This window comes from Chiloscyllium punctatum, chromosome 6 (assembly GCF_047496795.1).
Source record: "Chiloscyllium punctatum isolate Juve2018m chromosome 6, sChiPun1.3, whole genome shotgun sequence".
NCBI classification, from domain to species: Eukaryota; Metazoa; Chordata; class Chondrichthyes; order Orectolobiformes; family Hemiscylliidae; genus Chiloscyllium; species Chiloscyllium punctatum.
This window is the reverse complement of record NC_092744.1, coordinates 19,664,362-19,808,540: the sequence shown is the minus strand read 5'-3', so window position 1 is coordinate 19,808,540 and position 144,179 is coordinate 19,664,362. Positions and strand designations below refer to the sequence as shown.

General features: G+C 41.7%; 5 protein-coding genes and 1 pseudogene across 5 annotated transcripts; all 6 read left to right on the top strand.

Moving 5' to 3' along the window:
• Positions 1-20,294: 20,294 nt before the first annotated feature.
• Positions 20,295-28,897, top strand: LOC140478471 (extracellular calcium-sensing receptor-like). Its single transcript, XM_072571729.1, has 6 exons — positions 20,295-20,452; positions 21,030-21,321; positions 25,468-26,301; positions 26,418-26,645; positions 27,760-27,883; positions 27,990-28,897. Exons 2-6 carry the CDS (start codon positions 21,064-21,066, stop codon positions 28,895-28,897), a joined length of 2,352 nt encoding a protein of 783 aa, XP_072427830.1. The 5' UTR covers positions 20,295-20,452; positions 21,030-21,063.
• Positions 28,898-47,364: 18,467 nt separating this feature from the next.
• On the top strand, positions 47,365-53,304 carry LOC140478596 (extracellular calcium-sensing receptor-like). Its single transcript, XM_072571819.1, has 5 exons — positions 47,365-47,643; positions 48,872-49,705; positions 49,822-50,049; positions 52,145-52,268; positions 52,373-53,304. The coding sequence occupies exons 1-5, from the start codon at positions 47,386-47,388 to the stop codon at positions 53,302-53,304; spliced, it is 2,376 nt and encodes a 791-aa protein (XP_072427920.1). The 5' UTR covers positions 47,365-47,385.
• A 10,198-nt stretch (positions 53,305-63,502) lies between these two features.
• On the top strand, positions 63,503-70,780 carry LOC140478595 (extracellular calcium-sensing receptor-like). The gene is given in 6 exon segments (XM_072571818.1): positions 63,503-63,639; positions 64,006-64,288; positions 67,199-68,026; positions 68,146-68,370; positions 69,585-69,708; positions 69,834-70,780. Coding segments are annotated over 5 exon segments (2,373 nt in total). The 5' UTR covers positions 63,503-63,639; positions 64,006-64,039.
• A 21,113-nt stretch (positions 70,781-91,893) lies between these two features.
• On the top strand, positions 91,894-98,321 carry LOC140478594 (extracellular calcium-sensing receptor-like). The gene is made up of 6 exons (XM_072571817.1): positions 91,894-92,178; positions 94,423-95,256; positions 95,376-95,603; positions 97,017-97,140; positions 97,247-98,127; positions 98,274-98,321. The coding sequence occupies exons 1-6, from the start codon at positions 91,921-91,923 to the stop codon at positions 98,319-98,321; spliced, it is 2,373 nt and encodes a 790-aa protein (XP_072427918.1). The 5' UTR covers positions 91,894-91,920.
• Positions 98,322-102,731: 4,410 nt separating this feature from the next.
• LOC140478593 (extracellular calcium-sensing receptor-like) lies at positions 102,732-116,778 on the top strand (annotated as a pseudogene).
• A 9,138-nt stretch (positions 116,779-125,916) lies between these two features.
• Positions 125,917-143,195, top strand: LOC140478470 (extracellular calcium-sensing receptor-like). Its single transcript, XM_072571728.1, has 6 exons — positions 125,917-126,020; positions 126,519-126,810; positions 133,247-134,056; positions 137,166-137,393; positions 141,491-141,614; positions 142,282-143,195. Exons 2-6 carry the CDS (start codon positions 126,547-126,549, stop codon positions 143,193-143,195), a joined length of 2,340 nt encoding a protein of 779 aa, XP_072427829.1. The 5' UTR covers positions 125,917-126,020; positions 126,519-126,546.
• The last annotated feature ends 984 nt before the right edge of the window (positions 143,196-144,179 follow it).

The following is a 144,179-nucleotide window of genomic DNA, read 5'->3' as shown; positions in this document are numbered from 1 at the left end:
CACTGTAATAGAATTGCCTTCAGAAATCTAGTGGACACATCCATTATGATTAGCAAGCACTAGTTCCCAATTTTAGTTTTAGGCAAGGGACCTACACATTAATCATAACCTATGTGAAAGGACTTGGGCAACAAAGGTTTTGGTGTATTACTGCCTGTGTCAAACCTACCATTTGGCATGTATGACATATACAGCAAAATTTAACCACATCCTTGCACAGTCCAGGCCAATAGAAGCACTTTTGTACCTTAGCCAGAGTCTCGCTCACACCTGGTTGACCGCCTACTGGTAATTCATGTGCTACCTGCAACACTTCCTGTCTGTATGCTACCGGAAACACAATCTGGTGCACTTCCCCCCATTTCTGTTCTGCACTAACCTGTTGTAGTCTCCATTTTTGTCTTAGAGTTATATCTTTAAGATAATAACTCTCAGGAATACATTGTGATTTCATTTCTGAGTATGCAACATGTTTGAGGTAAGGGCTGCCATAGACGTCCCTGCTGATTACACTTGCAGGAAGTGCACCATCTCCAGCTCCTCCAAGACCGTGTTAGGGAACTGGAGCTGGAGTTGGATGAACTTAGGATCATTCGGGAGGCAGAGGGGGTCATAGATCAGAGCTTTAGGGAAGTAGTAACTCCAAAGATTGCAGAGAGATGGGTGACAATAAGGGGGACTGGGAGGAAGCAGCCAGTGCAGGGACCCCCTGCGGCCGTTCCCCTCAAGAACAAGTATACCATTTTGGATACTTGTGGGGGGGACGACTTACCAGGGGTAAGCAATGGGGCTCAGGCCTCTGGCACGGAGCCTGTCTCCGTTGCTCAGAAGGAAAGGGTGGAGAAGAGCAGAGCAATAGTAATTGGGGACTCGATAGTTTGGGGCACAGATAGGCGGTTTTGTGGGGGCGAGAGAGACTCACGTTTCGTATGTTGCCTCCCAGGTGCAATGGTACGTGATGTCTCTGATCGTGTTTTCCAGGTCCTTAAGGGGGAGGGGGAGCAGCCCGAAGTCACGGTCCACATTGGCACCAACGACATACGTATGATGAGAGCTGAGGATGTTAGGCAGGCTTTCAGGGAGCTAGGTTGGAAGCTCAGAGTTAGAACAAACAGAGTTGTTATCTCTGGTTTGTTACCCATGCCACGTGATAGAGAGTCGAGGAATAGGGAGAGAGAACAGTTAAATGTGTGGCTACAGGGATGGTGCAGGAGGGAGTGATTCCGGTATCTGGATAACTGGGGTTCTTTCTGGGGAAGGTGGGACCTCTATAAACAGGATGGTCTACACCTGAACCTGAGGGACACCAGAATCCTTGGTGGGAGCTTTGTTAGTGCTCTTGTGGGGGGTGCGGTTTAAACTAACTCTGCAGGGGCATGAGAACCGAGACTGTAGCTTTAGGGTGCAGGACCTGGAATGTAGGGAGGTTAGGAACATGGCATCAATCTCAAAGGAGGGTGCCTGTAAACAGGAAAGTGGCTTGAAGTGTATATACTTCAATGCAAGAAGTATACGAAATAAGGTAGGTGAATTAGCAGCTTGGGTTGGTACCTGGGATTTCGATGTTGTAGCTATTACGGAGACATGGGTAGAACTGGGACAGGATTGGCTGTTGCAGGTTCCAGGGTTTAAATGTTTTAGTAGGGTCAGAGGTGGGGGTAAAAGAGGGGGAGGTGTGGCATTGCTTGTCAAAGATAGTATTACAGTGGTGGAAAGGACGATGGATGAAGACTCACCCTCTGAGGTAGTTTGGGCTGAAGTTAGGAATAGGAAAGGTGAGGTCATCCTGTTAGGAGTTTTTTACAGGCCTCCTAATAGTCCTAGAAACGTAGAAGAAAGGATTGCGAGGATGATTCAGGAGAAGAGTGAAAGTAAAAGGGTGGTTGTTATGGGGGCTTTAACTTTCCTGATATTGATTGGGAAAGCTATAGCTCAAGTTCGTTAGATGGGTCAGTGTTTGTCCAATGTATGCAGGAGGGTTTCCTGACACAATATGTAGACAGGCCAACAAGAGGTGAGGCCATACTGGATTTGGTTCTGGGTAACGAACCAGGCCAGGTGTTAGAATTGGAGGTAGGTGAGCACTTTGGGGACAGTGACCACAATTCGGTGACTTTTACTCTAGTGATGGAGAGGGATAAGTGTGCACTGCAGGGCAAGAGTTATAGCTGGGGGCAGGGAAATTATGATGTGGTGAGACATGACTTAGGATGCGTGGCTTGGAAAAGTAGGCTTCAAGGCAAGGGCGTAATTGATATGTGGAGCTTGTTCAAGGAGCAACTATTGAGTGTCCTAGATAAGTATGTACCTGTCAGGCAGGGAGGAAAGGGTCGTGTGAGGGAGCCATGGTTTAATAAGGAATTAGAATCCCTTGTTAAATGGAAGAGGGTGGCCTATGTAAAGATGAGGCGTGAAGGTTCAATAGGGGCGATTGAGTATTACAAGGTAGCCAGGAAGGTTCTGAAGAGAGAGCGAAGAGCAGCAAGGAGGGGACATGAAAAGGCCTTAGTTGGTAGGATTAGGGAAAACCCTAAGGCTTTCTATAGGTATGTCAGGAATAAAAGAATGACTAGGGTAGGAATAGGTCCAGTCAAGGATAGTAGTGGAAAGTTGTGTGTGGAGGCTGAAGAGATTGGGGAGACACTGAATGAATATGTTTCATCAGTATTCACTCAGGAACAGGACATTGTTGCCAATGTGAATACTGAGTCACAATTCATTAGAATGGACGGCTTTGAGGTATGTAGGGAAGAGGTGTTGGAAATTCTGGAAAGGGTGAAAATAGATAAATCCCCTGGGCCTGATGGCATTTATCCCAGGATTCTCTGGGAAGCAAGGGAGGAGATTGAAGAGCCATTTGCCTTGATTTTTATGTCCTCGTTGTCTACAGGAATAGTGCCAGAAGACTGGAGGATAGCAAATGTGGTTCCCTTGTTCAAGAAGCGGAGAAGGGATAACCCTAATAACTATAGGCCGGTGAGTCTCACTTCTGTTGTGGGCAAAGTCTTAGAGAGAATTGTAAGGGATAGGATTTATGAACATCTGGATAGGAATAATGTGATCAGGGATAGTCAGCATGGTTTTGTGAAGGGCAGGTCGTGCCTCACAAACCTTATTGAATTCTTTGAGAAGGTGACTAAGGAGGTGGCTGAGGGGAAAGCGGTAGATGTGGTGTATATGGATTTTAGTAAGGCGTTTGATAAAGTTCCCCATGGTAGGCTACTGCAAAAAATACGGAGGTATGGCATTGAGGGTGAGTTGGAGGTTTGGATTAGGAATTGGCTGGCTGGAAGAAGACAGAGGGTAGTAGTTGATGGTAAAGGTTCATCTTGGAGTGCAGTTACTAGCGGTGTTCTGCAAGGATCTGTTTTGGGACCATTGCTGTTCGTCATTTTTATAAATGACCTGGAGGAGGGGCTAGAAGTTTGGGTGAGCAAGTTTGCGGATGATACAAAAGTCGGTGGACTTGTTGACAGTAAGGAAGGATGTGTCAGGTTACAGCGGGATATAGATAAGCTGCAGAGCTGGGCAGAAAGGTGGCAAATGGAGTTCAATGGAGCTATGTGTGAGGTAATTCACTTTGGTAAGAATAACAAAATGATGGGGCACTGGGCTAATGGTCGGATACTTGGTAGTCTGGATGAGCAGAGGGATCTTGGTGTCCATGTACACAGATCTCTGAAAGTTGCCACCCAGGTAAATAGTGCGGTGAAGAAGGCATATGGCGTACTGGCTTTTATTGGTAGAGGAATTGAGTTCCGGAGTCCTGAGGTCATGTTGCAGTTGTATAAGACTCTGGTGCGGCCTTATCTGGAATATTGTGTGCAGTTTTGGTCGCCATACTATAGGAAGGATGTGGAGGCACTGGAACGGGTACAGAGGAAGTTTACCAGGATGTTGCCTGGTATGGTAGGAAGATCGTATGAGGAAAGGCTGAGGCACTTGGGGCTGTTTTCATTGGAGAAAAGAACTGAGTGGTCGCTAACTGAACCTCAACTCCCTCATCTTTCTCTTGCTTTTGCTTTGAAGGGGGGTGATAAACCGCCCCGTGTTTACCGTGGAGCAAGGCCCACATCGGGAGAGCTAGCAGTATCCATTTTAAAGCAAATAGTACTCATTTTAAAACAGCAGCTGCCAGCCTGACCACATGATCGGGAGAAGGGGGCCCAAAGACAGATCCGAATACACACCGGACCAGACACTAGTCATGACTCCAGACAATGGTCATGACTCACAGATCGAAACCCACCTTATAATCTCGTCAAGGTTCCAACTGACACACACCCATAACCTGATCATGCAAAACAGTCCTACACAAAAGACAAACACCAAACAAACAGGATGAATCTAACAGACACTTTGGAAGTAACAAAGGGGGGTGCTAGCCTCCAGCCCTCACGGAGAGACAAGCAGTTAGCACCTGGACCCATTTACGTAAAGATAAACAGCACACCTTTTGTGTATGCTGCCGACTCTCCGAGGACGGTAGGAAGCTTGACATTCACACATACTCCAGCCATGATTGCCACCATTCACACTCATTCATACCCAATCTCCTACATCCTGACTCATGAAGTATATAACTTGTAACATCGCGCGTGGAACGGGAGAGCGATCGAGATTGGGACCTTGGTTGGTCTCCGCCAGCATTAAACACTTTAATAAAATTACCGATTGTTGAACCGCACTCTGGGCTCGGACTGAGATCATTTCATCCGCGCTAACAATTGGGGGCTCGTCCGGAATGACGACAGCTGCTGGATCTCTGCGAAGGCTCTGGGTGAGTATCTTTACTCTTTTACCTCTCCCGTAAAGGTTCCCCAGAGCCCCACAAGGGACTCCGCTGCCGGCCGTTATCTGAACCTGTGAACAGAGTGGGTCCGGCAGTCAGGTAACGATACAGTACTCTGTAAGAGTGTGTGTGTGTGTGTGCGTGTGTGAGTGATCCTCCGCGGGTGGGTGATTGGGATTGCGAAGCACTGGTAAAGGTGTGCAGGAGACCGTTTTGATTTTTGTTTACTGTCATTGATTGTTGACGTGTTCTAGTAACTGATGGACTGAATTTCCCTGGACCGACGACTTTAGGCACGAGACCCCGACAGATTGACCCCCTGTGTAAAACACTGACAAACAAAGCCTTCCTGGCTAACCTCTGCGGTGGGAGTTTAGGGGATCCCATTGTACGTTGAGCCCGTTTTTTTTTTATTTTGGCGCCATTCCTTGAGTCTGCGGTAGGGTCTGGAAGGCCTACGCGTGTGACAAGACGGGAAGTCCTCCAAACCAGCCCGGCGAGCGGAGCCTCTGGGCCAAGCTTCCGCCCATTGCCTCCGCAGTCCCGGCTGGTGGCCTCTGTGGGATTAGCGCGGAGAGGTCTGAGTTCACGACCCCCCCCCCCCCCCCCCCCCCGCACCCGGGCCCCTAGTTCACGCCCGGTGCCGGCGGGTACACACGGCCGCTGAACTTCAGACGGTGAGAGAAAGACTCACGGGTTTTTCTTTAGGTTGCGCACCCTGGTACAGGCCCGCGCCTCGCCCTTTTTATTTCGTATTTTTTTGTTTTTTTAGTGGTCTGCGCTCACGCCGTTTCCCCCCCCTTGCACACGGGCCCCTGGTTCACGCCCGGTGTTCGCGGGGCACGCACGGTCGTTGCGCGTTAGACAGTGAGAGTGAGACTCACAGTAACCTGGAGTCGCGCGATCGGGTATAGACACGCGCCCCGTTTGTACCTAACCCACACCTGCTTTCGTTGACCCGGGGGCTAGGGTCCAATTTCAGGGAGTGGACTCCCCGACTGGGAGGTGAATAAGTTAGCGCCAGTTAAACCTCTTGCGCTCCCACGCTGGTAGTGTTGTTATTTCTAAGTCCTCTTTCCATTAAGCCCGCTGTGCCCCCCCCCCCCCCCCCCCACCAACATGTGGGTTGCACGGCAGGCGATTTAGAATGGGGGCCAGAAGGCTCCCTTACCCATTTCATAGCCGACGATAATAAAAAGGTCATCAAGGCTATGCTCCGATCGGGCTGGCGGCCCACCGACCCGCTGGATGCCCATCGGGAGTGGTGGGTCCGTCAGAAAAGGGATAGATACGAGAAAGCCTGCGTCCTTGTGCTTCAGGCACATGTTAGGCTCGCTCGCAAGGTCCAACTATACGTGCAAGATAAGCAGAAACGGGCCTCAGAACACCTTGAAGCCCAGGCGCTTGCCAACCGTACGATCCTACCGACATTATCTGAGCCTTCAAGTGCCCGCCGTCCCCCACCTGGGACTGGGAGGGGCTCGTGGACAACACAGGCCCCCGGGAATCACACGCGAGTCTAGCTCGCGCCGCCCCGGTTAAAGTTGAATATACCCTCGGGGGTGGGGAGAGGGGGAGACCAGCGTCCCAAACCCACAACCCCGCCTTAAAATGCCATACGTCTCCTTAACCCCGGGTGATACCATGAAACTCCTGGACAGGCTCCCCACCCTCAAGCCCCGCCACAATAACGCTGAATTTTGGCAGCGGCTGAGGGAGATGCAGATCTGCCACAACCTCCACAATAGGGACGTGGCCAGTCTGATCCGGACCAAACACCTGGAGAACCTGTGGTCCAGGCTCCGACCTGTGCACCAGAATGGGTCCTGGTGCGCCGACCTCAGTGACAGCCGTCGCGAACAGGCGGCCGCCCTTGCGGACTTTAAGGCTGATGTCAGCGAGGCTCTCGGCCACACGCCGATCGACTGGAACGCCATTGTGGCCGTCACTCAGAAACCCGGCGAGGGTGCTCAGGAACATGGGGCCCGTAAGTTCGAGGCCTTCCAGGCGCATAGCGGGATCCCCGATGCTGACCGGCAGAACCCCGCATTTATCCAGCTATATAAGGACGGGTTAGGCCCCACACACCAGGCTGTCCTCCGGACAGGCCTGGTACCCTATGTCTCTTTCATGGAGCTCGACAATTGGGCCATGTCCCTCGATAACCAAGCCCCGGCCACCGTTGCGGCACTTTCGACACCCGGGCCACTCGTTTGCTACCGCTGCAGACAGACGGGTCACTACACGTTTAACTGCCCGCTCTCCTTCCGACTTCCCGGAGATCCCAACTTGGGAGGGGGCAGCCCCGGCCAGGGCAAGGACAGCCCGGGTCAGCACCGGGGCTGTTCCCCACTGCGGGTTGCCCACCGTCGGCGCCCCTCGAACCCCAGCGAACGAGGAACCCCCAAGCAGGGAACCAATGGCGACCCACGGCCGCAAAAACCCCATGATCCCCCCGACAGGGATCAGCTCAGTTGTGGACAGCTGCTTGAGCTCTTACAGCTACTCGCCCGGCGTAAGGACTGAGTAGCGTCGGCCCCCGCCGAGGGAGCCGACCCCCGTATCTGGGTTTCTGCATCACTTGGGGGCCGCTGATGCAACATTTTGATAGATCCGGGGGCGTCAGTCTCCCTCACCAACCTCGACCTCCCTTCCACCCATCACTCCATTTCCATCACGGGGGTGGGGGGAAGCTCGGTTGTGGCCCGCCGTAGCGAGGCCACCCTCCTGGAGATTGATGACATTCTACTCCCCGTCCACTTCTGGGTTTGCCCGAACTCGGAAGGGACGCTCCTGGGCATTGACATGCTGGGCGAACTGGGAGCGGTGGTGGACGCGTTCCACCGGCGCCTCCTATGGACGTCCCGCAAATCCCATAAGAGCGCCCTTGAGGGTAGATGGGTCCCCACTAGATCGGTCGCTGCACTCGCGCCCTGCGTCCCTATCAGCCGGGACTGGACCGGAGACGGCGCCTTCGGAACAGTCTGCCAGTTGGTCCCGGAGGTCTGGGCCACGAGCAAGCAGAACTGCGGCCTTGTCCGTTCCCCTCCCGAGCGGATACTCGGACCTGTACACCCCCCCGCACCGACAGTACCCGATCAAACCCAAGGCGCTGCGCGCCACAGAGATCATTGTTGCCGAGCTCACCGGCCGCGGTGTCTTGCGACCCGCGGTGTCCACTACCAACTCCCCCATATGGCCAGTCCGCAAGCCGGATGGGAGTTATCGGCTCACCATCGATTATACGGCACTCAACCGGGTCACACCTAAAGAGCACCCCATTGCTGCCAGCCCGTCCACCATCTTTAACAGCCTAGAGCCTTCCCACCAGATCTTTACGGTCCTGGACGTGGCAAACAGCTTCTGGTCCATCCCGCTGCACCGTGACTCTCAGGACAAGTTTGCCTTCACGCTGTGAGACAGGCAATACACATGGACCCGGCTGCCACAAGGCTTTCACAACAGCCCCAACATTTTCCACAGGGTCATGAGTCGGACCCTCGAGGAATGCGACCTATCCCCTTACTCTAGCACCCTCTTACAGTACGTGGACGACCTCCTGATCGCGTCCACGGACGCACGCTCCCACCTGGGAGCTCTGACCACCATCCTGCGTACCCTCGCCCGAGCAGGTTTTAAAATCAGCCCCACAAAGGCCCAGATCGGCCTGGCCACAGTCCAATCCCTGGGCCACGACATTAGCCAGGGCAGCAAGACCCTGCCTCCCAATCATAAGTCGGCCATCGCCGACGTGCCACGGCCGGACACGGTCAGGGGTATTCGCCGCGTTATGGGCCTTTTCAACGACTGCCGCGCCTTCATAGCGCATTTCGCCACCATCGCTGAGCCCATCCAGTGCCTGGTGAAAGGGAGTAGGCCCGGGGCAGAGAGGGTGGAGTGGGGCCCCGAGCAGGACGATGCCTACTCCAAGCTAAAAGCCCACCTCCTCAGTGCCCCGGCCCTGCGCATTCCCGACCTCTCTAAGCCCTTTCACATCTTTTATAGCCTGGAAGGGGGGTTCTATAGCGTCGTGGTCACCCAACTCTCCGGGGACCACATGAAGCCCATAGGGTACTACTCTACTAAGGAGTCCCCGGTCGTGAGGGGGATGCACTGCTGCGTGGCCGCACTTGACTGTGCTGCGTGGACGATCCGTGTGTGCGAGCCGGTCACCATGTCCGGTCAGATCATCCTGCACACCGGGCACACTATCGTGGAGCCCCTGAATACAGGACGCCTCCGAACCATCTCTGACGCCCTTAGGGCAACCTGGGAGGCAGTCCTCCTCCCCCGGGACCAATCCATTTGAATAGTTAGGGACACGGGAATGAACCCCGCGGACGGGATTATAACTGTAAGGGAACCCCACCACTGCCAGGCCGTCATGGATTCGGCTGAGGAGGACTACATTGCCGATAGTCCTATCTCGGACCCCCACCTGGTCCTATATGTTGACGGCTCACGCCGGTTGGTTGAGGGGTCCTACCGGACAGGTTGGGCAGTGGTCGACGACACCAGGGCCACCCAAGAACAGGGGACATTAGACGGCGATACCTCAGCCCAAGTCGCGGAGCTGGTCACCCTCACGGCAGCGCTCCGCATGGGAGCGGGCAAGCGGGTGAATATTTTCACCGACAGCCAGTAATCTTTTGGGGTCGTCCATGACTACATGACAGCATGGAGCCGCCGGGGTTTTGTCACGGCCGGCGGCGGCCAGATAAAACACGAGAACACAGTCCGTGACTTAGTGGCGGCAGCGCGCCTTCCCCTGCTCGTGGCCGTTGTAAAAGTCAAGGCGCACCAGCGGGCCACCACCGCCAAACAGTTAGGGAACCATTGGGCTGGCCAGGCTGCCAAAGCCGCCGCAGGTGCCCCTCTACCCCCCGTACGCGCTGTGCCTGTGAATGAAATCCGGGACGTTAACGTCCTGGACGTTCAGAATGGCGCTCAGCCCGAGGAAAGGGAGGACTGGAGTGCAAGGGGCGCGATCCCCGACCCCGATGGAGTATGGCGCCGTGACGGCAAGGTAGTGGCCCTGCAGCAATCAGAACAACCCTGATACAACTACATCACGAGCCCGACCACGCAGGCCGGGAGGGGACACTCGCGAGGCTGCAGACCGACTGGTGGTGGCCCGGACGTGCTGCCGGTGCATTGACTGCGCCCAACATAACCCAGGGAGGCCCTTGCGCATTCCTATGGCCCACCAACCACGGCCCAAGGGGCCCTGGGAGAACCTCCAGGTCGACTTCACAGGGCCCTTGCCCGCCAGCCGCGGCAAGAAGTACTGCCTGGTCATAGTCGACCACTTTACATGCTGGGTAGAGGCTTTCCCAACACGGGACTGCACATCAGCCACTGTGGCCAGAATCCTGGCATTCCACATCTTTCCGCGATGGGGGGTCCCCCTCCAGATTGGCTCAGACCAGGGAACACATTTCACGGGACGCGTGATGAAACTGGCCTGCTGCCTCCTGGGTATCAGGCAGCGCTTCCATGTCCCCTTCCACCCCCAGAGTTCGGGCATAGTCGAATGCATGAACCGGACCCTCAAAGTGGGGATCGCGAAAGCGATCACCGAGACCAGTCAGGGCTGGGTGGACGTCCCGCCCTGCATTCTGATGCGCCTCAGAGCCACCCCAGGCCGTTCCACTGGCCTCACTCCCTTCGAACTCATGACGGGCAGGGCCATGCGACTACCCGAGACCGTCATCGAAGGGGGTGAGGACATGGCCCCACTTAGGGATAGGATGGCCCATTACATCAGACAGCTAGACTCGCAGTTGCGGGCCCTCAGACAGACCGCCCGCGATCAACAGGACATCAGGGCCAAACGAAACAGCAGAAACAACCGCCTCCCCAACCCCTCCCGGGCGTTGGGGACAAAGTCCTGGTCCAGGCCGCCCCCGACCGGCCCGGCTTCACCCCTCGGTGGCTGGGGCCGCAAGAGATCATCCTCACCAGTGACACCTGCGCCTGCATCGATATGAAGGGGAAGGGCAGGTGGAAACATTGGTCCCAACTTAAACCTTTCCCCCAGGGCCCCCGCTGACACCCGACACGCCTGACGAGATTTTAACATTTTCTCCCCTGACAGCAACAGTGGTGGACTGGTCCGGGGAGGGGGGGGGGGGGGGGGAGAGCAGTGGGGGAGGGGGCCACAGAACACATGTACGTTTACTGATCATACATCCTGACGAGGGTATCTCTCTCTCTCTCCCTTTCTCTTTTCTTTCACAGATCATGTCCCACCAGTGCACCATCCTCCACATCCTCCTCTTTGCCATAGGACTTGTACCCTATTCCTCTGGAGCTTCAGACAACTTCTACCGCCATGGCGTTGCCTTCAACTCATCCAGTGCCATCTGCATCCCTGCGAGGGATAAGCCCGACGAGGTGGTCACATTTTTTAACGCCTGGCTGGAGGTCCTCCCGGACATACAGACAATCTGCCTACTCTGCACGTAGGAGCGCGACCCACAACCAACCTGCCTACGGACGTGCAGAGGCTATGGACCTGGGGGGGTTGCATGTTCGGAACGATGTGCGCTATGCCAGACGACCTCACTTCGACCCCGGCCTTCGACGCGTTCGTGATGCGGGACCTGTCCATTTGCGGTTACTATGAACCGACCAATGCCGCCGTAATTGTTCTGTATTTGTGTTTCTCGCCGCCCCCCCCAACCACACCACCAACAACCACGACTCCCGAGATACTACCATGCCCCTCTCTGAGGCCGGGGCCCGCGGGGGGACTGGTATTATGGGAGGAGGGGGAAGTCCTTTATGGTAACGTCCGACACGAGGTCGTGCCCGTGATGGTCAATATATCGGGCATCTGGGTACCGGAATATTACACAGCACAGGTGCGCAGGCTATACACCATGATGGGGACAGAGGTGATAGAGAGGGCTATAGATGTCATGGGGGCAACCCACTATTGAACTGACATACACAACACACAACGACACAGACGGGACATTATCAGTGACGCCCTCAACACAGGAACATCCGTGGTAAACTCCCGAAATATCCAGGGCCTTAACGAGAAAGTCGAACAGCGAAAAGGGGTGATGAGAGACCTGTTAGCGAGATCCCTCACAAACCAGGCAGAACAGGCATTTCTGGGGGAAGAGGGAGCACACATTCAGCTCGATGGCATTGCAGTCCTGGAGACACATGCCCACACCATCACCCGCCTTATAGATCGGGAAAGGGAGAACACGGCTCACATTCAGGAGGGGCAGCTGTGCCATGCGTATGGCCTGTAGATGGTAGCCCAGATCCGACACAACCTGGATCAGATACAAAGGGGGGAGGTGCCCGACTGGATCGATAGCACCAAACTGGCCTCACTCGCAGGATGCTCCGGGCCGCTTGATAGCCGGACCCTGAAGGGAATGACCCGGATGTACCTGGTGATTCCCGAATGTGAGGTCAGTGAGGCAACGGGAGTCGGGATAGTCCTCCTGATCCCAGTGGTCACCCCGGGGTCTGGGCCATTTCCCCTGTTCCACATCAAAAACATTGGAGTAATACGGGAAAACGCCTTCCTCAAATATATTTTGTCACACGACACAGCCATCTCCCGAGACGGCGCAGTGTACGCGGTGCCGCTTGCAGGCTGCAAACAGCGAGGGGCAATCACAATCTGCCCCCACCCCTTACGGCGGAGTGAAACAGCGGAATGCGGGTTCAACTGTACACAGGGCTGCACCCTTGAGATCAAACCCACGGGCCCCCACTTCACTAGGGTGGGGTATGGTGGCAGGGGACAATATTGTGTCTCTACCCTTGAAACGTCCTTCTGGTTCAACGGCCGATGCCCGATCCCCCAGCACGAGTTTCTGCTTTACCCCTAGGCGCTCAGTGACGATTGGACAAGCCCATATCTCGGAGGTCTGACGTCGGGACCCCGAGTCTATACAGGCTGCCGATGAATTCAGGAACACCCTTAGGGAGTACCAGGAGCCCGAACAAGCCCCCATCCCACATTTGGCCGAGGTCTTGCGGGAACTTAGGACACGGGTGGGACACTCAGTAAAGCTATACCATCAATTACAAGCCCATATCAAAGACCTAGAGGTGGATGCTGAGACAGCTCTGCAGACCCAGAGCTGGGCCCAGAGGGTTTGGAACTGGGGCCTAAATGTCAACATACACCCCGGGGTCAGAATTATCTCCCATGCCATCGTGGGGGTACAGTTACTGCTAGCTCTGGCCTGGCTCCTGGTGGCATGTCACTCATGCCGCCAACATAAGAAACGAAAGGCCAGAAAGGCCATGCTCCATGCCATGGACTCCTGGCGAGTCATCAGACACCACGAGCTCACGGGGCTCGAACTAATGTAACCATCTCCCGGGACTATCCAAAGGCCCCATGTCTGCAGCATGACAGCCGGCAGAATGTACTGGGCAGGGTAACAGCTTTTAAGATGTCGGCTTCGGGGGTGTGGACGTGGCCAACCCCTTGCCGAAAGGGGGGACTGAAGGGGGGTGATAAACTGCCCCGTGTTTACCGTGGAGCAAGGCCCACATCGGGAGAGCTAGCAGTATCCATTTTAAAGCAAATAGTACTCATTTTAAAACAGCAGCTGCCAGCCTGACCACATGATCGGGAGAAGGGGGCCCAAAGACAGATCCGAATACACACCGGACCAGACACTAGTCAGGACTCCAGACAATGGTCATGACTCACAGATCGAAACCCACTTTATAATCTCGTCAAGGTTCCAACTGACACACACCCATAACCTGATCATGTAAACAGTCCTACACAAAAGGCAAACACCAAACAAACAGGATGAACCTAACAGACACTTTGGAAGTAACAAAGGGGGGTGCTAGCCTCCAGCCCTCACGGAGAGACAGGCAGATAGCACCTGGACCCATTTACGTAAAGATAAACAGCACACCTTTTGTGTATGCTGCCGACTCTCCGAGGACGGCAGGAAGCTTGACATTCACACATACTCCAGCCATGATTGCCACCATTCACACTCATTCATACCCAATCTCCTACATCCTGACTCATGAAGTATATAACTTGTAACATCACGCGGGAAACGGGAGAGCGATCGAGATTCGGACCTCGGTTGGTCTCCGCCGGCGTTAAACACTTTAATAAAATTACCGATTGTTGAACCGCACTCTGGGCTCGGACTGAGATAATTTCATCCGCCCTAACAGCTTCTTGTTCTGACTTATGAGTTTGGCATCTTGTTACTATACAGTCTGGAAAAAAATTGAAGGTATTTTTCTTTTAATTCCTCTATTTCCTGGTCTTCCTTTGTCTTCTCTGCAACAAAGGGTGTCACCCCCACCTTGGATCCTGCTAAATCTTTCCCAAGAACAAAGTGTATTCCTGGAACTGACACTTTGTCAATTACTCACGCTGTTATTTGCTCAGTCTTGATTTGGCTCTCCAACCTGACACTAAATTTCTATCTGTCTATTCCATAAATTAACACTCTCTTTGAGTAACATGTCAGAAAGGATGCAAATATGTTCGTCTCTTACTATTAGAGACTGATTACATGCCGTAGCTCTCAAGATTATAACTTCTTTCCCTTCTCCCTCTGTTTTTCCTGAGTAAACTTTACTCACAGAGGCAAAGCTTTTATAGAGTTTAGGCACTAACACAATACCCAGCCCCTGCCCAGGCTGTGCTCTCTCCTGCAGCTCCTTGACTTTTCTTGGGGTTTCCTTTACTACTTTTGCTGATCCCATTGGTTTAGCTTCTTTTGTCACATATTTTCCACAGTGCCTTACTTCAACAACCAGCATTGTGACTTTATGTATCCCACCTTACCACAGTGGAAACACCTGAAGCCTTTCAACTCCTTTGTATGTGCTACTCTTTGTTTTGTAGTGTAGGATCTCCCTTTCTCCCAATTTCTATCCATCAGAGGATGAAATTATTGCCAGAAGCTATATTCTGCCTTATGCACCAATACATATTCATTTGCCATTTCTGCCGCTCTTATCACTTTCTGTTCATCCACATGAATTCTTATTATCTCCAGAATGGAGCTTTTAGATTAGTTCAGCAGCATAATCTCTTAGAGCCTCATAGGTCTTAACTATTTTTAAGGTTTGTACTTATCTATTAAAATTGCTATGTTTAATTCTTACAATCTCATTGTAAGTCTAACCTGGTTCTTTATGTTTCTGAATAGCTGTCTATATGCTTCTGGTACCAATTCATAATAACTCAAAGTAGCCTGTTTGACATCGGCAAAATCTCTTGTGATCTGATCTGATAGCGCGGCAAATACCTCATTAGCTCTGCCCACCTCCTTCATCTGAACTAATATTACCCACAAGTTCAATGACCACTCCATCTGCCTACCCAATTTTTCAAATGAAAGAAAGAAGGCTTTGACATCTTTCTCATCAAAACATGGCAAAGTTTTGACATATTTGTGTATATCACTCTCTTCTCTCTTCACCTTCATCCTGTAAACTTGACTTTACTGACTAATTTGCAACTTCTGACGTTCAAATTCTCTATCCCTTTTCTCACTCTTTCTTCTCTCTCTCTTTCTCACTCTTTCTCTTTCTTCTCTCTCTCTTTGCTCAGCTAAGAACCTTACGTCCTTTTCTTTTTCTTCTCTCTTTCTTCTCTCTCCCTTTCTTCTCTCTCTTTCTTCTCTCCCTTTCTCTTTCTTTGTTTCTAACTCCATTTGCCTCAATTGCGATTTAAGTTTTTCTAACTGTGCTGCACTTGTCTGTTTCTCTGATATGGCTGAGTGTTTGACAAACTCCATTAAACTTTCAACTTTCCTTTTGTCCCCAGTTAAACACAATTCTATCCTATTTGCTAATTCTAATCCTATGCCCTTTCTCTGTCTTTCTAAACTTTCTTGGCAAATTTGGGAAACATCTTCAAACAGCAGAACCTCTTTAGCAATGGGAGGAGCCATTTCTCTCACTTTAATTTAACCAATCACAAGCAAACAAAATTAAACAAATTGTCTCACCTATGTTTTATTTCAAGATCGAGGACAGTAATCAACAAGTGTTTAAATCTGCTGGGACCTTTGTACACCAAACATGTTGAAATCTGTCCAAATCTCAGACTGGATCTGTCTAAACCCATTCAAATCTCAGACCCAAGCCCCAAAACTGTTACAATGTAGTGGTGTTAATTAACCAATTGCCCAGAAAAGCTCACTCATAATCTGTTAAAATATGAGTGACAGAGAACTCCCAAATTCGACTACCTAAAGAAAATAACATGAATTTATTTATCAACTCCCTAAAAGTGAACATTAAGCAACAATAATTCACAATGATAAGCACCTATTTCTGTTGACTGCATATTATTTACCTGCAAATCTATAACAATATACAGTTCCAATAAGATACTTAATACAATTACATCAACTTAATTTCAAAACCACATAGCAACTGTCATCTTTAGTGTCTTCCTTCCTCTGGTTGTCGATCTCCCTGGATTGTCTTCTTTCTTTTTATTGTGGATATGTTTCATGTGAAAAGTTACCTTTGATAGAGAGTGTTTCCTTATTTCTTGGGTCTCCCTTGATGGCAGTTGCTCCATCTGTAATTTTCAAAATTGCCTGCATTGCATTGTTTAATTGTTGCAATGTTGGCAAAACAATAAATTCAAGCTTGATTGGATTTTAGTATCCCGGGGCATAATTTAAATTGGTTAAATTTGAATTGTTGTCAAAACAGAAACCAACTCAGTTATCCATTTCACAGCCAAATGTTACATTTTTTAAATTTTCCAGTATACACTGAGCCTGCCATCTAGTCACATACACAGGTACTTGTAATCTCTCAGTTCAGAACAGGGGGGTCGAGTTTAAGAGCCACAAGGTTTTGCTGCAGCTCCACGAGTCCCTGGTGAGACCACACTTGGAATATTTTGTCCAGTTCTGGTCGCCCTACAAAGGAAATTTTGGAGAGGGTGCAAAGATGTTTTACCAGGTTGCTGCCTGGACTGGAGCGCTTGCCTTATGAAGAAAGGTTGAATAAGCTCGGACTTTTCTCTCTGGAGAGAAGGAGGAAGAGAGGAGACCTGATTGAGGTATACAAAATAATGAGTGGAATAGTTGGAATCAATAGCCAGAGACTTTTCCCCAGGGCAGGATTGACTGGTATGAGAGGTCATAGTTTGAAAATATTATGAGGAATGTATAAGGGAGACATCAGAGGTAGATTCTTTATGCAGAGAGTTGTGAATGCATGGAATGCGTTGCCAGCTGTGGTGGTAGAAGCAGAGTCATTGGGGACATTTAAGAGACTGCTGGACATGCACATGGATAGCAGTGAGTTGGGGGTGCATAGGTTAAGTTACTATACTTTACATTAGGATTAAACCTCAGCATAACATCATGGGCCAAAGGGCCTATTCTGTGCTGTACTTTTCTATGTTCTATGTTCTAGAACAGCATTCACTCTCTTTTAAAGGTACAGTACATACCTTCAACTTCATAACATCTGTAATAACATTTCTGAACAGGATAACAAGAAAATATCTCAGTGACTACATTACCAGTTCCACTAATGATCTTAAATTGGTCAGGATTCTTCAGCAATTGCTGCCTAATGACCAAGTCACAGGTTATGGAAGTCATTGGGCATTGGCAATCAAATATTATACCATGTTCCATCCAGGAGGCATTTTAGGGCTGAAGGCTGAATCTTATAAGTGAAACATACAAATCAGAAAGCAAGTGCATAGTAGAACATTAAACAGATTGCTTAACCTGCAATTCATATGTTTGAGACCTTCTGTACTTTTAACTAAGTTGAAAAAGGTGACCAGTTTTAAACACAGAAGTGGTGGACTTTGGCACATTTGCAAAAGGAACAAACAATGATTTGATCAGAATTAACATTGGCAACAGAATATGAGGACAGCTAAAAGGTGATGATGCTACTATTCTGGACTTCTTGTTTTCATTTCCTGAATCCCACAGGAAAAATCATTTCCAAGTGTTCAACTGGAAGACCACTTCAGAGTTCTGAGCATCCATGGATCTGCATATCTTTGGACTTTGAGAAGAAACAGGAGCACTTTGAGGAAACCCATGCAGTCTTGGGTGAATGCACAAACTCTACACAGTTGTCCGAGTCTTGAATTGAACACATGTTGAATGCACTATCCATGTGCTACACCCAAATGCCTGAACAAAATTGTCATCATTGTGAATGAGGAGGAAAAGTCTCCATGGTTGAAGTCTTATATGGCACAAACAGAAATGTTTGTCATGTTGTTTATGAATCATCTCAATGCTAGGAGATCAGTGTGGGAATAACATAGGACAGTATGTTAAGCCCAGTCATCTTTACCTACTTTATTATTGACCATTTCCCCATCAGAAGTCCAAATGTGGGCATGTTCTCTAATGATTCTACAAGGCATGGCACCATCTGCAACTAGTCAGACACTGAAACACCTCAAGTTGAAATGCAAAAACATGAAGACTTAGGCTGATAAGTAACAAGTGACATTCGCGCCACCAAAGTCCAAGACGGCTGCATCTCCATCATGAAATGATCACATCATTTCTCTTTGACAGTAAATGGCTTTACAACTGCTGAATCTATCTTCCACAATCAATAGCCTGAAGCATAGCATTGTCAATATCAAGAATGTGACCACATGAGCAGGCCAGAGTCTTGTAATTCTGTATTAAGTAACTCACATCCTCTGGGCAACAACTGCCCATGAGCTACAAGTCATAAATTGAAGTGTCATGTCATAGTCTCCAATTGACTGGATGATTGCAGCTCCAGGAAAATTCAAATGTTTTGACACTATCCACGACTAAGTAACTTGTTTGAAGTCAGTTGATAAGAATAAAGCTGGAACCAATTTGGACTAATCTTTTGTCAGCTGAAGTCCCTATTTGCAGGCTGGAACAGAGTTGCAATGATTTTTCCTGGGTTGGAAACAGTGAATACTTCAGCCCTCTTTGTTTTTGAAGCAGCAATACTTTCGTAAACAGCTAAATATTGCTACCTTTTGTAGAGACTAAGTAAAAGCAGAATGGATGAGAAATGCAGTCAGAAGGATTTCATTCTTTGTGAGGATATCCCAACTGATTTCTCATCCATCACCTGAGCTGCTCAGCCCTGACAATACGTCAGTGGCCAACTCGATTGACACCTCATTCAGTATGTACTTCCTTTACCACTCATGGACAAGAACAATAGGGAAAACCCTCTGCAAGATGAAAATCACATAGTCTGTCCAATCTAGAAGTGCAAAGACAACTGATGCATGGAAATACCAACACACACAAGTGCTGATTGTTTGGCTGGTTGGCTGATCAGTTCCAATTGATTGATGCATTATCGCCATATTTGGAACTTTTGATAGTCAATTGAAAAAGGGGCAAGATTGAATAAATTTCTTTTGCATGCAGTGCCCACATATCATCGGTTAAAGAGTTAAACACACCGAAATAAACACTTTTCAGGGGGATCTTGTGCTACTTTGAAGTGAGCCCATCTCTGAGCCAGGAGGCCTGATTTCAAGTCTGACCTACTCTGTAATAACATCTCTGAACAAGATGACGAGAAAATATCTAAGTGAGAACTTTATCAGTTCAAGTAATGATCTTAAGTTGGTAGATACTCTTCAGCATTGCTGCCTAATAATGGAATCACACTTATGCTGGTCATTGGGCATTGGCATTCAAAGATGATATCGTGTTGCAACCAGGAGGCACGTTAGGGCTGAAGGCTGAAGCCTGTCAGCAAAACATAGCACTCACAAAGCCACTGCATAGCAGTAGCATTAAACAGCTTGCTAAGCCTGCCGTGGAGATATTTGCGACCTTTTGTCTTTCTAAATAATTTGAAATGAGTCAGGCAGTTTTCAAAACCCAGAAGTGGTCGCCTTTGGCACTTTTGCAAGAGGACCAAACAAAAAATTGCCGTAAATTAAGATTGCCTCAGGGATTATGAGGACAGCTAAAGGGAGACAGCAATACTGTTCTTGTCAGTAATAAGTGCAGGTCCCGAATCCCACTGGAAAAGTTCACGTCCAAGTTTTCTACTCGAAGACCACTTCAGAGCACTCATGGACCTGCACATGTTTTGACTGTAGGAGGAAATTCACACAGACACGGGGTGAAGGTGCAAACTTGACAATCGCCCGAAGCTGCAGTCGAAGGAGCATCCGCTGAGATTGTGAGGCAACAGTTGCTAATGACTGTGCCAACATGCCGGATCAGTTGAGTTAAGTGATCACAGGTGAACACATTTGCAATTATTTCCTTCGTGATTTGCATGTTGAGGAAAGTGGTGTGTTTTCTTAAGGGACTTGTCAAATAATTTGCTGATGTTCCATAGCGTTTGAAATCGCTTAAGGCACATTAAGGCAATTTTCATGGAAATACCTTGGAGCTTATAAAATATCAGTCATTCTAGTGTAAGCCGAGGACAATTTGTTGCGCCGTCAAAGATGCATAATTGGTTCCTTTTACTGGTGAATTCTGCTGTTGTTCTGGCATGGTCCAATAATGAGCAGGCTTGCAAAAGTTGGGGTAAGTTTGATTTACTGGGCTTGTCGAAGGATGGAGATATCATACTGGGCGGAATTTTTGGCGTGCACTCTTATCACATTGAACATCGGCATCTCTCGTTCAGCAATCACCCGGAACCGGCAAAATGCCTCAGGTTAGTGGGTGCCATTAGACGCTCCATTTTGTTCAAAATGGAAAACATCTGCCCTCCTGCTGCTTCACACTCGGAATTAATTTGTGAATTTAAGATTGAAAAAAAATCGTTGACTTAATTTTTGAGATCCGTCAAAGTGTTATAGCCAACATGTACTTTTGCAATCTAGTAAATGTTGTAAGATTGGTAAAAGTACGCGACAAGCTCCCACAATCAAATTTCTAATCAAAACTCTGAAATCTCTTTTGACATTTTGGAATGAGGGATAATTATCGGTGAAGACATTGTGAAAGCTCTCATTCTCTTCTTCGAAATACTGCTATTGGATCTAAGAGGAAGTACTCCATGCACATCTTATCTAAAATTGGGCACATTGTCAAGTCTTTCTTTAATGTCAGCTAAGAGTTTGAGCTCAAGGTCTGCTTTGGAGCATTTATCCACCAACTTCTAATTTAGAGGCAGTTGTGTTACCATTGAAGTATAGCTAATAATAGCTAAATAGTTGCCCCTTTGGATTTAAGTGTTATTGTGCTTTTTTTGTATTTATTTTAATCTTGTTTCTTTCCCTGCTTTGCAGCTTTCGGTTCAGGTCTTTCCGTTTTGCACTGGCGATGATTTTTGCAATAGAGGAAATAAATAATAATACAGCTCTGCTTCCCGGTGTCACACTGGGATACCGCCTGTACGATTCTTGTAAGCTGACCCAGTTGTCGCTAAAAGCAGCTATGGCGTTTCTGAACAAACCCGAGGCAAACACGCCCTCTGCTAACTGTAAAAGCTCCTCCACTGTTTCTGCGATTGTTGCTGATGCTGGATCCACGCAGACTTTAGCAATAGCACCTTCCGTCGGTACCTTCAGAATCCCTATGGTAAGAGATGAATTTAAGAACTTGGTTATGCAGTGTGAATAAATTTTATCAATAATAAATGATATGTTATGTGCGTCACTTAATCCGTGGTCTATGCAAAGTTTGAAACGTTTTTGGGTGGTACAAACAGACAGAAGACTTCAGTTACATCCCCAATAGAATGTTCATTCGGAATGGCCAGACTGTCCAATATAATTCCGCTGGATTGCTTTATTTTTGCTCAGTCGAGCCAGAGCTTTATAACGAGGCTATGATACTTGGAGAAATTGTGGACCGCTATCCTTCCTCTTGTTCGGAGACATTGCTTCGAATGTCAGAAATTTAGTGATGAAAAGACTGAAACTATGAAAAGAAAACGTTTAAACATGATTAAAAAAAATCGCAATATTAGTTCATTTTTCCTCTTTCCTGAGATGCGGGCAGTGCTAGCACAATCTTTGTTTCCAGTCCTCAGTGGCCTATGAGCTGAATGGTTTCCTAGGCCAACTGCGAGTAAGGTTAAAAGTGATTCACGTTATATAAACCAAAAACAGAAATTCTGGAAAATCTCAGTTGATTTGGCAACACTTGTGGAGAGAAATCACAGTCCACGTTTCGGATCCAATGACCCTTCAGAACAAGCTGGGAACCTCTTTTTTTAATATTATCGTGGCTTCACAATCCTTGAAGTTAATCTGCACTGGCCAAATGCCAAGGCCAGCCGCGCATCGGGACCTTGGCTCAGTGGTTATCACTGCTACCTTACTGCGCTTGGGTCCCAGGTTCGTTTCCAGCGACTGTCTGTGTGGAGTTTGCACATTCTCCCCCTGTATGCTAAATTGCCCATAGTTGTTAGGAGGGTGTGTTGCTCTTCGGAGAGTCGGGGTGGACTTGTTGGGCCGAAGGGCCTGTTTCCCCACTGTAGGGAATCTAATCTTCACGTTTTGCTCAGACAAAGGTATTCTAAATGTGCTAAATATACTAAATAATTAAACTAACTATTTTATGGGAGTTTTGCGTAATTTTAATCAAGCCGTGCACTGACGATATTGCAGTCTCCGTGCAAGGTGATTTGACATGTTTTACACATTTCGGGACTCTACCACTGCGTCACAAAAGCCCTACGCTAAACATGCTTTTGTGCATCCGTTTGTCAATTATTTGAAGTGTGTTTGTCATAACCAATGTTAACGTAATTTACCAGCGATCAATCCAGCCATACCGAAAATTCCTTACGTGTAAAATTGCTGTTTTTTTCCAAACTTCATGTGCTACCACACTTGTTCACGTTTTAACTGAGACCAGTCACAGGGGTTAGATGTTTTCTTACTTAATCACGTAATCTCAACACTGAACCGCGATTTAAAACAAAAATGATATTGACAGTATTGATCAAGTACATCGGTGGAAAGAAACCACATGAAGGTTTGCACTCGACAGCCGTCCATCATTAAGTTCAATATCAGTCTTCGAAAAAGAAACAGATAACACTTGAGACAATCCTTAATCTTGGGGAACTGATTCTGGGAACAGTCACATTCAGCCTTTTACTGGTTTCACTACACCACAACAGCCCGACCCTAAACATGCTTTCGTGCATCCGTTTGTCAATTATTTGCTGTGTGCTTGTCATGAACAATGTTAACGTAATTTATGAGTGGGAGAAAGTGAGGACTGCAGATGCTGGAGACCAGAGTTGAAAACTGTGATGTTGGAAAAACACAGCAGGCCAGGCAGCATCCGAGGAGCAGGAGAATCGACGTTTCGGGCAAAAACCCTTCTTCAAGAATGAGGCTGGTGTGCCAGGCGGGCTGTGATAAAAGGTGGGGGGGGGGGGGGGGGGGGAAGGATTTGGGGGAGGGGTGCTGGAAATACTAGGTGGAAAGAGGTGAGGGTGAGGGTGATAGGCCGGAGAGGGGGAGAGGGGGGAGGTGTGGGCAGAGGTTTTGCACTTCTTGTGGTTACGGGGAAGGTACCTAAAGTGGAGGTTGGGTTGGTGGGGGGTGTGGACCTGACTATGGAGTCGCTGAGGGAGTGGTCTCTCAGGAAGCTGACAGGGATATATTCCCCTCCCCACCCCTATCAGCTTTGGAGAGACCACTCCCTCTGTGACTCCCTGGTCAGGTCCACACCTCCCCCCTCACCTTCCTCCAAGGCCCCAGCGGATCCTTCCATATCCATGCAAATTCACCTGCACCTCCACACACATCATTTACTGTATCTGTTGCACCCATGTGCTCTCCTCTACATTGGGGAGACAGGCCGCCTACTTGCGGAACGTTTCAGAGAACACCTCTGGGACACACACCAACCAACCCAACGGTCCTGTGGCTGAACACTTTAACTCCCCCTCCCACTCCACCAAGGACATGCAGGTCCTTGGCCTCCTCCATCACCAGACCATGACCACATGACGCCTGGAGGAAGAGCGCCTCATCTTCCACCTAGGAACCCTCCAACCACACGGGATGAATTTAGATTTCTCCAGCTTCCTCATTTCCCCTCCCCCCCACCTTATCTCAGTCCCAACCCCCGACTCAGCACCACCCTCTTGACCTGCAATCTTCTTCCTGACCTCTCCGCTCCCACCCCCTCTCCGACCTATCACCCTCACCCTCACCTCCTTCCATCTATCGTATTCTCAATACCCCTCCCACAAAATCCCCTCCCCCACCTTCTATCTCAGCTCGCTTGGCACACCAGCCTCATTCCTGAAGAAGGGCTTATGCCCGATTCTCCTGCTCCTCGGATGCTGCCTGGCCTGCTGTGTAATTTGAGTGATCAATCCAGCCATAACGAGCATTCCTTACGTGTAAAGCTGCCGTTTTATTTTTGCAAACTTCGTGTATTACCACATTTGTTCATCTCACGTTTTAAGTGAGACCAAACACGGGGGTTAGGTCAGCAGCTTCAAAAATGAACTAATGTCATTGTGAATTCTGCGCTGTGCAACTGAGTATAGCAGTTGGGAAATTAAGTTGAGGTTGTACAGCACATTGGGGAGGCCTCTCTGGAGGTCTGCGTCCAGTTCTGATCGCACAGCCATAGGGAGGTGATGATTAAGATGGAGACGGTTCAGATTAAGCTGTAGACGGAGGCAGGTGGGATTAGTTTCGTTTGGGATTTAATTCGGTATGGACTGGTTGGGGCCAAGGGTCTGCTTTTATGCTGTGTGACTCTACGGCAATGATGAAGACAACTTTTGTTGAGTAAGGACCCAAAGACATTATATAAGATGCAAAAACAGAGAAAAAAACCCCTTACATTTCGTTAAACAATCTTGTGCGATGAACTCCACTGTAAAATTCAAAGAACAAGTGTATAACCCGTTATTTCCTGAACCTTTGGAATTAACGAGTTGTAAAATGAAAAGGTGAACAACATTGAATATGAATGGAATATGCACCATGTACCACAGCAAACAACACAATAAATAGAATGTTAAACAATGTAACACAGGCATTATGTTGTCAATTGAAATAATTCTCATTAAAACTACACAATATTTTTGTTTTGCTCACAGGGGCACATATAATTCATGCCTGAGAGTCAGTTAGCTTAATTTTAATGCCAGAAGTAGGATGAAATTCTACAAAGTTGGGAGCCTTGAATTAAAACGATGTTGAACATGCTGATAAAGATGGAAGGTGTTTGATTAAGAGTAATTTTATGTTTGGGCAATTTGCAGAGCAGAATACGTAGAATTAGTCACTTCATCTTGCTTTTCTTTTCCAACTGTTGATTTCAATGGAGGAGGACTAGAGGCGAGATCGAACGAGGACTGACGATATGATATTATGCAAAGTTAGAATGATCCCTAAGGTACATGGAGGCAGAGACAAACAAAGAATAAGAGAATGTTCAATGACGTTCTTCACGTTAAAATACGATAATTGGAAATTGTGTGTTGTGTCACCTGGGGCAAGGTAACCATGAAAGAGCAAAACTTGGAAATAACACGGGGGAGAATATTTGAATACGACGTTTTGATGGTATTAATTAAGTACTTTATTATGCCTTTACGATAGGCCATTTCTTTAAGCACAGCGGGAATGAATATCTTTGCTCGTCTCTACCAATGTCCACGCGCAGACCAACCACAATTCGCTTCATAAACAGCCACAAACTATAATCGATGCACAAATGTTTTTGCTTTATTTGTGGCAGGTTAGTTATTTTTCTACCTGTGCGTGCCTGAGCAATAGAAAGGAATATCCGTCATTTTTTCGAACAATACCGAGTGATTACTATCAGGCAAGAGCATTAGCCCAGCTGGTGAAACATTTTGGATGGACGTGGATCGGGACAGTTAAGAGCGACAATGACTATGGGAACTTTGGAATGCAAGCATTTGAGGAAACAGTCCAACGATTAGGTGTTTGCATTGCGTTTTCCGAATCGTTTCATATAACACACGATCGAGAGAAACTACTGAAAACAATTGACACCATAAAATCCTCTTCTACAAAAACTATCGTTGCATTTGTGAATAAATCAAACATGCGGACTCTGCTAAAAGAAATGATAAGACAAAATGTTAGCGGCATCCAATGGATTGGAAGCGAATCATGGGTTTCTGCGTTGCTTCTCTCTCCGGAGGAAACTAAAAAGATTGCTTCTGGAACAATTGGAGTTGCAATTCGCAAAGTCGGTATACCAGGGTTGAAGGAGTTCTTAATGAAAGTTCATCCGTCTTTGTATCCAGGGAACCTCTTGGTAAAAAAGTTTTGGGAAAGTTGTTTCGGCTGCACTCTAAGCGGTGGAAACAAAACAGATTCGCGGAAAACTGAATTGGAGCTTAAGGAATGCACAGGGAAAGAAACTTTACAAAATGTCCAAAATGAATTTACTGATGTGTTACAATACAGAGTCACTTACAATGTGTACAAAGCAACTTATGCTATAGCTCATGCACTTCACAATATGGCGTCATGTAAAACTGGGGAAGGACCGTTCTCCAATGGGAGTTGTGCAAATATTTCAAATTTTGAACCATGGCAGGTAAGAAACGTGTAATGTTGTTTGCCGATTGTATTTACATTAAAATCCAATGTGATTGTATTCACGGTTGAATATTTGCAATTAGTGTAAACGTGTTCCGAATTTGTTTTTTAAAGTTGCTGTATTACATGAGAACAGTGAATTTCATAACAAAGATCGGAGAAAATGTTTATTTTGATGAAAACGGAGACCCAGTCCCAACATATGACATTGTAAACTGGCGACCAAATGCCCTCGGTGACATTGACATTGTAAATGTTGGACACTATGATGGATCAGCTCGTTCAGGAGATGAATTTTCGACAATAGAAGAGGCAATTGTTTGGAGTGGCGGTCAGAAGTCGGTAAGATTTGTGAAGAACTCCCCCTTTTTTAAACACTACATGATTTTAATTTCAATTTCCTTTCTCTGAAACGGAAAAGTTGTATCAAATAGGCGCCGTATGAGCTGCTGTATATTTCCAGATGCTAAGTAAAATTATCAAGCATTTTAAAATGGAAAAGTTCTGCTCACCAATTGAGAAAACCAGCCTACTTGATTGACACGACATGCACAATCATTTCCTCTACCAGATGCTCCGTAGCAGCAGCTACAAAATACACTGCAGAAATTCAGCAATGGTCATTAGGGTGCACCTTCCAAATCCATGTCCACCTCCATCCAGAACATCGGCAACAAACGCATGAGAACACTACTATCTGCAAGTTCCCCTGGCAGCTACTCATCAAGGAGGAGAAAGTGAGGACTGCAGATGCTAGAGAACAGAGTCGAGAGTGGGGTGCTGGGAAAGCACAGCAGGTTAGGCAGCATCCGAGCAGCAGAGATTCCTGGAGGGCTGATGCCCGAAACGTTGATTCTCCTGCTTCTCGGATGCTGCCTGACCTGCTGTGCTTTTTCAGCGCCCTATTCTCGACAACTATTCGCCATTTTGATTCGGAAATGTTTCTCAGTGCCTCCCTTATGACATTGTATGTCCATCTACGGGAAATGGATTGCAAAAGGTCAGGAAGGCTGCTCAAAGGCACAAGGGGATTGATAATAAATGCTGGCCGCGCTAGAAAAGACCACAGCGCCTGATTTTTATTCTAAATCTGGTTTTCAAATCAGCCACTAAATAGTAGTACTACAAAATACATTCGAATTTATTTAGTTGCTTCCAGACTCCCATTTTCAATAACGAATTCAGTAACTCCTAGGACATGTCATGAATGTAGTGACGAGAATTTTAATTCACTCGTAGTGCCCTGGCTCCGCAACTGCAAATCTATTGCAAGCACTGGACATTGGCTTTAGAATGAGATATGATGAGGTCGCAAAATGTAACATTAAATCAAAAATGACAATCCCAACAAATGTAACAGAAATAACTATTGTTCTGTAAGCACAACTGAATGTTGTAGATTTTCCTCGTGGAATTACTAGCATTTCTTCACCTTTGTATTCATATTCCCAATCAGGTTCCTAAAGCTGTTTGTTCAGAAAGCTGCCATCAAGGAACAAGAAAAGCAAGAAGAAAAGGGCAACCCATTTGCTGTTTTGATTGCATACAATGTGGACAAGGCGAAATTAGTAACACAACCGGTAAGAAATACCATTGCTAAAGGCATTGTTGCCTAAACTTGCTACCGTCATTGCACAGGTGTTAAGGTTCCTTGTATAATGACCAAATCTGGCGTTGTTTCTTTAGATTCCGTTCAGTGCATCAAATGTCCACTGGAATTCAAATCTAACGAAAGACAGGATATGTGCATCCCAAAGGACATCGAGTTTCTTTCCTTTTTTGAGACAATGGGAATCATTCTGGTGACACTGGCGCTGTTTGGAGCCTGCACCACTGTTGGTGTGTTCGCAATATTCTACATCTACAGACACACTCCGATTGTTAAAGCTAACAACTCTGAGTTAAGCTTCCTGCTTCTTTTTGCCCTGACACTTTGTTTTCTGTCTTCAATTACGTTCATTGGGACACCTTCAGTTTGGTCTTGTATGCTCTGCCACGTAGCTTTTGGGATTAGTTTTGTTCTTTGCATTTCTTGTGTATTGAGTAAAACAATTGTTGTGGTGATGGCGTTCAAAGCAACATTTCCCGGCAATAATATGATGAAGTGGTTTGGACCAAGACAACAACGGCTGATGGTTTACCTCCTCACACTGGTACAATGTGCAATATGTACTACCTGGCTAATTGTATTTCCAACTTATCCATTGAAAAACACTAGTCACTCTCATAAGATAATCGTGTTTGAATGTAATGTAGGATCTTCATTAGCCTTTTGTTGTGTACTCGGTTATATTGGATTTCTCTCCTGTGTGTGCTTTGTGGTAGCTTTTCTCGCTCGAAAACTTCCAGATAACTTCAACGAAGCGAAACACATAACGTTTAGCATGCTTATCTTTTGTGCAGTTTGGATAACTTTCATTCCAGCTTACATAAGTTCACCAGGGAAATATGCTGTGGCGGTTGAAGTGTTCGCTATTTTGGCCTCCAGCTTTGGTGTGCTTATTTGCATTTTTGCTCCAAAATGTTATATTATTCTACTGAAGAAAGAAAACAATACAAAGAGGAACATGGTGGGCTCAGTGGCTCCGAAATAATGATTTGAAAACATTCCTAAATAAGGCATGGATATTTTAATGGGTAACTATTTTGTCGTGAAGCGCAATTCCATGCGAACAGAATGTCTTACCAGCACCCACTTTACACAATCGATCGTAGCCGCAATGATCAGCAAGAACTGTAATTTTGAAGTTGGGCTATGTCTATTTAATATGGATCAAAGTCTTTTAGTTCCTTCAGCACTCTTAATTTCTTCATTGCACCGAGTTTCGAGATGAATTAAGTTTCTTCAATAAAAAAAATCCCTTATGAAATTTGGTCTATTCAAGTGAGCGAAATACATTAATCACATAATCTCACAAAACCAATTAAGAAAACAAAATCATTGTGCTCATTTAACACTGAGGGGCTCGATCGCGGGAGGCTGTGGTGATGTGGGAATACGGAGAATTTAGAATCTTGGAGTTTACCATTTTAGTGGCACAATGTAAAAGTAGATATTCCTGCTGTTTTAGAATTCGTTTTATGTTCATCTCCCAAGGGAGGATACAAATAACTTGCTAATTCATTTCCTAATGGTGACACCTCTGCAATATATAATCACTAACCAGCAGGCTCTGTATACTTATTTAATTGATGTACATGATATGTCTTAGCTGAAATATGTTGCGTATATTCTAACCGTGATACTGTAATTCACCGATATGTTATAAGTTTGGCATTTCGAAGTTGAAAAGTCATTCATGTAATGGAATGCAGCCTATAACATACTGCACGCATCGAGCTCTGCATCGATTGAAGCCAATAGAGATTTGGAGTTTGCACATTCTCCCTGTAGCTGCGTGGGTTTCCTCCAGATGTTCCAGTTTCCTCTCACAGACCAAAAATGTGCAGGTTAGATGGTTTGACCGTGCAAAATTGTACCATAGTGTACAGGGATCTGTAGTCATGGTGGATTAGCCATGCAAAAAGGCATGATTACGTGGACTTGGATTTGGGTTTGGATATGGATGGGATGCTCTTTGGTGGGTCGATGTGGAATCGATGGACCGCATGGTCTCCTTCAGCTCTGTAGGGATTCGAAAAGAAATTACAAATTGGTGTCTCAACACATTTATCTTTTATTCGTATGCATTAGCTACAAAGAAAGTCCATGGATTTGAATTCTTTTCTTTCTAAATAATGGTGACAGAATTGTTGGCGTTGATTGTGGCCAAAAATGTAGAAACCAATATTAAACACAGATGACTAAATATCTGTTCAGCAATTGAATCTTTCATGGAGTAATTGTAGACGCATTTTTGGAAATCTTACTTGTCAGTCTTATTCAGTTCCTTTGAACCGAATTCTGTGTGTGGGAGGAATCAACAAGCCTAGATGATATATTTGTCGACTTTTCTTAAAATATCAAGACCTTAGGGGAGGCTTCCAGGAGGACAGTGCAACCATCTTTGGAAGATTGCCAATCCTGGGATGGAGACATCGTATCTCAGGGACTGAGATATGTGATGGTGGTGTTCGTGCGAGGTCATACTCCTGCTTCCTGGATCCATCAGCATCGAAATAAATTTACCTCTTCGCAGTCAATAACCAGACTTTAGCTGTGAGGTTTCTAGCTAACAGAGGTAACTATGAATCCCGTTTCTGTACATAAGTCAAAATGTTCTTCATTGCTATTCGATTGAAGTATAACATGTAGCGGAGTTTTACTACATTTTTGCAGCACATCCGCAAACCAATGTCTCGGAAACTGGGGACGGTTGTGTTCTGTCTGGACTTGGTACCAGCTCTCATTGCTATTGTAGTCCCATACTGGCCAAAAATGGTGAACTGTAGAAATTAGTTAAGATTTCCACCTCTTGGATTAAGCAGTGTTTGGTCATGGGCAGCCTTAAGAATCCCGAAATATAATTGAAGCCATGGATAAACTATCCGTTGGCTAGAGCTACACTTAGCACTAAGTTCTTGGAGGCAAAGCATAGCACCACTAAGTCCGGCAGAGCACTGATCACAGTCCAACAATGGTCAGCCACTTTAGCAATGAAATCCATCCATCAGAAGGCCAGAAATGCAATGTTCACACAGTGTTCGGTCCCGTTTGGAAGCACACAGAAAATCGAGCAGTTTGCGCCCGTATGCAGATTGTTTTCAGGCCTGTGATGACCGGGGCATTGGTTTAAGGTAAAAAGTAGAGGGTTTCGAGGAAACATGAGAAAACAATCCTGTTCATCCAGAAGGTGGGGAGCGTCTTGAATTCACTGTCTGTTGGGGTGGTTGTGGCAAAAACCGTACTAGAATGGAAGAAGTATTTAGATAGGTCGCTATGAAGCCAAGGCATATAAAGTTTTGAGCCAAGTGCTGGAAAAGACGATTACATTATTTCGTACTGGTTTTTCACTGGTCCGACTGTGATATCCTGAATGGACTTTTTCTGTGCTGCTTATGTGTCTGTGTCTAATGCCATGTACTTACTAGAAAGCAAGAGCATGTTAAAAACTAGGAATAACATCAGGGCGTAATTCATTTCTGGACTCCCGATACCCTTTTTGCCATCAACAAGGCGCAAGTCAGAAATGTGACGGAGTTTGCACCACTTCTCTGGATGATTGCTGCTCCAAACATACTCGTGAAGCTTGATACCATCCACGACAAAGCAGCCGACTTGATTTTCATCTTGTCCCCAAACATTTATTCCCTCCTTAACGAATGCGCAGAAGCACAAGATATAATGCAAAAATTCACCAAGGCTGCTCCAATCGCACCTTCCAAACCCACGACAAGTATCACCTATGACCATGCTGTTCCTTGAATAAGTTTAGGTTGTCCTTATTTTTCTTTCCCCAGAAGTGTTGTAAAGACCCTATGTTTATTTACTTGAAGAATAGTTGAAGTTAAAAAAACTTATGCAATAAAAGATGAGTGGCCAATATTCCCAGTTTGGCTTGGTTTGGTTTGTTTTAGCTAGCAGTCAGTGGTGAAGTTATTAGACCCAAAGAAGCAGGTCCACACTGATCCTCCCTCTCTCTAACAACTCTCAAGTCAGAACCTGTGTTTGATTTTATCTTTTTTTTGCCAAGGGGTGTTTGCGGGCACTGTTGCATGAATTTGGAAGAGCAAAATATTAGGATAGTCTGTTGGGTTTTCGGATAGGTTAAATTATTCTGTTCTGTTCTCTTCTGTTTGTGTTTCATTAGGCAATATTGCAAATAAATTCTGTGTTGATAAACCTAAGTGATTGGGCCAGTTGCATCACTCCTGAAATATCCATTTCACACTTGCTTTAAAACAACTAGCAAAGGTAGGGTCCGACTTACTTTCTTGAAAGTTTTGAGGATGTCTGACCTGGTCCAGAACACATATAGAAGGACAAGGACAGCAGGTACACGGAAACATCACCTCCTGCAATTTCCTTACGAATTCACTCAGCATTCAGACGTGGAAATATATTGCCGTTCATTCAGTTGCTTGGTTAAAATCATTAAACTTTCTCCCTGACAGCATTGTAAGGTTTTCTAAACTAAAATAGAACATGCTAGAAGACAGTTCAACACCAACCTCTGAAGGAAAACTAGACATTAGCAAAAATTGCTGACCCTATCAATTTTGTCATATATCATTTTAGACATTTTTAAAATTTAAAATTTAAGAGCATCTGCATTGCTGCAGCATGCACTGGACTGATGTGCTGTTTCTTAAGATTACGGTTCGGTTCGTGAGGTCTTTTAGCCGAAGATTCTTTCTTGATTTCTCATTCACTGCTGAATCTATGTGATAGATAACAGTGATACTAAAGCATTTTATATGATACATGTCTAACATTATATATGTTTCTGTGCCTGTGGGAGTCTGACAATTAATATTACTAGAAGATTGGTGTCTGCATCCGTTGGTTTATTCACTCACGATGGCATTATCAAACAGTTCACCCACATACCACTGCATGGCATCCTGTTTCAATTGCATTCCTCTTTTTAGGGGTCAGAATAGCCATGCGTTACAGAGCAGAATCATCTCCTCTCCAGTTCCCTGTAATTAGAGACGTACACAATATCAAGCATCCCTCAGATAATGTGAACATTACGTCAGCCTGTGTCAGTTTCCATAACAAGCACTGCACTTCCTTGTTAGCTTGTAAGGGCCATTCAGATTTTGTAATGATTTGGAGATGCCGGTGTTGGACTGGGGTGTACAAAGTTAAAAAATCACACAACACTAGGTTATAGTCCAACAGGTTTAATTGGAAGCACAAGCTTTTTGAGTACTGCTCCTTCATCAGGTGGTTGTTGACTACACCATTGTAAAATACAGAATTTATAGCAAACGTTTACAGTGTGATGCAACTGAAATTGTACATTGAAAAATACCTTGATTGTTTGTTAAGTCTCTCATCTGTTAGAATGACCCTGTTAGTTTTACTTCTTTCATATGTAAATCACAAATTTTTAAAAAATATACATTCTCAACTGAAATTTAACAATTGGTGTCAGCCCAGATAATGTATTGAAGGTGTTAGCACCCCTGTGTGCTGCTGTCTGTGCCATAATGTTTAGGCTGATTCTAATCCAAAAAATGAATTAACAGAATCTTACATGGATTCATGCAAGTTTTGAGCAAAATGTAATGTAACTCTGTAAGTACAAATTCACCCCACAAAGTTATATGTGTTTGTGTGCATGTGTGTGTGTGTGTGTTGGGGGTGGTGGTGGTTGTGGTTGTGAGTGCATGTGACAGAGTGTATATGCATGTGTCTGAGTGTAAATGGGTATAAACCGGTGAGAGTGTGGTACTGTGACGGTCTGTAGGAGTGTCTGTGTATGTGTGCATGTGTGTGTGTGTGTTTCGGAGTGTCTCTGTGTGTGTATATAGTGTAATGAGATCGCCTGTCGTGTGACATGAACCCAAGATCTCGGATGAGGCCATCTCCATGGGTACCAAAATTAGCTATCAGCCTCTGCTCAGCCACGTTTCTTTGCTGCATGTCCCGAAGTCCGCCTTGGAGCATGGTCACCCAAAGGTCCGAGGCCAAATGTCCCAGACTGCTGAAGTGTTCTCTAACTGGGAGGGGACACTCCTGTCTGTTGATTGTTATGCAATGCCCATTCATCCATTGCCATGACCTGTGCTCCGTTTCACCAATGTACCATCCCCCAGGGCATCCTTGCCTGCAGCGTATGAGATAGACAACATTGGCTGAGTCGCATGAGTACCTGCCATGTACATGGTGGGAAGTGTCCCCACGTGTAATGGTGGTATCCATGTTCACACTCTAACACGTCTTGCAGTGTCTATAGTGACAGCATTGTATGGAGTTGTCCTGAAGCTTGGCAGTGTTTGAGGTTTGGTGATTGTTTAAAAGCAAGGAGTGGAGGTGTGGGGAAGGTCTTGGCGAGGTGCTCATCCTCATTGATAATATTTGCAGGTTGCGAAGGACATGGCATAGTTTTTTAACTCCTGGGAAGTACTGGCCATGAAGGGTAACCTGTCAGTTGCAGCACGTGTCTGTCTCCTGAGGAGGCCATTACAGTTCCTTGTTGTGGTTCGTTGGAACTGGCAGTCGATGTGTTGAGCATTGTACCCCATTCTTATGAAGGCATCCTTGAATACTTCCAGGTGCCCATCACGTTCCTCCTCATCTGAACAGATCCTGTGCATTCAGAGGGCTTGTCCTTAGGGGATGGCTGTTTTAATATGTTTTGAGTGGAAGCTGGAGAAGTGTAGCATTGTAAGGTTATCGGTGCGTTTGTGGTAGAGTGAGGTGCTGAGGTGCCCATCCCTGATGGAGATGCATGTGTCCAAGAATGAGACAGAGAGTCGAGAGTAGGCCATGGTGAGTTTGATGGTGGGATGAAACTTGTTGATATCACTATGTAGTTTTATCAGTGACTCCTCACCATAGGTCCAGAGGAAGAAAATGTTGTCAATGTACCTGATTGGTTGGAGGTCCTGTGTAGAATGTTGGTTGGAGGTCCTGCGTAGAGAAGAAGTCTTGTTCAAACATGTGCATGAAAATGTTGGCCTATTGGGGTGCAAATTTTGTCTTCATGGCTGTTCCATGTGTCTGGATGAAGAACTGGTTGTCAAAAGTAAGACATGATCGAGGATAAAGCAAATGAGTTGTAGGACGGTGCTCAGAGATTGGCAGTTGTTGGTGTTGAGTACTGAGGCTGTTGGCATGATGGTGTCATCGTGAGGGATGCTGGTCTAGAGTGTTGAAACGTCCATTGTGATGAGAAATGTTCCCAGTTTGACTGGTGCACTGTCTGAGTTTCTGTAAGAAATCTGTTGTGTCGCAACAGAAGCTGGGTATCTCCTGTACATTGGGTTTCAAGATGCCTTTGACATAGTGAGAGTGGTTCTCACACAGAGTCCTATTGCCTGATATGATGGGATGTCCTGGTGTGTTGGCTTTGTGTATCTTCAGAAGGCAGTAGAAGTCACCTACGCAAGAAGTATGTGCGATGAGGGCGCATAGGGAACGCTGAAGGACTGGATCCAAAGTCCTGATCAACGTATTTCGTTCACAGACATGCTCTTTGGTCAGATCAGCCGATAGTTGTTTGTAATGTTCCTGATTGTTCGGTTGTTGGTACACTTCCTTGCAGTAATCTTTTCTATTCTGAATGATGATCGCTCCTCCTTTATCTGCTGGTTTGATGACAATGTTGTGATTGGTTTTGAGAGCATGCATGGTGTTGCATTGTGATTGGGTGATGTTCTGCTCTACCTTGTGGTACAGCTGATGAATTTGGCATTTATATACTTCCTGATGATTTGAGCATACATGTCAAGCCCAGGGCAGTGGCCCTCCAATGGCGTCCAAGTTGATGCTTCCTGTGAGCGCTTCTCTACAAATTCCTGCGATGACTGTTCTGGTTCATTGGTGGGCTAATTGGCATCACTGCTGGCATCTTGAAAGAATTCCCGGAGTCTCATTTGTCTGATGAATTCCACTGTGACTGCTGCAAGAACCATGGGGTCCATTTTGGTGGTGGGGAAGAAATTAAGACCTCTGCTCAGGAACTCAATCCCTTCCGGTCGAAGGGTGTGGTCTGATAAGTTGATAATCGACTAGCCCACAGTGAAAACGTTATCCACTGTGGTGCCAGGGTGGGCTTCACTACTACTGGTGAAAATGTCAAGTTTCTTCAGTTTTTTGTTCTTGGTGTGCATGTACATGATGTAGTTTTGTCACCTTGTCTGTTTGGCAATATCACATAATTGTACTGCTGTATCCTGAGTGCAGGTTGAGAGTGTGGACTCCATCTGAATTTCAAGGTTGTGGAGTCTGCTGTAGAGTTGATCCATGAGATGATTGAGGAGTTTGCGAGAGGTGTGGTGGCAATGTTTCTGCATAGTCTGTGTTGTAGGTCGACTTGAGCAGGTTCATGATCTGTAATCCTACAGACACACACAGTCCCACACTCACACATGTACCCTCTCACAGACTTATACCCCTTTACACTCACACACGCATATATACACTCTGTCACAGGCACTCACAACAACAATCAGTCCTCACCCCAGACCCTGCCCCCCCACACCCCCACATGCACCAATACAAATATAAGTTTTTGAGGTGAATTTGTACTTGCAGAGTTACATTATACTTTGCTAAAAAAACTACATGAATCCATGTAGGTTTCTGTTAATTCATTTTTTAGATTGGCATCAGTCTAAACATTATGGCACAGACAACATCATACAGTGGTGCTAATACCTTCAATACATTATCTGGGCTGACACCAATTGTTAAAGTTCACTTGAGAATGTAACTTTTTTTTGAAAAAAATTGTAATTTACATATGAAAGAAGTGAAACTAACATGGCCATTCTAACAGATGAGAGACGTAACAAACAATCAAGGTATTTTTCAATGTATAGTTTCAGTTGCATCACACTGTAAACTTTTGGTATAAATTCTACGTCTTACAATGGTGAACTCGACAACCACCTGATGACAGAGCAGCGCTCCAAAAGCTAGTGCTTCCAATTAAACCTGTTGGACTATAACCTGGTATTGCGTAATTTTTAACTTCCTATTTTGTAATGCAGCCTCAATTATGTCAGACATTCGAGGGCCTCCTGGCGCAATGGCTATACATCTGTGTTTGAATCTGTCTGATCCATGTGTTTCCCACATGGATATGAACTGTAGGAACGGGAGCTTGTTATAATTAATAATAGCCACCTTTACAGATCAAAGCATGTAATTGAATTGCTTTGATATTCAATCCAGGCTCGACAACTATCCGATGGCTACTAACCACCGTCGTCAACTCCATCAAACCTTTTTAGCCGGCTCCTATAGTCTTTGTTGCGTTGCCATTTGGAAGAGGACCTTCAGAGTGATATTCTTATTACTGGTCTAGACATTGGAAAATACGACACGAAATTTAGGAACTTACAGTCGTTCAGAGTTACAATGATACAATTACGTAATCATATAATCTTACAGCTCAAATGAAGGCCATTCCACCCATCATGCTTGTAGTGACTCCCAGAAGATAGATCCTGCTTGTCTCACTATCCAGTTCTATGTCTGTAACGCTCCAAATTCATCACTTCCAAACAATTTGTCCAGTTTTCCAAGAATCTGCCTCCTCCACTGTCTCAGACAGTGCATTCCAAACCCCAGTAACTCTCTGAGGAAAGATGTTTGTCTTCATCACACTCCTAAACTTCTTGGTAAATATCTTGAATTTGTAACCCTTTCTTTTTTCATTTGTTCTAGAGGAATGGGAATTCCTGGCCAGCAGTTGTTGCCAATCCCTAATTCCTTGTGCATGGAATGTACTTCCTCCATCGTCTCAGAGAGCAAGTATGAACCATTTTGCTGTGGTTTTGAAGTTGCATGTAGGCAAGATGGTAGATTTCCTTCCCTAAAGGACATGACTGAAAAAACCGAGTACTTTTTATGATCAACAATGATTTAAAAGAAACGATTACATTAGCTTTTATTTCCAGATTTCTTTTTCTGTTTAATTTCACCATCTCATGTGATGAAATTTGAACCCAACAGGTCAGACCATCAGCCTGACTTTTAAGCTCTGTTGAAGAAAAAAGTGTCAACTCAGCCCTAACGATCTTAAACTCGTCAAGATTATTCAGCAATTGCTGCCTAATAACCAAATCACATCTTATAGTGGTCATTGCGTACTCACATTAAAATATAATAATTATTTCAGGGCTGAAGGCTGAACCCTGTCAGTGAAACATTGCACTCACAAAGCCATTGCATAGTAGCAGCATTAAACAGCTTGATTAACCTGCCGTGCAGATGGTAGAGATAATTTGTTCATGTAAATAATTTGAAATAGACCAGACAGTCTTCAAATCTCGAATTTGGTACATGTTCGAGCTTGTCTTTGTACAAGGAACAATGATTTGACCCGAATTAACATTGCCTCACAGAAGATGAGGATAGCTGAAGGGAGATGAAGATGCTGTTGTCGTTCCTAGCAATTGCGGGTGTTGCACTTCTTGTTTTGTGGTCCTGAATCCCACTGGTAAATACACTTCAAATTTACAACTGAAAAACCACTTCAGAGATCTTAAGATACATTGACCTGCAAATGTTTGGACTTTGGGAGGAAACCAGAGTACCCAGAGGAAACAGATGCAGACATGGGAAAAATGTGCAAACTTCACAAAGCCTGAGGTTGGAATCGATCCCAGATCTCTGGCAGCAGTGCTAACCACAATGCGCCTCAACTGGATTGAAGGTACACAGATGCCTATGTTTGCAATTATTTCCTTCATGAGTCTCATGTTGACTAAACTGGTAAGGTGTGTTCCTTAGGGACTAGCCAAGTAATTTATTGATATTCAACAGAGATTGAAATTGATTAAGCACTCATTGATTAAGCACACAAAAATAGCGTCTTTTTTTTAATAAAATGTCAGTCAACCATCCTACTGTCAGGCGAGGACAATTTCTTTTCCTATCGATAATGCATTATTGGTTCCTTTTAGTACTGAATTCTGCCGCCGCCCTGACATTGTCCAGTAATGAGCAGGTTTGCAAACGTTGGGGTAAGTTTGATTTATTGGGCTTGTCGAAGAATGGAGATATCACGTTGGGTGGAATTTTTGGGATGCGTTCTTACCAAGTAGAGCATCGACACCTCTCATTCAGCATTCACCCGGAGCCGGCAAAATGCATCAGGTTGGTGAGTTTGTTTAATAAAATGGAAAACATCTGTCCTCATGTTGGTTCCCATGTTTACATGATCACAATCGGAATTACTTTGTGAATTTCAAGTACAAGAAAATTGTCAACTTTATTTTGCGACTTGCCCCAAAATGTGTAATAACCGATCAGGTACTTTTGCAATTCAGTTAATGTAACGGTAGCAAAACAGCCATCACTGTAAGTACCGCCAGCTCCCACAATTAGTCTTGTGATCAAAACTCATGAACCTGTTTTAGCATATTGGAATGAGAAACAATTGTTGGTTAAAGCATTGTCGGAGCTCTCCTGCTGTTTTTCGAAGGCTTTCATTTTGGCAGCACGGTGACTTAGTGGTTAGCACTGCTGCCTCACAGCACTAGGGACGTGGGTTCGAATCCAACCTTGGATGACTGTGTGGGAGTTTGCATATTCTCCCTGTGGTTGTGTGGGTTTCCTTCGGGTGCTCTGATTTACCCCCATAGTCTAGAGATATGTAGGTTAGGTGAATTGGCCATGCTCAGTTCCCTTTAGTGTTCAGGAATGCTTAGATTAGCGAGGAGAAAGTGTAGAGTAATGGGGTAGGGAAATGGATTTGGATGAGATACTCTTCAGAGGGTTGGTGTGGACTTGTTGGGATGAAGAGCCTCTTTCCCCAGTATAGGGAATCCATGATTCTGCTAGAGGGGTGATCTGGAATCCCTTTAACATCTTATTTAAAAGTTAGCACATTGGTAGATCTTTGGTTAATGTCCGTTAAGGTTTTCTGCTCAAGACTCTACGTTGGAACTTAGGTCTACCAATTCTCCATTTATAGACAGGTATGTTACCACTGAAAAATAATTACGCAGTGGTCCGGTCGGATATAATGATTATCGTGTTAATTTAAAATCTTGAAGTTTTATGAAGTCTGGGACATACTGCATGCATAGTTTTCTACTTTGGTTGAAAACAATAGAGATTATATGTTGTTGTTTCAACACGTGTATCCATTATTTGTGCACATGAGCAAAATATGTCTGTGGATATAATGTCTTTTCTTTCCAAATAAAGGCAAGATAAGTGTTGGTGTTCATTGTGGGCAAAATTACAGAAAGCATTACACAGTCCGAAATTAATGCTGTCTGTCGTTGATCTGGAATTTTCTCTGTCAACAGGAGTATAGAGTCATAGAGTCATAGAGATGTATAGCACGGAAACAGACCCGTCGGTCCAACCCATCCATGCCGACCAGTTATCCCAACTCAATCTAGTCCCACCTGCCAGCACCAGGCCCATATTCCTCCAAACCCTTCCTATTCATATACCCATCCAAATGCCTTTTAAATGTTACAGTTGTGCCAGCCTCACCACTTCCTCTGGCAACTCATTCCATTAACGTACCACCGTCTGCGTGAAAACGTTGCCCCTTGGGTCTCTTTTATATCTTTCCCCACTCACCCTAAACCTATGCCCTCTAGTTCTGGACGTCCCCAACCCAGGGAAAATACTTTTTCTATTTATCCTATCCATGCCCCTCATAATTTTATAAACCTCTATAAGGTCACCCCTCAGCCTCTGAAGCTCCAGGGAAAACAGCCCCAGCCTGTTCAGCCTCTCCCTGTAGCTCAAATTATCCAACCCTGGCAACATCCTTGTAAATCTTTTCTGAACCCTTTCAAGTTTCACAACATCTTTCCGATAGGAAGGAGGCCAGAATTGCATGCAATATTCCAACAGTGGCCTAACCAATGTCAAGTGCAGGCGCAACATGACCTCCCAACTCCTATACTCAATACTCTGACCGATAAAGGAAAGCATACCTGATCATTTTTTTGCTCACCAAAAGGATTGTTGTCTTCACCCATTGTTTTACTCACTCGCTATGGCATCAATAAACAGTTGATCCTCGACCCTACTGCCACGATCTGGATTTTTGCTGCCTCCTCCTCGGGTTTACGACAGCTCTGGATTGCACACCAGCAGACATACATGGTTTCATTCATCTCTCATAAGGCCTCAATACGATATTAGCCAATGCCAGTTTCCATGACCAGCTTTACACTTCCATGCCTGCTTCAAGGAGCCATTCATTCTTGGTAATGCAGTGCTCAATTCTGACTGACGTGGCCCTCCCAGTGCAGCTGCTTTCGATCCCATTCAGGACATTTGTGTCAGAATGTGTCTAATTAATAAGTTTCTAACATGAATACTCGTGATGTGATTGCCATTTATTAAGTATTGGATATAAACTTATTATAATCAATGCTACTAAGATTGATAGATCAAATCAGGGAATTAACTTATTTGTGACATTCATTCCAGGTTCAGTAACTATCCAATAGCTGCTGACCTCCTCAATCAACTTGATTCATAACTTTTTTTTCATGGCCTGCTCATCTTTTCCTTAATACAGACAATTCTCTCCCATTGCATTGTAGTCTGAACGAGGATTCCAGAGTGTGAAAATTAAATATTTGTGATACACCTCCTCTGACCTTAACCATTTTTGCTCAGTTTCCCCGGCTAGGTGTCACTGCCAATTACACCTTTTTGCGCAAACCATAAGGTAGTTGTCGAAGTCCCTTTAACATACTTCGTATGCCTTTGCACTCCCGCATCATCCTCTGATCCGCACATATTTCTAGTCAGCTTTAGTTATGTCTGCTGCTAATTAGCTTCAGAAATTTGATTCTGCAGATATGTTTCACCCAATTAAAAAATGGGGCTTTTTTCATTGGAGTGTGGGCCGCTGAGAGGTGACCTTTTAAAAGTTTATAAAATAATGAGGGATAAAGAAAACGTTAATGGTCGTTGGCTTTTCCTTCGGGTGAGGCATTTCAAGATTAGGGGGCACATTTTTAAGGTGAGAGGAGAAAGATTTTAAAAACGACATGCCGGGCATCTTTTGCACACACAGCGTGGTGAGCATGTGTGAAGGATCTCCTTGGGAAATGCGTGATGTGGGCACAATTACGTTTGTAAGACATTTGAATAAGTACATTCGAATAAGAAAGGTTTGGAATAATAAGGAACAGCAGCAGGCAGGTGGGGCTAATGTAGTTTGGGATTATATTCGGCATGGACTGGTTGGACTGAAGGTTTTGTTTTTGTGTTCTATGTCTTCAGTTTATACTGAATTTCATTGTTAGAATTCACTCTCTTTAGGAGAAGTTCAGACATAGAATCCAGGAGGCTATACTCAAGCTTCATTAAAACTAATCAGGTCTCACTTAGAATGCCACCAAGACTGGCAATATTATTGACAAAAAGAAAATGAGGGATTGCCATCATTTCCGTTCCATAACTTCTGGAATTCACCTATGCCTAGTTAATCATGGAAGATCAGAAGTTAATGTTAGGGATTACACGGTTCCCGACATTTGGCATTGATTCCCGACTTCCCCACCCACTCACAATCAAGTAGAATTTGCTTAACTGACAAAAACCTTTTATTTTTCACTATTTGACTCCTTGAGAAAAAAAAATTGCAAATATTTGTGATTTGTTGAATAATGTGCAACAGTACTTCTGATTTACACTACTTTGATAATGACCACTGAATGTTACAATTAACTCTGAAAAACTGAACTCCTATATGCCACATATCAAATTTTACCAAATGACAAAGTTATGTTTTTGTGTAGGAACATTTTTAAAGTAATTTCCCTCTTGATTTTATATTTTATACTTCAATCCCACATACGTTTCTAAATCATTTGTTTTGACCTTGATCAAGTTTCAATTACTAGTTAAAACAAATAAATATGTTTTAGTTTTATGCTTGCTGTCAGCGAACATGCTACAATGTGGTTGACCAATGATCTTGCTTGACTATATCGCTATTGTTTGACAACTAGTGATCCCAATACCTTGGCCACAGCTTCAAGCTGACGTCTGGAAGAGGAAATTCCATGCGACAGAGGTCACCAGAAATTTGTGGAGCTCGATATCTGGCACATCCATAGTTACAATGGGATGAATGGCTTTCATTACAGCAATGCCATTTCATGGCTCTAGTAAATGATCATGCAAGAAAGGCTCAATTGGTTTTCTGTTTTTTATGCTGTTAGCTGTGACTCAGAAGTTTGTGAGTTTACATTCCAATCCAGATTATTGAGCCCTTATTTGAAACTGCTATTTCAGTGCATTATATTTCCCATTTGTCCAATGAAATGCAATTGTTTCACCAATTAAAGTAACGGATCTTATTGTAGCATTTGAAAAAAATATGTAGGTGGGACAATGCAGTAGGAGGCGGTATTGATCACCACAAGAGCAACTCTTAGCAACAGGAACTATCTACTCGCAGAGCATCAGCTCCTGCCACTGGCCTTTGTTTCATTGATCTCACTGAAGACTTCCCGCTTTCCAGTTAAGTGCTTAAATAGCACTAAACATTATAGGCCTTCTCTAAATCATGCATGCGATACGAAAAGCTGTGGGGCCTTCCTCAATGCTAATATAGGATAACGTCCACTCAAGGTCTCACCAAGCCGACCTCAGGGTGTTTTGCAAGTTCCCAGGGGCAAGAGTATACACAAAAGTTATTGATGGACCGCACATCAGGAATGCAAAGTCCACACAGATATGACCTCCTCCACTCATCCACCTCACCTTTCCCCTCTGATTTGCTGCTGACTTTGCTGCTGTTTCCTCACTAGCTCCACATCCCCACCATCAGTCACCTTTATTTGGACCCATGTTAATCCTGGGTCTGTGGTTAGTGTAATACTGGCATCAACCACTCACTGTTGGAAGTGCTTCAATGAAGAATAGACCATCTCCATTTGTTTCACGTAGGTTCCATAGGAAGGAGGACCCTTTTGCTCACTCCTCCCTGATCATGGGAAAGATTAATTTGCTAATTGACTGCAAGTTGACATGCATTCTTTCCCAGAAGACACCAATCCTTAAAATCTGTCGAACAGACCATTACCTCCATTAAATGTCACCTTAAGTGTGAGGAACCATCTTGCCATGCTGATAAAATAGCAATTCAATGAAGTATATTATTCTTGCTTTCAATGTAGTCTGCTGTTCTATTTGATGCATTGGCCAGTGTTGTTTTAATTTACTTATTTGCTTGCTCTTTGCACGTATGGTTTTTGGAAACTTGAGTTATACTTTTGCTTCTGGCCTATTTCTAATTAAGACAATATGTCACAGGAGCAGAAGTAGGCCACGCGGCCATTGATTATGCTCCTCCATTCAATTAGGTCATGCTTGATTTTATAATTTCAATTACATTTTCTTCCCTTTCCTCCAAAATACTTGATTCCTCATTGATTAGACAACTGTTTTTTTCTTTGTCCTGACTGTAATGATTGACAGAGTGTCAACAGCCATCTATGGGAACCCTCTGAGAAGAAATGTTTCCTCTTCTCTGTCTTAACTATCTGGCCCCATATTCAGAAAATTGTTGTTCTAGTCCTTGACACTTCCACAATGGGAAGCAACCTTATTGCTGCTTTTCTGTGAAAACCCCTAAAAGTCTTGGATATTTCAATAATTTTTGTTCTCATACATTTGCATTCCAGTGAATCCAGTGCCAATCCACTCAATCTCTACTCATAAGACAACCCCTCCATACCTGATATTGGCAAATGAATATCCTCTGCACTGCCTCCAAAACTAATTTATGATTCCTTAGATAAGGGTCCAATATTCCATTTCCTTCTGTAGTGCCCATTGAACTTGCACATTAGCTTTTTCAGATTCATGATTGAGGACTCCCATATCCCTCTGTTCTGCAGATTTCTGTCGTCTTTCTCCATTGAAATCATGTTAAACTTCTGAATTTTTCCTGTTAAAATGCACAACCTTACACATTCACACATTATTCCATATGCCATTTTTTTTGCCCACTCACTTAACCTGTCAATATCCTTCTGCAGACTCCTTGTCTTATCCCCACCTCCTGCCTTTCCCACTATGTTTGCGTCATCCACAAATTTAGCTTTAGTATGTCACTCTGCAGGCCCAACTCATGAATATATTGCAAATAATCATCATCATGGTACTGACCACACTGCCACACCATTAGTTGCAGGTTGACATCATGAAAATACCCACTTCAAAGTTTGTGCGAAGAAATGTAGCTCGAGTGCTCGTTGTTGTGGTTCTGTTCGCCGAACTGGGAATTTCTGGTGCAGACGTTTCGTCCCCTATCTAGGTGACACCCTCAGTGCTTCGGAGCCTCCTGTGAAGCGCTTCTGTGATGTTTCCTTTGGCATTTGTAGTGGTTTGAATCTGCCGCTTCCGGTTGTCAGTTCCAGATGGTCGGTATATAGGGTCTAGGTCAATGTGCTTATTGATTGAGTCTGTCGATGAGTGCCAAGCCTCTAGGAATTCCCTGGCTGTTCTTTGTTTGGCTTGGCATATAATAGTAGTGTTGTCCCAGTTGAACCCTATATACCGACCACTGCAGCGGACAGTTGGAACTGACAACCGGAAGCAGCAGATTCAAACCACTACAAATGCCGGAGGAAAGATCACAGAAGTGCTTCACAGGAGGCTCCCAAGCACTGAGGATGTCACCTAGACAGGGGACGAAACGTCTGCACCAGAAATTCCCAGCTCGGCGAACAGAACCACAACAAAATACCCACTTGTCTGAACTCTCTGTCTTTTATTAGTTATCCATTCCGCTATCAATGCTTATATACTATCCCCAACAACATGGGCTCTTGTCCTATTAAGCAGTCTAAAGTAGAATCTCTCATCAAACACCTTCCCAAAATCCAAATGTATTACATTGACTGCTTCCCCTTTATCAATCATTCTTGTTATCTCCACAAAGAATTGTACTAAACTTATCTGGCATGAATGCACTTCAGGAAGCTATACTGACTCTGCTTGATCATATTATGCATTTCTGAATGCACAGATATTGTGATTCTTGGATTAAATATTTGAGAATATAACATAAAATTTGGCTTTTTAAGTTCACAGTCACTTGCAGATACAACCATAGAATTATAGAATCATAGAGCTATAGAATTTCACAGTACAGAAGGAGGCCATTTGATTCATCATGCTTTTGCTGACTCCCAAAAGAGCTAGCCAGCTATTCACTTTCTCCAGTCCTATCTCCATAGCCCACTGAATTCACCACTTTCAAGTGTATATCCAGCTCTCCTGGAATCTGCCTCCTCCATTCTTACAGGCAGCATGTTCCAAATTCTAACAAATCATGGAGTAAAGAAGTTTCTCCTCGTCACAGTTCTAGCTCTCATGCTGACAATATTAATACTGTGTCACTTTCTTTTGTTCATGAGTATAAGCAGCAGTTGGTACAAATCTCGAATTCTGTGTGAGCTAAATATACTTGCCATTCCATCTCAAAGGGCATGCATAAACCACATTGTTGTGGGTGTGGAGGTGCATGTTGGCTATACAGGATAAGAACAGTAGATTTCCTTCCCTAAAGGGTATTGCTGAAACAGCTGATTGTTTATGACGACCAGTGATGGTTTGACAGTCACCATGACATTGGCTTTTAATTCCAGAATTTTTTTTAAAAATTGAGTTTAACATTTAAAGCCATTGCCTCAGAACATTACCTGGCTTTGAAGCTGCAAATAAGTAGAAAACTGTGAGAGTGATTGTGCAATATGTTAATTTTAATTTAAGAATGTGTTTCTCAAGTTGAGGAATTTTTGTCAGGTCATCAAAAATGAGTCTTCATCCATCTCCTTAACCACTCTGCCCTGACGATAGATCAGCAGCCTGCCTGATTGGCACCCACCCAACACTTTCCACATGCACTCGGTTCACTCATAATATGCAGGCACAACAGAGAACACTATTAACGAGATGCACCATAGCACTCTTTTGGCGCCGGCAAAATGCTTCAGGTTGGTGGGTACTATAAGATGTCGAGAGTGTGGTGCTGGGAAAGCACAGCAGGTCAGGCAGCATCCGAGGAGCAAGCGAATCAACGATTCGGGCTAAAGCCCTTCCTCAGTACTGAGGTCATTCCTTCATCCTCACTTATAAGATACTCTATTTTCGAATGAGAGATGTTCACCGCTTAAGGCGTTGTGAGACCTCTCTTCCTTTTCTTCGAAATACTGCCCTCGGATCTAAGGACGATCGTCGGGGATCCGCTTCATGTTTTCTTTGAAATCGTACACACAGTCAGGTCTTTGCTTAATATAAATTAAGATTTTGTGCTCAAGTCTCTGAGTTAGGATACGGATTCATCAAGTTTCAGCTTTGATTCAAAGGTTGTACCACCAAATTATCGCAAATCATAGCTACACTGTGGTCCTCTCTGATATAATTGTATCATTGCTTTCCCTGTGTTTTTTTTTATTCTTGTTTCTCCGCCTTCTCTGCAGCTTTCGGCTCAGGCCTTTCCGTTTTGCACTGGCGATGATTTTTGCAATCGAGGAAATAAACAATGACACAGGTCTGCTTCCCGGGATCACTCTGGGATACCGCATATACGATTCTTGCAATTTGCTACAGTTATCGTTAAAAGCAGCTATGGATTTTCTAAACAGTCCAGAGGCAAACACATCCTCTGACAACTGTAAAAAGTCCTCCACTGTTTCTGCGATTGTTGCTGATGCTGGATCGACAAAATCTTTAGCAATAGCCCCTTCCATTGGTACCTTCAGAATCCCTATGGTAAGAAACGGCATTTAATAACTCGGTTTGCAGAGTAAACAAATGTGAGTTAACTGTATATAAGCTGATGTTATATGCGTCATTTGCTCCATTTCTACAAAATTCGTAACTCTTTTTGATGATCCAAACCAGACCAGAATCTTTATTAATATTGCATTGAGGATGGTCAGACCATCCAGAAAAAATGCTGTTGTTCTGCTTAGCTTAAGTTTTCTAACCAGGTTATTATTTTTCTTCGAAGATATTGCTTCAAAAGTCTCATTTCAGAAAACAGGTGATGAAAGGAAGCAAGTTATGATAATAGAACTTTTCAAAAATGGTTACAAAAAACTGGCAAATTCAGTTCGCTTTTATTCTTTCACGAGATGTAGGCAGTGCTGACAAAATCAATATTTGATTCTCTCCCCAGTAAGCCCCGGAGATGAATCGCTTCCTTGATCACCTGCAACCGACGTTAAGGGTGAAATATGCACAAAGTCTGTCCAGCAGCAAACGGCACCATCAATCGAATACTGAACTGCAGGAAGCAAACATTACGTTATACACAGAAATAAGTCTAATTTAAACAATAAAGTGTCTCAGCATTGGCTTGCTGGGGGATGCGTAATTCATGCCTGAGACACAGTGAGCTCAATGTTGCTTCCAGAAGCCAGGTGAAAATTTTCAAAGCTGTACTTCGTAACCTTGAATTGTATTTTAAGAGAAGTATAATGCTGAACACGTTGCTAAAGATTTAAGGTGCTGGATGAAGAGGTATTTTAAGTTTGGGTCATGGTGTAAGAAAAATCATGTACAATTAGTCACATATCCAACACCTTCTTTTCCTTTCCATCCATTGACTTCAATGGGAAGGGACAAATGGCGAGATCGACTATGGACCCTCGATACCATATTGTACAAAGTTTGATTTATCCCCAAGTAACCTGTAGAAGCAGAGAGAAGCAGAATGTTCGACGATGTTCTTCATGTTGAACTGTGAGAACCGGATATTATGCGTGGTTGCAGCGAGGACAGAGTGAATCAAGAAAGAGCATTGATTGGGTTGAACACTTAGAGCAAATATATGAAGTTATTAAGTAAGTTTTTTTTATGCCTTAAAATGGGCAGCTCCTGAAAGTAAGAAACGAGTTGGAATCTTTGCTCTTCTCAGTCGATATCCACGCGCTGATATCATGAATAACCACATGTTCTGTTCAAAATGCAAATGCTTCCACTTTACTTTTAACAGGTTAGCTACTTTTCCACCTGTGCCTGCCTGAGCAATAGAAAGGAATATCCATCATTTTTTCGAACAATACCGAGTGATTACTATCAGGCTAGAGCATTAGCCCAGTTGGTGAAACATTTTGGATGGACCTGGATTGGGACAGTTAAGGGCGACGATGACTATGGAAACTTTGGAATGCACGCATTTGAAGAGGCAGTTCAACAGTTAGGTGTTTGTATAGCTTTTTCCGAGTCGTTTCATAAAACATACACTCGCGAGAAGTTACTCAAAACAGTTAACACCATCAAATTATCTTCTACAAAAGTTGTCGTTGCTTTTGTGGGAGTATCAAGTATGGGTGTCCTTCTAAAAGAAATGATTGAACAAAATGTCAGCGGTATTCAATGGATCGGAAGTGAATCATGGGTTTCCATGTCTCTTCTTCCTCCGGAGGAAAGTAAAAAGATTGCTTCTGGTGCAATTGGAGTTGCAATTCGCAAAGTCGGTATACCGGGGTTGAGGGAGTTCTTGATGAAAGTTCATCCATCTTTGTATCCAGGGAACCTCTTGGTGAAAAAGTTTTGGGAAAGTTGTTTCGGCTGCACTCTAAGTGCTAGGAATACATCAGATTCTCGAAAACCTGGATCAGAACTTAAGGAATGCACAGGACAAGAAAATTTACAGAATGTCCAAAATGAATTTACTGATGTGTCGCAATACAGAGTGACTTACAAGGTGTACAAAGCAACTTATGCGATAGCTCATGCACTTCACAATATGGCGTCATGTAAAACGGGGGAAGGGCCTTTCTTCAATGGGAGTTGTGCAAATATTTCAAATTTTCAACCATGGCAGGTGAGGAACATTTTAACTTATTTGATGACTGCCTTTACATACCAATGTGGTCGAATTCACGGTTGTTTATTTACAAACAATGTAAACATGCTCTTTTTTCCCCCCTTTATTTGAAGTTATTATATTACATGAGAACTGTCAAGTTCGTAACTAAGATGGGAGAAAAGGTTTATTTTGATGAAAACGGAGACCCTGTCGCAACATATGATATTGTAAACTGGCAACCAAATGCCCTCGGTGACATTGACATTGTAAATGTTGGACGCTATGATGGAGCAGCTCGTTCTGGAGAAGAACTTGCGATAATAGAAGAGGCAATTGTTTGGAGTAGTGGTCAGAAGTCGGTAAGATTGATGTAGAACTGTCGCTTTTAAAGCACGGTTGGATTTCTTAATTTCAATTTCGGTACTCTGAAATGAAAAAAAAATGATGTTTACAACAAATAAGTGGCCCAACCACAACTGCCCATTTCCTGACTCTGAGTAAAATTGCAACACATCAGCCATTTTAAAATGGAAAAATTCTGCTCACCGATTCGAAGATCACTTAGTTTGATCAACTCAGAATATACGATCTGAGACATGTTTCATTTTTCCCCACTTCAACAACAGATTACATTTAGCCATAAATGATACATTTAACATGACAAGAAAGTAAGGGAGTGCTGCTTAAGAACTAGAATTATAAATGTCATTATATTTTAAATATCACTTAATGAACAAATGGATGCGTAAAAAAGTATAAAAACTAAGCATACCGAAAAGTCAGTGCATAGGTTTTTTAAAAAATCATCAGAGAACAATGGATCCATTAATTTGATGTCAAGGTGCATTATAGTTTTTATCCATTTTGGTCGCAAAAGCATTTGTGCTACACAGGTGCCAAGCAATGACTATCGCCAACGAGTGGGGTTCTACTAATTTCCACGTTATATTCAGCAGCATCAGAGTCACTAATACCCCTCTATCAATATATCAGGGGATACCTGAGATACCTGAGAAACTGAATTGGACTAGCCATCTAAGTTCTATAGCTGTAAAAGCAGTTCAGACGCCAGCATACCTGCAGCAGATAACTCGCCTCTGGACTTCCCAAAACCTAACCACCACCGACAGGGGGCAGGACTGTGACGAAATACTCCCACTCACCTGAAAGTGTACTCATACGTTCCTACATGCGTGCAAATTCAGCAACTCTCAAGCAGCTTGACACCATCCAAGAAAAAGCAGCTCACTTGATTGTCACTACAACCCAAACATTCTTTTCCCCTACAAGCAATACTCAGTTGGAGCGTCTGCAAAATACAGTGCCGAAATTAAACAATGTGCTTTAGAATGCACAATCCAATCCCGCGACCACTTCCACCCAAATGAACATTGGAATGCCACCATCTGTATTTTCCCCTGCCAGCCGCTCCCCATCCTGACTTGGAAATATATCATTTCCTTCCGTTCCTCTGGGTCAGTCAAAATGCTGTAACTTACTCGCTTGTGACATTGTGGGCATGACTTCAGCAAACAGAATGTGACAGCTCAAGATGGCAACACAAAGACAACTGGGGTGGGCAATAAACTCTGGCCTGGCCTGCAATGCCCACATCGCAAGAATGAATTAACAAAATGATTTTTACTTACGAATCTCATTTTCATTTTAGACAGTATTCAGTATCACTGCAAAATACATTTCATTTTATTTACTACACCAGCAATTTCCTTTTTAAATGATAGATGAAACTAGTTGAAGAACACATCATGGATGCTATAATGTGAATCTGGATTGACTATAAATAGAACATAGAAAACTACAGCACAGAACAGGCCCTTTGGCCCACGATGTTGTGCCAAGATTTAATCCTAATGTAAAATATAGTAATTTAACCTACGCACCCCTCAACTCACTGCTATGCATTTGCATGTCCAGCAGTCGCTTAAATGTCCCCAATGACTCTGCTTCCACCACCACAGCTGGCAACGCATTCCATGCATTCACAACTATCTGCGTAAAGAACCTACCTCTGACGTCTCCTTTATACCTTCCTCCTAATGTCTTCAAACTATGACTTCTCGTACCAGTCAATCCTGCCCTGGGGAAAAGTCTCTGGCTATTCACTCTATCTATTCCTCTCATTATTTTGTACACCTCTATCAGGTCACCTCTCTTCCTCCTTCTCTCCAGAGAGAAAAGTCCGTGCCTATTCAACCTTTCTTCGTAAGGCAAGGCCTCCAGGCAATGTTCCGCTTCTGCCAATGCAAGTCTATCCCCAGCACTTTTACAGCAGCTTTAAGCTGGACATCATGAGGTCACAAACTGTCAGGTTATTTTAAAAAGGATGGCACGAATGAATATAACACAAATACCTATTCCCCTGTAAATCAGACTGAATGATATGCATTTGCTATTTGAAATTACTAGCACCATTGCATTCGTCTTCCTAATCAGGTTCCTAAAGCTGTTTGTTCTGAAAGTTGCCATCATGGAACAAGGAAAGCAGGAAGAAAAGGACAACCCATTTGTTGTTTTGATTGCATTCAATGTGCACAGGGTGAAATTAGTAACACAACTGGTAAGAAAGCATCATTGTCTCTACCAAAAGTGTGTCTGTACAAATTTCATGCCAGCATTGCAACATTTATCCTATAATGACCAAATCTTCTGTTGCTTTTTCAGATTCCGTTCATTGCATAAAATGTCCATTGGAATTCAAATCCAATGAACGACGGGATCAATGCATTCCAAAGGATATTGAGTTTCTTTCCTTTTTTGAGACATTGGGAATCATTCTGGTTACACTGGCGCTGTTTGGAGCCTGCACCACTGTTGGTGTGTGTGCAATATTCTATGTGTACAGATGCACTCCGATTGTTAAAGCTAACAACTCTGAGTTAAGCTTCCTTCTTCTTTTTGCCCTGACACTTTGTTTTCTGTGTTCAATTACATTCATTGGGGAACCTTCAGTTTGGTCTTGTATGCTCTGCCACGTAGCGTTTGGTATTAGTTTTGTTCTTTGCATTTCTTGTGTATTGAGTAAAACAATTGTTGTGGTGATGGTATTCAAAGCAACGCTGCCTGGCAATAATATGATGAAGTGGTTTGGACCAAGACAACAACGGCTGATCGTTTACATCCTCACACTGGTGCAATGTGCAATATGTACTACCTGGCTAATTGTATTTCCACCTTATCCATTGAAAAACACTAGTCACTCTAATGAGATAATTGTGTTTGAATGCAATGTAGGGTCTTCTTTAGCCTTCTACTGTGTACTCGGTTATATTGGATTTCTCTCCTGCGTGTGTTTTGTGGTAGCTTTTCTCGCTCGAAAACTTCCAGATAACTTCAATGAAGCGAAACACATAACATTTAGCATGCTTATCTTTTGTGCAGGTTGGATAACTTTCATTCCAGCGTACATAAGTTCACCAGGGAAATATGCTGTGGCGGTTGAAGTGTTCGCTATTTTGGCTTCCAGCTTTGGTCTGCTTATTTGCATTTTTGTTCCAAAATGTTATATTATTCTTCTGAAGAAAGAAAACAACACAAAACGTTGCATAATGGGCTCAGTGGTTTCCAAAAAAAACTTTGAAAATGTTCATAAATGAGGCCCGGATATTTTAGTAGCTAATAATTTTGCCGTCAAGGTAGTGAATGGAAATTACATGCAGTGAACTGGAAATCCGAATGTTTAACCAGGTACACATTTTACTCAATGGAATGAAACCACAATATTCAGTAGGTTGGGTCAATCATTTTGACTATTTTTATACTTCTCCCCCATTTTTCATTTAATCAGAATTGAAAATCGTGTGTGATCTATATTTATTTAAATATGGATCATTGTCACTTTTAGTTTTCTCATCGTGCCTTGAATTTCTTCATCGCGTGGAGTTTAGATTTGAAACTTACTTTATCTATCAACAGAAAATCAGTTTCGAAACTTGGCCTATTCAAGTGTGCAACATGGATTGCTCACGTCATTATAGCGAAACGCGTTAATAAAAATGCTGCCACTGTGCAGTGTTGATGTTGAGGGTTGTCGCTGGCGGGACGGTTGGGTGGTGGTGGGAAGAGGAAAGGCTTTGGAATCTTTGAATTTACTATGTTAGCGGTAATGCGGAAAAGTGAATATTCTGCTTGTTTCAGAATTAGTTTTCGATTCGTTTTCCAAAGGAGCTCACAAATAATTTGTTTCACGCGTTCTTAATGTATGGTTAATATGCACTCGCTAACCAGTAGCCTTTTTATGCTTATTAAATCAATATGAACCACAAGTTTTGCCTAAACATGTTTGTGTACTTTCTCACTGAGATGCTGTAATTCACTGCTGTATTGTAAGTTAGTCATATTCAACACTCAATTTACCAAGCCGTTCCTGAAATGGTTGTTCTTAAATCGACTATTATGTCCTGCATGCATTGCTTTCTAATTTGATTCATACTAAGCGATGTTACAAATCGATGCTTTCATAACGTGTATCGATCATTCCTGTACATTATCTGTAATATATCCATGGATATGAATCCCCTTCTTTCAAAATAAAGATGTCAAACGTATCGGCGTTCATCGGGCAAAATTGCAGAAAACATAGTTATAAAGAAAATGACTAAATATTTGTTTTGGAATATCTTTAATGGTGACTGGAAGGTGCTTAATTTGGAAGTTTTACTTATTTAACTTACTCAGTTTTTTAAAAAAAACTGAATTCTGAGTGTGGGAGAAGTAAAGATTCCTGGTTGAGAAATTATCTGTGGACGTGTTTTATATCACGATCTTGAAGGAGGTGAGTGGTTGAGGAGGAGCGTTGAGGTTTGCCAGTCGTGAGATGAAGAGGTGTTACCTTGGCAGCTCGGCTATGGGACGGTAATGTTGCAGCACGGCATACTGCTGCATCTCACGATCCATCAGCATCGAAATAAATTTATCTCTTCTATGTAGCAGTCATTTTCTCACTTTGTCTGTCAGGTTTCTGGGCAGCAGAGGAAAACCTGCCAGCCATACCTGGAATTAGTAGACAGATAAATTGTAGCGACGAAACCTTATTGCAATTCAATTTCAATCCAACTCCTGGACAGTTTGGTTATCAGACCTTTCCAACACCGTGTTGTGTTTCATAATTTTATCAGGTGTCTTTAAGAATGGAACATGCAGGCGTAAAAGAGGCAACTAGTTGATGTGGTGCATTTCAATTTCCAAAACGCATTATTTAGGGTGACATAAAAATAGTTTACAGCACAAGATATGAGCTCATTTTGTTGGAGTGACATATTAACATGAATATATACGATTGGCTAACAAACAGAAGTCATGATGGATAGGTCATCTCCAGGTTAGAAAATTGTAATTAATAGAATGCAACAGTGTTGCTTTTACAAAAGTTGAATAGACAATAATTGTTTGTTTGAAGTGATAGACTGTGTTGCAAACCAATTTGCTCATGACAAAAGGGCAGGAAAAAACTTCTTGAGGCATACAATGTTTGGACAAGCTGTCTACAAAAGGATACATGTAGGCTAAGTGATTGGACAGGAATGTCAGATAGAATCTGTGTTCGAGTATTTTGAACTCAATCTCTTTGCTATGATATACAGGAAAGTAAAGCCTATTTCAAACATAATAGGTTCCCACTTGAGGTGGAGATGAGAAAGAATTCCTTCTCTTGGAGTGTTATGTTTGGAGTTCTCTTTCCTAGAGAGCAGTAGAAGTTGAGTCACCAAATATATTTAAGGGTAGTTTCGTTTGATTTTTAATCCACAAATGAGTAAAGGCTTATGAGGACAAAGGATGGAAGCGCTGTAGAGGTTACAGTTGGATAATCCCTTTACTTACAGAATGGTAGAGTAGGATCAAGGCTGCCCAGTTGAGGGAAAGACATCAATGCTCTCAACAGAGTTGAAGAGTAGATAGTCCGCAACGAGTGGTGTGGGACTTCATGAAATAGAGGCCAGGCTGAAGTGACTGCAGATGGGTTTTGGACCTTCCACATGTAGATCAGGGTCTATATTGCAAATATTTGGAAAACCATGTTTGCACATTGTCCATCCATAGCATCAACATTGAATTTCATGTAAAATTTGACAGCAAGTTTCAATGTAGTAATTTATTATGGTTAGCTTCACTTTTTCATTGCTTTTCTTCCTGTTTTTGGATCCAGCAATTTTTTATTTATCCTTGTGTTCTATCTGGACTTGACACCAGCTCTCATTGCTACTTTTGTCCAAAGACGGTCAATAAATTGAATTCTAGAAATGAGTTAAGTATGGCAACCCTTGAGTGAGGCAGCATTTGAAGGAGGGAAACCTTAAGAAACCTAAATAAAGTTGAAACCATGGAAACCTGTCCTTTGGCTAGCGCTCTTCTTAACATAAATTTCTTGGAGGCAAAACATATCATTAGTTCCTCAGAGAAGTAATCTCGGTTAACAATCATCAGCCACATTAACAATGAAATTTCTTCATCAGAATAATCGTGCAATGTCCAGTCCCATTTTCAATTACTCAGATAATGGAGCAATTCATGCCTATATGTAGAAAAGCCAAATGTAATTTACAGGTTTGGGATGGTTAAGTGGCAGTTAACATGCAAGTCACACAAGTATCAAACAATGACCATCCACAACAAAACAGAACGCAATCATTACTCCTTACTTTCAATTTGTTTTACTATTGATGAATTCTCCATTTTCAACATGCTGCATAATTCAATTGGCCTGAAGAAACCATAGGAATATTTTGCTTGCAGGGGCAGAATACTCTGAGTGGAAGAACTCACTCTCTAGTTTTCCAAAATCTTTTCACCAACTGAGTGACATAATTCACAAGCACAACGGACTATGCTCACCTTGCTGGACAGTGCAACTCCAGCAGAACATTCAAGACATCTAGGGCCAAAGCGGCTGATGATAAAAAAAAACCATGAATTACATTAAACCTTAACTTCCGTTGCAATGGTGCACATTAGCATCTGTGTATACCATCTATAAGATGCTCTGGAGCTACATACACAGGTGCCTCCTTCCAAACCCAGGGCCTCTACCATCTAGAAGGATAATGTCAACTGGTGCTTGTGAATGCCACTGTCTGAAAGGATGCCTCCAAACTTCAAATCATCTTAACAGACAATGTTTACGACAAAGAGGGAAGCCATTCAGGCAGCTGAATCTGCACTAACTCATTACAGGAGCAAACAAACCTTCCCTAATTCTTCACGATTTCCACGTAAGCATACATACATGCATTTTAAGGTGCTTATGTAATCTCCTTAGGACGTCATAATGTATTTAGCACCATAACCGTACTATGGACTCAATGGAAACAGGCCATTCGGCCCAACAAGTCCACATCGACCCCCCAGAAGCGCAACCCACCCAGACCCATTCCCCTACATTTACCCCTTCACCTAACACTACGGGCAATTTAACTTGGCCAATTCACCTAACCTGCACATTTTTTTTGGACTGTGGGAGGAAACCGGAGCAGACATGGGGAGAATGTGCAAACTCCACACAGAAAGTCGCCTGAGGCGGGAATTGAACGCGGGTCTCTGGCGCTGTGAGGCAGCAGTGATAACCATTGTACCACCTTTACCCTTCGCAAAGGAACCCACCCAAACTTATTCCCCTACCCTGTTACTCTACATTTACCCTGGATTAACGCACCTAACCTGCACACCCCTGAAAAACATGGGCAATTTAACACGGCCAATTCACCTAACCTCCACATCTTTGGATAGTGCAAGGAAACCGGAGCACCTGGAAGAAACCCTTGCAGACACATGGAGAACGTGCAAACTCCACACAGATAGTGGCCGGAAGCTGGAATCGAACCCGGGTCCCTGGCGCTGTGAGACAGGAGAGCGAATCATTGATTCTAACCATTCACTGCATATTTTCCTTATCTACCTTTCAGTATTTTGCAAATGTTTTGTTCTTCCTTTACTAAATGGCAGTTCACGAATTAAAGGTTTGTCTCACAGAGCAGGCTGGCTGTGTCTACACCCTAAGGAGTACATTTAAGCCTCTGATTCACCACCGACTTCTTAAGTATGATTTGGGATGGTAAAGTACTGATGGCCTTGTCAATGGTGTCCACATGTCATAAATTAATAAAAAAAATCCAAAGACTGTTGCAATTGTATGATTGTGTTTCCAATTAATCATGGAATATCACATTGCAGGGGAAGACCTTTTTAGATAACTTCCATGCTTTTTCTGATAATAATGACATTTTCTCCATTTCAAGTCGTTATGCAAATCTATTCTGAATTTCATTATTGACACTGCTTCCACTATCACTTCAGACTTCACCTGATGAAGGAGCAACACTCCAGTAGCTTGTGATTTTGAATAAACCTGTTGAACTATACCTCGCATTGTATGACTTTTGAATTTGCACACCCCAGTCCAACATCGGCTTTCCACATTAAGGCTTAAAGATTCACTCAGCTGTAAGATAAATATTCTCTAGTCTCTCCATTTTTGTATTGTGCAAGTCAGCATTCCATTTGAAATATAATGGGTAGAGCATGCTTAGTTCCAGAGTTGCTTTGTGGAGAACTTTAATTCTGCTCAGTAAAAGTAGAATGATTTATAATATCTTTTTGTGATAGTTCATAGATTACTGAATAGGCATCATTCAAAGCAAAAATTCATGAATGGAATGCCAGTAGATATGGGAAAGAGAGAGATGTAAAACTTCATTTTTATGAGAAGCAATTACTATACTGTCAGGTCCATATCTAGACAACACATGTTGGGGACACAGTCAGAAGTCAAAAATAGTTGAAAGACTGTGCTGTTCATATAATCTTTAGAGTGTGGAAGCAGGCCTTTTGGCTCATTGGATCCACACCAACCCTCCAAACAGCATCAAACCCAGACCTACACCCCTGATCCTACCCCTCAAACACTACATTTCCGATGGCTAAGCCTGCACATCCCTGGCCACTGTTTGACAATTCAGTGTGGCCAATTTACCTAGCTTGCACATCGTTGAACTGTGGGACAAAACTGGAGCACCTGGAGAAAACCCATGCAAACACAGGGAGAATGTGAAAACTCCATATAGATAGTCGCCCGAGGCTGGAATCAAACCTGGGTTCATGATGCTGTGAGGCAGCAGTAGCCACTGATGAAGCCTGCCATGTTCTTTTAGGAACTCAAGAAAACCTCATGGGAATTGCTAGATAACTAAGAGTTGGAGTTAAAATTCAGAGGAAGACTTGAAGTTCCAAATTTGTGGTAGTTACTGGCTCTCTGCTGAGGGAGGTTAGGATCATCCCTCTGGGCAATGATACTTGCAGTACAGCTGAGAAAAGTTTATCAAAGATTTTGTTTGTCTAATGAAATGGAGTAAAATGGGAGATTGGGGGATAATCCCAGGATTAAATCTGGTTCTGTGAAGCTAGCTGTCTTTGACGAATTTGAATGATCCTTGTGAATTAGTATTGGAGTACAATCTCTGCATCCAGTGGAACGTGAGCCCAGGGCAGCTGCATGTATCCCCAGAAAAGAGCAACCATTGAGGCAGTCCATGTTGCAGCAACATTTGGCATGGAGTTGGAAGGATGGATCATCAAAAATTAAGAATTGTAATCCCTTGTGAACTTTCATTAGAACCTATGATCCACCATGTCATTGATGTATGTGGACAGTTACTGAGAAATCCATGGGATCTATTAGGATTACAATGCATGTTTGCTGTGTGATATGATGTGTTTCTTTAATCACTTGTGGGACATAAATGTTGTTGTCTGGTCAGCAATTACTGCCCATCCCTAGTTGTTATTTCGAAGTTGGTGTTCAGCTGTTTTCCTGAACCAGCAGACTGTGTGCTGTACGTGGTTGCATAATGTCATTAGAGAAGGAATTCCAGCATTTGATCACAGGAAAGATGGAGCTTCATCAAATTGTAGTTCTGTTTTTTAATGCATTTTACATGCTTTAGAGATTATACTAGCATTCTTGTACAGTACAGTCCCACTGGCTCGTCAAAGCTGCGGCTTTCTGGTCTTTGAGTTCCTCGAACTTCTGTCTCATTGAAAAATATAAACATTGCTGATCTCTGAACAGTTCATGGCATAGTTTCATGGCTTCATAGTAGAAATAATGTGGTGATCACAGCTGATGCCATAACATAAAATAGCTCATCTGATAAGGGATCATAACAAATGCCATTCCAGAATTTGCCAGCACAGTAATTGGCCATAACTAAGGATTCCCATAACCTCAGTGATTCTACAGGTGTCACTCTATTGGACAAAATTCAACATTTTGTAATTTAGTTTACATTATCCTCTTCTCTTCAATTCTATTGCAATGAGGGCATGATTGACATGGCCATTTGAGGCTGATCTCAAGGTTGTGGGAAACTATTTACTTCAATCACCTATCTACTTAGTACTGTGTTGAAGGTGTTGCAAGATTTTGATTCAGTAACAGTGAAGGAGTTTATTGAGATATGTACTGCTGTTATATATCAGGACCCTTCATATGACCTGATTGGTGTACATTCAGATAACTAGCTGGGAATGTTGAACTTATTAGAAATAAGTTTGCACTCCCTGAGTTCTTCTAAAAATATCTCCAAAGCACACCTCAGTGTTGGAGACGTCAGCCTATTCTAATATACTTACCTGAATACCTAACCTGGCTTTGTCCCATCTTCAATCCAAGCCAATGACTAAATGTGGAGCTCAACCCATTATAACCTCATGGCACTCACAAACCCCAAACTACATATTCACTTCCCTGTTGCCCTCATATCCCTGTATCCAATGCCTAAAATCCCATTCTCAGGGTTACGCTTTCCAAATTCAACAGCCCAACTGTCAAACATCCTTCCACCCAACTCCACTTCATGACTTGGCTATCTAACCCTGTGGCCCAAGTGCAATTTATGAATATATACAGCAAAGAACACAACATACCTCCTTTCTCCTGTCAGCAATCTTGCATGTATACTGTCACCGTACTTAACCCAGTTTTGTAATGTAGTATGTTATCAAAAGACGGAAGCACATGATGCGGAATATTTACCTCAGCACCTCCCAAATCATCATTTTTTGGCAGCATTTGTTATTCATGCACAAAATACCCTGTAAAGTGTCCTTTTCATCCCTTAAAAAAACCTTAGAGCAAGTAACAAACACTACATTGGACAAACAGGCAGAAAACTAGCCAACAGGATACATGAACACCAACTAGCCACAAAAAGACATGAGCCTCTCTCACTAGTATGGTCACATATGGATGAGGAATGACATCACTTCGACTGGGACCATATATCCATCCTAGGACAAGCCAAACAAAGACACGCACTAGAATTCCTAGAAGCAAGGCATTCCAACCAGAACTCTTATCAACAAACACATCCAATTAGATTAGATTAGATTAGATTAGATTAGATTACTTACAGTGTGGAAACAGGCCCTTCGGCCCAACAAGTCCACACCGCCCCGCCGAAGCGTAACCCACCCATACCCCTACATCTACATCTGCATTTATCCCTTACCTAACACTATGGGCAATTTAGCTTGGCCAATTCACCTGGCCTGCACATCTTTGGACTGTGGGAGGAAACCGGAGCACCCGGAGGAAACCCACGCAGACACGGGGAGAACGTGCAAACTCCACACAGTCAGTCGCCTGAGGCGGGAAATGAACCCGGGTCTCAGGCGCTGTGAGGCAGCAGTGCTAACCACTGTGCCACCGTGCCGCCCACAATTAGACCCCACCTACTGCCTCCCCCCCCCCCAGAAAAGGAACAGGAAGTGACTTCACCACAGGAAATAACATCACCACAGAAAAGACATCACCAACCCAAACATATAAATAGAAAGCAGGAATTTTCAGCATTGCTCCCCTGAGGCCCACTGAAGATGTTACCTAGTAGAGTAACGAAACATCTGGAAATGGACCTTCGAGCTCAGCCAGCAAACCTACATCCAAAACCTTAGAGCGAATTGAGTTTTACAAAGGTTTTGATGATAACTTCACAATCAAATCACTAACTTTAAACAGTCAACAGAACCTATTTTCAATTAAACCACATTGGCTGTCATTTAGATTAGACTGCCTACAGTGCAGAAACTTAATCTCTGAAGATTAACCTACCCCGACCCATTACCCTCCGGAGGAGGACCTGGAGAAACACGGGGAGAATGTGAAACGCCACACAGGAAGTCGCCCGAGGCTGGAATTGAACTTCGGACCCTAGTGCTGTGAGGCAGCAGTGCTAACCACTGAGCCACCGTGCCGCCCCATTCGCTCAGACTGTTCCAAATGATCAATTGATCATTGTCTGTAAATTCCTGTTAGCAACGATTTTCAAATGACAGGCCTGAAATTATCTGGTTTACCCGCTAACGTGTTTCTAACGGATGTATAACATTTGAAATAGTGTGGTCGCCTGCCAGTGCTCCCGAATCACCCGGGGTTGTAAAATTATGAGCTGGACCTTTGCTTACTTTCACAATGTAGAAGTGCTGACAACTTTTGCTCTGCGTTCTTATCCTCTGCATTTTAAGCTATTCCATTTCTATTGTGTTTCCCTCATTTGCAGAAACGGATCTAGTAACACAATTGTACTCAACTGCTTACAAAGGCTCCTCGTTAAGTTGTCTTCCGTTTTCACCTAAACTCTAAATTGATCGCGTAGTGTTCATGGCAACTTGTGAAGATGAACACCATGCAAACGTTTAGTTGATTCTTTCATGATTATGTTACCTGATCACTGCGTTGTTGCTTGAAACACAGTACAATTGCTCTTGTTAAGACTTGCGATTGAATTTCAAAATGATTTGGAGATGCCGGTGTTGGACTGGGGTGTACAAAATCACACAGCACCAGGTTATAGTCCAACAGGTTTAATTGAAAGCACAAGCTTTCATTCATCAGGTAGTTGTGGAAATTCAAAATAATTGTTCTCAAACAGAAATTGCTAGAGACTCAGCATGTATGGAGAGATAAAGCAGCGTTAAGTTTCTCGACTCCAGTAACTTCTTCAGTTTTGAAGAAATTGCTGAAGTCGAAACATTAATTAACTTTTATCTGCAGAGACAATGACAGACCTGTTGAGGTTGTCCAATACACTCTGTTTCAACTTGTGTTCATATTTCTGCTGCAGAGATATTGAAATTATACGTGAACTACATATACGTGATTCCTCACAACAATCCTTCGAGCCGACCTTTTATTGAGAAAGGGCATGTCGCTTTATAAGGATTTTAACAATCTTAGCAGGTCCCATTGCACGTTATGGCCAATGAAGTGTTTTTTGGCATGCAGTTGCTGTTACAATATACGAAAATATTTAATCCATTAACTGCTATATCCCAGATAATAAAGTTCTCCCTCTTCTTTTCCGCATTAAGTAAAGAATGGTGCAGAGAGTTTCGTCTATGCAGTCTGAGACGGCTATCGGAAAATTCTATTAAAGTAGCTCCACAGCCCAGCATCATCAGTCCACATCCCACGGCCATGTTTGTTTTCCCTTCTCAATACATCACGAATTCCCACTGAATAAGGTCCCAGCGATCTCCTTGTATCTCTCGAGCTTTAGATATGTCAAGACTTGCCCGTGTGACATTTCCTTTGTGGATTTTGAGGCGGTTGCTAGACAGTTCCTTCACGCGGAATCAATTCGAACTGAAAGAAATGGAAAAGCGGTGAGATGAAACTGTATATAAAGGCACTTGCTGGGAATTTCCAATCACGGTGACTCTCCCTGATAAAGGATGGTTTTGCTTTGGGCGCTGTTCACCCTGCTCACACCTGTATGGACAGGCGATCAGCCAGTCTGCAAACAGTGGGAGAAATTCGACTTACTCAGTTTATTCAAGACTGGAGATATTGTTTTGGGCGGAATTTTCAGCCTGCACTCCAACGTAGAATATCGGAAACTATCATTTGCAAGGCAGCCCGAAGCGTTAGAATGTAAAACGTTAGTTGAATTTTGCAATGAACAAAATCTCTGTAAAAAATTCTGCGATTTTATGTTTTGTCTGGTGTGTGCATCATTGAGCCTGTTTGTATATCGAATTATATCTCAAATTGTAGCGAAAGGTAAAAGTCTTTCAGTTGCTACGACCATTATCCAAATATGGGTTCAAAGTGCTGAAAGAGAAGTTGGTCGTGCGCCTGCCTAGACTGCATTGTTGTTGCTTTTTTAACTTTTGCATTGAAAACTTTACAAGAGCTCAAATGTAGAACTCAATTAATCGTACACCGGATCTCTCTAAATCACGTAATTCGTCAAATGCCAATGTGATTTCTTTCCCGTTCTGCCATCATTGTTTTTTTTGTATAGGTTTGATTTCAGAGAATTTCGCTTTGTGCAGGCGATGTTGTTCGCAATTGAAGAAATAAACAGGAACCCTACTCTGCTCCCGAACCTTACACTGGGTTACCAGATTTATGATTCTTGTGGAATGCCGTCCTTGTCTATTAAAGCGGCCTTAGAGATATTGGATGGGCGAAGGGACGCTGTTTCAGAGGATAACTGTAGGAACGTCAATGCTATTGTTGGTGATTCAGGATCCTCACAGTCCGCCGCAGTTTCAAGGCAATTAAGCCCTTTTAGAATTCCCATGGTAAGTGAACTACATCGAGTTTTACGACAGCGCAACTTCAGGAAGTTCCTACAACATAGGATCATGAAGTTTTATTTTACTTAGAGAAAGATATCTTTCGGTTCCTCGTGTCTGCGCCCGTGATCAAACACCCATCTATTCCCATCCCATTTCCCAACTTGTCTCCTTGTATGGAATGACGTTTCAAATGTTCATCTAAATGATTTTAAAATGTCTCAAGGGTTCATCCCTCACCCTTTTAGGCAATGAGTTTTTGATACCAGAAAATAAAATCCTCAATTTCCTGTTCCTTACCTTAAAACAGTGACTCCTAGTTAATGAGCCCTCTACTAAGAGTAAAAGTTTCTCCCTAGCTATACTTCCTGTACCCCTCAGAGCTATGTACAGCTCCATCAGGTCCCCCCTCAGCCTTGTCCGCCCATGGAAAACAACCTATCCGATCATTACTGTATCTGTCCTGTACACCCTTCTGATGAGTGTTGATTGCTCAATCTCTAATGCGATTGCATTCTTGTTATTTTATGGTGAGCAAAGCTATATAAATGCTTCAGCTGTCGTGTGTCATTAAGCACAGCTCGATCATAACTTTCTTTTGTTTTCTATACCTTGACTGCAGTGAAATTGATTGAATTGACGAAGCTTTAATCTCCTTCGAAATTCACACTAAAATCAACCCAGAGAATAGTGAAAACGAGAAACAAAAGGTGACTAGATCACAGAATCGAATGGGAATTTATCATTTCCATTTCATTCACTGATTTGCAATCGTTGTGGTACATCACACAAAATGAACATATATTTTAATCATTATTCATAATCATCAACTATTGGCATTCTTCCAGTTATTTGAAATTGATGCGTTTTTGAATAAGCAATAAGGATTAAATATTTCTGGTCTAGAAATATTTTATTGATCAAATGCCTCATTAAGATTATATCATGAAGGCTTGCAACAGGGCGTTTTGGCTCTCACTATCAAATATGCAAAAACAATTACTTCCAAATATTGTTTGTGCTATTTTGTTCTCGTGCCCAGTTGATATTGCGAAGATTTGGAGATACCGTGTTGGACTGGAGTGTACAAAGTTAAAAATTACACAACACCAGGTTATAGGCCATCAGGTTTAATTGGAAGCACTAGCTTTCGGAGCGCTGCTCCACAACCACCTGATGAAGGAGCGCGCTCGGAAAGCTAGTGCTTCCAATCAAACCTGTTGGACTATAACCTGGTGTTGTGTAATTTTTAACTTTGATATTGTGAAGTGTCTCACTGTGTATTTGCAGTTTACTATTCATTGTTAATGTCTCGGTCACCTTTCATCTTTCTCCTCAGTGTCAACAAATTTTGTCTGAGATTTTGTGGAATTGCTGCGATTATGTCCTGCATTCTTATGATTACTGTCCATGTTGATAGCTCAACACCACACACACGCGCCACCAACATATTTGATTTTCTGAAGGTCAAGTTATGCAGCACATGTACAAGCCAGGTGGTAGTTATCAGGATGAATGACCTATCCCATTGCTTGAGCCTTAATCGTGTTGTAAACGGACTGATTTCTGGGATAGCAAGACTCAAATATGAGGCGAGACTGGATTGGCTAAGAATACGTTTATTGGTCAAAGTATTGAGTATACGAGATGGGAGGTCATGTTGCGGCTGTATAGGATATTGGTTAGGCCACTTTGAGAATACTGCGCACAATTCTGTTCTTCCTCCTTCCGGAAGGATGGTGTGAAACTTGAAAGGGCTCAGAAAAGACTTACAAGGATGTTGCCAGGATTGGAGGATTTGAGCTATAGGGAGAGGCTGAATAGGCTGGGGCTGTTTTCTTTGGAGCATAGGAGGGTGAGTGGTGACCTTATAGAGGTTTATAAAATCATGAGGGGCATGGATAAGATAAATAGACAAAGTCTTTTCCCGGGCTGGGGCATTCCAAAACTAAACAGCATAGGTTTTGGGTGAGAGGGGAAAGATTTAAAAGAGATCTAAGGGGCAACTTTTTCATGCAGAGTGTGGTGCGTGGAGGGAATGAGCTGCCAGAGGAATTGGTGGAAGCTGGTACAATTGCAATATTTAAAAGGCATCTGGATGGGTATATGAAGAGGAAGAATTTAGAGGGATATGGGCCAAGTGCTAGCAAATGGGACTAGATTAGGTAGGGATATCTGGTCATCATACATGAGTTGGACCGAAGGGTCTGTTTCCATGTTGTAAATCTCTATGGCTCCATGACTCTATCTTCATTATAATTTCAGAGTATTGGTGGTTATCGCTGAATCTTGTAAAATTCTAACATGACTAGGCAGTATAAAAGCAGGCAGGATGTTTGCAATGACTGCGGAGTTCAGAATCATGGCTGAGACAGGTTAGGTAATCGTACTTAATGGTGGAATCAGCTCAAATTATGTACTTTTACGCCTATTTTCGATGTTTCTAAATTACATGTTCACTGTTATATTCAAATGTCAAAATGTTCCAACTCTTGACAATTATTTAAGAGCAGAGACACTTTGAGGATAAGCCAACGTAGGAAGGAGTAATAATGACATGGATATTTGTCTTAATGAACACGTGAACACACCCAGCATTTGCTCCTTGATTGTGATTTTAATCAGTCTTTTACTGTAACACCATGTCAGATTCATTGAAACCTGTTGTCATCCCACATTCTTCATCTCTCATTTTCTAGTGTGAGTGTTGAGTAATATTTTTGGCCCAGATTCCTTGTCCTAGCTGTTATAACAGCCGAAATCAATGAAGGAAGCACTCAGGGATAAGTTGGCTACAGCTGCCCCTTATATTTGATACCTGAGATAGAAGAACAGACCAAAAGATTTGATGACTAACTGATCAGAAGGCCTATCTTTTTGTTTTGCAAATTTTTTTACAATTCTGATTTCCAACAGGTCAGTTATTTTTCAACCTGTGGTTGTTTGAGCAACAAAAAAGAACATCCATCATTTTTCAGAACAATACCCAGTGATTACTTTCAGGCGAAAGCATTGGCTCAACTAGTGAAGCGTTTTGGATGGAATTGGATTGGAACAATCAAGAGTGACAATGACTATGGAAACTTTGGGATGCAAGCGTTCACAGAAGCTGTCCAGCAGTTAGGAGTTTGCATTGCCTTTTCTGAGTCCTTCTATAGAACATATCCCAGAGACAAGCTACTCAAAACAGTCAGAGTGATGAAGGAAGCTAACACAAAAGTTATTGTGGCCTTTGTTGCTGAAGGTGATATGGAAATTTTGTTAAAGGAGATTGCAAGACAAAACATCAGAGGCATTCAATGGATCGGAAGCGAAGCTTGGATTTCAACATCAATCCTTCCCTTGGAAGAAAGTCGAACGTTTCTTACTGGAGCATTAGGAATTTCAATTCCTCAATCAAATATTCCCGGTTTTAAGGCATTTCTGTACCAAGCACACCCTTCTGCAAATCCTGGAAATAGTTTACTCAGAGAATTTTGGGAAACAACCTTCAATTGTCGTCTAAACTCGGCAGAGAATCAAAATAATGGAACAGAAGAAACTTCTGAATGTACAGGCAGAGAGAATTTGCAAACGATTAAAAATATCTACACGGACGCATCTCAGTTGAGAGTTACATATAACGTGTACAAGGCAACATATGCTATAGCGCATGCTCTGCACCATATGCTCGGCTGTGACGCTGTGGGAAAAGCGTTCTGGAATAACACATGTGATAATCCGTCCGATTTTCAATCACAACAGGTAGTGAAACTACATTATAGTTGAAAAAGAATCTAATGGTTTTCCAACTGTGTTTATGTTAAGTTAGAAAATAAAAGTGACAGTGCCGTTCATGCTACTTCATTTGCTTTCCCTTAAAGCTTTTGCAGTATTTGAAAACGGTCAATTTCACTACCAAGACTGGAGAAATTGTGCACTTCAACGAAAATGGGGATCCAGTTGCAAAGTACGACATTGTCAATTGGCAAAGTGATGGAAATGGCACTGATGTAGTAACAGTCGGATATTATGACGGATCTGCTTCTCTAGGCGAAGAATTCACCATTAACGAAGAAGCGATTGTTTGGAGTGAAGGGCGAAGAAAGGTAGTCGAAAATTTATTGCGTTAATATCTTCCTTTCAGATATTTCAGACCAGATAAACTAGTTCTCAATAAATTACTATTGATGAATAGAATAGAATAGAATGCCCTTTCTTTACGAGGCAAACATATCCAGGCAAATGCAATTCCTTGTCCAATTAATCCTCACGAATACCGTTTTGCAATGGCAATCCTGTGTTAAAAGGCCAGAATTTAAATAAACCAATAGAAATTCCTTTGAGGAACAGAATTAAAATGTTTCTGCTAGTAATGCAGAACCATGAAACCCCAATCTTGTGAAATGTTTAAATACCACTATGGCTGTTTGCAAACTTAAATTCAGTTAATTAAGCAAATTGAGAATGAAATTTCTATTTTTTTGTATTTAAAAAAGTCAAACCAGTTCCATATCATTCTGTTGGGGTGGAAACATAGTGCCTGTCCTGACTCCAGATCCACAGCAATGTGTTTGAGTCATAATTACTCTGTGAAGTGGCCTAGCTAACCTTTCAGTTGCCAGTAGTAACATCGCAAAGATGCACTCTGCCCTTGTCAGCAATGCCTACACCCTGCGAATGAATAAATACTAAGAAAATATGTAAATTCACACAAGAATCTTGCCAGTATAGGTCAAATAAAAAGCAAAATACAGTGGATGTTGATAATCCAAAATAAACCTAGGAAGTGCTGGAAAAACTCAACAGACCTGGCATCATCTCTGGGGAGAGAGAAAAAAATGAGTTGATATGAGTCTTCTTCAGAAGAAACATTAACTCTTGTTTCCATAGAATCTGCCAGACCTATCCTGCCAGGTTTATCCAAAAATTCCTTTATTTGTTTCTGATTGAGGGCATCTGGTATATTCCTTACGTGGTCCACTAGTGTATCATCAAACTGTATGTTCCCAAACATCTTTTTGGTTAATACTCCACAAATCTAAACCAAACTTTGATCCAACAAACATTTAAGTCTTTAGTGACATTAGCCTGTGCTTGTCATCTCTTGACCAAGTTTTGGATCTTGCAAAGCTCTAAACACTATTCTTAAAGACATCTGACAGGCACATGAATAGGAATGGTTTAGTGGCATATGGGCAAAATGCTGACAAACGGGACTAGATTTATATAGGATATCTGGTGGGCATGGATGAGTTGGGCCAAACAGTCTGTTTGCGTCCTGTGTATCTCTATGACTATGATGTAATCTCATTTTCATAAGGTACCACAGGCACTTTGCTCTGAAAGTTGTACAGCTGGAAGAAGGAAAGCTGCTAGAAAAGGGCAATCTATTTGCTGCTTTGATTGTGTGGAATGTGCTGAAGGTGAGATCAGTAATGTTACAGGTATGTATGGACATATATGCACATGTATACTATTATTCGCAATTCATATATTTTAACCTCTTTATATTATTTTTTATATCATGAAGAACCATTATTTCATGTACTTTAACTTTTTTTAAAATTAGATTCAATAGCATGCCTAAAATGTCCTTGGGATTATTGGCCAAATAAACAGCGAAACCAATGCATACCGAAGATGATTGAATTTCTCTCCTTTGAGGAGATCATGGGGATTATTATAGTAACACTGGCATTACTTGGGACTGGCTTCACAGTGACTGTAACTGTAATTTTCTGTGTTCATATCAACACTCCCATTGTTAAAGCCAACAATGCAGAATTAAGCTTTCTGCTTCTTTTTGCCTTAGTGCTGTGCTTTCTCTGCTCAATAACATTCATTGGAAAACCTTCAAACTGGTCTTGCATGTTACGTCACACCGTGTTTGGTATTACTTTTGTGCTCTGCGTTTCTTGTGTTTTGGGCAAAACCTTGGTTGTAATGATGGCCTTTAATACAACCCTTCCTAATAATAACATGATGAAGTGGTTTGGGCCAGTACAACAACGCCTGGCCATTTTCATCCTCACATTTATACAATGTCTAATATGCATGGTCTGGCTAATTACATCACCACCCTATCCACTGAAAAACGCAAATTATTTTAAAGATATAATTATTTTAGAATGTGATGTTGGGTCTGTGACAACCTTTTATTTGGTTCTTGGTTATATTGGATTTTTGTCTTGTGTTTGCTTTGTGGTTGCCTTCTTAGCCCGTAGACTGCCAAATAATTTCAATGAAGCGAAGTTTATTACTTTTAGCATGCTTATATTCTGTGCAGTTTGGATAACATTCATTCCTGCTTATGTGAGTTCCCCTGGCAAATACATGGTGGCTGTAGAAGTGTTTGCCATTCTGGCATCCAGCTTTGGTCTACTTGTCTGCATTTTTGTTCCTAAATGTTACATTATCCTACTACAACCAGAGAAGAATACAAAGAAACATTTGATCCGCAATGTCACTTGAAATAAAAGATACTTCTCATTTTTCCTCCACCATTCAGTTGTGTAACACTTTCTCCATTTTAGCAGAAAAATTGCAGAGTTAAAATGATTAAATTGTGGTATCTTGTTTCATGTCATTTGTTTATATTTGAAATATTATAGATTATTAGCATAGGATTTAAGAGCAGGATTAGGACACGACTATTTTTTTAGCATTTTCCATCATTGAGCAATGATCTGCCTGTAATTGTAACCACATTTTCATATTTGTACTGCCCTCCCATAAACTTTCCCAGAAGAACTGGCTGAGATGTTTAAAATGATGAAAAGGAGGTGAATGCATGTTCAGAGGTAAACAATTTCCTCCAGTGGAAACATCAAGGATTGGGCATAACTTAAAAATTAGGACAAAGATACTCAGGTATTTAGGCTGGAGACATTTTTCCACACACGAACTTGGAGAAATCTGGAAATTCCTCATCAAAAATGTGTTCATACTGATAGTGAAAGTTGCAACTGATCAATTTTGTGAGGTCACCTCGACAAGGCAAATACTTGACTAAAGATAGAGATGAGCAATAATCTAATTTAATCAGAGACAGTATCTGTGGGGTGAATGACCTAATCCTGCTCTTGTGTTATTCTGTGAATTATTTCAATTTTAAACTTTGGATTGCACAAAATATAATTTCATTTTCTTTGGCTTTCTTTGAAAATTATGTGCATGTAGTATTTGAATAATAAGCATTCGAAAAGTCCCAAATTATTAGTCTCATAAAAATGTGAATATCTATTACCTGACTTGACCAGTCTTTCAGCATTGCATTAATTAGCTTTTCTGCTGTCACAGATCCAATCCAAACTAACATTCATAAGAATATATTTGTGAAAAATCAAATTCTGACATGTTGTATCTGTAGATTATTTGGAGGATGTTACTTTATAAATGTTTCTTGTGCTGGAATCAAATTTCTTTATTACTATGACATTAATTTGTTTGCAATTGAATTACACTTTCAGAATGCCTCTCTTCTCCATCTGTGAAAAAGTGGGACTGGTTTGTTAAAGTACAATGTAGCTCATGATTGATCAATGAAATGCAGCCCATGCTCCACATTTAACACTTCTTTAATTTCCATGGGTTAATTTACCTTTTTTATAATTATAACCTTTAATCTTTTTCAGTATTTACTTCTCTCATAGTTATACACCGATAAGGATAGACATAAGAAAAATTAGAATGTTTGATCATTATTATGGCTGCTTTTATGTGTAATATGAAGTTACAGAGAAGGATTAAAAAATGTAATTAATGGACATGAAACAGAACAAATAGTCAAAAATTAATATGGATCCATAGAAAAATAGGAAATAAATTGAGAAAATGCAATGTGCAGATCTGGTTAACTAGGATGTTTCAACTGTTTCTTTGCTGTGGTGGCTCAGTGGTTGCTACCTCACAGCGCCGGGAACTCATGTTTGATTTCACCCTCAGAAGATCATCTGAGTGGAGTGTGCACATTCCCCCATCTCTGTGTTGGTTTCTGCCCATAGTCCAAGGGTGTGCAGCTTGGGTGGATTGACCATGCTAAATTGCCTATCGTGTCCAAGGATGTGTAAGCTAGGTGGGTTAGGAATGGGAAATATGAGGTTACATGTTATGGGTAAGGGGTTGTGATTCTCTTTGGAGGGTCAGTGTTGATTAGATGGGCCAAATGACATGCTTCCACACTGTGGGGATTCCATAAGGAATGTGACACAACTTGTCAATTGATTCGTTATAGTCTTACCAGTGGATAATTTTGCTCTCTCGAGAGATGACATGTTGTGATTTAACCTGAGAGCCACCATACCTCAAGCGAGCGAAGAAGTTAAGAAGGAGAGTCATCATGGTAACCTCAGTCAATGATCGAAATTGAACCCATAATATTGGCAGCAAACTGCTTTGCAAACCAACTGTTTAGCCAAATGAGCTGAACTAACCATATTTTATCAATAAGAACATTAAATGGACTGAACATGAGGGACAATTAAACTGTCACATGAGATTTGATCACATTGTTGCCTAAAAGATCTAGAAATGGTTTAATTTGTTCCTCTGGCATCAGCCATTAAAAACAGTCAGAGAAATTAAAAGCATATCTGCACCCCTTCACTCTATGAACATGGAACAAAGCCTGTCTGAAACATTGAGCTGAGGAAACCTTTGATTCCCTGCTCCATCTTTCCATGAATTCTCCTTCCACCAATGAGACCTTTTTTCCAACAGCAGGTCAATAGATTCTAGCTGTCAGCACTCCCTTTCATCGCATCTCATTGTATCATAGAGATGTACAGCATGGACACAGACCATTTGGTCCAACTCATCCATGCTGACCAGATATTCTAACCTAATCTAATCCCACTTGCTAACACTTGACCCATATCCCTCTAAACACTTCCTATTCATATACCAATCTAGATGCCATTTGTTATAATTGTCCCATCCTCCACCACTTCCTCTGGCAGCTTATTCCATACACACATCACCCTCTGTGTGAAAAAGTTTCCCTATTAGGTCCTTTTTAAATTATTCCGCTCTTACCCAAAACCTTTGCCCTCTAGTTCTGGACCCGACCCCCAACCCCAAGGAAAAGATCATGACTATTTATCCTGCCCATCATGATTTGATAAACCTTTACAAGGTCATCACTCAGCATCCAACCCTCCAGGGAAAACAGCCCCAGTCTATTCAACCTTTCACTCAAATCCTCCAAACCTCACAACATTCTTGTAAATCTTTTCTAAACCCTTTCAAGTTTCACAATTCCTTCCGAAAGGAGGAAGAGCAGAATTGCGTGCAATATTCCAAAAGTGGCCTAACCAATGTACTGCACAGCTGCAACATGACTTCCCAACTCCTGTACTCAATACTCACCAATAAAGGAAAGCATACAAACGCCTTCTTCACTATCCTATCTACCTGCGACTCCACTTTCAATGAACTTTGAACCTGAACTCCAAGGTCTCTTTGATCAACAACACTCCCCAGGACCTTCCCATTCAGTGTATAAGTCCTGCTCTGATTTGATTTTCCAAAATGCAACATGTCATATTTATCTAAATTGAACTCCACCTGCCACTCCTCAGTCCATTGGCCCATCTGATCAAGATCCCACTGTACTCTGAGGTAACCTTCTTCGCTGTCCAGTACACCTCCAATTTTGGTGTCAACTGCAAATTTAGTAACTATACCTCCTTTGTTCACATCCAAATCATTTATATAAATGATGAAAAGCAGTGGCTCCAGCACCGATCCTTGTGGCACACAGGCCTCCAGTCTGAAAAGCAATCGTCCAACACCACCCTCTGTCTTTTACCTTCAAGCCAGTTCTGTATCTAACTGGCTAGTTCTCCTTGTATTCCATGAAATCTAACCTCGCTAACTAGTCTTCTCATGAAGAATCTTGTTGAATGCCATACTGAATCCATATAGATCACGGCCACCAATCTGCCCTCATCAACCTTCTTTGTTACTTCTTCAAAAAGCTCAATCAATTTTGTGAGACATGATTTCCTAGGCACAAAGCCATGTTCACTATCCCTAATCAGTCCTTGATTTTTCCAAATATATGTAAATCCTACCTCTCAGTATTTCCTCCAACAACTTGCCCACTAACAATGTCAGGCTCACCGGTCTGTAGTTCCCTAGCTTTTCCTTATCACCCTTCTTAAGTATAGCACCACGTTAGCCAACGTCCAGTCTTCTGGCACCTCACCTAAGATTATTGATGATACAAATATATCAGCAAGAGGGTCAGCAATCACTCCCCTAGCTTCCCACAGTGTTCTAGGTACAGCTGATCAGGTTTTGGGGATTTTCCATGTTTATGCTTTTCAAGATATCCAGGACCTCCTCCTCTCTAATATGGACATTTTGCAAGCTGTCACTATCTATTTCCCCACATTATACATCTTCCAAGTTCATCTCCACAGTAAACACTGATGAAAAATACTTATTTCATATCTCCCCCAAATCCTGCGGCTCTACACATAGGCTGCCTTGCTGATCTTTGAGGGGGCTTATTCTATCCCTAGTTACCCTTTTGTCCTTAACATATTCATAAAATCCCTTTGGATTCTCCTTAACCCCATTTGCCAAAGCTATCTCATGTCCCCTTTTTGCCCTCCTGATTTCCCTCTTAAGTATACTCCTACTTCCTTTATACACTTCTAAGGATTCACTTGATCTCTGCTGTCTATACCTTTTACATGCTTCCTTCTGTATCTTAAGCAGAACCTCATCTGTTGGAGGACCTGTGAATTGTTCAGCTTCTTTGCTCAGTTCCCTCTACCATGATCCCCACCCGCTGCTGGAGATGCCAATACACAGTTCCCTGCTTGAAACTTGCCATCCTGCCAAATACACATAGCACATGCTGACTGTGTTCTAAACAGTTGAATAATTAACAAATTAATTTGTGCCATGACAGAATTTTTCAGTTCATATTCATGGCAGCATTCACTTTTTTCATTGCTGGTTGACCTATTTGCCTCTGCACCTTTGACTGAACTTCTGACTTCAAGCAAGTCCCCTTCCTTTGTGAACTATTTTCTGAGGCTAATCCTCCCAGCAATTTGTCCAATAATGGAGGTGTGGCAACTTATGTTCTGCTGCTTGCTGACTGTAGATTTCAGGATCCCAAATATGCTGTATGTTATTCTAACCCTTGGTTTGGAAGAAATAGCATGCAGCAGGGTGAGTCCTATTAGCCTTATGATAATTCAATGTCTTTGTTCTCAGCCCTCTTAGACAATCTTAGTCCTCTTAGACACCATCTTAAATGACTAGCTTAGCCTCATGTGGGCGGCACGGTGGCACAGTGGTTAGCACTGCTGCCTCACAGCGCCAGAGACCCGGGTTCAATTCCCGCCTCAGGCGACTGACTGTGTGGAGTTTGCACGTTCTCCCCGTGTCTGCGTGGGTTTCCTCCGGGTGCTCCGGTTTCCTCCCACACTCCAAAAAGATGTGCAGGTCAGGTGAATTGGCCATGCTAAATTGCCCGTAGTGTTAGGTAAGGGGTAGATGTAGGGGTATGGGTGGGTTACGCTTCGGCAGGGCGGTGTGGACTTGTTGGGCCGAAGGGCCTGTTTCCACACTGTAAGTAATCTAATCTAATCTAATGTGAAACTTGGCTGTTAACTCATTGAACTGGTTATCCCCAGCAGAAGGCAGAGTGAACATAAAGAGATGGTCCACAGAAAGTTTGGATCTTATCCAATAATGAATTGATATGGAGAATAGCCCATGGATTAGTGTGGGGTGCTAATATAAGAATTTGCCATTTCTAAAGGTAGTCAGGCCAGTTTTGTTGACTTGATGAGGTAAGATGTGTAGATGATTATGCATAGTACAGACAAATCATTTGCACTGTCTATCACCATGTGGAGGGTAAAATATGGTGCAGCTCTTGTCAATGCCATCGAACTTGCAATGCTCCTGTAGAATCTTGCTCTCAAAGTTATGTTCCAGATTACTGTGAATCTGACATGGAACATCAAAGTTGGCAAACCAATCACACATTAACATTTTGGCTATAGTTTAGTCATGAGTGCGAATGGCCTTTGTTAACCTGAAGATATCCATGAATATGAGAATATATTTGATGACCAGGGATACAATGCTGGGATTATGCCACCTCCCTACTTTGGCTAAAGTACACTTGTGACAATTGTGCCAGTATTCATCAATATCATTAGCCACTCCAACACTGTGACACTGCTGTCTGCTTAGGGTAGTCATCTTGTCTGTGGCTTGTGTTCAGCATATTCATGAACTGTAAATAACATGAAGCTGTTGGGAAGGATGAGTTATGTTTGTTCATCATCACCACCGTGAGCATTTCTTATTTCACGGTCATAGTGATCAGGACGTTAATTGCTGAAAACTATAGGCAATGCAAAGTGTGACTGATAACCAATAGCTCAGTTTAGCAATGCTGGAGAATGTCTGATCACTGTGAAGCAGACACTTGGATGAAGGAAGAGACATCAATCATCTTGGAAAACATGGAAAAACTCATAGTTGTTTGCATCTCTGCTCATGTGTCAGTTAGGCACAAATAATTCAACCTTGTCTAAGTTTCATGCTCACTCTGGTGCAAGACTCAATCCCAACATATAAAATGGAGCCACTTTTAGATTAGATGAGATTAGACTCCCTACAGTGTGGAAACAGGCCACTTCTTGAAGGAACCTTTATGAGACCGCACCCTCCCCTCCCAAACCCACGGCCACCTCACACCATCATGACCACCAATCTAGCTTTAAATGGGTGGCCTAACTAGTTTATGACTGGTGAGAATGGCAGACTGTTGAACTGGATGTGTTTTCTGACCCTCACTGTTTCTGTTATGTGATCCTTTAGTATTCATTCTCATGTTGATTTCAAGTAAGGATCCAGAAGAATGATTTGATTGAAGAACTTCATCAGCTCTGGGGATATGGGAACAAGATATTCTCCTTTGCCTGCTGGTATTCACAAAACCTCTACTATTATTATGTCAGTCTATTGCAGCCTCCAGTAACCCTTGTTAGTCACCTCAAAGATTCACTGCAGACTTCTTTGAAGGTTTGTACATTATCCCAGTGTAGCCCAACAGATCTTCTTACTTGAATTGAGGCCTCTCCGCTAGGCCAATTATGTGTCCTCAATCAAATCTTCATCAGTGTTTCTGGCCTTCTCATGAATCCATCCACCTTCCTATTCATTGGCAAGTAGAATATCTGACCAGAGGTAATGCTCATTCTTTCATAATGCCAAAGGAATGCACATGATGAACAGCTGCATATGTTTGGTCTGAAAACCAAATTCTGTCCACCAGTATCCGAGTCATCAAGGATCCTGCAGCAGCTTAATCCATCCTCGTGGAAATTGCCTGTTCTAACTGTTTAAACAACTGTCATTTTTAGTCAGATATCTTACAACCTTCCCTGTTAGGATTTGATGCTAATGCTGTGGAACCATGCTGACTCCACCATAAATTTCTCATGAGATTTGATCACATGGAAGAATCAAAGATCATAAGGCAGGATTCTCTATTCCACTGACATCAGATAACTACAAACAGGAAGCAAAATTAAGGATGAACAATAAACTAGTTATAATATTTGCCTGGAGAAAAGTGGTGGGTTTTTTTGGAATTAGGAATTATTTTCCATATGCTTCATCTTCCCACTCATTCTCTTTTTACCGAAGGCACCATTTTGTACAGAATGAATTCATTTGATTGCTCCAGCTGTCCTCCCTCACTACTGGCACTTGGTGGTGGAGAACCTGGTCAGCTGTTCAGCTCCCTGCTCAGTACACGTTATTACTATCATCTGCTGCTGCTGGAGCTTCCATTACAAAAATATCAAGGACTGCTATCAGATTTTTCACTTGCCATTTATACATCAAAATGCAAGCAAGCTCTTACACAGCATTATTCAAATGCCAATCAATGAATACAGGCCTTCCAAATGGAGATAGTAGTGATCTAATCCTGTTTCCTCACCTTTGTACATTTATGGTGTACACAAGATAATCCATTTGAGAAAATCATGTACTCCTTATGGAAGGATAAAGAGAGAATATTACAAGTTTGGTCATCATATCTACTTGACTGTCAGTCAACGGCAATTGTGTTGGGTGGCACTATCAGCGTACTAAATAGGACAGACTTGAGACAGATCTAGCAACTCAAGACTGGGCCATCACCAGCAGCAGAATTGTACTCCATCACAATCTGTAACCTCACACCCTGGCATATCTACTACGCAAACATTACCATCAAGCAGGGGATCAACCCTGGTTCAATGGAGACTGCCAGACGGCATGACAGGAGCAGTACCAGGCGTACCTGAAAATGAGGTGAAGCCACCAAACTGGACTACTTGCATGTCAAATAACATATGCAGCCAATGATAGATAGAGCTAATTGATCCCATGACCAACAGATCAGATTTAAGCTCTGCAGTCCTGCCGCATCCACTGGTGTATGTTGGTGGACGACTAATCAACTCAGTGGAAGACGGGTCTCTACAAATATCCCCATCCTCAATGATGAAAGAGCCCAGAATATCAGTACAAAAGGGAAGGCTGAAGCATTTGCAGCAATTTTCAGCCAGAAGTGCCAAGTGAATGATCCAATTCGGCCTCCTCCAGTGGTCCCCAGCATTACAGATACCAGTCTTCAGCCAATTCGATTCACTCCACATGATATCAAGAAATGGTTGGAGGCACTGGATACTGAAAAGACTATGGGCCCTGACAACAGTCAAGAAGCTTGACACAATCCAGGACAAAGCAGTCTGCTTGATTAGCACTGCATCCACCGGTATGCACTCCCTTCGCCACTGATGCTCTGTAGCAGCAGTGTGTACTATCTACAAGATGCACTGCATAAGTTCACCAAAGAGCCTCAGTCAGCATTCTCCAAACCCACGACCACTTCCATCTAGACAAGGGCAGCAGATATATGGGAACATCATCACTTTCAAGTTCCCTTCCATCCTGACTTGGAAATATATTGATGTTCCTTCACTGTTGCTGGATCAAAATCCTGGAATTCCCTCCCTAATAGCATTATGGATCCACCCAGGGCAAGTGAGCTGCAGCTATTCAAGAAGGCAGATCACCACCATCTTCTCAACGGCAACGAGGATTAGCAATAAATGTTGACCAGCCAGTGACTCCCATATTCCACAAAATGAATAAATAAAAAATAAGTAGTTGGTCAGCTTGTCAGGAATCATATCAATACAAACTGACACCAAGTTTAGAAGACATTTCCACCTCATATGAGCTAGCAGCCATAAATTTGGTGCAGCAGTTAAAGTAATGATATATACGAAAGCACAATGGACAGTAATTACACTGCGCTGCCACAATACTGGCAATCCCTAGTGTCAATCAAAAATTAACAATTTATTATAATGTAGCAACTTCATTATATAGATATGATGTGAGTCGATATGTGGTGATAAAAAAGTTTGTCTATGTCCTGTTTATCCTGAAGAGCAGGAGTCCATTGGACTTAATTCCTTTCTGTCAACTGTTGTAGGATTAGATGAGCATTTCGTGATGATATTTTGCATATGTTGTTCTGCACCCTGGAGAGTTCATTTTGCTCATCAACAGTAGAGATAAATTAACTTCATTGTACATGATAGTATGTAAAGAAGGAATCCTGATCAACTGTCAACCTGTCTCAATTCGCTGGGTTAAATCAACAACATGCTGATGCACATCAGATTGCCACTCCTGTCAATATTCCGGGGAAGGATATTTCTCCAAAGGGAGTTGTGCAACTGGTTCCAATTTTCACCCATGGCAGGTGGTGAACGTTTATCATGGCTTGATGACTACATTTACATATATATCAAATGTGGTGTAATTTACAGTTAAATACTTGCAATTAATGTAAGAGTATTCACATTTTTACTTTAATTTAAAGGTTCTATTTTACATGTGAACATTGAATTGTGTAACCAAGATCAGTGAAAAGGTTTATTTTGATGAAAATGTTGACTCTGTTGCAACACATGACATTGTGAACTGGCAACCAAATGTCCTCAGTGCTATTGATATTGTAAATATTGGCCGGTATTATGGATCAGCTCATTCTAGCGCACAACTTTCAATAACAGAAGAGCAATTGTTTGGAGTGAGGTTTGTGGACAACTGTGTTCTTCTTTTTCTCTACCTGATTTTTAATTTCACTTTCCCTTCTCTAAAATGCAAAAGCAAACTAGTGGTTGTATCAAATAGGTGCGCCTCTTGCACCTGGCCATTTCGTGATGTTGAGTAAAATGTCAACCCATCAGGCATATTTAAATGGGAAAACGTTTGCTCACTAATTCTAAGATAGATTAGAATATAAGATTTACGTAGAATGTAAGATTTTTAAAAAATGTTTTATTTGCATACAATTCAAGAGCAGAATGGCTTTATTCATAATTGACACAGTTTAAAATGACAAGAAAATACAGCATAATTTAAGAACAAGAGTTATAAATGCAGTAAAATCTTAAATGAAAGAACAAATTAATGTATGAACAAAGACATAAAAATGTATGCATACTGAAAAGCACTTGAACACATTTGATTGAAATAAAAATTCAGAGAGCAATGGATCCATTAGTTTGATGTTAAGTGTACATCATGGCTTGTGTTCATCATGCTTACAAACACATTTGTCTCAAAGAAGTGCCAAACAATAACTATCTCCAACAAGAGAGGATGTAACCATCTCCCCTTGACATTCAATGGTATCAGCATCATTGAATTCCCTCTTAAGCATTACTATTGACCACAAATTAAACTGGAATAGGCATATATGTATGCTGGCTACAAGAGCAGGTTACAGGCTGGGAAGCCTGTAGCAAGTAACTCACCTCTGGACCAGGGTCAAGCTACCTCCTACACGCCACAGCCAGGACTGCAATATAATATTCCTGCATGCCTGGATGGGTGCAGATCCAACAACTCTCAAGAGGCTTGATACCATACAAGAAAAACCAATCCAATTAATTGGCATAACATTCACAAACACTTCTTTCCTCTACCACAGATGCTCAGAAGTAGCATCTGCAAGATACACGAAAGAAATTCAATTATGGTCCTTAGACAGCACCTTCCAAAACCATGCCAACTTCTATCTGAAACAGCACTGGTGGCAAATACATGGGAGTACTACCACCTGCCCATTGTCCGGACAGCCACTCATCAACCTGTCTTGGCAATATATTGCAGTTGCTTCAGCATGGCCGGGTCAATAAAAATGATATTATGGATCTACCTGCAGCAAATGCATAGTAACATTTCAATATGTACAATGTGTAATATGTACTGCCTGGTTAATTGTATTTCCACCTTTTCCTTTGAAAAACACTAGTCACTCTAATAATACAATCATGTTTGAATGCAATGTAAGATCTTCGTTTGCCTTCTATTGTGTATTCGGATATATTGGATTTCTGTCCTGCGTGTGTTTTGTGGTAGCTGTTCTCGGTTGACATCTTCCAGACAACTTCAATGAAGTTAAACACTAATGTTTATCAAGGTTATTTTTGGCACACTTTGGATAAATTTTATATGAGCATATATATATCCACCACGGAAATATGCCACGCTGGTTGAAATATTTGCTATTTTGGCCTCCAGCTGTAGTCTGCTTATTTACATTTTTGCTCCAAAATATTGTATCATTCTGATGAAGAAAGCAAACAACTCAAAGAGGAGCAGGATGGGCTCAGTGGTTTCCAAAAAATAACCTTTGAAAACATTCACAAATAAGGCCCAGATATGTTAAGAGATAATTATTTTGTCATAAAAATAATGAATGGCAATTCCACATGGAACACCTAAAGCCAAAACTTTTGCCAGCACCCATTTTACACAATTATACAAAGTCACAAAGATCAGCAGGAAGAGGAATTTTTAAGTTGGGCTTGTTATGAACTCAGCCAGACCACTCAAAACATTCTTAAGCAGGCAGCCCAGACCATAGCCTTGCATTTTTTTTCAGTAAGTGTGCAGTGAAAATTACCTGGAGTAACCTAGCTTGGTTGACTACCAGATTTTTAAACAGACAAAAATGTATTCACAAAACTACAGAATGAAGCACAAAGAACAGAATAAATAACATTTACAGAACTCAGTTTATCCAAACTGGACATAATTATGCTGTTCTGAATGTAGGTAACAGTCCTAATAAACAACCCCTTAAACACAGAGCAAAAAAAATGAAACAAAGGATTACGGGTTGAAGTTAGAAGGGCAGAAGAAGAGAGAGTTTAGCAGCCTGTTTCCACACAGCTCCATGGCTAAACTCCTAACTCTACTTCAGTTTCCAGGACTGGCCACTCCCCTTTCATGATACAGGTCATTTCTAAACATAAAAGCTTTGGCCAAAAATCTCATCTGTTTACATATAAACAAAAGGGTCTCTCAATACCCTTTTATCTCTGTACCAAGCCAGTTGATTTGGAGCCCAGCCTGTTTACGACCGCTCTGAAGAAAACCAAGGTCACACTATCTTTGAGAAAAGGAACAGCTTTTCAGAAAAAAAAGGACCAGCTTTGTAACAGGCTGATATTTTGGACTACTTTATACAACTCTCCCTGATTTCCATTTAATCAGATTGAAAATAGTGTCTGAATAAACATGGATCAAAGTCCATGGTTTTCTCACCGTGTCTTGAATTTCACCATTGTGTTTTGATTTGAAACTTGTCTTTTCGAATAAAAAAAAAATCAGTTCTGAAACTTGGCCTACTCATGTGTGCAAAATAAATTATTCATATCAATTTCACAAAACACGTAAACAAAAATGCTATCACTGTGCTAATTTGACATTGGTGGGGGGGGTGGGGGGGTCAGTGGTGGGAAGTTGAGGTGACACTAAATGGAATAAGGAGCTTTCCTTTGAATCCACTATTTAGTGACATGATGGAAAAGTAGATAATCAACCTACTTCAGAATCAGTTTTATTATCATCTCCTGAGGAAGGATACAAATAATTTGCTTATTCATTCTTAATGGTGACATCTGTGCAACAAGTATTTGCTAATCAGCATGCTTATTTAATTCTTAGGAAATCTGTGTGTTAGATAAAATATGTTGTGTATCTTCTTGCTCAGAGCTGTAATTCACCAAAATGTTGTAGCTTGGATGTTTAGAAGACTTAATTTACCAAGTCATTCCAGAAATGTTGTACTTGATGAGACTATCACATACTGCGTGCATAGTCTTCTCCGTTGATTGAAATCAAGGTAACAACTTGGTGTTTCAACAATTTATCCATTATTCATGCAATTAGCCACAATATGTCCATGGATATGAATCATTTTCTTTCTAAATAAGTGTGACAGAAATGTTGGTGTCCATCGTAGGCAACATTGCAGAAGCAATTATTAAACATAATATGATTAAATAGTTGCTCAGGAATAAAATATTTCGTGAAGTGAATGGGGGTGCTTGATTTGGAAGTATTACTTATCTGTTTTACTCACTTCCTTTGAATTGAATTATGACTGTCGGTGGGCTGTTGATGCATCTGTTTTTGATTTTGTCTGCTTCACGAGTTTCCCACATGAAGATGTGGATATGTTTGCCATTTATGAACTACAAGGATGTGACCTTGTTATAATTAATAGTAGTCAAATTGAAGATCAAATTAGGCAATTGAATTGCTTGTTACTATCAGTCCAGGTTTGGCAACTATCCTATAGCTACTGACTTCTGTGGTCAACCCCATCCAAACCTTCTTTCTGGCCTGCTCCTCTTGTCCATTATAAAGATAAATCTCTCTGTAACATTGTCGTTTGAAGGAGGATACCCAGAGTGATATCGTGATTACTGGGTTAGATATTGGAAAACATAAAATAAAATTTGACAAATTGAATTTGCAGTCAGTCAGAGTTACAATGGTAAAATTACAGAATCATAGAACCATAGAATTTTAAAGCACAGAGGATGGCCATTCCTCCTATTTTGTCTGTACTGACTCCCAGAATTCGAGCCAGCTAGTCCCATTCTCTTGTTCTCTCTATAACACTTGAAATTCATCACTTTTAAATACATATGTCTAGTATTATTGAAATTTGACTCCTCCATTCTCCCAGGCATTGCTTTCCAAATCCTAACAACTTTCTGAGGAAAGACATTTCTCCTCATTACACTGCTAACTAACGTGCTTATAATCTTGAAATTGTAACCCCTTCTTAATTCATTTGCTTTTGGGATGTGAACATCACTGGCCAGCATTTGCTGCCAATCCCTAATGCCCTGTGAGTGGAATACACTTGTGACACTATCTGGGAGGACTGGTATGAATCATGTTGCTGTGGATCTGCAGTTGCTTTTACGCCATTATTATGGACCAGGCCAGGACCCTGCAAAACATTTCAAGAAAGTAGCCTAGGCCCTGACTTTGCTGGCTGTTTTAGGCAAGTGTAATGCAGATAGTCCAGGAGAGATGCAGCTTGTTGAACCACTTAGTTTTAAACAAAACAATTTATTTACAAGGTTACCGAATGAAACACAAACAAAAGAGAACCGAATGCCAAATAACTTAATATATCTGAACTTAATGATACTGTTCCAAATACTTGCAACAAACACCCCATGGTACAAAAGGGTCTGACAGGAGAGCTGCCAGAGAGAGAGGAGGATCAGCCTGCTTCTTTGGGGTCCAGTAGCTTTTTCAACCGACTGACTGCCAAAGCCAAATAAAACCAGAGCAAAGCTCAGCTGGGAGAACTGGCCACTCCTCTTTCATTTCACAAATTATCTTTTTAGAAACGTCAAAGCCTTTTGTTGGAGGCAGTATCTGTTAGCTATAATCAAGTTGCCCCCAAAACACTTCAACTGTGGCCTTTTGGACTCTGTGTCTTTTATGACCTCTCTGGAGGAACAAAAAACTAAGGACAAACCAGTCTCAAATGGGGAACCTTGCTGAACTTCAGTAAGGCATTCAACAAGGTTCCCCATGGGAAACTGGTTAGCAAGGTTAGATCTCATGGAACACAGGGAGAACTAGCCATTTGGATAAAGAACTGCCTTGAAGGAAGAACACAGAAGGTGGTGGTGGAGGGTAGTTTTGCAGACTGGAGGCCTGTGACCAGTGGAGTGGAACAAGGATCAGTGCTGGGTCCACTACTTTTCATCTAGGTTCACTCACACTATTATAAACTAAGAGAGGACCACCTGCTGTTTAAGGGCTTTACATCTATAATTCTAGTCCCTTTAAATAAAGATGGATTTTACCTTTAATTGTAATAATCTTGGGAGTGTTCTCCTGTTTATCAAATGCAGGTTGTCTAATCTTTTATTCACAAAGATTCAATCCTCAAAATATTGATCTAAAAGACCTTTTTTTTCTGAACTCTTTCAAGATTCAAAGCATCCTTCCGATAGGAAGGAGACCAGAATTGCATGCAATATTCCAAAAGTGGCCTAACCAATGTCCTGTACAGCTGCAACTTGACCTCCTAACTCCTATACTCAGTGCTCTGACCAATGAAGAAAAACATACCAAATGCCTTCTTCACATAGTTCCTTCTCTACTTTTAAGGAACTATGAACCTGCGGTCCAAGATCTCTTTGTTCAAGAACACTCCCTAGAATCTTACCATTAATTGTATACGGCCTGCCTTGATTTGCTTTTCCAAAATGCAACACCTCGCATTTATCTAAACTAACCTCCATCTGCCACTCCTCAGCCCATTGGGCCATCTGATCAAGATCTCTTGTACTCTAAGGTAATCTTCTTTGCTGTTTACTCCACCTCCAAGTTTGGTGTCATCTGCAAACTTACCTCCAATATTCACATCCAAATCATTTATATAAATGATGAAAAGAAGTGGACCCAGCATTGATCCTTTTGGCACTCCACTGGTCACAGGCCTCCAGTCAGAAAAGCAACCCTCCACCACTACCCTCTGTCTTCTACCTTCGAGCCAGTTGTGTATCCAAATGGCTAGTTCTCCCTGTATTCCATGAGATCTAACCTTGCCAACTAGTCTCCATGGGGCACCTTGTCGAACCCATTACTGAAGTCCATATAGATCAAATTCACCACTCTGCCCTCTTCAATCCACTTTGTTACTTCTTAAGTTCATGAGACATGATTTCCCATGCACAAAGCCATGCTGACTATCCCTATCAGTTTTTGCCTTTCCAAATACATTTAAATTCTGTACCTCAGTATTTCCTCCAACAACTTTCCCACAACCAATGTCAGGCTCATTGGTGTATATTTCCCTGAGTTTTCTGTACCACCTTTCTTAATTAGTGGCATCACATTAATCAACCTCCAGTCTTCCGGCACCTCACCTGTGACTATTGATGATACAAATATCTCAGCAAGGGGCTCAGCAATCACTTCTCTAGCTTCCCACAGAGTTCTAGGATACACCTGATCAGGTCCCAGGGATTTATCCACTCTTATGCTTTTCAAGACATCCAGCACTTCCTCCTCTGTAATGAGAACATTTTTCAAGGGGTCACCATCTATTTCCCCATATTCTATGCCTTCCATGTTCTTCTCCACCGTAAACACGGATGCAAAATACTCAATTATCTCAATGCCAGGAGATCAGTGAAGAAATCACACAGTGTAGTGTCCTAGGCCCAGTCATCTTCACCTATTTTAAAATTGTTCATCCATCCATCAGATATCCAGAAGGGGGAGTGTTCTCTGATGAGTATACAATGCACAGCAGGATTCACAACTCGTCAGACACTGAAACACCTCAAGTTGAAATGCAGAACGACCTGGATTAGTTGAAGACTTGGGTTCATAAGTCGCAAGTAACATTGATGTCACGTAAGTCCAAGAAAACAGCCTTGTCCATCAAGAAATAATCCAATCAGTTCTCTTTGCCAATCAATGATTTTAAAATTGCTGAGTCTACCCTCCACAATCAATAATCTGACACCTGCACATCAGTAACATGACCATGCGAGCAGGTCAGAGGCTTCCAATTCTGTTGTAAATAATTCACCTCCTCTGGGTAAAAGTTGTTTACAAGTCATGAATGAGGAGTGTAGTGTCATATTCTCCACTTGTGTGTATGACTCCAACTCCAGGAACACTGAAACGTTTTGATACTATCCAGGAAAAAACACCTTCTTTGAAATCAGTTGATAAGAATAAAGCTGGAACCAATTTAGGATATTTGCTGGCAGCTAAGGTTGCTATTCTCAAGCTGGAGCAGAGTTACAATGATATGTAATGGGTTGGAAAACGCTGCAGATTTCAGCCCTTTTTGTTTTTGAAGCAACAATACTTTGGTTAACAACTAAATGTTGCTAACTTTTGTAGGGACAGAGTAAGAGCAGGGGAAGGATGATAAATTCCATCAAAAGTATTTTAGTCTATGTAGATACATCCCAAATGATGTCTCACCCATCACCTTAACCACATGGCCCTAACCATAGATCAGCAGCCCAACTGATTGACACCTCACCACATTCAGAATGAACTAGTTTTACAACTGGTGCATAAGAGCAAGAGAACACCATCTACAAGATGCACAGTAGCACCATTGCTCCTTTGACAGTATCTGATAATCTCTCCAATTTAGAAGAGCAAAAACAGCAAATGCATGGAAGTGCCAATGGTGTGCGGCATGGTGGCACAATGATTATCACTGCTGCCTCACAGTACCAGAGACCTGGGTTCAATTCCCACCTCAGGCGACTGACTGTGTGGAGTTTGCACATTCTCCCGTGCCTGCGTGGGTTTCCTACAGGTGCTCCGGTTTCCTCCAACAGTCCAAAAATGTGCAGGTTAGGTGAATTGGCCATGCTAAATTGCCTGTAGTGTTAGGTGAAGGGGTAAATGTAGGGGAGTGGGTCTGGGGGTGTTGCGCATTGGTGTGGACTTGTTGGGCCGAAGGGCCTGTTTCCACACTGTAAGTAATCCAACAGCCACCAATTTTCTTCCAAGTACTTGAGGTCAAAGCTCTAGTCACCCCAGATGGGACTTGAACCCACAATTCCTGTTTTACAAGATCAATACCTTATCCAGTAGGCCACTGCGGCCATGCCAAACCAAACAGTCACTGGCAAACTCGTGCCTGAGCCTCCCCGCAGAGGTCAGCTTGGCACTGGATTAGTTTCCTTTCAACAGTGCTGATTGGTTAGCCAATCAATTCTGATTAACTGATGCACTGTTGCCATAGTGGGAACCATGGATTGGCAATATCTTTCAAATAAATCCTGATGAACCTATCCCAACAGTCACTGCATCAGAGGTCAAATCAGTTTTCCTTCATGTGAATCCAAGGAAAGTGATGGGACCAGACAGAGTACTAGGCCGCACTCAAAGGATGCACAGATCAACTGGCAGAGGTCTTTTTGGACATCTTCAACTTCTCCCTGCAGCAGGCCACTATTCCTGTCTGTTTCAAGAGGGCCAACATCATCCCTGTGCCTAAGAAGCCTCATGCAGCATATCTCAGTGACTATCGCCCAGTGGCCCTAACTTCAGTGGTCTTGAAGTGCTTTGAAAGGCTGGTCCAGCCTCACCACTACTCTTGACCCACTCCAGTGTGCCTCTTGGACCAACAGATCCATGTCAGATGCCATATCACTTGCCCTTCACTCCTCCCTAGAGCATTCTGACACCAAGAATAGCTACGCAAGAATCCTACTCATTGACTACAGTTCAGTCTTCAACACTATTATCCCCTTGAGATTGATTTCTAAACTTAGTGATCTTGGACTAAGCACCACTCTCTGCAATTAGATCCTCAGTTTCCTGGCCCATAGGCCACAATCAGTGAAGAGTGGAGATAATACTTCATCCTTACTAACACTCAACAGTGGAGCCCCCTAGGTGTATGTACTCAGCCCCTGACTGTACTCACTGTATACTCATGACTGCATCACCAAATACCAGACTAATGCCATTTACAAGTTTGCTGATGACACTGCCATAGTCGATCAAATCTCAGATGATGATGAAACAAGCTACGGATGGGACCTGGAAAAATGGTGCACTGAGAACAACCTAGCTCTCAATGCCAGCAAAACCAAGGAACTAAGTATTGACTTTCGGTGGGATGTTGCTCATGTGTTCCCCCCCCCACACACACACACACATTAACAGCACATAGGTGGAACAAGTGCAGGGTATCAAGCTCCTGGAAGTCATCATCCACAACCAGCTTTCTTGGACTCTTCATGTGGATGCACTGGTTACAAAGGCCCAATAACATCTCTTCTTCCTCAGGCAGCTGAGTAAATTTGGCATGATGACAAATACCCTTGCCAACTTTTATAGGTGCGCCATTGAGAGCATTCTGTCTGGATGTATCACTGTCTGGTATGGCAACTGTACCATTCAAGATCAGAGATGGTTACAGAGAGTGGTGAACTTGGCCTGGACAATCACAAAGGCCAACCTCCCATCTATAGAATCCATCCACCAGGCCCGCTGTCAAGGAAAAGCCGCCAACATTCTTGAAGATCCATCCCACCCTGGCAATGTTTTTCTACAACCTCTACCATTGGGGAGAAGGTACAGAAGTCTGAACACACGCACCAGCCAGTTTCAAAACAGTTTCTACCCTACTGTTATTAGAATAATGAATGGATTCACAAACTCTTAACATTTGCCTTTTATTTTTATGCCACTGTTTACCTATTAGTTATTTCTCTATGCTACTTAACTCTTTGATCTGCCCATATTGCTCGCAAGACAAAACTTTTCACTGTGCCTCAGTACACGCGACAATAAATTCAATTCAATTCAATTCAATTCGGCACCTGCTCAAATATATTTCTTTTGTATACAGCCCCCACACATCATCAAGTAAGTAGAATTAGCACTTTTCAATGGCTCTTGTGACATACTGAAGTCTCCCTGTCTCTGAGCCAGGAGTCCTGATTTCAAGTCCCATACTCTGTAATAACATCTCTGAACAGGATGACTAGATAATTTATCCCCTCAACTAACGATCTTAAATTGGTCAAGATTGATCAACAATTGCTGTCTAAAAACCAAATCACAGCTTACACTGGTCATTGGGCACTGGCATTCAAAGATGATATTGTATTGCATCCAGTAGGCATGTCGGGCCTGCAGGCTGAATCCTGTCAGCGAAACATACCATTCACAAAGCCACTGCACAGTAGCAGCATTAAACAACTTGCTTAACCTGCCGTGCAGGTAGTTGAGATCTTTTGCGCTTCTAAATAATTTGAAATAAGGCGGGCACTTTTGAAAAATGATAGGCTTTGGCAGATTTAGGAATTTGTGTGATGAACGAACAATGATTTGACCCAATTTAACATTGTCTCGCGGAATACGAGGACAGCTAAATGGAGATAATTCTGGAAGCCAGCAAATACAAGTGCTCGATCTGTAGTTTTGCTGTCCTGAATCACACTGGAAAATCCATTTCACGTTTTCTACTGGAAGACCACTTCAGAGTACTGAGCATCCGTGGATCTGCACACCTTTGGACTGTGGGTGCAAACCCACGCAGACACGGGAAGAATGCGTTCAAAAAGTTGCCCAAAGTTGGAATCCAACCTTAGTCCTCTGCCGATATGAAATAGCAATGCTAACCACTGTGCCACAGCGGCGCCCCAATTGGATTGAAGGTGCGCAGGTGACTACATTTTCAATTATTTGCTTTATGGTTCTCGTGCTGAGGAAAGTGGTGGTGTATTTTCTTAAGGGACTAGCCAAGTAATTTGTTGATGTTCAACAGAGATTGAAATCAATTGCGCACCCATAAGGAGCTTTTCATGGAAAAAGCTAGAGCTTATAAAACATAGTCACCCTACTGTAAGCCAAGGGCAATTTCTTGCACTGTCAAAGATGGATTATTGGTTCCTTTTAGTGGTGAATTCGGCTGTTGCCCTGGTATTGTCGAGTAAAGAGCAAGATTGCAAACATTGGGGTAGGTTTGATTTATTGGGCTTGTCGAAGGATGGAGATATCACGTTTGGTGGAATTTTTGACGTGCATTCTTACCAAGTTGAACATCATCGCCTCTCATTCACCGAACACCCGGACACAGCAAAATGTCTCAGGTTAGTGGGTGCCATTAGACCTTTCATTCTGTTTAGTAAAATGGAAACCGTCTGCCCTCATGCTGCTTCACATTCTGAATTAATTTGCGAATTTAAGACTTTTTAAAAAATCGTTAACTTTGTTTTTTTGGTCCATCTCATAGTGCTTTATAACCAATCAGGCATGTTTGCAATTCAGTCAATGTTGTAAGATTGATAAAATTGCAATCAGTGCACGCACCGCAATCTGGCACAATCAGTCTTGTCAAAAAAAAAGAAATCTGTTTAGCATTTTGGAATGTGGGATAATTATCGATGAAAGCATTGTGAAAGTTCCCCTGTTCTTCTTTGAAATGCGTCTATTGGATCTAAGAAGGAAGATCGAAGATTCTCTTAACATTGTATTTGAAATTGGGCACAATCTTTGATTAACGTCAGCTCAGATTTTGTGCTCAATGTCTGCTTTGGAACATGTGTCCAACAACTTCCAATTTAGAGACAGTGGTGTTACCACTGAATTATAGCTAATCAAAACTATGTGATGGTTCCCTTGAATATAACTGTTATCGTTGTTTTCTGTGTGTTTTTTTTTAAAACTCTTGTTTCTTTGCCTTCTGCAGCTTTCAATTCAGACCTTTCCGTTGGGCACTGGCGATGATTTTTGCAATCGAGGAAATAAATAACGATACAGCTCTACTTCCCGGTGTCACACTGGGATACCGCCTGTACGATTCTTGCAAGTTGACGCAATTATCGCTAAAAGCAGCTTTGGCGTTTCTGAACAAACCCGAGGCAAACGAACCTTCTGTTAAATGCAAAAACTCCTCCAGTGTTTCTGCGATTGTTGCTGATTCTGGATCCACGAGGTCTTTAGCAATAGCACCTTCCATCGGTACCTTCAGAATCCCTATGGTAAGAGATGGTGTTGAAGAACTCGGTTATGCAGTGTGAATAAACTTGGGTCAATTGTATATGATATGATGCTCTCTGTGTCATTTAATCCATCTAATACGCAATTTGGAACATTCGTTGTCAATCTAAGAGAGACCAAAATCCTCAATTACATCCCATTTAGAATGTTCATTTGGGATGAGACGGTCCAGTACAATTATTGTAGTTTTTTTTGGGTCGGCAAAGCCAGGGCTTTATAACGAGGCTGTTATTCTTCTTTTAAGGTACTGCTTCGAAAGTGTCATTTCAGAAATCTGATGATGTAGAAAACTGAACTATGAGAAAGAAAATGTTCAAAAATCGTTACAAAAATTGAAATTTTAGTTCATTTTTATTTTTTCTGTGTTGGCAAAAGCAATACTTGTTTTCAGTCCCAAGTTATCCTTGAACGGAATATCTTCCTAGATCATCTGTGAGCTGGTTTAGAGGGAATCACTCTGATTGACTCTGGCTGTAACTTGCAGCATCCACAGTTCTTTCGGTTTTTATTTGAGGGAATTATATATGGTACCAAACCAGAAATTGGTGGAAGATCTCAGCAGATATGGTAGAATCTGTGGAGAAAAATCAGCGTTAAGGTTTCACGTCTATTGACCTTTCTTCAGAACATTAGATAGTATCACATGTAGGGTCGATATCAGTGAACAAGAAGGGATTGTTTAACTACAATCATGTCTTGATGGTCAGCGTTACTGCGGCTACCTTTATATTCAAAGAGTATTTCTTATATTTAATCGCCACTGGTTGCCATGGTGACGGGCTGATGACACATGTACACTGGACCTTTACACTTTGTCCGTATGAAGAGATCCTAAATAATTAAAGTAACTACTTTATCAGAGTTTTGCTTTTTTAAAATGAAACTGTCTAATGATGCTATGGCATCCCATGCTCGTGATGAGATGGCATTTGGCCCAAAGGTCAGGATGCGAACGCTGCACCACAAGAGTCCGACAGCACTTTTCTTTCGTGCATCAGTTTGTCAATATTTTGAACCATGTTGACTAAATTTTCCACTGATCAATCAGCCATTACGAATCTTCCTTAAGGGTAAATTGCTCGCTTTTCAAAACTTAATGTACTGCCACTTGGTCCGTCTCCTGTTTTAACTGAGATCTTAACCCACTTACTGGAAACAACTTATTGCAGAAATGAACTCCGTGGTCAAGTTTTTATTTAATCACGTCCTATCTAATTTGAAGTGCAATCTAAAACAAAAGCAGGTAATGTTCAAGATACCGGCTGGTCAAGGATATCTATGAAGAGAGAAACCATAGCTTCAAAAATGAGGCCATGTTTCATTGAATTCAGCAGTGCGATGCCAGACTACACAAGACAACGTTTCGTCCAGTACGACCAGAAAAATACTGTGCAAGAGGCAAAAGCTGACAAAAAAACTTACCCAAAATACTACAGTATTCCTTGAATTTTTGAAATTAACTATTTATAGAATTGAAAGAGAAGCTACATAGTAAATGAGTGTAATGTCTACAAAGCTTACCAAGAAGTAAACTACACGATAAATAGAATGCAACTCAAATACTGTTAGCAGATGAAATAATTCTAAATGAAATTAAATGTTTCGGTACCGGCGGATGTCTGTAATCAAGCCTGAGAGACAATGCGCTTAATTTTGCTGCCAGAAGCTGGATGAAGTTCTTCAATGTTCTACCTCGCATTCTTGATTTTTTTTAAAAAAGGATAATGTTGAAAATGTTGCAAAAGATACAAGGGTTTTGGTTGAAGAGTAAATTTCGGAATGGTATAAGGCAGGTCATGTAGAATTAGTTACATATCTTGCACCTTGCTTTTCTGTTCACTCTATTAACTTCAGTGTGAAAGGACAAAAGACGAGATCAACAGTTGACTTTCGATGCATTATTAGACACAGCTAGAATTCTCGCCAACGAACCTGCAGAGACAGTGGGGAAGAGAATGTTTGAAGAAGTTCTTCAAGTTAAATTGTGGATTGGCGTGTGTGTGTTTGTAGCAAGGACCAGGCGAATTATGAATGATCAGTGCTCGGAATGAACCTTGGGAGTGTTTTGAAATGATTAAATAAGTAGTTTATTCTGCGTTTAAGACTCTTGTTAGCAGGACATGAGATGGAATATTTGCTCATCTCAACCGATATCTATGTGTTGATATCATGAACAACCACAAACTATAATTGAAACACAAATGTTTTTGCTTTATTTATGACAGGTTAGTTACTTTGCAACCTGTGCCTGCCTGAGCAATAGAAAGGAATATCCATCATTTTTTCGAACAATACCAAGTGATTACTATCAGGCTACAGCATTAGCCCAGCTGGTGAAACATTTTGGATGGACCTGGATTGGGACAGTTAAGAGCGACGATGACTATGGAAACTTTGGAATGCAAGCATTTGAAGAGGCAGTTCAAGAGTTAGGCGTTTGTATAGCCTTTTCCGCGTCATTTCATATAACACATGCTCAAGAGAAGTTAATGAAAACCATCGACACCATAAAAACCTCTTCTACAAAAGTTGTCGTTGCCTTTGTGGGAGAATCAAACATGCGGACTCTACTAAAAGAAATGATTAGACAAAATGTCAGCGGCATACAATGGATTGGAACTGAATCATGGGTTTCCTCTTTGCTTCTTCCTCCGGAGGAAAGTAAAAAGATTGCTACCGGGACAATTGGAATTGCAATTCGTAAATTCGGTATACCAGGGTTGAGGGAGTTCCTAATGAAAGTTCATCCAACCTTGTATCCAGAGAACCTCTTGGTAAAAAAGTTTTGGGAAAGTTGTTTCGGCTGCACTTTAAGTGGTGGAAACAAAACATATTCTCGAAAAACTGAATCAGATATTAAGGAATGCACAGGAAGAGAAAATTTACAGAATGTCCAAAATGACTTTACTGATGTGTGGCAGTACAGAGTGACATACAATGTGTACAAAGCAACTTATGCGATAGCTCATGCACTTCACAATATGGCGTCATGTAAAACTGGGGAAGGACCTTTTTCCAATGGGAGTTGTGCAAACATTTCAAACTTTCAACCATGGCAGGTGAGGAACATTTAACGTAGCATGATTACTGCATTTATATATATATCCAAAGTGGCCGAATGCACGGTTGAATATTTTCAATTAATGTAAACGATTTCCCATTTTGTTTTTATTTAAAGTTGCTATATTACATGAGAACAGTGAATTTCATAACCAAGATTGGCGAAAAGGTTTATTTTGACGAAAATGGAGACCCTGTCGCAACATATGACATTGTAAACTGGCAACCAAATGCCCTCGGTGACATCGACATTGTAAATGTTGGACACTATGATGGATCAGCTCGTTCTGGAAAAGAATTTTCGATAACAGAAGGGGTGATTGTTTGGAGTGGCGGTCAGAAGTCGGTAAGATATGTGCAGAACAATCCTTTTTTTAAAAAAAAGTCTGCTTTTTAATATCAACTTCCTTTCATAGAAATTTAAAGTGAACAGATGGTTGTTGTATCCCTACCCGCTACTGAACATTTCCACATATTAAATAAAATTGCAACTTATCAAGCATTTTAATCAGAAAGTACCTGTTAAATAATTTGCAAGTCCCTTTGTTTGATCAATTAAGAATGTTAGACCAAAGACATCATTTATTTGCATCCACTTCCACAGCAGAATGTTATTTCTCGTAACTGATGCAATTAAAATTGACAGAAATGTGAGAATGCAGCTGAAGAACAAATTATAAATTTAACTATAATCTTAAATGACACTGCATGAACAAATGAATGTATGAACAACGAAGTAAGATCTAAACATTTTGTGAAGTCTTTGCACGGTTTGAAATTTTTTTTACAAATTGGGAGCAATGGATCTTTTATTTTGACGTCACATGGTTCTTGTTCATCTCGATCACAAACACATTTGTGCCATACAAATGCCAAGCAATGGCTATCTCCAACAAGATAGGATTTAATCATCTCCCCTTGATATTCAATAGCATCAACATCACTGAATCCTACACTAGCAACATCCCAGGTGATATCTTTGATCAGAAACTGAACTGGACTAATCATATAAGATCAGATGCTGTAGATCCACAAATGTTCACTTTCTCCAATACAGATGTTCGGCAACAGCAGCTACAAGATACATGGCAGTGATTCAACAATGCTCATTAGGCAGTACCTTTCAAGCCCATGCCCACTTACATCTCGAAGAATACTGGCAACTAATGCATGGGGATGCTCCCACCTTCGAGTTCCCCTGGCAGCCACTCACCATTCCTGACTTGGAAACATGTGTCAGTTGTTCCTTTATGACAATTTGGCCAATCTATAGCAAATAGATTTCACTAGTTCAGGTAGGTAGGTCAGAGGCAACTAGGGATGGGCAATAAGTGTTGGGCTGGCCAGCAATGATCACATCACGTGCATAAATTAAGAAAAAAAACATTTTTACTTCTGAATTTGCTTTTCATTTTAGCCATAAAATGGTATTGTTACAAATTACATCCAATTTTATTTAGTTGCTTCCCTATATCCTTTTTCAATAATAAATGAAGTAACTCCAAAGGCACATCATCATTATTATTATGAGAATTTGAATTCAACAAAAATATGCTGGTTCTGCAACTTCACACCTATTCCAATCACTTTATGGTGGCTTTAAACTTGGGCATGATGATGTCACAAACTGCGATATTATTTCAAAAACAAAAGACAGTCCTAACAAAGGAAACAGAAGCTGGTTTTGTGCTGTACACCAGACATTTGCCATATAGACTTGCTAATATGTCTCTTCCCTTGTATTCACATTATTAATGAGGTTCCTAAAGCTTTTTGCTCTGAAAGCTGCCAGCATGGAACAAGGAAAGCAGGAAGAAAAGGGCAACCCATTTGCTGTTTTGATTGCGTACAATGTGCAAAAGGTGAAATTAGTAACATGACTGGTAAGAAAACAACCTTGCAAAGTGCATTTCTACATAAACTGGATTTCTGCGTTGCTCAGGCGTTAAGATTCCGTGTATAATGACAAAGTTTTGTGTTTTGTTTTAGATTCCATTTACTGCACAAAATGTCCATTGGAATTCAAATCTAATGAAAGGCGGGATGAGTGCATTCCAAAGGAAATCGAGTTTCTTTCCTTTTTTGAGACAATGGGAATCATTCTGGTGACACTGGCGCTGTTTGGAGCCTGCACCACTGTTGGTGTGTTCGCAATATTCTACATCTACCGACACACCCCGATTGTTAAAGCTAACAACTCTGAGTTAAGCTTTCTTCTTCTTTTTGCCCTGACATTTTGTTTTCTGTGTTCAGTTACATTCATTGGGGAACCTTCAGTTTGGTCTTGTATGCTCTGCCACGTAGCGTTTGGTATTAGTTTTGTTCTTTGTATTTCTTGTGTATTGAGTAAAACAATTGTCGTGGTGATGGCGTTCAAAGCAACATTTCCCAGCAATAATATGATGAAGTGGTTTGGACCAAGACAACAACAGCTGATGGTTTACATCCTCACACTGGTACAATGTGTAATATGTACTACCTGGTTAATTGTATTTCCACCTTATCCATTGAAAAATACTAGTCACTCTAATGAGATAATTGTGTTTGAATGCAATGTAGGATCTTTGTTAGCCTTCTACTGTGTACTCGGTTATATTGGATTTCTCTCCTGTGTGTGCTTTGTGGTGGCGTTTCTTGCTCGAAAACTTCCAGATAACTTCAATGAAGCGAAACACATAACGTTTAGCATGCTTATCTTTTGTGCGGTTTGGATAACTTTCATTCCAGCATACATAAGTTCACCAGGGAAATATGCTGTGGCGGTTGAAGTGTTCGCTATTTTAGCTTCCAGCTTTGGTCTGGTTATTTGCATTTTTGCTCCAAAATGCTATATTATTCTGCTGAAGAAAGAAAACAATACAAAGAGGAACATGATTGGCTTCCAAAAAAAGCTTTGAAAATGTTCATAAATGAGGCCCGAATATTTTTGTTGCTAATTGTTTTGTCTTAATGAGAGTGAATGGCAATCCCATGTGAAGAGCCATAAAGCCGAATGTTTTACCAGCACTCATTTTACATAATCGAACAAAGCCACAATGATCTGCAGGAAGTGCAATTTTGTTGACATTGTTGATTATTTTGTAAATCTCTCCGAGTTTCATTTAATCAGAATTGAAAATCGTGTCTGACCTATTTTTATTTAAATATGGATCAAAGTCATTTTTACTTTCCTCGTCTTGCCTTGAATTTCTTCATTGTTTGGAGTTTCGATTTGTGACTTGCTTCATCTATCAATAAATTCTGAAACTTGGCCTATTCAAGTGTCCAAAATGGTTGGCTCACATTGCTTTCGAAAAACAGATTAATAAAAGTACCTTAACTGTGTTAAATTGAGATTGAGGGAGATCGGTTTTGGAAGGGTGTGGTGATTTTGGTCATGGGAAAAGGGATGGTTTTGGAATCCTTGAGTTCACCATTTTGGCGGTAATGTGGAAAACTGAATTTTCGGACCGTTTTAGAATTAGTTTTCCATTCATATTCCAAAGGAGCTCACAAATAATTTGCTTCTCCTGTTCTTCTCCTGTTGCATATCACTGAACCGCTGTAATGCACTGATACATTGTAAATTGGGCATTCAAAGACCTAATTTAGCATGTCAGTCCTGGAATATTTGCTCTTCACTCAGACTATCACGTAGTAAATGCATAGTTTTCTACCTTGACTATCAAGTACTGAATGCATAGTTTTCTATCTTGTTTGAAACCAATAGAGATTACATTTTGTTGATTTCAACACATTTATCCAATATTGGTGCACTTTATTTACAATACAATACAAATAAAGATGTCAGAAGTGTTGGCATTTATTGTGGGTGAAATTACAGAAATCGTTATTAAACATAAGATGATTGCATATTTGATTCGGAATAAAATCTTTAATGGTGAATGGAGAAGCTTTATTTGGAAGTCTTACTTATCTAACTTTGGAAGTTCCTTTGAATTCTGAGTGTGAGAGAAGTCAAAAACCTTGGATGAGGTGAAACCTGTAGACCTGTTTTATCTCATGAAATTGGGGGAGGTGAATGGTGCAGAAAGACAGTTGAATATTCCTTGAAGGACTGCAAATCCTGAGATGGAGGGATGTATCTTTGGGAACTGGACTATGGGATTATCATGTTGCTGCAGGGGATGACAATAGACAATAGACAATAGCTGCAGGAGTAGGCCATTCTGCCCTCGAGCCTGCACCACCATTCAATATGATCATGGCTGATCATCCTTAATCAGTATCTTGTTCCTGCCTTTTCTCCATAACCCTTGATTCCACTATCCTTGAGAGTTCTATCCAACTCTTTCTTAAATGAATTCAGAGACTGGGCCTCCACTGCCCTCTGGGCAGAGCATTCCACACAGCCACCACTCTCTGGGTGAAGAAGTTTCTCCTCATCTCTGTCCTAAATGGTCTACCCTGTATTTTTAAGCTGTGTCCTCTGGTTTGGCACTCACCCATCAGTGGAAACATGTTTCCTGCCTCCAAAGTGTACAATCCTTTAATAATCTTATACGTCTCAATCATATCCCCTCTCAGTCTTCTAAATTCAAGGGTATACAAGCCCAGTCGCTCCAGTCTTTCAGTGTAAGGTAGTTCTACCATTCCAGGAATTGACCTCGTGAACCTATGCTGCACTCCCTCAATAGCCAGAATGTCTTTCCTCAAATTTGGAGACCAGAACTGCACACAATACTCCAGGTGTGGTCTCACCAGGGCCCTGTACAGTTGCAGAAGAACCTCTTTGCTTCTATACTCAATCCCTCTTGTTATGAAGGCCAGCATGCTATTAGCCTTCTTCACGACCTGCTGTACCTGCACGCTTACCTTCATTGACTGGTGTACAAGAACACCCAGATCTCTTTGTACTGCCCCTTTATCTAAATTGATTCCATTTAGGTAGTAATCTGCCTTCCTTTCTTGCCAACAAAGTGGATAACCATACATTTATCCACATGAAACTGCATCTGCCATGCATCTGACCACTCACCTAAACTGTCCAGGTCACCCTGTAATCTCCTAACATCCTCCTCACATTTCACCCTGCCACCCAGCTTAGTATCATCAGCAAATTTGCTAATATCATTACTAATACCATCTTCTATATCATTATATATATTGTAAAAAGCTGCGGTCCTAGCACTGATCCCTGCGGTACCCCACTGGTCACTGCCTGCCATTCTGAAATTTCGAGTTAGTACTTTGTCCCCAATACCATGCACCCTAATTTTGCTCACTAATCTCCTATGTGGGACTTTATCAAAAGCTTTCTGAAAGTCCAGGTACACTACATTTACTGGATCTCCCTCATCCATCTTCAGAGTTACATCCTCAAAAAATTCCAGAAGATTAGTAGAGCATGATTTCCCCTTCATAAATCCATGCTTACTCTGACCTATCCTGTTACTACTATCCAGATACGTCGTAATTTCATCCTTTATAATAGACTCCAGCATCTTTCCCACCACTGAAGTCAGACTGACTGGTTCATAATTTCCTGCTTTCTCTCTCCCACCTTTCTTAAAAAGTGGTACAACGTTAGCCACTCTCCAATCCGCAGGAACTGATCCCGAATCTATCGAACTCTGGAAAATAATCACCAATGCATCCATGATTTCTCGAGCCATCTCCTTCAGCACCCTGGGATGTAGACCATCAGGCCCCGGGGACTTATCAACCTTCAGACCTAACAGTCTCTCCAACACCAATTCCTGGCAAATATAATTTCCCTTAAGTTCAGGTCCTTCAGTCACTGTTACCTCAGAGAGATTGCTTGTGTCTTCCCCAGTGAACACAGATCTGAAGTACCAATTCAATTCTTCTGCCATTTCTTTATTCCCCGTAATATATTCTCCTGTTTCTGCAAGAGCCCAATTTTAGTCTTAACCATTTTTTTGCCTTTCACATACCTAAAAAAGCTTTTACTATCCTTCTTTATATTTTGGGCCAGTTTACCTTCGAACCTCATTTTTTCTCTGCGCATTTCCTTCTTAGTAATCCTCTGTTGTTCTTTAAAAACTTCCCAGACCTCCGTTTTCTCACTTATCTTTGCTATGTTGTACTTTTTCTCTTTTAACTTTATATGTTTCTTAATTTCCCTCGTCAGCCACGGCCCCCATGTCTCCTCCTAGAATCTTTTTTCCTTTTTGGAATGAACTGATCCTGCATCTTCTGCATTATACACAGAAATATCTGCCATTGTTCCTCCACTGTCATCCCTGCTAAGGTATTGCACCATTGAACTTTGGGCAGCTCCTTCCTCATAGCTCCATAGTTCCCTTTAGTCAACAGAAATATTGTCACTTCCAATTGTACCCTCTCCATCTCAAATTGAAGATTGAAGCTTATTGTATTATGGTCACTATTTCCCATTGGCTCCTTCACTTCGAGGTCCCTGATCAATTCTGGTTCGTTGCACAATACCAGATCAAGAATTGCCTTCTCCCTGGTAGGCTCCAGCACCAGCTGTTCTAAGAATCCATATTGGAGGCACTCCTGAGTCTTCTGGTTCATCAGCATAGAAATAAATGTACACCTTCCACATAGCAATCATTGTGTCTCTTTAGCTGTCAGCTTTCTAGGCAACAAAGGAAAGCCTGCCAACCATGGCTGGAGTCGGGAGGCAGATAAATTAAAGTGACTAAACGTAATTACAACATTTGAATTCCCATCAGCCACCCGGGAAGTTGGTTATCAGAGCTTTCCAACACCACATTTATGAATGTTTGATGAATTTCTTCGATGTCTTTAACAATAGAACAAGCAGGCTATAAAAAAAGGCAGAAAAGTTGGTATGGTGCATGTCAGTTTTCAAAAAGCATTTCATAGGATATATAAAAGATTACTGCACATGATATGAGCGCATTGTGGTTGGATTGATATATTAAAATGAATATAAGATTGGCTAACTAACAGGAGACATAATAGATAGTTCATCTCCAGATTAGAAAATTGTAACTATTAGATGCAGCAGTGATGGTCCTACAGTTATTTAATATATATTAATAGTGTGTTTAATGGGATAGAATTTTTTTGCTGATGTATTTGCTGATGATAGAACAACAGGAAAACGTATTTGAAATGTAAAATGTTTGATAATATACTTGGAAAGGGCTATAGGTAGGTTAGGTGAATGGATAAATACAGTTTTTTGTGGAGTAGTTTAAACTCAATTCTTGTATTAGGGTAGACAGAAGAATAATACTCATCATTTCAAACATAATATGGTTCCCATTTTAGGCAGAGACAAGGAAGAATTTTTTCTCCTAGGTGGTTGTTATCTTTGGAATTCTCTTTCCCAGACAGCAGTAGAAGTTGAGTCAACAAATATATTCAAGGGCAAGTTTGATTGTTTTTCAACAAATAAATGAGTCTATGGTTGCGAGACCAAAGGAAGGAAGTGCTATCGAGGCTACTGATAGATCATCCATTATATTACTGCATCATTCAGTAGTATCAAGATGGCCTAGTTTAGCGGATAATAACAATGCTATCAGCAGAGTTGAAGGAAATGCAGTCAGCAATGAGTGGCATGGGACTTCCTGAAATGGAGGCTAAAGCTGAAGAGTCTGCAGATGGGTAATATACCATCCACATATAGTTCAGTGTCTAGTTTACAGTTCATGGGAAAACCATGCCACAGCAGTTGTTTTCAGATTGACCAAACATAGCATCAACATTACAGATCATGTGGAATTTGACAGCTAGATTTGTGAAGGGCATGCTTATTTTGTTGAGCAGAGGTGACTTCTCGAATGGTGTTCGCACGAAACTGATATACAACCAACTGCTACTTAACACCTTATAATGACTCACTTCAATTTTTCATCGCTCTTCTTTCCAGTTTTGGATCTAGCAAATTCTAATGTATCATTGTGTTCTATCTGGACTTGACACAAGCCCTCATTGTTACTTTATTCCAAAGATAACCCCAAAAAAATCATATTCTAGAAATGAGTTACAAGTGCCACCCATTGAGGAAGGCAGCATTGAGAGTCATAGAGTATTAGAGATGTACAGCATGGAAACGGACCCTTCAGTCCAACCCGTCCATGCCGACCAGGTATCCCAACCCAATCTAGTCCCATCTGCTAACAACTGGCCCATATCCCTCCAAACCCTTCCTATTCATATATCCAACCAAATGCCTCTTAAATATTTCAATTGTCCAGCCTCCACCACTTCCTCTGGCAGCTTATTCCATACACGTACCACCCTCTGCATGAAAAAGTTGCCCCTTAGGTTTCTTTTATATCTTTCCCCTCTCACCCTAAACCTATGCCCTCTAGTTCTGGACTACCCCACCCCACGGAAAAGACTTTGCCTATTTATCCTATCCATGCTCCTCATAATTTGGTAAACCTCTATAAGCCTCCGAAGTTTCAGGGAAAACAGCCCCAGCCTGTTCAGCCTCTCCATATAGCTCAAATCCTCCAACCCTGACAACATCCTTATAAACCTTTTCTGAACCCTTTCAAGTTTCACAACAGCTTTCCGACAGGAAGGAGACCAGAATTGCATGCAACATTCCAACAGTGGCCTAACCAATGTCCTGTACAGCCACATCATGACCTCCCAACTCCTGTACTCAATACTCTGGCCAATAAAGGAAAGCATACCAAACACCTTTCTCACTATCCTATCTACCTGTGACTCCACTTTCAAGGAGCTATAAACCTGCACCCCAAGGTCTCTTTGTTCAGCAACACTCCCTAGGACCGTATCATTAAGTGTATATGTCCTGCTAAGATTTGCTTTCCCAAAATGCAGCACCTCGCATTTATCTGAATTAAACTCCATCTGCCACTTAACCCATTGGCCCATCTGGTCAAGATCCTGTTGTAGTTTGATACAGGGCAGCCTTAAACTATCCTTAAGATTGAAACCATGCAAAGTATGTCCATTGGCTAAAGTTATACTTAACACAAAGTTCTTGAATTCAAAACACATTGTCACCAGCTCCTCAGAGCACTGATTTCAGCCCAACAATCTTCAACCACTTTAACATTGAAAATTCTTCATCAGAAGGTCAGACATGGAATGATGGCAGTTCCATTTTCAACTATTCAGATGATGGAGCCAACCCATATGCAGACAACCCATGGATTGTTTTCAGCCTTGGCAGGGCTAACTGGAAATTAACATGCAAGTGTCAAGTAATGACCATCTTCAACAAAACAGAACTCAATTATCACCTGTTATCCTTAATTTATGTTACTAATGCTAAATTCTCTACTTCCTACATCCTGCATGATACCTTTGGCCTGGAAAAGCCATAGAAATATTTTGCTTTCACGCACTGGATATTCTGAATAGAAGGACTCACTTCCTGCTTTCCCCAAAGCTTTTCACCAGCTGTGGGATACAATTCAGAGGGTGATGTGCAGTGTAACTCCAACAGCACCTCAAGAACATTAAGGACCAAAGCAGCTTACTTGATCAAAATGTAAATCACATTAAACTGGAACTTCAATTTGAATGGTGGGGAGTAGCAGCAGTGTGTGCCTTTCATAAGGTGCTCTGGAGCAACTTGCAAAGGTGCCTCCTTCCACACCCAGGACTTCTACCATCTAGAAGAATAATGACAGCAGATTCTTTTGTGAAAACCACTGTGTGAAATCTTCCCTCTAAGCTTCAAACCATCTTAACAGAGAATGTTTTCCACATTCAGCCTACCGAAACTGCATCAGCCCATTACAAGAGCAAAATAGCTCCCTGTTTCCGCCTAACCACACATATCTTAGAGTGCTTATCTAATTTCCTTCAGAAACCATAAATGTATTTGCCACCATCTCTATTAATGACTGCATTCCAGATTCTAACCATATGCTTTCCTAATGCATCATTCAGTATTTTGAAAATATATTGTTGCTCCTTTAACGTTACTTCACAAACTTAGAGGTTTGTCTGACAGTGCAGGCTATCTGTTGCTGTACCATTAGGAGCACAGTACTTTGGGAGGATGATTTACCACCGACATCTCAAGTATAATGTGCCATGGTGAAATAATGATGACCTTGTCAATAATGCCCACATATCAGAAATTATTTAAAAATATATTCAACCATTGCATTAATCATATTACTAAATTTCCAATTAATCATACAATAACACAATGCAGAGGAAGGCTATTTGGATGAATGCACCCCATCAGTCTTTTGAAGCCCATTTCCATGCTCTGTTCTGGTAACTGTGAGAGTTTTCTCCACTTTGAGTACTTATGGAATTCAGTTATGAATTTTATTGTTGACACGGTTTCCACTACCACTTGAAATGTTTTAGAGAATTTCATAAATCATGTAGGAATCTGAAAGTCCCACTTTAGAAATAAAACTGACTCAACATTGGAACAGACTTTAAGTTCACACCTTTAACACATTGTCTGGGCTAAGAAAACAGCTATTGTTAGATAAACTGAAGCCACTTTGAGAATATAACTTCAAAGGTCTTTTCAAATTTACAAATTAGAGAGCCTAAACCAGCATATCCCATCCTAAAAGATGCAAGACTTAATCTAAGTTTGTTTAATAAATTGTTATAACTCTGTGACACTGTGACCCTTTTGCTATAAATTCTGTGTCTTCTGGTCCTGTTCCACAACCACCTGATGAAGAGGTACCGCCTTGGAAGCTAATGCTTCCAGATAAATCTGTTGGACTATAACCTGGTGTTATGTGATTGTTAACTTAATCTCATGGTGGTGGTGAACTATTTGCATCAAACACCTGTCTATTCTGTGCTGTGTTGAAGCTGTTGCAGAATTTTGATTCAGTAACAGCGTAAGAGGTCATTGCAATGTGTATTGTTGTCATATATCAGGACTCTTCATGAATCCTGGTCAGCGTACATTCAGATAATTAACTGGGAATGTTAAACTTAGAATAGATAGTTTTGCACTCCCTTCCAAAACCATCTCCAAAGCACATCTCAATGTTGGAGACGTGGGCCTGCTGTATGATACTTACCTGAATACTTATCCTGGTATTGCCCCATTTTCAGTCTAGGCCAATGACTAACTGTGGAGCCCATCCCATTGCACCCTCATGACTCTTAAAAACCCCATTCTCGGAAGTTCTGGTGTTGGACTGGCGTGGAAAAAGTTTAAAATCACACAACACCAGGTTATAGTCCAACAGGTTTATTTGGAAGCACTGGCTTTTGGAGTGCTGCTCCTTCATCAGGGGGTTGTGGAGAATAAGATCATGTTCACAGAATTTATAGCCAAAGGAGTCCAGTGTCATGGAGATGTGTTGCAGTACAACAATCTTAGATTAAAACTTTCTTTTTTATATAGTGGGATATGCTGGTTATGTTCTTTGATATGTAAATCCCAGAGCTTCTTTTAAATTACATTCTCAAGACAGGTCAAGTTTTTAAACAATAGTTGTCCCAATGCCACCTCAGATTGACAAACCCTCTGTATAATTTTACAGAGTTTTACATGTATTCATGTAGTTTTTGAGCAAAATAAAATGTAATTCTGCAAAAACAAATTCACCCCAGAAGCTTCTATGTGTGCACATATAGGAGCGACAGATTGAGTGTGCATGTGTGGGTGTGAATGCATGTGATAGAGAGAGAGAGAGTGTGTGTGTGTAAGCTTGCATCAGTGTGTGTATGAGTGTGATGGGGTATGTGTCTGTGAGTGTGTCTGTGAGAGGGTGTATGTGTCAGTGTAAGTGTGTGGGGGGGGTGTGCATATGAGAGAGAATCTTCGTGGGTGTGTGACTATGTCGGAGTGTGTTTGCGCGTGCGTGTGTGGGGGGTCACCTGTACTGTGACATGAACCCAAGGTCCCAGTTGAGGTCATTCCCATGGTTACCAAACTTTGCTATCAGCTTCTGCTCAGCCACTATTGCTTGTCCCAAAGTCCGACTTGGAGGATGTTCATCCGAAGGTCTGTGGCTGAATGTCCCGGATCGCTGAAGTGTTCCCCAACCAGGAGCAAGCACTCCTGCTGTTGTGCAGTTCATCCATTGTCGTAGCATCTGTTGGGTCTCGCCAATGTACCATGCCTCAGGGCATACTGACTTGCAGCTTGTGAGATAGACAAGGTTGGCCGAGTCACATGGGTTCTCGCCGCATATGTGGTGGGAGATGTCCCCATGTGTAATGGTGTTAAAGGTGTTGATACTCTGATACCTCTTATAGCAGCTACTGTGGCAAAGTAGTACGGTGTTGTTGTCCTGAAGTCTGGGCAGTTTGCCGTGAATCATGACATGTTTAATGTTTGGTGGTTGTTTAAAAGTGAGAGATGGAGGCTCCGGGAAGGTCTTGGTGAAGTGTTCATCTTCATCGATAATGTGTTGAAGGCTGCGAAGAATAAGGTGTAGTCATTCAGCTCCCAGGAAGTACTGGACAATAAAGGCTGAACAGAAGCTGATAGCAAAGCTCAGTACCCATGGGAACGGCCTCAGCCATGACCTTGGGTTCATGTCACACCACAGGTGAGCCCACTGCATGATACACATGCGCACACACGCAAATCTACATACGCATCCATGCAGACCCCCTCTCTCTCATATGCACACCGACACGCACCTCCTCACACATACCCCATCATACTCTCACACAGATTTAACCCAGCTTGCACACACATATACACCCAACTGCCAAACACACTTCTACGCAACTCCACCCCATGATTTGACTATCTAACTGATGACCTAAAGTGCGAGTTATGAATATACACAGTAAAGGATGCAGCCCACTTCCTTTCTCCCGCCAACAATCTTGTATGTATACTGTCACCAACCACTTAATCCAGTTTTGTTATGTAATATGTTATCAAATGTCGGAAATACATGATGCATAATATTTACCTCAGCGCTGTCCAAAAGGTCATTTGCTGTTGCTAGCATTGGTTATGCACACACAAAATACCTCGCGAAGCGTCCTTTTCATATCTTACAACAAAAACATCCAAGCCAGTTGAGCTTATAAAAAAATGCGAATTTCGTAATCAAATAACTGCGTTAAAATTATTTTTAATTAACCCATACTTGCTGTCATTTACTCACCGGAATTATTCCAAATTTTGAATTATTGTCTGTGAGTTCCCGGCAACACCGACTTTCAGGTGACTGGCCTGACATTATACGGTTTATCCCCCCACTTGTTTTTTTTAGCAGAAGTGTATGTAACATGTGAAATGTTATAGTCGTGTATCAGTGCTCCTGTGTCATCCGGGATCGGAAAATTATGAGTTGGGCTTTTACTATTCCATCTTTACTTTCTTTCGCAATATGTTTCTGTATTGTCCCTTCATTTGCAAGATCGGATCTAGGAACATATTTGTACCATCTTCTTACAAAAGCTCCCGGCTAAACTGCCTTACGTTTCCCACTCCCCCCCCCCCCCCCCCCCCAACTCTAAAACGATCGTGTAGTGTCCGTGGCAGCACCTGAAAACCACGCAGAATTTATAGTTGATTCTCCCATGATAATGTTGCTGGAGTGCTGTTCCCTCGTTTGAAGCTCTGTACAATTGCTATTGATGAGACGGGCCATTGAATTGCATAATAATTGTTATGCACGTGTCAAATTCAGTTGATATAAAACAACATAAAGAATTGCGAATGCTGGAGATCTGAAATAAACAGAAACAGAAATTGCTATAGAGATTCAGAAGGTCAGGCAGCATCGACGGAAAGAGAAAACAGCATTAACGTTTCGACTCCAGTTCTTCAAAACTGGACTGACCGTTCTGAAGAAAGTTAAAAAAAATCGCACACCAGTTTATAGTCCAACTGGTTTATTTGGAAGTACAAGCTTTCGGAGCGCTTTTCCTTCGACAGGCAGCTCGTGGGCAGGATCATAGGTCGCATAGTTTATATATGGAACGGATGTGATGTATTGAACAAACCGAGATGGCTGTTAAATCTTTAATCACTTCGAATGGATTGCAGGTTTCGATTCATTGATATGTAAATACCAGAACTTCTTCCATGTTGCATTCCCGAGATAACTTAAGGTTTTATACGTTAAAAAAAAGATATCTCAGCTCAGACAATGCATTAAGATGTGAGATTAGAGTCTGTCTGTGTTCCAACCTTGACTGGTATCATTTCCAAAGTAGGAATTTATAAAATGTCACATGGACTGAATGCCTACAGATTGTGTGTCTTTTTAAAAAACAAGATAGAATGTATCTGCAAATACAAATCTGCAAATGCAAATTCACCCCTTGGATGTATTAGTGCGTGTGCGTTTTGTAAGGACATTAATGACCTAAGCAGGTTCCAGAGCGCTTCATGGCCAATGAAGTTTTTTTTGACCTGCAGTCACTGTTACAATACACGAAAATATTTAATCTGTTAACTGCTAAATCCTAGGTAAAGGGTTATTAGGTTCTCCCTGTTCTTTTCCGCATTAATGACAGAATGTTGCAGGCAGAGAGGAATTAGTCGATGCTGCCTGAGACAGCTATTGGAAAATTCCATTCAAATAGCTCCATATCCCAGCACCAGTCCACACACCATGTTCACCTTAGTACACCACAAATTTCCTCTGAACAAGGTCTCAGTGATCTCAATGTTTCTCTGGAGCTGAGGACATGTCACCACTTGCCCGTGTGATAGTTCCTTTGTGGATTTTGAGGCGGTTGCTAGACAGTTCCTTCACGCGGAATCAATTCGAACTGAAAGAAATGGAAAAGCGGTGAGATGAAACTGTATATAAAGGCACTTGCTGGGAATTTCCAATCACGGTGACTCTCCCTGATAAAGGATGGTTTTGCTTTGGGCGCTGTTCACTCTGCTCACACCTGTATGGGCAGGCGATCAGCCAGTCTGCAAACAGTGGGAGAAATTCGACTTACTCAGTTTATTCAAGACTGGAGACATTGTTTTGGGCGGAATTTTCAGCCTGCACTCCAACGTAGAATATCGGAAACTATCATTTGCAAGGCAGCCCGAAGCGTTAGAATGTAAAACGTTAGTTGCATTTTGTCGTGAACAAAATTTCCTTAAATAATTCTGTGATGTGATGTTTTGTCTGGTGGGTGCATCATTGAGCCTGTTTGCATTTGGAATTATATCTCAAATTGTAGCGAAAAAGAATGTCCTTCAGTTGCGACGACCATTATGCAAGTATGGATTTGAGGAGTTGAAAGGGAAGTTGGTCGTGCGCCCGCCAACAGTCTGTTGCTGTTACTTTTCTCGTTTCTGTATTGATAAGTTTATTAAGAACTACTGTATAACTCATTTAACAGTACAATCGCGTGTCTCTAAATCACTTATTGGTCAAATGCCAATGTGATTTCTTTCCCGTTCTGCCATCATTGTTTTTTTTTGTAGGTTTGATTTCAGAGAATTTCGCTTTGTGCAGGCGATGTTGTTCGCAATTGAAGAAATAAACAGGAACCCTACCGTGCTCCCGAACTGGGTTACCAGATTTATGATTCGTGTGGCATGCCGTCCTTGCCTATTAAGGCAGCCTTAGAGATTTTAGATGGGCGAAGGGACGCTGTTTCAGAGGATGACTGTAGGAATATAAATGCCATTGTTGCTGATTCATGATCCTCACAGTCCGCTGCAGTTTTAAGGCTATTAAGCCCCTTCACAAGCCCCATGGTAAGTGAACTACATCGAGTATTATAACAGCGCAAAATTGAGAAGTCCCATAGCATAGAAATAATCACCTGACGAAGGAGCAGCGCTCCCAAAGCTAGTGCTTCCAAATGAACCCGTTGGACTACGACCTGGTGTTGCGTGATCTTTAACATCGTATACCACAGTCCAAAACCTGCATCTCCAAAACTAAAGCATAGGGTCATCAAGGTTTAACAGCAGAGAAAGATATCTTTCGGTTCTTCGAGTCTGCTTCCAATATCAATAATCCACCTATTCTAATAAAAATTTCCAACACTTGGCTTGTAACCTTGTATGGTATGGCGTTTCAGGTGTTCATCTAAGTAGTTCTTAAATGTCTCAAGCGGTCCTGTCTCTACCAGCCTTTTAGGCAGTGAGTTCCTAACACCAGAAAATACAACCGTCAAATTCCCTTGAACTGTCCTACTCCTCACATTAAAACTGTAACCCCTCCACTAAGGGGAAACGTTTGTCCCTATCGTGTGAAACTATCATGGTATTCGAACAGATGAAAGACTCAACAGACAATCAAGGTATTTTTCAATGTATAACCTAAGTTACATCACACTGTAAAGTTTTGCCTTACAATTGTGTCGTCCACAACCACCTGATGAAGGAGCGGTGCTCCGAAAGCTAGTGCTTCCAATTAAACCTGTTGGACTATAACCTGCTGTTGTGTGATTTTTAACTTGGTAAATCCCTATCGACAGTAGCTATCCTCCTCAGAATTTTGCACAGCTCAATAGGCACTTCCACCCGCGCCCCCCCCCCCCACCACTGACCACTCCTCCCCACTTTCACCACCACCACCCCCCCCCCCCCCCCCACACCGGTGTATGGAAAACAATAATCTGTCTTCATTGATGTATCACTCCAGACTCATTCTGGTGAGTTTCTTCTGCACCCCTCTAATGTGCATCCTTGTCATTTTATGATGAGCAAAACTATATAGGATACTTCAGCTGTTGTGTATTATTATGCACAACTCTATCATTACTTCCCTTTTTCGTTTTCTATACCTTGATTAATAAACTGTAATGAGGTTGATTGAATCAACATAAATTTAACCTCATTTGAAATTTACAGTAAAATCTCCACAGGTAAACAGTGAAAATCTGTAATGATTGAAGAGAAGAATGGAATTTAATATTTCAATTTCATTCACTGATTTGCTATTGTTGTGGTACTTATAATGAAATGAACATATCCTTTAATCATTATTTGTTATTATTAACTATTGGCACTAGACCAGGTATTTGAAATTGAAGTGTTTTTGAATAAGAAAGACAGATTAAGTTTTGCTGATCTAGGAGTATTGTTCAGAGGTCTCTTTTAGATTGGATCGTAAAGTTTTGAAACAGCTCTTGTCTGTTCTCAGTTTCAAATATTCAACAATAATTTCTTCAAATTTTGTTTGCCTGTTTTTGTTCTCATGTCCATTTGATATTCAGAAGGGTCTCAGTGTATATTTTTCAGTTTATCATTTGTTGTTAATGGCTCGGTTACATTTCATCTTTCTCGTATATGTTCACTGCCAAAAACTTTTGTCTGAGATGCTGTGGAATTGCCTCAATTATGACATAGGTTCTTATGCTTACTGCCCATGGTGACAGATCAATACCACACGCATGCCACCAAGCACCATATTTGATGAGGTATGAAGTAAATGTATAACCTAGCTGATTGTTATTAAGATTAATTACCTTTCCAATGTCCTACTGTCTGAGTGTTAACTGTGTTGCAAATGATATCTGGGATAGTAGGACTGACATATGAAGGGAGACTGGATTGACTCCTAATATGGTCATTGGAGTTGCAAAGAATGATGGATATCTCATGGATACCTATCAATTTCTAACAGGACGAGACAAACAAAAGCAGGACGGATGTTTCCAATGATTGGAGATTCCAAATCATGGCTGAGACAGGGTAGATCATTTAAGACTGAGATGAGGAAAGATTTCTCCACCTACAGAGTGGTGAGCCTGTGGAATTCTTTGCCACAGAAAGCAGTTGAAGGCAAAAAAAAGGAGAATATTTCCAAGGAAGAGCTAGATATATTTCTTCAGGCTAAAGTAATCAAAGGATAAGGGGAAACAGGAGACTGAGTTGAATGGTCAGCAGAATCATATTGAATGGCAGAGGAGGCTCAAGGGTTAAAAGGTCAATTCTTGCACTTTTTTTTTCCATGTTCTAACCTCTATGCATGTTGTTATATTCAAATGTAAAAATGTTTAAGCTCTCAACTATCTTTTAAGATCAGAGCAACTTTAAAGATTAGACCATGTAGGAAGGACTAGTAATAACATTGGTGTGTGTCAACACCCTCAAGTGAATATTCTCAACATTTGAACCTTGGCTGTGACTTTAATTCAGTCTTTTATGGTGACACAATGTCAGATTCATTAATACCTGTTCTCATCAACATTCAAATGCAGTCAATTTCCAGCATGGGTCACTGAGTAATATTTATTGCCCAGATTCATTATGTTGGCTGTCATAACAGCTGAAATCAATGAAAGAAGCACTCAGTAATGAAGGTGGAGACAGCAACCCCCTTCATTTGATACCTTAGATATCATCAATAGACGAAAGGATTTGATAACTGATTCATCAGGAGGCCTATCTTTTTGTTTTCTAATTATTGTTTTTACAATTCTGATTTCCAACAGGTCAGTTATTTTTCAACCTGTAGTTGTTTGAGCAACAAAAAAGAACATCCATCATTTTTCAGAACAATACGTAGTGATTACTTTCAGGCGAGGGCATTGGCACAACTAGTGAAACATTTTGGATGGAATTGGATTGGAACAATCAAGAGTGACAATGCCTATGGAAACTTTGGGATGCAAGTGTTCACAGAAACTGTCCAGCAGTTGGGAGTTTGCATTGCCTTTTCTGAGTCCTTTTGCAGAACATACCCTAGAGAAAAGTTACTGAGAACTATTAATGTTGTGAAGGAAGCAAACACAAAAGTTATTGTGGCCTTTGTTGCTAAAGGTGATATGGAAATTTTGTTAAAGGAGATTGCAAGACAAAACATCAAAGGCATTCAATGGATAGGAAGTGAAGCTTGGATTTCCACTACAATTCTTCCCTTGAAAGAAAGCCGAAGATTTCTGATTGAAGCATTAGGAATTTCAAATCCTCAAGCACACCCTTCTGCAAACCCAGGAAATAGTTTACTCAAGGAATTTTGGGAAACAACATTCAATTGTAGTCTAAGCTTGGCAGGGAATCAGGCAAATGGAACAGAAGAAACTTCTGAATGTACAGGCCAAGAGAGTTTGCAAACCATTAAAAATATCTATACTGACACATCTCAGTTGAGAGTTACATATAATGTGTACAAAGCAACACATGCTATAGCTCATGCTCAGATGTAACACTGTGGACAAGGCATCCTGGAATAATACATGTGACAATCTGTCCAATTTTCAATCACAACAGGTATTGAAACTATATTACAGTTGAAACAAAATCTTACTGTGTTCCAATTATATTCATGGTAGGACAGAAAATAAGGTTCAAATAATTGTTTCTTTTTTGCAGTTCATGCTTTTTTTATTGTTTTCTCTTAAAGCTTTTGCAATACTTGAAAATGGTCAATTTCACCACTATGACTGGAGAAACGATGCACTTCAATGAAAATGGGGATCCCATTCCAAAGTATGACATTATACATTGGCAAAGCACTGGGGGTGGCACTGATGTAGTAACAGTAGGATATTATGATGGATCTGCAACTCCAGGTGAAGAATTCGCTATTAATGAAGAATCAGTTGTTTGGAGTGATGGCGAAGAAAGGTAATTTAAAATGTATTGTCTTGATATCTTTCGTTTTGACCTTTCAGGTCAGATAAACTAGTTCTCAATAAATAGCCATTGATGAGGCAGGGAAGGCAATAAAAATACAGCTTCTTGTCCAAATAATCTTCATGTACACCCTCACATTTACAATGGCTATCCTGTGAGGGTGGCGCAAATGGAATAAGACAATAGCAATTACTACGAGGAATCAGATTAAAATACTTTTGCTAGTACCCTGAACTACTAATGTTATGGTGGATTTAAATAGCAATATGGCTGTTGGCAATTTTAAATTCAGTTAATTTTAAAAATCTGCCATGAAGTTCCTTTAAATTCTTATAACAAATCAAACTGGTTACCTCCTGTTCTGTAGGGAAGAAAAGATGCTGTGTGGCCTGACTCCAGATCCACAGTAGTCTATTCCACACTATTCTGTGAAATAGCCTAGATAGCTATTCATTTGCCACCAGTAACTCTGCAAAGATCAATTTCCAATAATACCCACATCCTGTGAATGAATAAATACCAATGACTTATATAATACACAGAAAAATCTTCCTAACATAGCTCAAACATAAACAAAATACTTTGGATATTGTAAATCTGAAATAAACCCACAAAATACTGGAGAAGCTCAACAGATCTAGCAGTATCTATGGAGAGAGAACTTGAGTTGATATGAATCTTCATTGGAAGAAATGTAAATTATTGTTTTTATCTCCATAGAATCTGCCAAACCTGCTGGGTTTTTCCAGCATTTTCTGTGTTTGTTTTCAATATAGGTCACCTGATAGCTCCCTTACATGGTTCATTTGTATATCATTTAACTGGATGTTCGCAGCCACCTTTTTGGTGGAGACACTACAAATCTAAATCAAGCTTTGATCTCAAGGACATTTGTGACTTTTGTGACATTAATCTGTGCTTCTCATCTCTAGACCAAACTTTAGATCGTGCAAAGCTCTAAACATTTATTAATCTCATTTACATAAGGTGCCACAGGCAATTTGTTCTGAAAGTTGTACAGCTGGAACAAGGAAAGCCGCCAGAAAAGGGCAGCCTATTTGCTGTTTTGATTGTGTAGAGTGTGCTGAAGGGGAGATCAGTAATATTACAGGTATATAAATACATAAACCCACATATGTACTTAACTATCATACATTTTAACTTATTTATATCATTTTAATTTTTAGAAGAAACTTTATTTCATGTACTTTTGCTTATTTTAAATAGATTCAATAACCTGCCTAAAATGTCCTTGGGATTATTGGCCAAAAAACAGCGAAGCCAATGCGTACCGAAGATGACTGAATTTCTCTCCTTTGAGGAGATCATGGGGATTGTTTTAGTGACACTAGCATTACTTGGAATTGGCTTCACAGTGACTGTAACCGTAATTTTCTGTATTAATTTCAACACTCCCATTGTTAAATCCAACAATGCAGAATTAAGCTTTCTGCTTCTTTTTGCCTTAGTGCTGTGCTTTCTCTGCTCAATAACATTCATTGGAAAACCTTCAAACTGGTCTTGCATGTTACGCTACACCGTGTTTGGTATTACCTTTGTTCTCTGCATTTCCTGTGTTTTGGGCAAAACCTTGGTTGTAATGATGGCCTTTAATACAACCCTTCCTAATAATAACATGATGAAGTGGTTTGGGCCAGTACAATAACACCTGGCCATTTTCATCCTCACATTTATACAATGTCTAATATGCATGGTCTGGCTAATTACATCACCACCCTATCCACTGAAAAACGCAAATTATTTTAAAGATATTATTATTTTAGAATGTGATGTTGGGTCTGTGACAGCCTTTTGTTTGGTTCTTGGTTATGTTGGATTTTTGTCTTGTGTTTGTTTTGCAGTTGCCTTTTTAGTCCGTAGACTGCCAAATAATTTCAATGAAGCTCAATGTATTACTTTTAGCATGCTTATATTCCGTGCAGTTTGGATAACATTCATTCCTGCTTATCTAGGTTCTCCTGGCAAATACCCGGTGGCTGTACAAGTGTTTGCCATTCTGGCATCCAGTTTTGGTCTACTTGTTTGCATTTTTGTTCTTAAATGTTACATTATCCTACTACAACCAGAGAAGAATACAAAGAAACATTTGATGTGCAAAGTCATTTGAAATGAAAGAAACTCCTCATCTTTCTTCTACTTTACAGCTGTGTAACAGTTTCCTCGTTTTATCCAAGCAACAACAGAGTTAAAATGATTAAATTGTGGTATCTGGTTTCATGTAATTGGCTTACACCTCAATTTTACCAGAACATTAACATAGAATTGCATAATTTAGGAGCAGGAGGAGGCCATTCAACCATTCTGGTCTGCTCCATTTGACTATCATGGATTATCTATTTCTTGTTGAAACCCTGTTTTCCAGCCTGCATTTTCCCTCCCTTTATCCATCTTATAAAGAATGATCCAACTGAAATATTTAAAATGACAAAAAGGAGGTGAATATATGTATAGTTCAAAGTTTGTGAGAAGATTTGTAGCTCGGGTGCTCGTTGTTGTGGTTCTGTTCACCGAGCTGGGAATTTGTCTTGCAAACGTTTCGTCCCCTGTCTAGGTGACATCCTCAGTGCTTGGGAGCCTCCTGTGAAGCGCTTCTGTGCTGTTTCCTCCGGCATTTATAGTGGCCTGTCTCTGCCGCTTCCGGTTGCTACTCTCTCTGAATTTTCTCTTCATGCTTTTTTTAACCTCCTGGATTGGAGAACTGCGTGTGAGAATCTGTGTCTGAAGTTTTCTTTTTACCAAGCGGTGTGTTGATGGCTTATTATAACATTGGAAGGTTTAATTACTAACAGTTTGACTTGTTGGGCCGAAGGGCCTGTTTCCACACTGTAAGTAATCTCATGAAATCATCTAATCTATGCTATCCTCTTAAAATATTTTTCGAGGGTTTGGTCTGGTTCAGAATACAATTCATGTTTCATAACATTGCTGAATGAGCTGCTTGCCTTGCACCACCCACCAGACTTCTGACTTCAAACAACTCCCCTTCGTTTGTGAACCATTTCTGAGGCTGATCTTCCTGGCTATTGATTCAATAACATAGGTGTGGCAATTCATGTTTAGCTGCTTGCTAACTCTGTGGGATTCAGGGTTTTACACATCCTGTATCTGATGCTAACCCTTGAATTTGGAGAAGTAATCTGCATCAATTAGAAGGTCAGTCCATTGGTCTTGTGATTGTTCAATGTCTTTGTTCTCAGCCCTTCTCTCTCAGTGATCTTGGACATCTTCTTGAATGTCGAGCTTAGCCTCATATAATACTTGGCTATCCCCATCAAAAGGCATAGTAAACACAAAAAGATGACCACAGGAAAGACTAGCTCTTATCTAAAGAAGAGATAGTATGGAGAATAGCCCATGCATTAGTCTGGGGTGCTAATATAAAAATAAACCAGTTCTGGCAGGTACACAGAGCAGATTTGTGTACACGCATGAGCCATGCATAATGCAGATAAACCATTAACACTGTCTATTACCATATGGATGTTAAAAGGTGGTGCAGCCCTTGTCAATGCCATATACCTGTACCATGCAAGACTTTCCTGTAGGATCTTACTCTCAAAGTTGTGTTCCAGCTCATTGTAACTCTGACATGGAACACCAAAGTAAACAAAACAATCACACTTTAATATTCTGGCTACAGTTGAATTCTTTTGCTCATGAATGGGAATGGCTTGCATTAACCTGAACATATCCATGGATATGAGAATGTCCTTGATGACCAGGGAGTCAATGCTGGGATGATGCCACTTCCCTGCTTTGCCAAATTACACCTCTGACAATTCTACCAGTATTTTTCAATATCAGTAGCTATCCCAGGACTGTGACACTAGTCACTGATTAAAGTAGCCATGTTTTCTGTCACTTGGTGTCCAGCTTGATCATGAACTGCCAATAACACTTGAAGCTGTTGGGAAGAATGAGTTATACCTGTTTGATGTCAACACCATGGGTACTTCTTACTTCACTGTTATAGTGATCAAATTATAATATACCCCAAACCCCAGCTATACAAAGTGTGACTGAAAATGGATATGGAGAGCCTGGTATAACTATGGTACGGAATATCTAACTCCTTTGAAGCAGAGACCCAGGTGAAGGAAGAGACATCAATAATCCTTTGAATTTGAGGCAAATACACATGGAAAAACCTGGTAGTGGTTTGCATCTCTGCTTGTGTGTCAGTTAGGCATGGTGCTTCAATCTTGCCTAAATTTCATGCTCACTGTGGGGCGAGAACCAATCATTCTACATAAGACTAAGCCTCTTCTTGAGGGCACCTTAATACCACCACACTTACCCCACACTCCCTACTCACCCACCCTCAACTCCCTCCAGTCTGGTTCTTGACGTTGGGCCAAACTAGTTTAATGAATGGTGAGACCATTAAATTGGATGGGTTTTCTGTGCCTGATGGCTGTGTTGGCAATGGCTGTAAAGCACACTCTAGATTGGAGTGCCCAACCCTGGTACAATTCAGAAACCTCTTTAGAGACTATCTTAAGCAGGATTGGCCATGAGACTTACTGTGGAAACAAGAGAGCAAGGACTGGATCTGCATGTGGAGTGTTGCCAGGTGTTCCACCTGTCTCTTTAGCCTGAAGTCTACATCCTGGTAGTCATCTCTCTGATGGTACCTCTTTCCTGCCAAACTTTCCCCATCAACTGGATGATATGATCCTGTGCTTCAAAGAAAGATAGTTGAGGTTTGTCACTGTCACACCTCCTGAACTCCATTTGGACCTTGTCATCCCTGACTGATAGGTGGCCCATTGGTATTCAGTCCTTGTCAACCAGAAGTAAAAATTAAGGAGGATGACTTGGTTGAACAATTTCAAGGGATACAGGAACTAGATATTCCTCTCAGCCTGCTTGTATTCACAAAACTTCTGCTGTAATTGCATCTATTTCTGTCTCCAGAAACCCTTCTCAGGCACCACAAAGACTCACTGCAGACATTTTGATGACTTGTACCACATCCTAGTATTGTTCAACAGAAGTTCCATCACAAAGTCACCTGATCACTTGGATTGAACCCTCTGAATGTTGTGGCCAGCTGTATGTCCTCAAACTAGTCTTCCATCATAGGATAATTAGTTATTTTCAGTCTTCTCCCAAATTCATCCATCTTCATATTCACTGGCAAGTAGAATATCTGACCAGAGGTACTGCTTCCCTCTTCCATAATGCGAAGGGAGTAAACATGGGGAACATCTATGTCTGTTTGCCCTGTAGGTCTGATTCCCTACACCAGTCTCTGAGTTTTCAATGATCCTGCAGCAGATTCAGCCTCCATCCTGAAAATTGCCTTCTAACTCTTTCATCATATGCTCCATCGTGGCCAGATGTCTTTCAACCTTACCCATTTTGAGTTGAAACTGATTACAGGAACTCCGCTGACCACACCAGAAATGTAACATGAGATTTATAACATTGAAGAATCAAAAATCATGAGACAAGATTCTCTACTCCACCAACATCAGATCATTACTAACAGAAAGTAAAATTAAGGATGAACAACAGACTAATGATAGTACACGTAGGTAGCAAAACCTATGGGTTACATTGGGATTGGAATCATTTGTCTGTATTTTTCCCCTGCTCATCCATCATCTTCTCACCAGACACAATTTATTACAGCACAAATTCATTTGACTGCTTCAGCTGCTGTCCCTGACCATTGACATCTGCTAGTAGAGGACCTGCTCAACTGCTCAGTTCCCTTGCTCAGTACACTTCAACACCATCACCATGTATGCTGAAGGTGCCATTACAAAACTATCTAGGGCTGCTATTGGATGTTTTGCTTATCTTGCAAGCAAAGTTAAATTACAAGCAAGTTTTTACTTATTGTGTTCTTTCAATGCCAGTCTATGAATACAAGTCTCCCATAATGGTAGAGGAGTCATCCAATCCTGTCCCCCACTTTAGTAGATTATGGTCTACAGAATATAATCCATTTGAGAAAATCTTATACTGCGTATGGAGGAACAAGGAGAGAATATTACAAATTTGGCAAATTGGTCAGATTATCAGGAATAATGTTTATGCAAATTGACACCAAATACATGAGTATTTCCACCTCATATAAGCTAACAGCCATAAATTTGGTACAGCAGCAAAGGTAATGAATGACACAACAGTATTACAATGAACAATAAAGCTACTGTGCTACCAGAACACAGTCAATCCCTAGTGTCACTCACAATGTAATGAATTTATAGTAATAGTCACAAGTTCACTGTATGCATGCAGGATATGAGCTAATATGTGGTTTAAAAACTTTCAAACCAAGTATATGGATTGTCTATGTCATGTTTATCCTAAAGATCAACAATGTTTGGATCCCTAGAACTTAATTGCTTTCTGTAAACTGTTCTATTGCTCGTGGATTAAATTAATATTTTTGTGACTGTATTTTGCATATCGTCTTTCCCACTCTGGAACAGTAGAAATGAAATAGCTTCATTGCATATTAAAGTACCTTAAGAAAGAATTCTGATCAACTGTGAACCTGTCTTAATTCGCTGGGTTAAAACAAAACATGCTGATGCATTTCAGATTCCCAATTCTGCCACCATTCCCCTTAGGCATTCCTCTGTAGGGGTGGGGTGGAGCATCTTGATGAACAGTGTGTGTCTTGAAGCTGCAACAACTTCATGGCAAATTACAGTAATTTCTATTACTGCCAGAGGCAAATGAATGAGCAGTTAGATGGAAAGACGTGATTAATCGGGAGAGTGGGATGTAACAGTTGGAACTGTACACATTACTACAGTACACCTAACATAAAAGAAAAGTTGAAATGTGAATTAAGCAACAAAATGTTTAAAAGTAATCATAATACTGACAAAGAACAAAGACCACGAAAGCACAGGACAGGCCTCTTGCCCTTTAAGACTTAGGTGAGTAAAATTAGGGCGCACGGGATTGGGGGCAAAGTACTAGATTGGATAGAGAATTGGTTGGCTAATAGGAAACAAAGGGTAGTGATTAACGGCTCCATTTCGGAATGGCAGGCAGTGACCAGTGGGGTACCGCAGGGATCCGTGCTGGGACCGCAGCTTTTTACAATATATGTAAATGATATAGAAGATGGTATCAGCAATAACATTAGCAAATTTGCTGATGACACAAAGCTAGGTGGTAGGGTGAAATGTGATGAGGATGTTAGGGGATTACAGGGTGACCTGGACAAGTTAGGTGAGTGGGCAGATGCATGGCAGATGCAGTTTAATGTGGATAAATGTCTGGTTATCCACTTTGGTGGCAAGAACAGGAAGGCAGATTACTACCTCAATGGTATCAAATTAGGTAAAGGGGCTGTTCAGAGAGATCTGGGTGTTCTTGTCCACCAGTCAATGAAGGCAAGCATGCAGGTACAGCAGGTCGTGAAGAAGGCTAATAGCATGCTGGCCTTCATAACAAGAGGGATTGAGTATAGAAGCAAAGAGGTGCTTCTGCAGCTGTACAGGGCCCTGGTGAGACCACACCTGGAGTACTGTGTACAGTTCTGGTCTCCAAATTTGAGGAAAGACATTCTGGCTATTGAGGGAGTGCAGCGTAGGTTCACGAGGTCAATTCCTGGAATGGCAGGATTGCCTTACATGGAAAGACTGAAGCGACTGGGCTTGTATACCCTTGAGTTTAGAAGACTGAGAGGGTATCTGATTGAAACGTATAGGATTATGAAAGGACTGGACACTCTGGCAGGAGGGAACATATTTCCGTTGATGGGGGAATGCCGAACCAGAGGACACAACTTAAAAATACCGGGTAGACCATTTAGGACAGAGATGAGGAGAAACTACTTCACCCAGAGAGTGGTGGCTGTGTGGAATGCTCTGCCCCAGAGGGCAGTGGAGGCCCAGTCTCTGGATTCATTTAAGAAAGAATTGGATAGAGCTCTTAAAGATAGTGGAGTCAAGGGGTATGGAGATAAGGCTGGAACAGGATACTGATTAGGAATGATCAGCCATGATCATATTGAATGGTGGTGCAGGCTCGAAGGGCAGAATGGCCTACTCCTGCATCTATTGTCTATTGTCGATTTCTAAGGATATGTATCCCTCTGTTGCTGGCCCATTCATGTGTCTGTCCAGATACATCTTAAATGATGTTATCGTGTCCATCTCTATCACTTCCGTTGGCAATGCGGTCCAGGCACCCACCACCCTCTGCATTAAAAAAAACTTTCCACGCATATCTCCCTTAAACTTTTCCCCTCTCACCTTGAAGTCATGACCCCTAGTAATTGAGTCTCCCACTCTGGGAAAAAGCTTCTTGCTATCCACTCTGACTATACCTCTTGTGATCTTGTAGACCTCAAAAAGGTCCCCCATCAACCTCTGTCTTTCTAATGAAAATAATCCTAATCTAGTCAACCTCTCTTCCTTGTTCACACCCTCCATGTTAGGCAACATCCTGGTGAACCTCCTCTGCACCCTCTCCAAAGCATCCACATTCTTTTGGTAATGTGGTGACCAGAACTGTACTCAGTATTTAAAATGTGGCCAAGCCAAAGTCCTATACAACTGTAAAATGACCTGCCAACTCTTGTACTCAATACCCATCCGATGAAGGAAAGCATTCCATATGCTTTCTTGAACAATCTATTGACTTGCATTGCAACCTTCAGGGAAAAATGGACCTGAATAACCAGATCTCTCCGTATATCAATTTTCCCCAGAGCTTTTCCATTTACCATATAGTTTTGAATTGGATCTTCCGAAATGCATCACCTCGCATTTGCCCAGATTGAACTCCATCTACAATTTCTCACCCAACTCTCTCACCTATCCATATTCTGCTCCATTCTCTGACAGTCCCCTTCATTATCTGTTACTCCAACAATCTTAGTGTCTTCTGCAAACTTGCTAATCAGACCACTTAAACCTTCCTCCAGATCATATATGTATATTACAATCAACAGTGGTCCCAACACAGATCCCTATGGGACACCACTGGTCACAACTCTCCATTTTGAGAAACTCCCTTCCATGACTACTCACTGTTTTCTGCTGCCTAGTCAGTAATCTATACATCTAGCTAGTACACCAAGGACCCATGCCACTTTACTTTCTCCATCAGCCTACCATAGTGAACCTTATTAAATGTCTTACTGAAGTCCATGTATATGACATCTACAGCCCTCCCCTCCTCAATTAACTTTGTCACTTCTGCAAAGAATTCTATTAAGTTGGTAAGACATGACCTTCCCTGCACAAAACCATGTTGCCTGTGACTGATAAGCCCATTTTCTTCAAAATGTAAATAGATTCTATCCCTCATTATCTTCTCCAGCAGCTTCCCTAGCACTGATGTCAGGCTCACTGGATTATCCCTGCTACCCTTCTTAAACAAGGGACAACACTAGCAATTCTCCAGTCCTCCAGGATCTCACCCATGTTCAAGGATGTTGCAAAGATATCTGCTAAGACCCCAGTTATTTCCTGTCTTGCTTCCTTCAGTAACTGGGATAAAACCCATCCGGACCTGGGGACTTGTCCACCTAATGCCTTTGAGAATACTCAATACTTCCTCCCTCCTTATGCCGATGTGACCTAGAGTAACATGTATCCTTAACCTCAACATCTATTATGACCCTCTCCTCAGTGAATACTGATGTAAAGTACTCATTAAGAATCTCACCCATTTTCTCTGACTCCACGCATAACTTTCCTTCTTTGTCCTTAAGTGGGCCAACCCTTTCTCTAGTTACCTTGCTCCTTTTATATGAATAAAAGGTTTTGGGACTTTCCTTAACCTTGCAAGTAGCAAAGAATATAAATAATTAGGCTAACGGTGAAGGAAAACATGCTGTAATATAAAAGAGGAATGCTCCAATGAGCCATAGAATTGCACAATCTAACACTAGAAGGAGGAAACTTCTACAATGCAATGATAATGAAGTTGAAGGGATAGTAAGTAGCAGTTGTATGAACTGCCTTTTACAATATTTAGTGCAGGTTTATATCACCACCAAGCACTAGGTCTTGTAAATTCCAGTTATTGCATAATTTTCTGAAGTATCCTGTACTAATATGGCACCTCCATTCATTTAAGAGTCATAGAATGGAACAATGCAAGCTGACCCATCATTCGTGTCTGTGCACCATTATTTGACCTGTTGCTTTGGTCTTTTCCTATTATCATTGTTTTCCTTCTTTCAAGTGTTCATCTAGTTGTCTTTTAATAATTGCCATTGAATCTGCTTTCACCAAACTTTCAGGCAGCACCTTTCAGATCATAACAACTCACTGCATAAAAAAAACTTTCATCTCAGACTGAAGCATTCTCAAATGGACTGATGTATGTGTTTTTAAGATGGGGTGCCATCTGCAAATGAAAGCAGCTTCTCCTTCTTTACTCTAAAAACATCCTTCACAATTATGAACCTTCTCTGAACTTTGAAAAACAAACCAAACCATTATAACCTTTCCATATTATTAAGTTCCTCTCTCTTACTGCCATTTTAGCAAACCTTCTCTGTGCCTGCACAATAACATCTCTGCATCAACACCAAGTCTTTTACTTTCCATTGAACAACAAATGAAACAGAATATGCCATTTGGCATCACCAGATTTGTGTTATTTCTAAAGATGAATTTCATTTCAAGCACCTTGACCACCACAACAATCGCCATTTCTAGATTCAATTTCTCATAAGGTGTTCAAGTGTTTGCAGAGAAACTGAAAATTGTTTACCACTATCTGATGTAGAGGTCACAGTGCTACAGCTTAGTCAAAACAAATATGCATCATTTAAAATCAGGAGAAAAGAGTTTCCTAAACAATCGACTAGATTTGCAGAACATTGTTGAAAATTAATTAGATTCAGTCCAAAATTATTTCTCAAAACTGATTATTTGACAATATTAGATCTGTTTTAATTGGTTTTCTGCATGTGTATCCCAGGTGAGAACCGTGATTCAGAGACCAGACTGTGGATGTTTGATACACCCTCACCTTTCAAGGATTGCTATAAACTAAAAACATATTTCTTTTGGGATTTCTAGAGATTTTTGCGGCATAATTAAATTGGGTGATCAACCTTGTAGACTTCATCAAACTTTATAAAAGGCACATTAATCTCTTTTGCATACAGTAACAAATGACCTCTGGTGCCTTGTGACACATTATAATGTATTACTTGTTTATCTGGGTGGTTTGCATTGTCATCCCTTTACTGGGAGCAGATGACTCAATGTGTAAGCGTTCTGGTGAGTTTTATTTGCCAGGTCTCTATGAAGGTGGAGACATCATTATTGGAGGAGTATTTCCCATCTATAATAAAGAATTGAAAATAAGTAAGTCTTTTACAACTCATCCACCACCTTCAAAGTGTGCCAGGTGAGATTGTGTTTAAACTCTCTGGTTAATTTAGAAGTTCAGAATTGAGTTCATTAAAGCAGGTAATAAATGTCTTGTTAACTTTGAATATTAATCTTTGTGTTGTTTAACTGTAATATGTATTTGTAATCTGTTTCATTCATTTGTATTCTCAAATTCACTGGGAGTCACCAGACAGTAGAATCCAGATTATGATCCAGAAATTGTTAAATTTTAGAAAGTTTTAAAGTTATCAGGTTAATTTGTGCACATGTACCATACCAATGTGATTGTTTAGATATCATGTTCAACTTGAAGTATCTCAATGTTGACAGTCATTTTAATCTTTTTGCTTTCCTTTTGGAAGTGTCAAAGTCTCCTTTGGTTTATAAAGCTGCATTACCTACCTCTGTCATTTGTGTTCTACCATTTCCTTCAGTGTTACTACTGTCAATTCAAATTGTGTAAAGTTTAATGCAATAAAATTTATGGGCACATTTTATCACTGTTATCCTGCAGTTTTGATCTCAGAGCATTTCGCTGGGCAATGGTCATGACTTTCGCAATAAAGGAGATTAATCAGGATTCAAAGATACTTCCAAATATCACACTAGGCTATCGAATTCATGATTCCTGTGCTTCACCATCTCAGGCTCTCAAAGCAGCCCTGACACTGATAAATGGACAAGAAAAAAATATTCCAGAATTTAATTGCAAGGGAGGTTCTTCTATTGCAGCCATCATTGGAGAGTCCGGATCATCACAGTCGATAACCATAGCAAGGGCAGTCGCATCGTTTGGTATTTCAATGGTAAGGCAATTCAATAAAAGCAGTTTTTGCAAACAGATCAGTAGGATTATTAATGGCCTTGGTTTCAGTCTTGACTACAGAAATCCATCAATCTTGGTTTTAAATTTTTTGATTCCACTCCCCACTCCCCACGCACCCACCCCCCCATCTTTTTTGGTAAAGAATTCCAGAATCTCACTTCCAATTATCAAAAATGTGCATTCTGAGAATGTCATGAATTGTCTAAATCTCATTTCGAAATTTCCCACTATGCCTGTCCATAAGACCATAAGACCATAAGACATAGGAGTGGAAGTAAGGCTATTCGGCCCATCGAGTCCACTCCGCCATTCAATCATGGCTGATGCGCATTTCAGCTCCACTTGCCAGCGTTCTCCCCGTAGCCCTTAATTCCTCTAGACAACAAGAACCTATCAATCTCGGCCTTGAAGACATTTAGCGTCCCGGCTTCCACTGCACTCCGTGGCAATGAATTCCACAGGCCCACCACTCTCTGGCTGAAGAAATGTCTCCGCATTTCCGTTCTGAAATGACCCCCTCTAATTCTAAGGCTGTGTCCACGGGTCCTAGTCTCCTCGCCTAACAGAAACAATTTTCTAGCATCCACCTTTTCAAAGCCATGTATTATTTTGTACGTCTCTATTAGATCTCCCCTTAATCTTCTAAACTCCAACGAATACAACCCCAGTATCCTCAGCCGTTCCTCATATGCTAGACCTGTCATTCCAGGGACCATCCGTGTGAATCTCCGCTGGACACGTTCCAGTGCCAGTATGTCCTTCCTGAGGTGTGGGGACCAAAACTGGACACAGTACTCCAAATGGGGCCTAACCAGAGCTTTATAAAGTCTTAGTAGTACATCTCTGCTTTTATATTCCAACCCTCTTGAGATAAGAGACAACATTGCATTCGCTTTCTTAATCACAGACTCAACCTGCATGTTTACCTTTAGAGAATCCTCGACTAGCACTCCCAGATCCCTTTGTGCTTTGGCTTTATTAAGTTTCTCACCATTTAGAAAGTAGTCCATTCTTATATTCTTTTTGCCAAAGTGCAAGACCTCGCACTTGCTCACGTTAAATTCCATCAGCCATTTCCTGGACCACTCTCCCAACCTGTCTAGATCCTTCTGTAGCCTCCCCACTTCCTCAGTACTACCTGCCTGTCTACCTAACTTTGTATCATCGGCAAACTTCGCTAGAATGCCCCCTGCATCAGTTTGAAGTGGCCCAATGTCTACTTTTGCCTGTCGTTTGTTTCTTATGTACTGAAAGAAACTTTTACTATTATTTCTAATATTACTGGCTAGCCTACCTTCATATTTGATCCTCTCATTTCTTATTACACTCTTTATTATCCTCTGTTTGCTTTTGTATCCTTCCCAATCTTCTGATTTCCCACTGTTCTTAGCCACTTTATAGGATCTCTCTTTTTCTTTAATACATTTCCTGACTTCCTTTGTCAGCCAAGGTTGTCTAATCCCTCCCCGGTTAATCTTTCTTTTCTTGGGAATGAACCTCTGTACAGTGTCCTCAATTATACCTACAAACTCCTGCCATTTTTGCTCTAGTGTCTTCCCGGTTAGCCTCTGCTTCCAGTCTATTTTAGTCAGTTCCTCTCTCATGCCCTCATAATTACCTTTATTCAACTGTAACACCATTACATCAGATTTCGCCTTCTCCCTTTCAAACTCCAGACTGAACTCTACCATATTATGGTCGCTACTTCCTAAGGGTTCCCTTACTTTAAGATCTTTTATAGAGTCTGGTTCATTGCAAAGCACTAGGTCCAGAATAGCCTGCTCTCTTGTGGGCTCCATGACTAGCTGTTCCAAAAAGCCATCCTGTAAGCATTCCATGAATTCCCTTTCTTTAGATCCACTAGCAACATTATTTACCCAGTCCACCTGCATATTGAAGTCACCCATGATCAATGTAACCTTGCCTTTCTGACATGCCTTCTCTATTTCCCGGTACATGTTGCGTCCCTGGTCCTGACCACTGTTAGGAGGTCTGTACACAACTCCAATTATGGTTTTTTTGCCTTTGTGGTTCCTCAATTCCACCCACACAGACTCCACATCATCCGATGCTATGTCATTCAATACCATAGATTTAATTTTGTTCTTAACTAACAAGGCAACTCCACCCCCTCTGCCCACCTCTCTGTCTTTTCGATAAGTCGAAAAACCGTGGAGGTTTAACTGCCAGTCCTGACCCCCCTGTAACCAAGTCTCTGTGATGCCTACTACATCATAATCATTCACTATTATCTGTGCCATTAATTCATCGGCTTTGTTATGAATGCTACGAGCATTCAGGTAAAGTGCCTTAATGCTAACTTCCTTATTAGAGATGTTGTAAGTCATATGTCCTAAGTTATCCTTGCTTTTTTCTGCATTCTCAGTCTGCCTCAATTTTAAATCCGCCTGGAAACATGCTATCCTGCTGCTTATCTTTCCATTTACCTCCATACTCCCTGTTGCTTTCACTTTCCCTTCCCCCCAACTCAGAAGTTTAAAGTCCTACTGACCACCCTATTTATCCTCTTCGCCAGAACATTGGTACCTGATCGGTTCAGGTGGAGACCGTCCCAACGGTACAGATCCCCCCTGTCATCTTTCTCCCACCTCCCCAAACTCCTGCACCCTTCTTCTGGACTCTGGCACCAAAATATCTAGTCCAACAAATCTGAATGGTTACGCAACTAACTTGCATTATTATCAAGAGTAGGTAATGAGAAACTGACAAGGTGGCTGATTAGCAACAGAAGCACATTTCAAGTAATTGACAAGAGGATGAGATAGCAGGTGGGAGGTTTATATTTTTATGCACAATTTTATGAGCTGGCATACATTGCTTGGGACATGGTGGTAGCAGCTGGAATGGTGATTGTCAAATGAAAATTGGACATACACTTGAAAAGGAAAACAATTCCTACATCTATCCAGAAATATCCAGACAGAGGGCAAGCTGAATAACAAATTTAAAAAGCTCACAGTTAATAAAAATATTCACTGGCTATGTGTTCCTATGATTTAGACTGCAAGGTAATTGTTGTTGTCAAGTTACTTCAGGCATGAATCTGGAACCTTTGGAAGTGAAGTTGCTCAAAAAAAGTTTCATTGAAACAAATGTGTTTCTATAGCCCTTTTAATGTCTTACACAATCCAAAGCACCTCACAGCAACATTACTAATTGTTTTTTTGATGCTGGGTCACTTAATAAAATGTGAGTCGTGAATGTGGTGCTGGAAAAGCACAGCAGGCCAGGCAGCATCTGAGGAATATATGTCATTAATGTTGAAACTAGGGGCACATCAGGCAATTTGCATACAACCAGTTCCTGAAGAAGCAAGGTTAGAATGGTGAAACAAACCTATTTTAATGCTATTCATTCAGGGATAAAGATTTGACAAGGTACCAGGATAATTCCACAGATATTCTTTGAAAAAATGCCATGCAATTTTTATGTCCAAATGAGAGGACAGATTACAGCTTAGTTTAACATCTGATCCAAAGTATTGCTGAAGCGAGTCAACTTGGATTTTTGTGCTGATTTTTTTAAAGAAAATTTTGACCAAAGAAGTAAACTTGAGGTACATATTAAACAAGGAGAGAGTGGTACATGAAAGGTTTGGGAACTAAATTCTAGAGCTTTAGCTGCATGCAAATTTAAGTATGTTCACTATAGCTGGAGCAAAGGGAATTGGGGATATGCAAAAAGAGCATGAAGATTTGAAATGTTTTAGTCTGAATCTGGAAACAGAGAAGAATAAGCACATTCAGAAATTTGAAAACAAAGCTGAAGGTGTTAAAAGTGAGGCACTAACAGATTACAAACGCAGGGCAATGGGTGAAAAGTTCTGTGCAAGTTTGGAATTGGGCAGCAGAATATTGGATTTCAATCTGCAGGATGGAAGATCAGAGACCTGTGAAAATTCAAAACTCAAGGTAACAATTGAAACAGCACTAGTAGCAGAGTAGCTGGGGCATGGAACACAGTTGTGTAATGTCATAAAAGGGAAAAGTAGGTGATGTGGATGGAATAATGGATATGTGCTCAGAACTTCACTCTGATGTCAAATATGATACATGTTGCCAGGTTGGGCTCAAAGAGTTGCTTGGGAAATGATGGAGTCATTAGCTGGGTAAGAAATTTATAATGGTGGCCAAAGACAATGACTTCTGCCTTTCTGGTACTTGGTTGGTGGTAATTTCTACTTACCTTTAGTGGTTATTGAGTAATCAGCAGTAAATCATTGCAGGGATCAAGCAACATAATGACACATGAGGACAGACCAGAATATAAGTGGGACCTGATATGATTCTGGATGATATTGCTAAAGGGTGTGATGTAGATAATCATCAGTAGGAGACAAGGACTGCAGATGTAACATCCGAAACATAGATGTAGGTTTGCTCGCTGAGCTGGAAGCTTCATTTTCAGATGTTTTGGCACCATACTAGGTAATATCTTCAGTGAGACTCCGGATGAAGCATCTGAAACATGTTTGAAACATCTGGAAAAGACATCATTGCAAATGATTCTCTGACTATCACCTGATGTATTAAAAACATTGCATCAGGCTAGGATTGCCCCCACCATATTGGATGATAGAAGAGAGGTGATGGAGGAGGATAATTTGGGTAGCTGTGTCAGACGTTATAGATAGGTTGAGTAAAGTGAGGAGGGATGACTTATCAAAGTCACAATTACGTAGGTTGAAATTTCAAACTTTGACAAGAATAATTCCACAAGTGGGCAGGCGCTGAAACAGGTGCTGACACATACAGTTTGGATCAGTCTCAAACTATTGGACATTAAGAGCAACACGGGCGATGGGGGAGAGCGAGGTGGGAAGATGGGGAGAGTGGGGTGTGGGGAGATAGGGAGAGCTGGGGAGGGGGTACAGGAGAACAGCAGGAGAGTGAGATGAGGGGAAGGTGGGGAGAGCGGAGGGGGGGACGACAGTGGTATATCAAAGGTAGATTTTACATGGGGAGGGTGGTGTGGGTGTATATTACATTTTACAAACAGCACGCAAATCAACGATAAAAATGGATGTTGCTGGGAAAACTCAGCAGGTTTGGCAGCATCTGTGGAGAAAGATCAGAATTAACATTTGATGGATTACTCAACCCAAAACATTAGTTCTGATTTCTCTGCACAACAGTTGGCAGACCTGCTGAGCTTTTCCAATAAGCCCTGTTTTTGTTTCTGATTTGAAGTATCCATAGTTTTTGTTTTCAGGCCTGCTTCCACACTGTAGGGAATCTAATCTAATGACTTTGTTGGTAATCTGTTTCGCATCTGAACATCATAAAGTAAGTACTGCTGTCCCTGGGCTTATGACTTGTAGATGGGCTGGACACAGCAAATATCGGAACAATGGGTGATGGAGTGCAAGCCCATAAGGGAGAAAGCTCCTAATTTCACATTGATTAGGCCATCAATGGAAAAGCACAGCAGTTCAGGCAGCATCCGAACTGCTGTACTCTTCCAGCACCACTAATCCAAAATCTGGTTTCCAGCATCTGCAGTCATTGTTTTTACCCATCAATGGAAAAGACCTAGATTACCAACTTTACACATCAAATTGCACAGAATTCCCACTCCTTTACAAAGGGCCATTTCATTCTTTGTGGATGCAAAACGCCCGAACAAAACCAAAATAACCAGTGATAAGTAATTAAAACATTGCCATGACTTCGGTTGTCAGAATGGCAACTTTGACTGGAGGTAGCATGGTGGTTAAATGGTTTGCAGTGGTGCCTCACAGTGCTAGGGATTCGGATCCAACTTTGTGCGACTGTCCATGTGGAGTTTGCATGTTCTCCCCATGTGTGTAGGGGGTTTCCTTCCACGCCTTAAGATGTGCATGTCAAGTGAATTGGTCATGCTAAATTTCCCCTGTAGTGTCCAGGTGTTGGTGGGTTTTCCAGGGTAATAATGGCATGTGGGGTTACTGGGAGGATGGATCTGGATTGGATGCTCTTTGGAGGGTCGATTACTTGATGGGCCGAATGGTCTCTTGCTGCAGTGTAGGGATTCTATGACTCTTATTTAGGGAAGTACTTATCTCTTGATCTCAGGTCCATCCAGAAGCAGGTTCTGATTTCCCTTGAATCAAATGCATTTTGTTATTGGTATCTGCAAACTTAACCTTATCCATCATATTTAACAAAATTGTTGGTCATTCGTCTCAACTATCAATGTTTAGGCTTCACCCGAATTTCTTTCCCCCTTGCTTCATCTGGTCGCTACAAACACCTGCTAGCCTTATGTACTGATCTAATTTCCCACTAAATGAATCAATGTTTTTCGCCTCAGCTACCTCACCGTGTAACATGTTCCACACGATCAGTCATATCACGAATAAGGCTATCTATCTTAACATGGAGAGTTTATTGTTATTTTTATTCAAATCATTGCAGGTCAGCTATTTCTCTACCTGTGCGTGTCTAAGCAACAAACAAGAATTCCCTACGTTTTTTAGGACTGTGCCAAGCGATTTGTTTCAGGCCAAGGCTTTAGCTCAGTTTGTGGAACATTTCGGTTGGACCTGGATCGGGACCATTGGAGGGGACAATGAGTACGGTCGGTCTGGAATCCAAGCGTTCAGCGAGCTTGTCCAGCGAGCTGGAGTCTGTATCGCTTTCTCAGAAACGATTCTCAGAACATATTCCAAAGAAAGAATACTCAAGATTGTAGGCACCATAAAAATGTCGACTGCAAAGGTTATCTTGGCTTTTGCTTCCGAAGGTGACCTTTACCCGTTGCTGAAAGAAGTTGTCCGTCAAAATATCACTGGCATTCAGTGGGTAGCCAGTGAGGCATGGATTACAGCGGCAAGACCTTCCACAAAGGATAATTTCAAGTCTCTCGGGGGAACAATTGGATTTGCAAGTCGCAAAATGGCAATCCCAAAGTTTAAAGACTTTCTTCTGAGTCTACGCCCTTCAATACATTCCACCGACCATTTTGTGAATGTTTTCTGGGAAACGATATTTGGTTGCACGTTTAACAGAGACAGCTCCGTCTTCCGCGCCAAGAAATGCACTGGACGTGAAAAATTACAAAAGGTGAATAACTCTTTCTTTGATGTGACTCAGCTGAGAGTTTCCTATAATGTCTACAAAGCAGTTTATGCCATCGCTCATGCACTCCATAGTTTGCTATTTTGTGAAGATGAACTACTGGGAGCCTATCTTTGCGCTAATGTTTCCAATATCGAACCATGGCAGGTAAGAGGAATGAATGTTGTATCAAACACTGATTTGGAGATGCCGGTGTTAGACTGGGGTGTACAAAGTTAAAAATCACACAATACCAGGTTATAGTCCAATAGGTTTAATTGGAAGCACTAGCTTTCGGAGCGCCGCTCCTCCACGACCACCTGATGAAGGAGCAGCGCTCGGAAAGCTAGTGCTTCCAATTAAACCTGTTAGACTATAACCTGGTGTTGTGTGATTTTTAACTTTGTATCAAACACTGTAATGTAATGTCTACCCTAAATATGCAGATCCATAAACCGTACAAGTTGACTTGCATTGTCAGAGTGATGCATTGCAAATTATAATTTAAAATTATTTTATCTCAACGTTTACAAATAAGTAAGTTCACTTGTCAATGTCTGGGCACTATAAAAGAAAATGGATCCAAACTATTACCATTCTATTCCGTTAACTTTGGAGAGCTGAAACAATATCTGGCTAGTGCTGCTTTAAATGATCTGACAACTCGGTGCTAGCATTTTGTTGACAACTCAGAGATTATGAAGATGTAAGAATTGACCCTAATTTTCTATGCAGTGTACAGGGATAGGAATGAGCTCTGTTCAAATCTAAATTTTGGCAAAATGCTATGGATCATAGAGTCCTTACAGTGTGGAAACAGGCCCTTTGGACCAACACGTCCACACCGACGCTTCGATGAGTAACCCAGCCCCTACCCTAGTACTCTACATTTACCCCTTACCTACACATCCCTGAACACTATGGACAATCGACCTAACCTCACATCTTTGGATTGTGGGAGGAAACTGGATCACCTGGAAGAAACCCACACAGACATGGGGAGAATATTCAAATTTCGCCCAGACAATTGCCCATGGATGGAATCGAACATAGGTCCCTGGCGCTGTGAAGCCCTCATGATACACCAGACTCAAACCAATGATTCTGCTTCTCTCTCCATGGGTGCTGCCAGACCTGCTGAGTTTCTCCAGCATTTGCTTTATTTGTTTCTGCTGGGATTGCGTCTCTTTCAATTTTTTTTCAATGAAAGCGCACAGACATATCCACTAGTGAATAGTTGATTAATCTACTGAAGAGTGAACAACAATATGGTAAACAGAAACCTGCTCAAGTTAAAGCTTTTGGCTACCAGAGAAAATATAAATGACTCCGGGTGGGCAGGGGTGAAGGGGAATAAGATTCCAATTGAAAATTTGCACTTGCAGTGGCTTTCATCACAGAAATCTAGTTTTGATTCTGTGTTCAGACGCCTATGCAGGGAGAAACAATGCCTAAATTTGTGAAAAAAAAAGTTTCGAAGCTCTGAAGTACTTTCCCTAAGTCTGTTTGTTTTTCTACATCCATTTGCACATTTAAGACATCCTTGTAAACCAGACTGTTTTGGTCAGAAATCTATTAACTCCTTACATAATTGTGTTAAATTTTGGATGTTAGCAAAGCCTTCAACGAGGTTCTACATGGTATACTAGTTAGTAAAGTTAGATCACATGGGATCCAGGGAGAGCTTGCCAGCTGGATACAAAATTGTCTGATGGTAGGAGACAGAGGGTTGTGGTGGAGGGTTGTTCTTCAGATTGGAGGCCTGTGACCAGGGGTGTTCTGCAAGGTTTTGTTCAAGGTCCACTTTTATTTGTCATATATATAGGACGAAAATATAGCAATCATGATTAGAACATAAAACATAGAAAAGTACAGCACGGAACAGGCCCTTTGGCCGACTATGTTGTGCCAAGAGTTAATCCTAATGTAAAGTAAAATAACTTAACCTATGCATCTCTCAACTTACTGCTACCCATTAGTAGGTTTGCGGATGACTCCAAAATTGGTTGTACATAGAACATAGAACAGTAGAACATAGTACAGGGCCTTCGGCCCACAATGTTGTGCCAAGCATTTATCTTAATCTAAGATCAACCTAACCTACACATCCCTTAATTTACTGCCGTCCATGTGCTTGTCCAGCAGTTGCTTAAATGTCCCTAATGTCTCTGACTCTATGACCGCTGCTGGCAGTGCATTCCATGTGCCCACCACTCTCTGCGTAAAGAACCTACCTCTGCTATCTCACATATACCTTCCTCCAATCAACTTTAAATTATGGCACAGTAGAAAGTGAAGAAGGTTTTTTGAGGGTACAACAGGATCTTGAACAGTTGGGCCACTGGGCCGACAAGTGGCTGATAAAGTTTAATTTAGACAATGTGAGGTTTTGTGCTTTGATAAAACAGAGTAACCAAGGGATTCTGGTCCATTGTTCCTTGAAACTGGCATCGCAGGTCGACGCTATGGTGAAAAAGGGTGCCTTTATTGGTCAAAGCATTGAATACAGGAGTTGGGACATCATGCTGAGAATGTACAGGACATTGGTGAGACCACGTTTGGAGTTCTGCCTACAGTTTTGGTTGCCAAATTGGCAAGGATGCAGAAAAGATTTACGACAAAGTTAATGGGACTAGACAATTTGAGTTACACTGAAAGGCTGGATAGGCTAGGACTTTTATTCCTGTAGCATAGAAGGTTGAAGGGTGAACTTGGAGAGGGTTTTAAAATCAGGACAGAAATAGATAAGGTGAATAGTAAAAATCCTTTTCCTAGAGTAAGGGAGTTCAAAACCAGAGGGCATACATTTAAGGTGAGAGGGAAAGATTCAAAAGGGATCTTAACTTTTTCCCCTTAAAAGGCACAACTTTTTGCACAAAGAATGTTTCGCATGTGGAATGAACTGCCAGTTGAAGTGGTAGAGGCAGGTACAGAAACAACATTTAAAAGACTTTTGGAGATGTGAATAGGAAAGGTTTAGAGGCATGTGGGCCAAATATAGGCAAATGGGACTAGTTTAGTTTGGGAAACCTGGTTGGCATGGATGAGTTGGACCAATGGGTCTGTTTCTGTGCTGTGTGACTCTATGACTCCATGAATTATTCTGTGAAGCATTTTGGGAAAGGTGCTATATACATGCAAATCATTGTTACCATTGTTTTAGGCACTTTTTAAAACTACAAGTGGATTATGTTAGTTCAGTAGACTAATGAACACATTACCATGTCCATGAATTATTTTGAGTAACTAAACATTCTGTTCTAATCACTCCTCTAAGCTATTTCAGCATTTAAAAGAAGTAAGATTTACCAACCGCTTTGACGAACACGTATATTTTGATCCAAATGGAGATCCCACTGCATCATATGATATTATAAACTGGCAGATGAAGCAGAATGGTTTGGTTGAACATGTAACAGTTGGCTATTTTGATGCATCTGCAGCAACTGGAAATAAGTTTATGATAAATGAAGATAGTATTATATGGCATGGGAACAAAACAAAGGTAAGACCAATGCTTCTTTGTTCAATGAATTGTTTTGTTATTAGTGGAAGGAGCTAGATCATTCACAGATGATATCATAAAACTATTTCTTCATACCAAAGGTAATGGAAATCAAAATAATTTACCCAAACAGGAAACCATTTGAGCCATTGCATTTGTGTTGTTTCTTTGAAAAGTTGCCCATTTAGTTCCACTCCTCTGCTCACCTCTTCCACAGTATAATGACCTTCTTTCAAGTATGTGTCTAGCTCCTTTTTGAAAACTGTTTCTGAATTTGCTTCCAAAGTCTAATATCTCAAATTGGGCATCCACAAGATGCTGTGGGCCATCAGCAGCAGCAGCAGAATTGTGTTGATCCAAATCAATAACCTTAAAACAGTACATGTTCCTCATGGTATCATTATGAACAAACTAAGGAATTAATCCTGATCCATTTAGTAGTGCAGGATAGCAAGCCAGGAATAGCAATGCTTGGCTATGAACCATAACAAGTGTCATTCTCAGTGGGAGAACATTTTGGTGATCGTGATCATAACTACATGACATTTACTATACTCATGGAGAGGCGTAGGAGCAGATGGTATAGGAAAGTATAGAATTGGGGGAGGGGGAATTACAATCCTATTGGGCAGGAACTGGGGCACTTAAATTGGGAACATATGTTCTCAGGAAAATGCACAAGAGAAATGTGGAGGTTATTCAGGAAGAACCTGCTGATAGTGTTGGACAAGTTTGTCCCACTGAGGTAAGAAAAGGATGGCAAGTTGAAAGAACCTTGGGTGACAAGGGATGTGGAACATCTAGTCAAGAGGAAGAAGGAAGCTTATTTAAGGTCGAGGAGACAAGGATCAGACAGGGCTTTACAGAGGTTACAAGGTAGCCAGGAAGGAACTGAAGAATGGACATAGGAGAGCTAGAAGGGGGTATGATAAAGCTTTAGTGGGTAGGTTCAAGGAAAGCCCTAAGGTGTTCTACACTTATGTGAGGAACAAGAAGATGGCTAGAGAGTATGGCCAGTCAGGGATAGTGGAGGGAACTTGCGCCTGGAGTCAGAAGAAGTCGGGCAGGTTCTTAATGAATACTCTGCTTCAGTATTCACAATTGAGAGGGACTTTGACATTTCTGAGGACAGCGTGAAACAGACTGATACAATAGAACAGATTGGTGTTAGGAAGGAGGATGCACTAAAAATTTTGAAAAAGATAGGATAGATAGATCTGCTGGACCAGATGGGATATATCCTAGGTTTGGCAATGATGTTTGTATCCTTACTCTCCACTGGAGTATTACCAGATGATTGGAGGTTGGCCAATGTTATTCCCTTGTTCAAGAAAGGAAGTAGGGATAATCCTGGGAATTACAGACCAGTCAGTCTTACATCAGTGGGAGGCAAAGTATTGAGAGGATTCTGAGAGACAGGATTTATGTTTACTTGGAAAACCATAGTTTAATTTGAGATAGTCAGCATAGCTTTGTGAGGGGTTGGTCATGCCTCACAAATCTTATTGAATTCTTTGAGGATGTGACAAGACTAGAACAGTAGATGTGGTGTACATGGATATTAGCAAGGCATTTGATGAGGTTCCCATGGTAGGCTCATTCAGAAAGTAAAGAAGTATGGGGATACAGGGAAATCTGTCAGTCTGGACACAGAATTGGCTGGCCCATGGAGACAGAGGGTTGTGATAGATGAAAAGTATTCAGCCTGGAGTTCAGTGACCAGTGATGTTCCGCAGGGATCAGTTCTGGGACATCTGCTCTTTGTGATTTTTATAGATGACTTGGATGAGGAAGTGGAAGGGTGGGTTAGTAAGTTTTCCAATGACACAAAAGTTGGTGGAGTTGTGAATGGTGTAGAGGGCTGTTATAGGTTGCAACGAGACATTGATAGGGTGCAGAACTGGGCTAATAGGTGGCAGGTGGATTTCAACCTGGATAAGTATGAAGTCATCCATTTTGGAAGGTCAAATTTGATTTAGAATACAGGCTTAAAGGCAGGATTCTTGGCAGTGTGGAGGAACAAAGGGATCCCTCAAAGCTGCCAGCTAGGTTGATAGGATTGTTAAGAAGGCGTTCAGTGTGTTGGCTTTCATTGGCAGGGTGATTGAGTTTAAGAGCTGCGAAGTTATGCTGCAGCTCTATAGAATCCTGATCAGACCACACTTGGAATATTGTGTTCCATTCTGGTTGCCTCTTTATAGGAAAGATGTGGAAGCTTTAGAGAGGGTGCAGAGGAGATTTACCAGGTTGCTGCCTGGATTGAAAGGCATGTCATATGAAGAAAGGTTGAGGGAGCTAGGGCTTTTCTCATTGGAGTGAAGAAAGATGAGAGGTGACTTGATTGAGATGTACAAGATGTTGAGGGGCATAGATTGATGGATAGAAAAAGACTTTTTCTCATGGCAGAAATGTCTATTAAGAGGGGACATAATTTTGAGGTAGCTGGAGGAAGGTTTAGGGGAGAAGTCAGAGGTAGGTTCTTTACTCAGAGAGTGGTGGATGTGTTGAATGCACTGCCAGCAGTGGTAGTAGAGTCAGATACATTAGGGACATTCAAGTGACTGTTGGATAGGCGCGTGGAAGTTAGTACAATGAAGGGTATGTAGATTAGTCTGATCTTAGAATAGGATAAAAGGCTGGCAGAACATTGAGGGCTGAAGGGCCTGTACTATTCTATGTTCTATATTCTAAATGAGATGCCAACCTTGTGAAACTGCAACACACAATTACTTTTGTGCCAAACAACAGAAACAGTGAATGATTGATAGGTCTTAGAAATTCCCAAACCAATGGATCAGATCATTATTTGGCAATCCTGTCACCTTGAAATAACAAAATGAGAAACCTCTACAAATATCTGCAGTCGAAAATGATGGGGGTGTCTGACATATTAGTTGAAACTTTTATAGTCATCTTCAGCCAGAAGTGCCAAGTGGTTCATTCATCTCTGAGTCTTTCTAATTATGACAGTTGCCTATCTTCAGAAAATTCGATTCACTCAGTGTTAAATCAAGAAACAACTGAAGGCACTGAATATCTGTAGGCAACATTCTGGTAGTGATAATGAAGACCTGTGCACAAAGCAGCACAGTTGATAAACACCCAATCTATCACCTTAAACAGATACACACTCCACTATGGGTACAGACTGTGAACCATCACAAAAGTATACTGCAGCATGACCTAATGCTTCCTATAACAGCATCTTTGACATCTGTGACCTCTGCTGTCTACAAGGACACTATAATAGATCCAGTTATACAAAAGCTTCTATCCAAGTCATGTGCCATCCTGACTTTGAAATAAAGAGATTAGGTCGCCATAGTCCCATTCCCTCATTGGAGAGACAACTGGTGGTGAGGGTCACCATGCCTCAGGAAAGGGACAAGGTTGAAAAGGTGGGAACTTCATGGGTGACAACCTCAGCTGATACGAGAATTGAGTCCCTGCTGTTGGTGTCATCACAAACTGAGCTACCCAACCCTTATTTTGAAATATATTAATTTTTCTCATTGTCACACTGTCAAAGTCCTGGAATACCCTTCCAACAGTTCTGTATATTTTCCTGCACGATATGCACAGTAGAAAGTCAAGAGAAGTGCTCATTGTGCCTTTCTCAAGGGAAGGTAAAGGTCAATAATAAATGCTTTATTGTTTATAGGAGCTTCCAAAAACCGTTTTCATCATGGGCATCTGGAAATATCACACCATAAAAATAAGTGTCATAAAAAGCCATCTCTCTGCTGCCTGGGTCTGTGAACATGTCAATCCCTGCTTCAGAAAAAGGCTAAAATGACATTGATTGTAATCCGAGGCTATCTCTGTTTGTTACCCACAATCTATAAGTGCACTTCCTTTACAATCTACTACTTTCATAATTTCATGCCCGACCATTCAGTGAGCTTTCCATTGTGTTGGTACTCACCAATTACTTTAATGCAAGGTCTTGTGATGGTAGTGGTGCAAAGCCGCACATCCAATGCATCTGGAAGTTAAAGAAGATTCCTTATTTATATTGTATAATATAAATACTACATCACCTTCACCTTCCAATTACTTTTTATTTTTAAAATATTAATTTTATATTCGCTATGAAGGTCCCACAGTCTGTATGCAGTGAAAGCTGCCCACCTGGTACAAGAAAAGCTGTACAACACAGACAACACGCATGCTGCTTTGACTGCATACCATGTTCTGAAGGTGAAATCACCAATGCAACAGGTCAGCAAATATCATTTTACCATTTGATGAAAAGATATTTCATTTTTTAAAGAAGTGCCATATTTTTTACAAGAGAAATGCAGGATAAATATATTAATGTGAAGGGATTAGATAAGGGGAAACTGTTTCCACTGTTAGGAGGGTTAGGACACAGATTAAGGCAATGGCTAAAGAAGTAAACAGAGGAGAGATTGAGAGAATGATCATTTTTACACAGGGAACTGTTTTGATCTGGAATGGACTGCCTGAATAGGCAGATGGATGCAGATTCAACTTTCAAAAGACCGTTGGACATATGTACTAGAAAAGAAAAATGACGTGAGAGTGGAGAGGGCAATTTACAAAGAGCTGGCACAGGGATAATGGGTTGAGCAGCCTATTTCTGTACTGCAAGGTTTTTTGATTCCAAGAATAACTTAAACTTGAACCTAACTTTAAAAAGTTTGTTTAACTTTAAACAACTTAAACAAGTCCAAAGATGTGCAGGTCAGGTGAATTGGCTGTTCTAAAATTACCCATAGTGTTAGGTGCATTAGTTAGAGGGGAATGAGTATGGGTGGATTACTCTTTGGCGGGTTGGTGTGGACTTGTTGGGCTGAAGGACCTGTTTCCACGCTGTAGGGAATCTAATCTAATCAAGTATCTATCACTGATTAAATTCTCTTAGATTCATTAGAATGCACGAAATGCCCCCTGGAATACTGGTCAAGCAATGACAGCCAAAGATGTATACTGAAAGAAATTGAGTTTCTCTCCTTTGAAGATACCATGGGAATTATCCTGATGATGGTGGCATTATTTGGAGCATGCATCACTTTGATTATTGCTTCTGCATTTCTTTATTATAAAGATACCCCCATCGTCAAAGCCAACAACTCTGAATTAAGCTTTCTGTTGCTATTTTCATTGGCACTTTGTTTTCTGTGCTCACTTACATTTATTGGTGAGCCCTCAGTTTGGTCTTGTGTACTGCGGCACACAGTGTTTGGCATCACGTTTGTCCTTTGCATGTCCTGCATACTAGGGAAAACTATTGTCGTGCTCATGGCATTTAAGGCAACTGTTCCTCAAATGAATATGATGAAATGGTTTGGGCCTGTGCAACAAAGGGCCATGGTGTGTGCGTGCACTTTCATCCAAATTCTCATATGCACCATCTGGCTTGTTGTTGCTCCCCCTTTCCCAACAAAATATACAAAATATCATAATTCAAAGATTATTTTGGAATGTAATGCCGGGTCTCCAGTAGCCTTCTACTGTGTATTGGGATACATTGGTATTCTAGCATGTGTGTGTTTTATGCTAGCTTTTTTGGCAAGAAAGCTGCCAGGCAATTTCAATGAAGCAAAGCTCATAACTTTTAGTATGCTCATCTTCTGTGCAGTGTGGTTAATATTCATTCCAGCCTATGTAAGCTCTCCTGGCAAATATACAGTTGCAGTTGAAATTTTTGCCATTTTGTCATCTAGCTTTGGTTTACTTTTCTGCATTTTTGGTCCAAAGTGCTACATTATCTTATTCAAACCAGAGAAAAATACAAAACAGAATCTGATGAGGAAAATTCCTTCAAAAAGGCTTTAAGGAGTACCTGTTGAACAGTTCCACAATGACTAAAAGCCAGACAGATCCATTATCTTACCATACCCTGTACAACAATCCAAATTATCTGAATATCTTGCTTTATCTGAATATCAAATCACTAACCTTGCTGTGCTGACACATGCTCTACAACATGATGACAAGCCAAAGTTTAAAAAAGGCTTGAAGATTACTTATTGTGAGATTAAATTTAAAAAGAAGAGTGAATTGTGTAACTTAATTTAATAGGCAAAATGATAAAATAATATACCAGCATATCAATAGGAGAGGAAGGCTGGAAATGGAATATGACATGAAGGGAAAGACAAAATATTATCCCAAGGACTGGGGGAGAAATGGCAAAAATACTAAATAAGTATGCTCTTCAGTATTTGCCAGGAAGAGAGACCCAGGAATCATGATAAAGAATGATGTGATGAGCAGGAACAAAATTATCATCAAAGGCACAGGCATGTAAGAATGTATTAACTGAGGAATCTGCCACATGGCTCATTGAATGCATTTTTTCATCACAAATTTAAAGCAAACTACCTATAATTGACCAAAGTGGGATGGAAAACATAAAGGGGTAGTAATAATATTAGATTACCTTCTGTCTTACTGAGTTTTTGCAGAGCCTAGCACTGCCAAACATCCCTGAAATTTTCACACTTGATCAGCTGACTGGTGAATTAGCTCATTGCTGTCGGGAGAGCAACAATAATGCTATGATGGACCTTATAGTTTCTGGATCTGTAGGGGTAGATCACCAGGGTTTCCCACTCCTGATTCCTATCCTTGGACTGTTCCTGAATGTCTGTTGAGGGTAAAGCCAAGTTTGGGGTGATGCCCTTCAAATAGATCCATTGAGTCAAGTGTTACTTGTGCCCATAAAAAAAATCATTTAATTAATACCTCTGAAGAGAAACCTGTACAAACATATTGTTGAACAAAATAAGAAAATAAATCAAGAACAGGAAGTAAGCA

Coding starts and splice junctions, on each gene's coding strand:
- LOC140478594 (XM_072571817.1), top strand. CDS start 91,921: ATGATTTTTGCAATCGAGGAAATAAATAACGATACAGCTCTACTTCCC. Junction 92,179..94,422: donor GTACCTTCAGAATCCCTATG/GTAAGAGATGGT, acceptor TATTTATGACAG/GTTAGTTACTTTGCAACCTG. Junction 95,604..97,016: donor GGAGTGGCGGTCAGAAGTCG/GTAAGATATGTG, acceptor ATTATTAATGAG/GTTCCTAAAGCTTTTTGCTC.
- LOC140478470 (XM_072571728.1), top strand. CDS start 126,547: ATGGTCATGACTTTCGCAATAAAGGAGATTAATCAGGATTCAAAGATA. Junction 126,811..133,246: donor CATCGTTTGGTATTTCAATG/GTAAGGCAATTC, acceptor AAATCATTGCAG/GTCAGCTATTTCTCTACCTG. Junction 141,615..142,281: donor TGAAATCACCAATGCAACAG/GTCAGCAAATAT, acceptor AAATTCTCTTAG/ATTCATTAGAATGCACGAAA.
- LOC140478471 (XM_072571729.1), top strand. CDS start 21,064: ATGATTTTTGCAATAGAGGAAATAAATAATAATACAGCTCTGCTTCCC. Junction 21,322..25,467: donor GTACCTTCAGAATCCCTATG/GTAAGAGATGAA, acceptor TATTTGTGGCAG/GTTAGTTATTTTTCTACCTG. Junction 27,884..27,989: donor CGAAATTAGTAACACAACCG/GTAAGAAATACC, acceptor TTGTTTCTTTAG/ATTCCGTTCAGTGCATCAAA.
- LOC140478596 (XM_072571819.1), top strand. CDS start 47,386: ATGATTTTTGCAATCGAGGAAATAAACAATGACACAGGTCTGCTTCCC. Junction 47,644..48,871: donor GTACCTTCAGAATCCCTATG/GTAAGAAACGGC, acceptor TACTTTTAACAG/GTTAGCTACTTTTCCACCTG. Junction 49,706..49,821: donor CAAATTTTCAACCATGGCAG/GTGAGGAACATT, acceptor CTTTATTTGAAG/TTATTATATTACATGAGAAC.